At 39.2% G+C, this 144,179-nt stretch overlaps 1 long non-coding RNA gene across 1 annotated transcript; it reads right to left on the minus strand.

Moving 5' to 3' along the window:
• Positions 1–21,718: 21,718 nt before the first annotated feature.
• Positions 21,719–96,241, minus strand: LOC147916210 (uncharacterized). Its single transcript, XR_015553088.1, has 3 exons — positions 96,063–96,241; positions 23,348–23,474; positions 21,719–22,295 (listed from the first exon to the last, which is right to left on the minus strand). It is a non-coding gene; the product is annotated as an uncharacterized LOC147916210 (long non-coding RNA).
• Positions 96,242–144,179: the final 47,938 nt, after the last annotated feature.

Below are 144,179 nucleotides of genomic sequence, written 5' to 3' on the forward strand. Positions count from 1 at the left end.
AAGGCACCCCAGCAAAGAGAAGCTGGAGTGAGGGGGAATCTCCTACAGGAGCTTCGGCAAAGAGGAAGAGACCAAACCTGAGCCAGATGGGAGGGCCACACAGGCCACAAAAGAACCAACAAATGCTCCCACACTGAGACACCCGATGGTCAGTCCAAGGTAGTAGACAGAGAAACAGTAGAGTCCACACCTTGCCATCCACTGAGCGTGAGCAAGTAAGTCAGAGTCATCTGCCTCTTTTCTCCCTCCCTCCGTGAGATGACAGAGGAAGGACCCAAGAGCTGCCCTTTCCCCCTCCTCAGTCCACCTACACCAAGAGTCAGAGCCACATATCCAGCTTGCACTGGGTGGAGGGAAGGGAGGCTTTTGTGAAGCTGATGCTTTAAAAGGAACGTGACTGAATCTTAAAGAACTGAAATGAGACTCTTTATCAATCAAGAATGAATGACTAGAAAGTTCTGGATGCCTCCGTATACTTTGAGGTGGCTAATTCCCAAAGGGAAGGGAAAATTCAATAGGCAGTCACTGGAAAACAGTGAAACAGTCCTCTAGGTGGGAACGGGAGCTGGCACTCCTAATTACACCAGCTACATTCATTCACATGGCTTTTCCTCCACTGGATTGTAATGTCCCTGAAGGCAAGAACCATGTCTTCATATCTCTCAGCCACTTGCAGAAGTTTTTCCCAGTGTGTCATTCTGAAGACATTAGGGTTATCTGCTTATCTGACCATGCTCCTTCCAGAACTGTGACATCCTTCAGAGCCAAAGCTGTCTTTCTCTGCTCTGTGTCGCCAGCTTCAAGAATAGGACCTAGAACAGAGGATTCACCAAATAAATGCTAGTTGGACTGTAAGAATTATAAAAGACAGATACCAACTGTGATGGGATGAATAATAGTTCCCCAAAGATGTCCACACCCTAATACTTGGAACCTGGGACTGTGTCACTTTACATGGCAAAAGGGAGTTTACAGATGTAATTACATTAAGAATCTTGAGATGGAGATTATTCTGGATTATCCAGGTGGGACCAAAGTAATCACAAGGGTCTTTATAAGAAGGAGGCAAAATGCTCAAAACAGAAAAAAGATATGTGATGACAGAGCGAGAGATTGGGGAGATGAGCTTTGAGGGTGAAGGAAGGGGCCATGAGTCAGAGAACGTGAGCAGCTCTGCAAGCGGGAAAAGACAAGGAAATAGATTCTCCTCTGGAGCCTCCAGAAGGAATGTGGCCTCACCAACACCTTGATTTTAGACTTCTGGCCTCCAGACCTATAAGACAATAAATTTGTGGTAATTTTTCACAACAGCGATGCGAAGCTAATACACCAATGGACCACCATAGACATTGATACTAAAGACTCAGAATAGAAAGTGCCTGGATGTCCTGAAACTGGTACCTCGTGAAGCCCCCTAAATGGTCCACAGGAAATGAGGACCGGGACCTGCCCAGCCCCGCACTCTCTCATTCCCATGTTTACACTTCACTGCCACTCTAGCAGGTGGACTTGTGCTTTCTGGACGTCAGTTTCTGTGACATTCTCCTTATAGCTTTTTCACAGTACTGTCCACCCTTATTTCTCTGAGGATATAATGGATAGTATTTCTTTCTCCCCGTCTCTGTTTCCTCTAAGTGTGTTTCCCATTTGTTTTGATCTTTGTCATGTTACGGGCTGTATCAACTTCTGACAATCCCTGGTTTTCTGCTCATATATAAGAGTGAAGAGCTAAAAAGCTTCCAGGAAGCTCTGGGCATTGCAGGACAGGGTTCTCAACCTTGACACTGTTAATGTTTTGGAAGCAAGAAGGCAAGGAAGTTCAGGTGAAGCAGTTCGTATAAGTCAGCCTTCCAGGACAGACAGCATAGACATGGGGCAGAGAAGGGAGGAGAATGGATGGGGGCAGGAAACGGACACTAGCCAGCGTAGGTATCATCATTCCCCTTTTCAGATCTGAAAACTGAGGCTCAGAGAGATTAACTTGGCATAGTCATAGCTAGTAAACAGCAAAGAAAAAATTGAATTTGGGAGGCCTACATTTTGTCTAAGAGTGAGGCTGTTTTACCTATACCACTAGGTAGAAGAGGAAGATAAGTCTGGAGCAGAAACAGCGAGTACATGGAAGGGATACTTGAGTGCACATATTTCAGAGAATGTATGAAATTCAGCTTTGGGTTCCACTCACATCGTTCAGCATTTCCTGCATCTAAGCCCCAGGGCCTGAGATTAGGTGAGCAGCTGCTGCAGGCAAGGCCCGCTCAGTCTGTAATCCCACCATCATAGCCACACCGCTTCTGTTGTAGACAGCACTACTTTCAGGTGTCTGAGGTCTCCTCTTCTGCTCGGGCTGTGAAACCAACCCAACAGCTTGCCCAGCTTTCTAGACCATGTCTAAACTCTCTTGTTGGGCCTCGGTGACCTGGTACTGTCCCTGGTACTGGCCTCTTAAAGCTTCCACTGCAGTCCCTTGTCTCTGTCTGTACTCTAACTGAAAGCAGGCAGCTTTCCACCCTTCTTCCATGACAATCTCCCTCTCTTCCTTGCCCAGCTGTCTCTAGCTCAACCTCCAGGAATCCTTCCATGATCTTCACCGCCAGCCAAGTACCCCTGCTCCATTTTTCCACTGCATCTTCAGCTTCTTCCCACCTAACATCAATTAAACACTATTATGATTATTTACTTTTCAGCCTCTCAAGCTAGACTGAGCCCTCCCAAGGCCAGCTTCCTTCCCCTAGTCATGTCTGTATTCCCACTGACCAGTTTATCCATGGGCCAGTCCTTAAAGCATGTATATTGCACAAACATGCTTGAATGACTTCACCATTTCCCCTCAGTTTTTTCCAGGTTCCTCGAGCGTCATGTTGGTGAGCTGGTGTCACATGTTGGATTCTTCTGGGAGACCATGTGCAAATTACATGCACACAAACACCAGTCTGCTTGATGGTTTTATCTCTCATTATAACACAATGAATTGGCAGACTAGCCTACACGTCTCAGCCTGAAGTTGATGTGGGTCATCACCCTAGTATCCTTCAAATCCAAAACTTCCTGCATCAGGGCAATGCTACCTCTCTCCTCCAGAGACAGCACTTTCTCAGACCCATTTTCATGTATTTGCTGTGTGACTTCAGGTCCAGAGGGTCATGTACCTACTGTTAAGAAGAATGGCTGCTTTGATAATGATCTTGTATCCTACAGTCTTGCTGAACTTGCTTATTATTCCAGTAGTTTTTTAGTGGAGTCCTCAAGATTTCTATATACCAGATCATGTGATCTGTTAATAGAAATAGTTTTAATTCTTTCTTTCCAATCTGGATGGTTTCATTTCATTTTCTTGCCTAATTCTTCTGGCAAGAAAATTACCTCCAGTGTAATGCTGAATAGAAGTGGCAAGAGCGGACATCCTTGTCTTGTTCCTGATCTTAGGGGGAAAATATTCAGTCTTTCACCATTAAGTATGATGTATGCTGTGGGTTTTTCATAGATGTCCTTTATCGGATTAAAGATTTTTTCTTGTATACTTAGTTTGTTGAATGTTTTTAGCATGAAATGGCATTAGATTTTGCTAAACGCTTTTTCTGCATCTATTAAGATAACCGTGTGGAGTATTTTTCTTTATCCTATTAATATGGTATTATGTTGATTGGTTTTTGTATGCTGAACCCACCTTACACTCCTTGGATAAATCCAGCCTGTTCGTTGTATATAATAGTTTTTATATTTGGTTTTGTTTATATTTGAGTTTTGTATTTGGATTTGGTTTACTAGTATTGTGTTGAGGATTTTTATTTCTATATTCCTAAGGGATATTGGTCTATAGTTTTGTGTGTGTGTGTGTGTGATATTTTTGTCTTGTTTTGTTACAGGGTAATACGGGTGCAGGATTGGTGTTAATTCTTTAAATGTTTGGTAAAATTCAGGCCATCTGGAAGTGGGTTTTTCCTTACGGGAATTTTTAAAAAAATACTAATTAAATATCTTTACCTGTTACAGGTCTATTCAGATTTTCTATTTCTACTTGAGTTAGTTTTTTTTAGTTAGAAAGAAAGAAAGTTTTTGTCTTTTGAGGAATTTATTTGGCTATTTCATGTAAATTATATAATTTGTTGGTATACAGTTGTTTATAGTATTCTCTTATAATCTTTTACTTTTTTTTTTTTTTAATTTTTTGTTTATTGCAGTAACATTGGTTTATAACATTGTTATAACATTGTAAAAATTTCAGGTGTACATCATTGTACTTCTATTTCTGCATAGATTACATCATGTTCACCACCAAAATACTAATTACAACCCATCACCACACACATGTACCCAATTATCCCTTTCACCCTCCTCCCTCCCCCCCTCCCCTCTGGTAACCACCAATCCAATCTCTGTCCCTATGTGTTTGTTTATTGTTGTTATTATCTACTACTTAATGAAGGAAATCATACGGTATTTGACCTTCTCCCTCTGACTTATTTCACTTTGCATCATGCCCTCAATGTCCATCCATGTTGTCACAAATGGCTGGATTTAATCGTTTCTTATGGCTGAGTAGTATTCCATTGTGTATATATACCACAGCTTTTTTATCCATTCGTCCCTTGATGGGCACTTAGGTTGCTTCCAAGTCTTGGCTACCGTGAATAAGGCGGCACTGACCACAGGGGTGCATGTCCCTTTGCAAATTGGTGTTTTCAAGTTCTTTGGATAAATACCCAACAGTGGAATAGCTGGACCATATGGTAGTTCTATCGTTGATTTTTGAGGAATCTCCATACTGTTTTCCATAGTGGCTGCACCAGTTTGCACTCCCACCAGCAGTGTATGAGAGTTCCCTTCTCTCCACAACCTCTCCAACACATGTTGTTACCTGTCTTGTTAATTATAGCCATTCTGACGGGCGTGAGGTGATATCTCATTGTAGTTTTGATTTGCATTTCCCTGATAGTTAGTGATTTTGAACATCTTTTCATGTGTCTGTTGGCCATCTGTATATCTTCTTTGGAGAAATGTCTGTTCAGGTCTTTTGCCCATTTTTAATTGGGTTGGTAGTTTTTTTGTTGTTGAGATGCATGAGTTCTTTATATATTTTGGAGATTAAGCCCTTATCAGATGTATGGTTTGCAAATATCTTCTCCCAATTGTTAGGTTGTCTTTTCGTTTTGTTGATGGTTTCCTTTGCTGTGCAGAAGCTTTTTAGTTTGATGTAGTCCCATTTGTTTATTTTTTCTATTGTTTCTCTTGCCTGGTCAGATGTGGTGTTTGAAAAGATGTTGCTAAGACTGATGTCGAAGAAGCGTACTGCCTATGTTTTCTTCTAGAACTTTCACAGTTTCAGGTCTTACATTCAAGTCTTTAATCCATTTGGAGTTAATTTTTGTGTATGGTGTAAGGTAAGAGTCTACTTTCATTTTTGCATATGGCTATCCAGTTTTCCCAACACCATTTGTTGAAGAGACTTTCTTTTCCCCATTGTATGTTCTTGGCTCCTTTGTCAAAGATTAGCTGTCCATAGATGTGTGGAGTTTATTTCTGGGCTTTCGATTCTAGTCCATTGATCTGTGTGTCTGTTTTTGTGCCAGTACGATGCTGTTTTGGTTACTATAGCTTAGTAGTATATTTTGAAATCATGGAGTGTGATACCTCCAGCTTAGTTCTTTTTTCTCAGGATTTCTTTAGCTATTCGGGTCTTTTGTTGTTCCATATAAATTTTAGGATTCTTTGTTCTATTTCTGTGAAAAATGTTGTTGGAACTTTGATAGGGATTGCATTGAATCTATAGATGGCTTTAGGAAGTATGGACATCTTAACTATGTTAATTCTTCCAATCCAAGAGCACGGAATATCTTTCCATTTCTTTGTGTCTTCTTCAATTTCTTTCAGAAATGTTTTATAGTTTTCGGTGTACAGATCTTTCACCTCTTTGGTTAAGTTTATTCCTAGGTATTTTATTCTTTTTGTTGCAATTGTAAATGGGATGGTATTCTTAATTTCTCTTTCTGCTACTTCGTTGTTAGTGTACAGAAATGCAAATGATTTTTGTATGTTGCTTTTGTATCCTGCAACTTTACCATATTCGTTTATTACTTCTAAAAGTTTTCTGGTGGATTCTTTAGGGTTTTCTATATATAAAATCATGTCATCTACAAATAGTGACAGTTTCACTTCTTCCTTTCCAATTTGGATCCCTTTTATTTCTTTCTCTTGCCTGATTGCTCTGGCTAGGACTTCCAATACTATGTTAAATAGGAGTGGTGACAGTGGGCATCCTTGTCTGGTTCCTGTTCTTAGAGGGATAGCTTTCAGGTTTTCACCATTGAGGATGATATTAGCTGTGGGTTTCTCATATATGGTCTTTATTATGTTGAGGTACTTTCCTTCTATACCCATTTTATTCAGAGTTTTTATCATAAATGGATGCTGTATCTTGTCAAATGCTTTCTCTGCATCTATTGAGATGATCATGTGATTTTTGTTCTTCATTTTATTAATGTGGTGTATTACGTTGATTGATTTGCGAATGTTAAACCATCCCTGCATACCTGGAATAAATCCCACTTGATCATGGTGTATAATCTTTTAACGTATTGTTGTATGCGATTTGCTAGTATTTTGTTGAGGATTTTCGCATCGATGTTCATCAGTGATATTGGCCTGTAATTTTCTTTTTTGTGTTGTCCTTGTCTGGTTTTGGTATCAGGGTAATGTCAGCTTCGTAGAATGAGTTAGGAGCTTCCCCCTCCTCAATTTTTGGAAGAGTTTGAGAAGGATAGGTATTAAGTCTTCTTTGAATGTTTGGTAGAATTCACCAGGAAGCCGTCTGGTCCTGGACTTTTATTTTTGGGGAGGTTTTTGATTACTGTTTCGATCTCCTTACTGGTGATTGGTCTATTCAAATTCTCTACTTCTTCTTGATCCAGTTTTGGAAGGTTGTATGATTCTAAGAATTTATCCATTTCTTCCAGATTGTCGAATTGGTTGGCATATAGTTTTTCATAGTATTCTCTTATAATCTTTTGTATTTCTGAGGTGTCTGTTGTAACCTCTCCTCTTTCATTTCTGATTTTACTTATTTGTGCCTTCTCTCTTTTTTATTGGTGAGTCTAGCTAAAGGTTTGTCTATTTTGTTGATCTTTTCAAAGAACCAGCTCTTGGTTTTATTAATTATTTTCTATTGTTTTTGGTCTCTATTTCATTTATTTCTGCTCTGATTTTTATTATTTCCCTTCTTCTACTGATTTTGGGCTTTGTTTGTTCTTCTTTTTCCAGTTCCTTTAGGTGCATTGTTAGATTGTTTATTTGAGATTTTTCTTGTTTGTTGAGATAGGCCCGTATTGCTATAAACTTCCCTCTTGGAACCGCTTTTGCTGTATCCCATAAATTCTGGCATGTCGTATTTTCATTTTCATTTGTCTCCAGGTATTTTTTGATTTCTTCTTTGATTTCTTCATTAACCCAGTCATTGTTCAGTAGCATTTTGTTTAATCTCCATGTATTTGTGGCTTTTCTGATTTTCTTCCTATAGTTGATTTCTAGTTTCATACCTTTGTGGTTAGAAAAGATGCTTGGTATTATTTCAATCTTCTTAAATTTATGGAGACTTGTTTTGTGGCCTAATATGTGATCAATCCTGGAGAATGTTCCATGTGCATTTGAAAAGAACATGTATTCTTCAGTTTTTGGATGGAATGCTCTGTATATATCTACTAGGTCCATCTGTTCTAGTGTGTCGTTTAAGGCCAATGTTTCCTTATTGATCCTCTGTTTGGATGATCTATCCGTTGGTGTAAGTGGAGTGTTAAAGTCCCCTACTATTATTGTGTTACTGTCTATTTCTGTTTTTATGTCTGTTAAGAATTGCTTTATATATTTAGGTGCACCTACATTGGGTGCGTAGATATTTACAAGTGTTATATCCTCTTGTTGGATTGTTCCCTTGATCATTATGTAATGCCCTTCTTTGTCTCGTTTTACAGTTTTTGTTTTAAAGTCTATTTTGTCTGATATGAGTACTGCTACCCCAGCTTTCTTTTCATTGCCATTTGCGTGGAGTATCTTTTCCATCCCTTCACTTTCAGTTTGTGAGTGTCTTTAGGTCTGAAGTGTGTCTCTTGTATGCAGCATATATATGGGTCTTGTTTTTTATCCAGTCAGCCACCCTATGCCTTTTAATTGGAGCATTTAGTCCATTGACGTTTAAAGTAGCTATTGATAAGTATGTACTTACTGCCATTTTGTAACTTTTTTTTTCCTCAGTGTTTTAGTAGTCCTTCTCTGTTCCTTACTTCTTCTATACAGAATTGATGGTCACTTTAGTTTGACCTCTGTCTGAAAGCTGTACTCTTTAACTACCCTCCTCCCTCCTTTTATGTTTTTGATATCATATCCAACCTCTTTTTGTGCATTTGTATCCATTACGTTCTAATCGTGGAAATAGATAATTTTTCCTATTTGTGGTCTTCTCTTTTCCCCTTAAATCAGTCCCTTTAACATTTCTTGTAACACTGGTTTCTTGGTGACAAACTCCTTTAATTTTTGCTTATCTGGGAAAATTTTGATCTCTCCTTCCATTTTGAACGATAACCTTGCTGGGTAGAGTATTCTTGGCTGTAAGTTTTTTCCTTTTAGTACTTTAAATATATCATGCCATTCTCTTCTAGCCTGTAAGGTTTCTGCTGAGAAGTCAGCTGATAGCCTTATGGGGTTTCCTTTGTATGTAACTTGACATTCTCTTGCGGCTTTTAGGATTCTCTCTTTATCTTTAATTCTGGACATTTTGATTATGATGTGTCTTGGTGTGGGCCTCTTTGGGTTTATCTTGTTTGGGGCTCTCTGTGCCTCCTGTACCTGGATGTCTGTTTCCTTCCTTAGGTTAGGGAAGTTTTCATCTATTATTTCTTGAAATAGATTCTCTGCCCCCTTGTCTCGCTCTTCTCCTTCCGGGACACCTATAACACGGATGTTAGTGCGCTTGATGTTGTCCCAGAGGTCCCTTAGACTGTCCTCACTCTTTTTAATTCTTTTCTCTTTTACCTGTTCACCTTGGGTAATTTCTTCTAGTCTTTCTTCCAGCTCACAGATCCGTTCTTCTGTATCCTCTACTCTGCTTTTGAGTCCCTCTAATGAGTTTTTCATTTCCAGCATTGTATTCTTCATTTCTGATTGGTTCTTTTTTATATCTTCCATTTCTTTGTTGACATTCTCACTGAGTCCATCTATTCTTCTCCCCAGATCAGTGAGCATCCTTAACACTCTTAGTTTGAACTCTCTGTCGGGTAGGTTGCTCATTTCGGTTTCACTAAGTTCCTTTTCTGGGGTTTTGTCCTGTTCCCTTACTTGGAATGTATTCTTTTGCCTCTTCATTTTGCCTCTTTCCCTGTGCTTGTGTCTACGTATTAGGTAGGTCAGCTACGTCTCCTGCTCTTGGATAGGTGACCTTATGTAAGTGATGGCTTAGGAGGCTTCCAGTGTGCTTCCCTCAGTTCTCAATGTTCCAGGGGTGACCCCTATGTGGGCTACGTGTATCCTTCTGCTGTGGTCTGTTTGCTCTCCCTGTAGGCGCCCAGGGAGGCTGAGTTATGCTCCTGGCCAGCTGTTGTAATGCTCAGCTGCTTGTAGTTGTTGTGGGCCCTTCAGTCTCTTTATCAGCTGTGGGGAGCCCCAGCACAGTTGGCTATAAGTTCTAATACCACATTTGTGTTGCAGTATTTCTTTTAAGTGAGTAGGCCCCCACCGTGGCAGGTTGTTAGGCTCAGGGCCTTACAATTGCTGTAAGCCTCTAGCCTATTAGGTCTCTTGTCAGCTCTCTGAGGATTGCAGCTGGGTGGGGCTGGCCTCAGGCACAGGAGCACCCAATTGTTTCAGGTTTTGGAAGGTGGAGCAAACCTCCTATGTGGGTCTTTGAGAAGTACAAGTCTTCTGTGGCTGAGAAGCCCTGCCGCCCACAGGTCCACACACACAGTCAACACAGTCCTGCCCCGTGTGAGCGCCCGACCTCCCAAGTGGACCCAGTCTCTCCACGGCGGGAGCCCCACACACTCTGCCACCGCCCCACACTCTCCACCCGCTCCTTGTGCACACCCTGCCCCGCTCAAGTCAGCTCAGTTGCCAGGCTGCAGAGAATCCAGTCACCAATCTATGCAGGCCCACACGTTGCCTGAGGGCTTGTTGTTGGGTGGGGCTAGTTTCTAGGGTGGGCTGCCTGCCCTGGCTGAGCTGGATTAAATCGGTGCTCTAGTGGGTGGAGCAGACCCTGGGCTAGCAGGTCTCAGGGAGAACTCCAATGGCGTCTGTGTCAGCACGCTCACACCAGGCCACAACAATGGCCGCCGCCAATGTCCCAGTCCCTGGAGAGGTCTCACCCCTCACCGAGATGCACTCAGGGCCTATTAGGTGAGTCTCTTGTCACCGAAGCACTGTGCACCTTTCTTTCTGGTGATTTTAGGATGCTTTCTGGAACGGGTGAGTTTGTGCGTGGGCCCTTTAAGAGCCAGTTTTAGTTTCTTTGTGAACCGGGTTTTCTGGGGGTGCTCCCCAATGCTTTAGTAGCAGGCAAAGTCAGCTATTATGCTGCTGGTCTCAATTGTGCTGGTTCCACAAAATGCCCACAGCGGGGGCGCTCCCCGGCTCAGGGCCCGGCGCCTCCAGGGAGGCTGCGTACCTGTGAGCTGCTCCCGGCGGCCGTGAAGCTGGCGGCTTGTGAAGGTGGCGTTTTTCCTCTCCAGAAGGGAGTCTCTGCCTCTTCTACTCCAGTTAGGATTGTCCGTTGTTGCAGGAGTTCCTCTTATCCAGTTTTCAGTTCTGTCTCAGGGGTAATTTTTCCACGAGTAGTTGTAAATTGGCTGTGTCCACGGGAGGAGGTGAGTTCAGAGTCTGCCTACGCCACCATCTTGACTCCGCCCCCTAATCTTTTACTTTTTAAGCTCTGTAGTGATGTCTCTTCTTTCACTCCTGAGTTTGGTGACTTGAGACATCTCTCCTTTTTTTCTTAGACAATACAGCATACGATTTGTTGATTTTATTGATTTTTTCAAAGGACCAACTTTTTTTGTTTCTTGATTTTTTCTGCTGTTTTTCTAATTTCTATTTCATTTATTTCCACCCTAATGTTTATCATTTCCTTCCTTCAGCTTGCTTTGTATTTAGTGTGCTTTTCTTTTTCTAGATTCTGAGAGTGGAATTTTAGGTTATTGATTTGAAATTATTCTCTCTTTTCAATATATGCATTTATAGCTATAAATTTCCTTCTGAGCATCTTAACTCTGATGTAGCTCAAGTTTGAGAAGCACCAGCTCAGGATCTGCTGAAAAGCAGAAATAATCCTTTCCTCCCTGAAGTTAGTTCTTCCTTAATCTAAACATCCTTCAGCAGTGAGCATTCCCTAGAAAAGGAAGGCTTGGGGGAGAGAAGGTGGAGGAACAAGTGTGAGAGGCAGGACGCTGTCAGTAAAAACAAAAGCACCATTTTCCCCCCAATGCTTTAAGTCATCAGGGCAAATCCTCATTCTTTAGAGCCCTCTGTTGTGAAGCAGGCAGTGGAAGAAGGTGCTCTTTCCTACTGTAGGTGCAGATTGCCACCCTGCTGCTTAGCTCTGGCTTGATGACCCCAGGCTGCAGTGGCTGCAGAGGGGCTGGCCAGTGTGAGTCCCTTCACCATGGGTGGAGCAGCAGAGTCTTCTGTGGGTGTGGCTTTGTTTGTGGCAATCGTGAGATGGCTCATGGGATACCTGCGGGTACTTCGTGAGGAGTACAGGGGCTGAGAGATTGAAGGTTGGGTAAGACCCAGTAGCATTCCGATAATTATATAAGTCTGTGTTTGCCCAAGACCGGTTGAGGCCATAGGACTCTCAGATTGTTGGCGTCTTACCCCAGTTAATGCTTAGTCAAGACCACCCTGTCAAATCTTACTTTCCTAACTGTGTTAGTTTGTGAGGGATGCCATAACAAAAGTACCACAGAATGGGAGCCTTAAGCAACAGAAAAGTATTTCTCACAGTTCTGGAGGTTAAAAGTCCGAGATCAAGGTGTCGACAGGTTTAGTTCTTCCTAAGGCCTCTCTCCTTGGCTTGTAGATGGCCATCTTTCCCTGTGTCTTCACATGGTCTTCCTTCTGTGTGTGTCTGTGTCCTGATCTCCTTCTTGTATAAGGACAACAGTCACATTGGATTAGTGCCCACCTACATGGCCTCATTTTAACTTAATTCCCTCTTTAAAGGTATGTCCAAATACAGTCACATTCTGAGGTGCCAGGGGCTAGGACTTCAGCATATGGATTTGGGAGCCGTTACACCAACTTTTCTGATAATCTAAAGCTTAGACAGGTTGACTTGTCAGCATTTGGACAGCTAATGAGCAGGGAGGGAGGATTTGAGCTGGGCCTTCCAGTCTCCACAGAGCTGGCCATGTTCTTTCTTCCACAAGTGCTTCCCTCTAGGTCTACCTGGATTCCCCAGCTGACTGCTCAGAAGCCTCTGTTACTGAGGTCCTGCAGGAAATAGTTGTAACCATTTGCTTCTGAGTTAGCCCAGAACCTGTCACTGCACAGACCATGTCAACATCCGGTCAGAGCCTGTTTGGTGCCCCTCCTGCTGACCACAGGTGAGAGACAGAGCCCCAAGGCTCTGGCAGAGGAAGGACTGCACAGGTCTTGTGAGGTGCTCACAATGTTTTTTTAATTGCCTTCTCTGGTTTTGTCCTCTCTCAATTTCCCTTTTCTCCCTCCTAATTCAGTGACCATCAATGTCCAGCTAGCACTCTTCCCATCCTGCAGAACCATGACACTAACTTTCCCACAGTGTCCTCAACAGGCTGACACCAGAAGACAGAGATAGACTTTAGCCAGGCACATGCATCCGCGCTGGCCTCACACATGGCAAGACCAGCATATGGCAGTCTTTGGGCTGATTGCAATTTTGTTTGCGCTGGCAGGCCCACAAAGAATAGACCTAATTTAGGGCCTCATGAATATTTGTAAAAGAACTTCCAAATTTAGGCTAGTCACATTCCAACCTAATGAGAGTGTGTGGCAAGAATGCTAATTATTTTAAGATATATATCTGTGCCTGTGCTATGCTATTATATCATCATCACCATGCAGTGTGTATGATGGGGCTTCGTCCAGATGCAGCCATGTCCAAACAGTGTCATCTTTCCTTTGCTGTCTTTTGCTTTAAAAATAAGTATTGGAAAATGAAAGCAGAAAAGAAATCATTTAATAACAACACATAAAACATTTTTGCAATTTGATAGTTTGGTGTCCTTTGCTGGGGAGTGGGGCATCTCTCTCCTCTTCATAAGATGATGTCCTTGAATATGCCCATCCCACGATGGGAGGTGAGGTTAGAAGCCTGCCTGGCATCGCGACCTGAATCCATTTCTCAGAGCCTGAGATAAAGAGAGGAACGCTTTTGCACGAGCTGCTCCATGGGGGATAAACTGTCCAGTTGGTACTGTTAAGGTTTAATGAGTACATTCCAAGCAACTCTCTGGCAATTATTTCCCAGTGATGTATGACAAGTTGCTGTTTGTACAGGCTTATAAAATGTTACAGAGTTTCATTAATTTGCTCTTCATTAGCTTTGTAATTTTGCTAATGATCCCATCTACATAGACTGTTCTGCCCTCGGAGATGCCAGCTTACTGATAAAGCCTTATGGAGAGTGGCACAGACCACACTGCACATGTGACACTCAGACTTGGCTCGGCCCTGATGTCCCTTCCCACTAATTTTTTACTTATGCTTTGAAGTGGAACAATCCCATATTGATAAACGAATAATAACTCCACATATGAAATGCACATTTCTTGGAAAGATCGATAGGAATATGAAATTAGTAAATCTGTTAATTTTGTGCGATTGTTCTGGGGTAATGAGGCTGTTCATCATTAACTGTCTTTCCTCCGGGCTGGCTTAGACACCTCTATGCTACTGGCGTGTCTGCTCTGCTGGTCCAACGGCCGCCAACACTGACAGTGGAGGGGGCCACTGACAACAGGGGCAGGAGCAGTGGGAGCGGGGAGCTGTGGGATGTGTGGGGTGAGTGAGAGATGCAGAGCACTGGGTGCAGAATCGCTCCACCCTGGGGGGAGTTCCTGGAGCTGGTGCTCACTGTGTTACTGCATGGGTCAGTTTGCCTCTCTCAATCTGTCTTTACTCATTTGTGAATTGGAGACAACGATTATTACACCCTTGACAGGGAAGCCAGAAGACCACATGGTGTAATTATGGAAGGTGCTTGGTAAAGAGCAGAGACCCACAGCAGCGAGTTGCCTCTCAATCATTGGTGCAGGAAAAAATGAATCCAGTTTCTGGAAGCAAGGAGCCAAGGCAGGAGCCAGTTGGTGAGGGTGGAGGGTAAGCCTTTTATAAGCCTCCAAAGCTGAAACATAAATAAAATAAAAGCCATTAAAAAAAATGAGGAAATTCCCCAAATGAGAGGAAACCAGATCAGCTCTGTGTGTAGCACCTTCACCTTAGGTACATGATTGTAACCCTCTCCAATCAGCCAGGGACATGCCAGGAGCACTGGGCTCTGTTGTGGCTCCAGCTTACTGGCCAGCAGATGGCCAGTAGCATTCCTGAGGTCAAGTCGACTGAGTTCAACAAACACTTCCTGAGCCCCACTGGATTCTAGACTGAATTTTCAGTATAGACAGTACTTAGACAAAAGCTCAACTCAGCATGTTCTCAATGTATCCAGTGGGACAGATGTATGTGTGGATCAGTACAAACTGTTGTGATAAATGAATAACAATTGTAAGTATGGGGTGATATAAAAACACCCAATGGGGGCGAAGCCACTGGCCCAGCTGGAAGGGTCATCTTCCCAGAGGAGGGAAGGCTGAGGACCCAGCAGAAACAGGTGGATGGAGACAAGAGGGAAGGGCACCGCCTGTGAATCCACAGAGGATCCATACGTTGAAAGCACAAGTGTGATTTGAACCAGGACGTGGACAAAGATGAGGCTGAAGGGAAGGCTGGGCCACGTCACGGGGACTTGGAATGGCCATAGCAGATGGACTTTATCCTGCAGCAGCTGGCTTCCTTTCCTCTCTTTTTCTTTGTGTTTATTGGGAAATATTTCAAATATTCAAAAAGCGGAGCGAGTAATATGACAAACAAGTGTTGCTATGTTCGTCATATTTGCTTCATGTTTGGTTTTACAAATAAAACATTTCAGATTGTTGTCACATCCTTAACAGCCCTAACCAGATCCCCTATGCCTCCTTTCCCCCTTCCCTGAGGTACTCACCATTCTGAAGTCAGTGTTTTTGTATTTGTACCCCATGTATACAAATCCATAAGCAGCATATAACATTTATCCGGGTATTTTAAATTTACAAAAATGGCATACTGTGCTTTTTTCTGTAGCAAGCTTCCTTCATTTGGTTTTATTTTTCAGGATTCATTTATGTGGATCTAGATAATACATTTAAGTCTGCATAGTATTTAATTGTATTAATACACCACAACTTAATTTTCCATTTTCTTACTGACACGCATTTATGTTTTGTTTTGTTTTTACTTTATTACAAACAGGTCTGCAATGAGCCTCTCTGACATGCCTCCGTGTGTACACAAGCAAGAGCATCTGGAGAATACTTATCTGCAAGTAGGACTGGAGAGACAAGGAATATGCATCTTCATTTTTATAGACATTGCCAAACTGCCCTCTACTGCAATTACACCAATTTGCGCTTTCAGCAGAGCCCCCGTGCCCGCAGGCTTGTCAACGCTTTGGGCTATCAGACTTGTTTTTTGTCTTTTGTTTTTTCCAATCTGACGAATGCGAAACTACGTCTTTTAGCTGTTTTCATTGAGTTTGCCTAATGTCTAAAGAATCCGAGCCTCTTACTAAATGTTGATGGGCAGCTGCTTTTCTCGTCTGTGAACTGCCTGCCCACATCATCTACCATTTACTTTGTTGCATTGTTGTTCTTGTCTTGATTTGTAGGAGTTCTTTACGTATCCTGGTTAACATTATAAATCTGGTTGGCAAATGTCTCCTCCTACCTAGTGGCTTTTCTTTTAATTTTGCTTATTTTGGTTTTGTTGGAGCATAACTATTTTATTATTTTAATGTGTTAAATTTATCAATTTTTTCCCTTATGTTTTGCACTGTTTTATCTTGTTTAAGAAATCATTTGCTACCCTCATGTAATAAAAATTTTCTTTTAAACTTTTGTATTTTTTTTTTCACATTTAGAAGTTTAGCCCATGAAGAATATACATTTTGTGTAGTATGAGCTTATTTTATTTTACCATAAGCAAGCCAATTGACCCAACACACTAACTGAAGAGTCTAGACTTTCCTCCAACAATTTATAATGCTATGTTTTTGCCTTGTCTATATACATGGGAGTGGTCTTCAAACTGGGGCTTCTGCTAAGCTCTACGGTCCTATACAGGTGTCTCCTGAAGTCCATGCAGGTGGAGTGAGGTGAGCGAAGAGACAAGGAGACTAATGGCCCTCCATCCACTCTTTCTTTGGCTAAAATAACCGCATGCACGTCTACCTGTCTTACATATCACAAGACATAGGTGACTATTATATGAAAACTTCCAGCCTCTGTTCCCCTCCCTGCTGGCAGGATTCATCTTATTCCCTTCTCCTGCCTTCCAACGGAGGGAGAGACTTTCTTCCTAAACTGGTCATTTTACCTTCTGCAAAGTAGAATTTGGAAGAAAAGAGAGGATGAGAAGAACAAAAGATGTCCTAGACTAGAGCTGGGTGAAGAATGTTTCTGAGCTTGGAAGAGTGTGAGTGGCGTTAGAACATGAGAGGTGTTGCAGGAATGGGTGTGTGATGAGTGAACTACCTGCCACTTCATACCCTCTGGGAGGTGCATGTGAGGAACCGAGTCTCTTCAGATTATTTCGTTATTTCTTTTCCTGGTGGACTGCGCTTCAAATGCAACAGTGCTTTGAGGCTGAACCACGTGGCATTGATTTCATGAAAGATTTCATTTCAAAGAAGAGTTAATGGTTAAGATGGCAAATTGAAATCGCAGCACAGCAGTAAAACGGATCAACAGCAAATACAGATGACTGGGGTTATAATGTAACACAATAAAATGTAAAAACTGGTGACTAATGAAATAAATAGACCATTCTAGACTACCTAGGAGGCAGAGAAAGACTCGAATGCTGATCTGGTGCCCACATCCTATAAGGCCACTGAAATCCTGAAAATTTGCACTAGTAGCCCCAAAATTGAAGAGAAGCAAAGTGAGTGGTTAGCCTTCCCATTTTTCTCTTGTTTTTAAAGCAGAGCTAGTAGGCGCTGAGGAGAGGTGAGTGAGAGCGGGAACAGTACAGAACAGTGCTGATTCTATCTTTTGACACCGAGGCTTCAGTGTTCTCATTGAGTCAGTGGGAAGATCCAAAGTCCAAGAGTACTCCCTCATGGGAATGTGATTTACACCTCAGCCTGGGGGCTGAGGAATCCTGGTGTGGGACATTACAAAAACTCAGAGAAGAGCTATGCCTAGGCCATCCAACTAAGGCTGTCTACAGGGGGAGCCTAGATTCCTCCATTCTTCACCAGAGCCTCAGGCTCCCAAGACATGTCAGAATTCAGACTGCCCAAGACCTGCCTCCAATGGTACTAGGAAGAGGAAAGAAGCTGGCCTCAGATGCTGTGCGGTGAGAGGGAACGAACCACCCACACTATACCACAGACACGTGGTAGCACTACCCCAGCCTGAGTAGGAGGAAGACAAGCAACCTGACAAGTACGCAAACTCACTGCAGCAAAAAAAAATAAAGAAAAAAGAAAAAAGAATATAAATACATGTATCATGGCAAAGGCATGTGAAAGAAACAAAAAAATCTAAGCAGAGAAATACAGGAAAATTTACCAACATTTCTTTACTCTGTAGTGTAGAATAGGTTAATAAGAGCATGAATTCAAAAGCTCAAAGAAGACGTAATAAAACCATAGAGTGAGACCCAAAGAAGGACTGCAGACCTAAGTTAAATCAGGAACCAAAACAAAACCATGATCATATTATCTCAGACCTAGTGAAATATTATAAACAACAAATAGTCACCACTGGCAACTGAATTACAAGCAAAAAGCCTTGATTTAAAATAAATGAAGCAATTAGAGAGAAGATGATGATATGGAAGAGAGAAAAAGAGGATAAAATCTAAGGAAAACTAGGTCCCTGAAAAGGATCCTCCAACCAATGGAACAAAACACACATTCTTATACAGAAGGAAAATCTTCCATGGAGAGGAAAGTTTCCTAATTCTCAAGATCAGAAGTGCATACCATATTTCAGGAAAATAGGTAAATGAATCAACCTCAAGTGGGTCACCCATGAAGGGACATTGGGGAGGGAATGGACAGAGCATCAGATTTCTCTTGGGCACCATTCAATGTCACAAGGACATGAAATTAGTTCTAAACATTCTGAGGGAAGTAAAGGATGACCAAGAATAGGGTACCAAACAAAGATTTCATTCCAGTATTACAACTCCAGGCAGATAGCCTCAAAGGTGATAGAGCTCAAGAAATACAACACCCTTAAGCTCAATTTGAAACAAACAAACAAACAAAACAATCCTACCAGTAGTGAAAGGCAGTCAGTTGAAAACCTTAGTCATAGGGAAGTCAGAGTAGTGTCCTCGCCTGGGACCATTGTAAACATCGACAATATGAAAATAGTAACTGAATAATATCCTGAGCTGCAGGCAGGGAAGCCGAGAGAATGGGAGAGCAACACTATCTTATATTTCATGGTAGGTGCTAAATCGAAACAGCATAAAAATCAAAGCATACACTTAAAATCATTACTCTCAATTTCTTAAGGTTTTTCATAGCCTATTTTCTCATCCTTAAAAAGAGATCTATTATATAATAATAGTATTTCTTGTAGTGATGAAACATGTATTTGAAACCCTTTGGTGAGTCAGAGGGCAGAGAATGGGGTGCAGAGACCAACATGAAGGTGGGACCAGTTAGAAGAAGGGACGAGATGTGAGATAGAGCTGAAGAGAGACGAGAAGGCAGAAACAGTGGGGATGGAGCAGAGAAAGATGTGAGACAGATGTGGAAGTAGACCTAGGAGGACTTGGGGACAGGATATAGAGTATGGATGGAGGGGTCACAAAGGCCCTGGGGCATCCAGGTGGTACTAAGCCAGAAGCAATGGCCAAAGTCCAAAGGCAAGCACAAGGGAGGTAGAGACAAGGACAGAAGGTGAGAGTGGGAGTCCTATGCACGGAGCCTCCAGTGGTGATGGGCTCCCATCTCCTCCTCCCTGTTTTCTTTGGTCCCATGGCCTTTGATTAGCAGTCCTCAGACTGATTCCATCTATCTGACTCAAAGGCCATGCAGAGGACGACCACACGCAGCAACTCTGGGCAAGTTCTGGTCCCAGCCAACAGGAGCACGTGGAGACCAAAGCAACCTCTGAGACTGTGTCTCTGGAATTTCAATCATGTTTTAACTCTTATACAAGCAGAGGCAGTCAATATGGGTTGGCACAAATAGCACAAGGAATCACTTTCTAGCCATTTAGCAGATGTCCTTGTCTATTCTACTCCTCACACAGGGGGTGGTGCACCAGGCCCAAGCATGGAGATCTATAAATGGGCACAACCTCTCTCATGCTGAGCTGGCAGTGTGTGCTCCTGAGAGCCTCTCTCCAGGTGCAGGGAGTGGATTCTTCATCATAAACCTTGTTTTGGAGATTTGGCTGCACATCTTTGTAAGGCTCGTGCTTTGTCAGTGCTAGCACAGTCTGACCAGTGTACATGAACTAACACGTTTACACCCCATGCTACCCCTGTCATGGCAGGTTGTGCTTTACAGAGATGACCACAACATTGCCACCCATCATATAGAAAATCATAGCATGAGACTTTGATGCTCCTCCTGGGGAGAGGTGGTTTCTCCTTGAAAGCGGGGCTGTTGTGACTATTCGACCAACAGAGTACGGTGGAAGTGATACCAAGCAACTTCTGAAGCTAGTTCTAAGAAGATGACACAGCTTCCACTTAGCTACAATACTCCTCAAAGCCTTAGCTGTCATGTAAGCAGCCCAACCACCCTGAGGTTGCCATGCTGTGAGGAAGCCCAAACTAGCCCACTTGGAGGGACAACATGAGGAAGCCCTGAGGCTCCATGAGGAGAGACATGTCCAGCCATCCCCCATTGCTTCACCTACCCACCCAGTTCCAGTTCCAGCCACTCTCTGAGCACCACAACCCCAGCAGAGACCCTGATCAGAGCTGTCCAGCAGAGCCCTTCTGAATTGATGACCTGCAGAAACCATGAGAGATAACGTGATTTCTGCTGTTTTAAACCACTACTTTTGGTAATTTATTATACAGTAATAGATAACCAGACTCCTATGACATAGGTAGTTTTATTATCCCCCATCTAATCAATGAGGAAACTGAGGTGCAGACAAATTAAATATCTCCTCCAAGGTTGTGCAGCTACTAAGTGACAGAGCCAGGATTTTAATCCCAAACTGTCCAGTTCCAGAATGCCTGGTCCTAACCACTGTCCTATACTGCTTGTTGCAGAGACCAGACGGGAGGAGAGAAGCACTAGGAACCAGACAGGCGTGAGTTGGGTCCTGGGTCCCACTCAGCTGCCTCATCTTCATCACCAGACTCTGTGCTTCAGAGACCTCTGTGCTGCGATGCTCATAAGACCAGCATTGTGATTTTCATGTTGTTCCAAATGCTGCTCTCGCTTGTTAAACGTTTTCCTTTCCTAAAGCTGCAGTGACTCTTTCCTTAAGGACAAAAGAAAGTATAAAAACCTGTTCGATAAAATGTATAACCTCACTGAGCTTCTTAAACAGATTTAGTAATAATCAGCACCAAATTAGACAAGGGTCATTACAGGTGGAGAAGGTCTTTTTTGTCATGAAGCTCATTCCTCCCCCAGGGAAAGATAACGGGGAGCTAGCAGAGAGCTGAGGAGAAACCAGAAGTTTAAGTCTAAATTCCTATGCAAAAGGATGCATCATCTCCTGCTTGGTTCTATCTAAAGGGCAGGCCTGTGTCATGTCACGGGGACAGCAGCACTGCTCAGAACAGCCCCAGCTGATACATCTGGACAACAGAATTCTCAGTGGTGGCAGCACCTCTTCTATTGCCTCTCCCTGCCATTACTGAGCAACTTCTATGAAGTCTCCATGCTCTTCTGTGGAGTTGTCTTAGAATTAAAAAAAAAATGAGTGGTTTCAAAAATTAGATCTTTTTCTTCTTTTTTAAATATGTGTAATAGAAAGGAAAAAACTACTTATGATCAGCTCCGTGTCTTGGGAAAATGGATCTCAAGGAAGATTGTTTGCAGAGGAACAAGGAGGAAGAGACAGAGGGGAAAGATCAGAGAGGGAGGAGGCTGGAGCCAGCACAGCAGAGCAGAGTACATGGAGAATCCCCGGTAAACAGCAGGCCTGGGACTGGTGGGTTGCAAGAACACAATTCAGTTTTTCTGTGCGTGCTGCAAGACTACCCTTGCACATGGCATACCACTGCTGCTGGAGTTGCAGTCAGAGTTTCTGCTGCTGTGTTGCTTTTGTTGTCGTCAATGACGGGTACAATAAGGTGGTGACTCTAACCTCATTGTGGATGGGAGAAAATAGAGGCTGCCCACAGAACGTGGGCCACCTTCAGGTCACATTGATAAGCAAACGCATCATTCGCGATGATGTTGAACTAATCCCACCTCAGTGACTTGTTTACTTAGTTAATCATTCTTTATTAGGAAATGTTGCACAATACATCACTGTTTAACGTTTAATTGTAGGATCATTTTTCATACTGAAATAATTTGGCAAGTAAAACAAAACTCTATTAAGATTTGTGATAAAACTATAGAGAGTAACAGTTGTCTTTGTGACCAGGAATGTCCTTACTTAAAAATTGTTGTTTTCCAAGATACATAGTATCCCCAGAAAAAAGTGTGCCACATAATTCAATTTTTATGTGAGAAAAACATTTCCATTTCAGAAATGCTCTAATAACTTCTTGAAGCCAAGAGAACATATTTGTGATCAGTACAATGCATGTGAATAGTGCACGCAAATTCAGGGATAAGAGCAAAGAACCACATGATGAAAGGCCAGCGAATGACAACTGAGCAGGTGGGACCGTCTAGTCCAATGCCCTCCCACGTGAGCCACACCAGGATCTCCTGTAGGCTGTCCAGGCAAGGTGCTGGGCCGCATGTCCAGAGTCTCTGCTTCAGTAGGTTTGGGTTGGGACACAAGCATTTTCATTTCTAAGAGGTTCCCAGGTGATGCTGATGCTGTTGGTCCAGGGGCCACCCCTGGAAACCACTGGTGTGATAGAAAACATGCTTTGAGTTTGAAATTGGTCAGTCCTGGATTCAAATCCTTTCAGTACCATTTAGTTGCAGGTCACCTTGGGTGTGTGATTTATCTGAGTATCCCTTTTCTTTCTCATTAAATAAAAATCAGCTTTCAAGATGATTGCAGGGGTTAAATGAGATTGTGTAAATGTGATAGTTGAAGGACATCAGAGTAGGCATTTAATAAGTAAATAATAATGATTTTGCTTAATCTTCATTGAAAACCTTATCCTAACTACTACCCACTTGCTTTTTTAAGGAAGCTGTGTAGGAAATAGATGTCTCTTGATATTAAATGCTTTATTCATTCTTTAAAGAAGCATTTGAGTGCTGCAGACTGTAGGCTAGTTACTGGGATTTGCCTTGCTATATATAATTGTTTTGCTAACTAGGCAATAAGCTTACCTTATGAAAAACCCTTTCTTAGAATAAGGCTTAAAAGAGCTAAATGTCAGTGTGGAGAATCTCCACGAGCAGGAAGGGAACTGGCAGTGCATAGGGACCAGGAGCTGCGGCTGTCAGATTCCCCACCATTGGCTGTGAAATGGGGTGATTGGAACTGCACTTATTGATCAATGTTCTTGAGATCCTAGTCTGAGGCTTATCCACATGCACTTGCCAGCTTCTCCGAGGGGAGAAGTTCATGGTTTCTCTAATTGGTAAATAATCTTAACTCAAAGAAAAACACTTCCTCCACTCTGTTACAAGTGAATGCTTCTAAGCAGACATTGGACAGTCTGCTCTGCTTGAGGAGAACAGTTTTGCTCACGGAAACACGTTGAAATAAAGGTGATGGTGCAGATGCTGTTGACTTGATAGCCCATCACCTCTCTTGTGTGACTTTGGGAAAGGGGCTTGGCCTTATTTTCCTCCTCTAAAAAATGGAGAAGATAATATCTAATTTGCAAGACTCTTATAAAAGTACAAAAAGCAATTTCTATGAAGGACTTTTCATGAATTTAGAGTATTTCAACAACTGTTTTTTGAGACAGTTGTGGTCGTGATATGTAAGATACGCACCTGCCCCTTGATTTCATCATCCCAAGCCAAGAACTTTCTGCAGACCTCAGACTTCATGCATTTGTGTTGGTCTTGAATTCCAGGGTCTCCAGCCACTTGCATTTCCAGCCCTCTCAACAATGAATGTCTAAAGAAGCAAATGTAAATTATTCTATCATATGATACTTACAAGGCAAGGCAAGACAAGCATATAGTCCTCCTACATAACCAGATATGATAATCATTAGTAAGTAAATTTTAGTGGTAAATTTAATCTGCAAAACTGGTTGTCTTTTTTTTTCCATCCTTCCATTTCCACCTTCTGATCTGCCTGCTCTCTTACCTCCCACTTTCACTTCAATTCAGCTTGAACATTCATCCTACCATATAGAAAATGTGCACAGTGTAAATACACAGTCATGCCTCCCTTATCAATGGGGATACGCTCTGATAAATGTGTTGTTAGGCAATTTCATTGTTGTGCAAACATCATAGACTGTACTTACACAAAGCTAGATGGTATAGCCTACTACACACCTAGGCTGTATGGTACTAATCTTATGGGACCACCGTCATATATGCAGTCCATAGTTAACCAAAATGTCAGTATGTGATGCAGACTGTATATGGGGGAAAGTGCATTATTCTTGTCAGGTGCCATATAAGTAAAAGAGTTACAGGAATGGAACCAGAGATCCATTTCTTACATCTAATTTCTTTTCACAATAAGCTTTTGAAATAATCATTATACCTTTTCCAATATATAGTTATAACGTTATATAAATTGTCCTAGGTCATACAAAGTTTCAGGAGGGTTCTCCGGCAAACATTGAGAAAGAGTTAGGAGTGTAAGAGGTTGGGGAAGGAGAAGTTAACATTTGAGAATAAAAAAGAGGGTGAGACATCAGGATTGGGCAAGGTGAGCCTCACATCTCAGTGATATCTGACCGAGTCAGCCAGTCCAACTGATATCTCCAGAGCAAAGATCGCTTGATAGAGGAGGCCTGTATTAGATGAGAATGGCAATACTCTGGTACATCAGTCATGCTTAGTCGTTGGCTGGAGCTGCCCAGGAAGATCAGACTCAGCTCAGAATCTGAGATTGGATCCTGAAATTTCTAACCGTGGTGGTCTGTCAGCTAGCTGCACTCCTTGCATGGAGGTCTGAGCAGTGCTGCCATACCTCTCAAGTGACAGTGCTGTCACCTGAACCCTGGCCTATCTGACGCCAAAGTTGATGCTCTTTCCATCACTGCACCCAAGTTATTTGTTGTACATGAGTGATGAGGTCAGCTGAGGAGATGGTTTGGACTGCATTCCCCTGATGCTCGGGAGTCCAGAATCTCAGGATGACATCCATAAACACATTTCAGGACATTCAGCACAAGACCTTAGCTCTGTCTCTCGCCTGATGTTTCAGCCCCACACATATGAAGAAGGTGGAGGTTGGCTGAAACCATCTTCTCCAGTTTAACTTTCACTGGAGCCTGTTTTCGAGGTGACAAACATTTGCCCAGATATTGATAAAAACCAGTAGTTTAATGCCATCATTATATCACCCTTGACAGGGAACCTAACGGTAAGGAAGGGATTTAGCAAGAGGTAAGGTGGGATTCAGTCACCAAAATATTAATACACAACACTTAAATATATATTTTTTTCTGTTTGTTTTTAAATGACAACTTTTAAGGTTATTTCCTGATATTAGCACTACTTCTGATCATTCCACTCCATTTTCCTCCCTTTCTTGCCACTGTATTGGAACAGTAAAAGTCCACAGGCTGATGCACGGTGAATGAAACGGTAAAAAAGGAAAAAAAACTATGAACAGACTAGGGCGCTTGAGAGGGATGCCTTTCAAGCAGAAGGACAGAAGCCACATCTAAACTTCAAAGTAAATTCAAAAGTCTCCTTTGCAGTTATAATATGCAAAGAGTTTGGGTAACTATTCTCATCCTTACTATAAAAGAAAGCAGGACAAACTGAAAATCACCACCTGTGCTGAGACGTATCAGAAAACAGGTTGCAGGGCAAACTGCCGCCTCAGACTCTGGAGAAACTGCTACTTAGAGTGAGACAGCTGAGATCTACTTGCCTCAAGCGGAAGCTGCTGGAACCAAAGCCTAGTAGAAACATAAATGCAAATTTTAACAAATTGTTGGAGGCCTAAGATCGAAAAACTTTTAAGAGCCACAGTCTTAGGGGACCTCAGAATTTTATGGGCTTTATCTCCAGGACACCCACTAGATTCTCATGGTGAAGATCTAGAAAGATACCCTCAGTGCTCTAACAGAGGGAAAGGAAAAATAACCTTAGTGAAATAAGCCCAGAAACTTCTCCATAGCAAAGGCCTGGCCTCCAAGGTGAAGCACTTTACCAGAGACTTATCCCAGGTAGGAAAAGGGAATTACCCCCACCCCAGACCCCTCCACATTTCATGTCTCATCTAAGGGGAAAAAATAATCAAAAGGGGTCAGGGCTTCAAGGAACTAGATGATGAAAGCTGCAGTCAGAGAACGGAACAGGGGACAGGAAAACAAAAGGCTAGATCAATGGAGAAATATTTTTGAAGGTCATGTCCCGGAAAAACAGTAAGATTTAATGAGAAAATTGTGGAATGCTGTTCCTAACCCACACTTTACCATTATACCAATAACTTGTTGTTGTTAGTGCCATCGAGTCAATTCCGACTGCTGGCACCCTGTGAACAGCAGAGCAGAACTCTGCCTAGTCTTTTCGTACCATCCTCACATCTTCCCACGCTATATCAGACAATCCTCCGCTGCTATTCACAGGGTTTTTGTGGTCATTTTTTTTGGAAGTGAGTGGCCTGGTCCTCCTTCCTAGTCTGTCTTAGTCTGGAAGCTCTGCTGAACCCTGTCCACCATGGGTGACCCTGCTGGTATTTGAAATACCTGTGGCACAGCTTTCAGCATCCCAGCCACATGCAGCTGTCACAGTATGACAACCCACAGACGGGTGGTGTGGTTCCCTGACCAGCAAATGAACCCAGGCCGTGGAAATGAGAGCACCAAATCTTAACCACTAGACCACCAGGGCTGGCTACACCAAAAAGACCTCAATATAATATAATAGCAGTAAATTAAAATTGAAAAAGTTACAAGACACACACTTTCTCTGAGGAGGAGCACATAGGGGTGCCCTAGAGTCAAGACAAGACACAAACAAGGACATGAGAGGAATCTGAAGACCCTGGCGCCTACAGCATCAGCAACCATTAAACACAGCCCAACTACTAACCAGAGTAACACAAATCCTCACACCAAAGGCCTATTTACTTCAGTTCCTAGTGTCAGATTTGAAATGGCTGGCTTTCAGCAAAAAATTAAAAAGCATGCCAAAAGCCAGGAAAAAACATAGTTCGAAGAGATAAAGCAAGATCAGAATCAGATTGGATATGACACAGCTGTTGGAATTAGGAGAGAACATAAAAGAATTAGATTAAGAGCCAGCCCTGCTGGCCTAGTTGTTAAAGTTCGGCGCACTCTGTTTCAGTGGCCTGGGTTCGTTTCCCAGGCATGGAACTATACCACTCATCTGTCAGTAGCCATGCTGTGGTGGTGGCTCGCATAAAAGGACCAGAAGAACACGCAACTATAAACAACCATGTACTGGAGCTTTAGGGGAGGGAGGGAAGTAAGAAAAAAGGAAGAAGATTGGCAACAGATGTTAGGGCAAACCTTCACCTGCAACAACAACAATAAAAAGAAATAGATTAATTTGTTAATGCCTTTAATGGAAAAAGTAGACAATGTGCACAAGATATGAGCAATGTAAGTAAAAAATAAAAATACTAAGGAAAAATCAAAGGAAAATACTAGAAATCAAAAATATTATAACAATATACAATGAAGAATGCTTTTATGGGTTCAACAGTAAACTTGATGCAGCCAGGGAAAGAGTCAACGAGCCTGAAGACAAAACAACAGAAACTTACCAAACTAAAGTGCAAAGGAAATGAGAACAATAAAAGAAAAAAAGCTTAATAATAACAATAAAACAGAACAAATCATTCAGGAAATGTGAGAAAATATCAAAAGATGTAATGTATAAGTAAATAGTACATCAAAAAATAAGAATAAGCGAATGGAGCAGAAGAAATATTTGAAGTAATGATGGCCAAGAACTTTCCAAAATGTAAAAAAACACCAAAGCACTGTAGAGTCAGGAAGCTCAGAAAACACCAAGCAGGATAAATACCGCTTTCCCCCTCAGAGAATGGAGGGGATTATACAGAGGAACAGAATAAGGATTAGAGTGGACTTCTCACCAGAAACCATGCAAGCAAGGAGAGAGTGGAATGAAATATCTGAAGTATGGAAAGAAAAAACCAGCAGCCTAGAATTCTATATTCAGCAAAATATTGTTTAGATGTGCAACAGAAATATTTTCTCAAAGCAAAAAACCTGAAAGAATTCATCAGCATCAGATCTGCCCTGCAAGAAGTGTGGAAAGAAATTATGTAAATCAGATACTAGGATATACATAAAGTAAGGAAGATCATCATAAAATGAATAAATGAGTATAAAATATTTTATTGTTTTAATTCTTTTTTTTTTGTTTTTTTTGGTGAGAAAGATCAGCCCTGAGCTAACATCCGCCAATCCTCCTCTTTTTGCTGAGGAAGACTGCCCCTGGGCTAACATCCATGCCCATCTTCCTCCACTTTATATGGGACTCCACCACAGCAAGGCCTGACAAGCAGTGACTCGGTGCGCACCCGGGACTGGAACCGGCGAACCCTGGCTGCCGCAGCTGAACGCATGCACTTAACTGCTTGTGCCACCAGGCCAGCCCCTGATTTTTTAGTTCTTAATTGCTCCAAAAGGTAACTGTTTCTTTAAAGCAGTAATAGTAACAATGTATTGTGTGATTATAGTGTATGGGTAAGCAAAATGAGTGACAGCAATATCCGAAAAGGTGAGAGGGAAGAATAAAGAACACCCTGCTATAAGTTATCTCCACCACATGTGAAGTGCCACATTGCTATTTAAGAGTGGACCTTTATTAGTTGAAAACATATATTGTGAATTCTAGGGTGACCACTTTTTAAAATAATGTTTGATGTGGTAAGAGAAGAGATAAAATGGGTTTATAAAAAATGCTAAATTAAAATAAGAGAAGACAGAGAAAAGGAGAAAAATAAGACAAGGAAGAAATGCAATCAGTGGAAAATATACATACATAGATATTAATCCAACTGTATCAATAATCATTTTAAATGTGAATAATGTAAATAATCAACGAAAGACAAAGATTATCAGAGTGGATAAAAAATCAAGACTCAAGTATAAGTTGTCTACAAGGAGTCCATTTTAAAAATAAAGATTCAGATAGGATAAAAGTAAAGCAACCGTGAAAAATATACCATGTTAACATTAATGAAAAGAAAATTGGAGTAGCTTTATTAGTTTCAGACAAAACAAACTTCAGAGCAAGGAATATCATCAGGGATAAAGAAGGATATTACATAATGATAAAGGGTTTAATTCACGAAAAAGATATAACAATCCTAAATGTATATGGACCTAAAAAATAAAAAGCATCAAAATACATGAAGTAAAAACTGACAAATCTGAAGGAGAAATGGACAGTTCAACTATTATAGTTAGAGAGCTCAACATTCATCTTACGGTAATTGATAGACAATGCAGGCAGAAAATCAGGAATGATACAGTTGAACTGAATGGCACCATCAATCAACTGGATCTAATTGACATTTACAGAATACTTCATCCAACAATGGCAGAACACACATTCTTCTCAAGCCCAAGCAGAACATTCACCAAGATCTGGGCCATAAAACACACCTTAAATTAAAAAAAATAGAAATCATACAAAATGTGTTCTCAGACCACAGTGGAATTAAACTAGAAACCAATAACAGAAAGATAGATGGAAAAATCCCCAAATATTTGAAATTTAAACATACATTTTAATAACACATAAGTAAAAGAAGAATTCTCAAAAATTTTAAAAATATTTTGAACTAAATAAAAATGAAAAACAACTCCAAAATTTTGTGAAAGCTTGTAAGGAAATTAGATTTAAAATGATAAATGCATATATTAGAAAAGACGAAGAACCTAAAATCAACAACATAAGCTTCCACCTTAGGAAACTAGAGAAAGAAGAGCAATTTAAGCCTAATGCAAGCAGAAGAAAATAAAAGATAAAACTTAGAGTAGAAATCAATGAAATTGAAAATCAGACAATAGAAAAACATCCACAAAATGTTTATTTGAATAAATCAATAAAGGCGATAAACCTCTTGTCAGGCTAAAGAAGAGAAAAGAGAAAGAAGTTGCAAATTACAGCATCAGAAATTAAAAGGGATCATCATAACTGATTGCATGGACATTAAAAGAACAATAAAAGAAAGCTATGGATAACTCTATTCCCTCAAATTTTATAACTTAAATAAAATGAAAGAATTTCTTGAAAGATACAACAACTAAAATGCACACAAGGAAAGTAAGCTGAATAGCCCTATATCTATTAAAGAAATTGAATTAATAATTAATCATTGTCCAAAAAGAAATTACTAGGCTAAGATGGTTTTACTGGTGAAGACTTCCAAATATTTAAGTAAGAAATAATACCAAATTTACACAATCACCTGCAAAAAATAGAAGCAGAGGAAACATTTCCTACTTATTCTCTGAGGCCAACATTACTTTAAAGCCAAAATCAGATAACATACAAGAAAAGAAAACTACAGTCCTATATCTCACATGTAAGAATCCTCAACAAAATATTAGCAAGTTGAATTCAACAATGTAAAGAAAGAATTACACTCTACAACCAACTGACGCATATTACAGCAATTGAGGACTGATGCAACATTCAAAAATCAATCAATGTAAGCTGAGTGACATCAGCAAGATGACAGAGTAGGAGATATCAGCCTTCATCTCCCCCACATACACACAAAAAAACAATTAGACAGCTATCTACAAATGAAAATAGCCCTGGGAAGGCTCAAGAACCTACAGCAACACAGTGGAACAAAAACCGGAGAATAACCACAAAGAAAAGATTGCTGGGGAAATTGACATCACTGAGATGTCTGAAGATGATGGTTAGGAACAGAGAAGAAGCATAGGGGCCATGAGTATCAGTCATGTAGTCAGTGCCATTGTGGTCTTCCAGTGGGATACACTGCAGAGGACCCCGGCAGCCTTTGCCACTGAGGACCTCAACAGCCCACAGGACAACCACAGATTCACCACAGCTTTCACAGTAGAGGACCTGTAGTATTCATCATTGTGGACCGCAGCAGCTTTCTCTGCAGATGACACAGCAGCTTTTGCCATTGAGGTAATCAATAGCCCACACTCCAGATCCTGTCTCTGTGGCAGCTCTGTGGCTCTGTGGCTGTCCCACATACACCTGCATCTCAGGTACCAGAGCCACCACTGCTGTGGTCTAACCAGCATCCCAGAACACAAACTGCTGTCTCTCCATGTGCACCCACACTCTGGACCAGGGCCCTTGGCTGCACCCTCATCACACACACCAGAGCCACCACCAATGAGGACTAGACAGTGCTTCAGACCCTGGAGCTGCCATCACTCCACAAAGTGCTCACACTCCAGTCCCTGCCTCCATGGCTGCTCCAAGCACCCATGACTCAGAGAATGGAGCCACTATTGCTTCAGGCTAACCAGTGCCCCAGATCCCCTCATTTCAGGTACCAATGCCACCATCAGCATAAGGGCACCCACAAGCTGGATCAGGTGCCAGAAAAGATCCCCTAGGCCACAATATCCCCCACGAAAGAAAAAGAGATCAAGCAATTCCTTGATTGAGCGATTCCTTCAAGAGATCAAGAGAGCCTTTGCCACCAAAGATGCCGACAATACTCACCAACACTGTGCAGACTTGGGCGTTGAGGATCCCTTCAATCTTTGGCAAAGCTGAACTCAACTGACGTAACTGCATGGAGATTATGCTGCTGGGCCTTCTTAGTGCTGTGACCATCACACCCTACCCAGCCATCACCCTTGTACCCACCCATAGGTAAAGGCCTTTCCCTTTCAAAGACTGGAAAGACTGTAAAGATGAAGTGTTGACTGTTCCATCACATGCATGGAACTCAATGCAAAGCTACAAGAGACATGAAAAATCAAAGAAACAAGACACACCAAAGGAACACAATAATTTTCCAGTAGCCAACCGCAAAGAAAAAGAGATCTACAAATTGCCAAAGAATTCAAAATAATTATTTTCAGAAAGCTACAAAAGAACACAGATAGACAACTCAACAAAATAAAAAACAATTAATGAAGAAATGAGAAGTTCAACAGAGAAATAGAAATCATAAAAAAGAACCAATCAATGATTCAGGAGCTAAAGAATACAATGAATGAAGTGGTAATGCAATAGAGACCCTTGGCAACAGACTTTATCAAGCAGAAGAAAGAATCTGGAAACTCTTAAGACAAGTTGTTTGAAATTATCCAGTTAAAGGAGAAAAAAAAAAGACTGAAGAATGCCTAAGTGAATTATGAGATACCATCAAATGAAAGAATATTTGAATTATGAGAGTCCCAGAAGGAAAAGAGAAGAAGAAAGGGGCAGAAATTTATTTAAAGAAATAATGGATGAACTTCCTAAATCTGGAGGAAACATGGAGATCCAGGTACACGAAGCTTATGATCCCCATACAGATTCAACCCAAAGAAGACATTACTGAGACACATCACAATCAAACTGTAAAAATCAAAGACAAAGAGAAAATCTTGACAGCAGCAAGAGAAAAAAATTAATCTAATACACCAGAACCTCTGTAAAGCTATCAGTGGATTTCTCAGCAGAAACCTTGCAGGCGAGGAGAGAGTGAGATGATATATTCAAAGTGCTGAAAGATAAAAACTGCCAACCAAGAATACTTTACCCAGCAAAGCTGTCCTTCAGAAATGAAGAGATATAGACTTTCCAAAGTCTATATCTTTGGATATAGCTGAGGAACAAAAGCTGAGGAAATTTATCATCACTAGAGCTGCCTTACCAGAAATGCTAAAGGGAGCTCTTCAAGCTAAAATGAAAGGACATTAATTAGTAACATGAAAACATTAAAGTTTAAAGCTCATTGGCAAGTAATTGTGTGGTCAAATTCAGAATACTCTGATATTTTAATGGTGGTGTGTATCAATTAACTCCAGTTTAAAGATTAAAAAACAAAAGTATTAAAAATAATATAGCTACAATAGTTTGCTAATGGATGCACAATATAAAAAGATGTAAATTGTGAGATCAGAAACATAAAATGTGGGAGGACACAGTAAAAGGGTACTGTTATTGTATACAATTGAAGTTAAGTTGTTATCATTTTAAAATAGGCTGTTATGACTATTTTATACTAAGATATATTATGTTAGCCTCATTGTAACTGTAAAGCAAAAACCTATCACAAACACACAAAAGATAAAGAAAAAGAAATCAAAACATACCACTACTGAAAATCATCAAATCATAAAGGAAGATGGCAAGAGAAAGAAAGGAACAAAGCAACTATAAAAGAGTCAGAAAAGAATTGATAAAATGAGAATAGTAAGTCCTTACCCAGCAATAATTAATCTAAATGTAAATGGATTGAATTATCCAATCGAAAGACAAGAAGATGCCGAATGGATTAAAAAAAAAGACTCAACTACATGCTGCCTATAAGAAACTCACTTCAGCTACAAGTACACACACGCTTAAAGTGAAGGGATTCAAAAAGATATTCCATGAAAATGGAAACCAAAAGAGAGCAAGAGCAGCTGTACTTATGTCAGACAAAATAGGCTGCAAGTCACAAACTGCAACAAGAGACAGAGAAGGTCATTGTACAATGGTAAAAGCATCAACTCTTCAAGAAGATATACCAATGGTAAGTATATATGTACCCAATATCAGAGAACCATTTAGGTTCTCTTAAATACTAAGCAAATATTAACAATTTGAAGGTAGAAATAGACAGCAACACAATAATAGTAGGGAATCACCACCCCAATTTTAACAACTGACAGATCACCCAGACAAGATATCAATGAGGAAATATTGTACTTGAACACACTGAACAGACATAGAACATTCCACATAACAGCAGCAGAATAGACATTCTTCTCAAGTGCACACAGAACATTCTCCAGAATGGACCATATGCTACATTACAAAACAACCATATGCTAGATTAAAAACAAGTCTTAAAAATTTAAGAAGATTGAGATCATATTATATCTTATCTGATCACAATGATGTTAAATCAATAAGAGGAGGAAAGCTGGAATATTCACAAATACGTGGAAATTAAACAACACACTCCTGAACAACCAATGGTTCAAAGAAGAAATCAAAAGGGAAATCACAAAATGTCTTGAGACAAGCAAGAATGGAAACATAATATACCAAAACTTATGAGATGAAACAAAAGCAGTTCTAAGAAGGAATTTTATAGCAATAAGTGCCTACATTAAGAAACAAGAGAGATCTCAAGAAACAACCTAACTTTCCACCTCAAGGAACTAGAAAAGGAAGGATATACTAAGCCCAAAGTTAGCAGAAGGAAGGAAAGATCAGAGCAGAAATAAATGAAATAAAGACTAGAAACACAGTAGAAAAGATCAATGAAACTAAGAGCAGTTTTTGAAAAGATAAACAGAATTGACAAGCTTCTTTTTTTTTTTAACTTTTTTTTTATTTATTTTTCCCCCAAAGCCCCAGTAGATAGTTGTATGTCATAGTTGCACATCCTTCTAGTTGCTGTATGTGGGATGCGGCCTCAGCATGGCCGGAGAAGCGGTGCGTCAGTGTGCACCCGGGATCTGAACCTGGGCCACCAGTAGCGGAGGGCGTGCAATTAACCGCTAAGCCACGGGGCCGGCCCAGAATTGACAAGCTTCTAACTAGAAGGTTAGAAACCAAAAAGAAGGAAGATTCATAATAGAAATAATCAGAAATGAAAGAGGACACATTACAACCGATACTACAGAATTACAATGGATTATGAGTAAGTACTTTGTTGGTATACACCAACAAATTAGATAACCTAAAAGAAATGGATAAATTTCTAGAAACATACAACATACCAATATTGAAACATGAAGAAAAAGAAAATCTGACTAGACCTATTACTAATAGGAAATTGAATCAGTAATCAAAAATCTCCTGAAAAGAAAAGCCCAGGACCAGATGGCTTCATGGGGGAATTCTACCAAATATTTAAAGAATTAGTGGCAACTCTTCTCCAATTCTTCTCCAACTCTATGAAGAGGAAGAAACACTTTCATACTCATTTTACAGGGCCATCATTACCCTGATACTAAAGCCATTCAAGGACACTAAAAGAAAAGAAAATTACATGCCAATATTTTTGATGAACACAGAAGCAAAAAATTCTCAACAAAATACAAGCAAACTGAATTGAACAGCACATTAAAATAATTATAGGGGCCAGGCCCGTGGCATAGCAGTTAAGTGCTCATTCTCTGCTGCTGGCGGCCCAGGTTTGGATCCTGGGCGTGCACCAAGGTGCTGCTTGTCAAGCCATGCTGTGGCAGCGTCCCATATAAAGTGGAGAAAGATGGGCACAGATGTTAGCCCAGGGCCAGTCTTCCTCAGCAAAAAGAGGAGGATTGGCAAGGATGTTAGCTCAAGGCTGATCTTCCTCACCAAAAAAAAAAAAAGAAGAAGAATTATACACCGTGATCAAGTGGGATTTATCCCTGGGATGCAAGAATGGTTCAATATATGCAAATCAATAAATGCGATATACCACATTAACAGAATAAAGGATAAAAATCATATGATCATCTCAATAGAGGCAGAAAAAGCATTTGACAAAATTCAACCTGATTAAAACTCTCAACAAAACAGATATAGAAGAAATATCCTTCAACATAATGAAAGTTGTATATGACAAGCCAACAGCTAACATCATACTCAATGGTGAAAAGTTAAAAGCTTTTCATTTAAGATCAAGAACAAGACAGAGATTCTCGCCCTTGCTACTTCTATTCAGTAGAGTACTGGAAGTCCTAGCCAGAGCAATTAGACAATAAAAAGAAATAAATTCCTTGAAATTGTAAAGAAAGAAGTAAAATTATCTTCATTTTCAGCTGGCATGATCTTATATACAGAAAACCCCAAATATTTCACCAAAAATTTGTTAGAAATAATAAATGAAGCTATAAATTGTAGGATACAAAATCAACATACAAAAATCAGTTACACTTCTATCACTAACAACAAACTCTCTGAAAGAGAAATTTAAAAAGCAATCCCAATTACAATAGCACCAAAAAAATAAAATACTTAGGAATAAATTTAACCATGGAGAAGAAAGACTTGTACACTGAAAACTATAAGACATTGCTGAAAGAAATTGAAAGGCACAAATAACTGAAAAGATATCCCATGTCCTTGGAGTGGAAGAATTAATATTGTTAAACACTCTATACTGCCCAAGGGGGTTGACAGATTCGGTACGATCTTTATCAAAATCCCAATGGCAGTTTTTCACAGAAATAGAAAAAGCAATCCTAAAATTCACATGGAATCACAAAAGACCCAAAATAGCCAAAGCAGTCTTGAGAAAGAAGAACAAATATGGAAACACTACACTTTCTGATTTCAAACTATATTATAAAACTACAGTAATCAGCACTGCATAGTCCTGGCACAAAATCAGACACACAGACAAATGGGACAGAATGGAGAGCCCAGAAATAACTCTAAGCATATATAGTCAACTAATTTTTGATGAGGGCACCAAGCATACACAATGAGGAAAGGATAGTCTCTTTAATAAATAGTGCTGGGAAAACCAGATATTCACATGCAAAAAAATAGAATTGGACCCCTATCTTACACTTCTCACAGAAATTAACTTCAAAAACATTAAAGACGTAAAGGTAAGTCCTGAAAGCATAAAACTGCTAAAGAAAACACAGGGAGAAAGCTCCTTGACACTGGTCTTGGCAATGATTGTTTGGATGTGACACCAAAAGCCTGGGCAACAAAAGCAAAAATAAACCAGTGGGACTAAATCAAACTAAAAACCTTCTGCACAACAAAAGAAATAGTCAACAAAATAACAAGGCAACTTACGGAATGGGAAAAAATATTTGCAAACCATGTATCTGATAAGGTATAAAATATAAAATATATAAGGAACTCTTACAACTTAATAACAACAACAAAACACAGATAATCCAATTTAAAAAATGGGCAGAGAATCTGAATAGACATTTTCCAAATAAGATACACAAATATCTAACAAGTACACGAAAAGGTGCTCAGCATCAATAATCCTTGGGGAAATGCAAATCAAAAGCACAATGAGACCTCACCTCACATCTATTAGAATGGCAATTATCAAAAAGAAAAGAGGTAATAAATGTTAACAAGAATGTGGAGAAAGGGCAACGCTTGGACACTGCTGGTGGGAGTGTAAATTGGTACAGCCTAAATGGAAAACAGTAGGGAGGTTCCTCAAAAAATTTAAAATAGAACTACCACATGATCCAGCAATCCTACTTTCTGAGTATATATCTAAAGGAAGGAAACTCAGTCTCATAGCTGCACTCCCATGTTCTTTGCAACATTATTCAAGATGGCCAAGATACGGAAAAAACCTAAGTGTCTGTCTATGTATGAATAGACAAAGAAAATGTGAGAGAGATATATACATATATCTTAATCAAATTAACAGAATATTATTCAGTTATAAAAAAGAAGAAAACCCTGTAATTTTCAACAACATGAATGAAACTAGAAGACATTATGCTAACTGAAATTAGTCAGACAGAGAAGGACAAATACTGTATGGCATCACTTATATGTGGAATCTTAAAAAAAGAAAAGTTGAACTCATAAAAACAGAGTTTGCGGTTGAATGGTGGTTGAATGGTAGTTGAGTGGGGTAGGGGCTGGGGAGTGGGGAAAATGGGGAGATGTTGGTCAAAGGATAGAAAATTTTAGTTAAGTTCTGAAGATCTAATGTAGAGCATGTAACTATGTGAGGTGATGGATGTGTTAATTAATTTGATTGAGGTATTCATTTCACAACGTATGTGTATATCAAATCATCACATTAAATATTTTAAATATATACAATTTTATTTGTCAATTATACTTCAATAAATCTTGGGGGAAAATTAATCAATGTAATCCCCTATATCAACAACAAAAATTATATGATAAAAATTAAAGCAAAAAAATGATATGATGATATTATTGATACCCCCCAAAATTTGATGAAATTCAACACCCAATCACAGTAAAAAAAAAACCTTTCAGCAAACTAGGTATATAAGTGAACTTCTTCACCTTGAAAAAAAAAATCACACACAAAAAATCTAATGTTGTACTTAATTGCAAAAAAGTATGTTTTCCTCCTAATGTCAGGAACAAGGTAAGAGTGTCCTCTCTCACCACTAGTATTCAACATTATATTGGAATTCCTAGATAGTACAATGAGGCAAGATAAAGTAATGGAAGGTATATAGACTGAAATGAAAAAAAAAAAAAACAACTATCTTCATTTGCAAATAACATGATTGCCTACATAGGAAACCACCAAAAATCTACCAAAAAAAAATTTATTATATTTTTTATTTATGTTTATTATAATACTAATAAATGAGTATAGCAAGAATACAGAATCAACACACAAAATAAGTTAATTGTATTCCTATACATCACCAAAGAACAATTGGAACTTGACATTTAAAAAATACCAATTATATTAGCAATTTAAAAAAATGAAGTACTTAGCTATAAATCTAACAAAACATGTACAGGATCTGTATGCACAAAGCTATAAAATCCAGTGGAAAAAATCAAAGATTTAAATAAATGAAGAGATTCTCCATTTTTTTGGATTGGAAGACACAATATTGCTAAGATGTCAGTGCTTCCTATATTGATATACAGATTCAATGCAATATAATTCAAAATCTTAGCAAGCTACTTTATAGATATTGAAAAACTCATTCTACAATTTATATGGAAAAGAAAAAGACCTAGAACACAAATCTGCAGGACAAAAACAAAATTGAAGAACTCACTCTGCACACTTCTAAGATTCACTATAAAGGTACTGTAATCAAGATAGTGTGGTATTGGTGAAAGAAGAGACTGGTATGTAGATCAGTGAATCAGAATAGAGAACTCATAAACAGACCCACAACAACTGGTCAACTGATGTTTTTAATAAGACACGAAGGCAGCCAATGGGGAAAGCACAGTTTTTTCAACAAATGGTACTGAAACAATGTGATGTCATAAGAATGTGATCACCTCCTCTTCACCCCCGTGGTGAGGAAGGGATTTACACACCGGGGTTTGGAGATGGCCAAACTCAATATAGTTCTCACTAGACAGATGAAATTGGCAGCAGTTTATTAGTCACATATAACACAGACTGGGAGAAAGGGGCAGTGAGCCATGCAGTGCCACAAAGGAGCTGCACTTCTTGAAAAAGCAACGGCTGTAGGAGGCAGGCTTTGTAGTAACAAGAGAGTGGGAAAACTGCTGGTGACCTCTGGAAGACAAGATTGGCTTGTTTGAATAATTCCATGGGCTGGCACGGAACTGAAGCCCAGTAGTCAGGAATAAGAAGACACTATGCCTGAGTCACATGATAAGAAACTTGGTTTTTTGCTGGGAGACCATATCCCTGTGTGCAGATTGGGGAAGAGGACTTGTAGTTAGGCTATTCAAGGCCCTCCTGATTGTATCAAATGTAAAGGCAGTTCATAATATTGAATATTAGTTTCAGGACTTCCACCACGGTATGCAAAATAAATTAACATAGACACAAACCTTATACCTTAGACAAAAATTAACTCAAAATGTATCATAAAATTAACCATAAAATGTAAAGCATAAAACCTATAGAAAAAAGCAGAGAAGATGGGGCTGGCCAGGTGACGTAGCAGTTAAGTTCACGTGCTCCGCTTCTGCGGCCCAGGGTTCACTGGCTGGGATCCTGGACGCAGACCTACTCACTGCTGCTCATCAAGCCATGCTGAGGCAGCATCCTACATAGAAGAACTAGAAGGACCTAGAACTAGAATATACAACTATGTACTGGGGCTTTGGGGAGAAAAAAGAAAAAGAAGAAGATTGGCAGCCGGTGTTAGCTCAGGGCCAATCTTCCTCAAAAAAAAAAAAAGCAGAGAAGAAAATCTAGGTGACTTTGGTTTGATGATAACCTTTTAGATGTAACACCAAAAACACAATACATGAAAGAACAAATTGTAAAGTTGGAATTTATTACAATTAAAAACTTTTGCTCTGTGAAAGACACAAATAAGATAATAAGCATACATATTAAAGACTGGGAGAAAAGATTTGCAAAATTTATATATCATAAAGAACTTGTATCCAATATATACAAAGAACTCTTAAAAGTCACAATAAGAAAAAAATGACCTTATTAATAAATTTCCTAAGGATGTGAACAGACACATCGCCAAAGAAGATACAAAGACTGGAAACAAGCATGTGAATAAATCCTCAATATCGTTTGTCATTAAGGAAATGCAAATTAAAGCGATAATGAATTACTACTACACACTTAATAGAACGTCTAAAATCAAAGAAAGAAAGGAAGGAAGGGAGAGAGGGAGGGAGGAAAGGAGGGAGGGAGGGAGGGGGGAAAGAAGGGAGGAAGAAACCTGACATTACCAATTTCTGGCTTTGATGAGTAAGAACAAAAACTCTCATTCATTGCTGGTTGAAGTGCAAAATGGTGCAGTCACATTGGAAGACAGTTTGGCAGATAATTACAACACTAAACAGTTTTACCAAATACATTGTTTCCTATGGCTACTATAACAAATTTACCATAAATTTAGTGACTTAAAACAATGTAAACTTATTACTTTACAATTCTCTAATCCAAAGACCAAAATCAGTATCACTGGACTAAAGTCAAGGAGTTTTCAGGCCTCCTTCCAGAGTTCTTAGAGGAAAACTCATTTCCCAGCTTCTAAGGCTGCATTTCTTGCATTCCTTGGCTCTTGACCCCTTCTTCCATCTTCAGATCCTGCAGTGCACCATTTTCAGATATCTCTCTGCTTTTGTCACATCATCTTCAACACTGTAGTCAATTTTCTCTCTGTCTTCCTCTTATAAGGACATTTGTGATTACATTTAGGGTCCACACAGATAATCCAGGATATTCTCCTCATTTCAGGATTCTTAACTTAGTCACGTCTAAAAAGTCCATTTTTCCATATAAGGTAATATTTAAAAATTCTAGGGATTAAGAGCTGGATTATTCAGTCTACCACACCATACAATGCAGTAATTGTGCACCTACATATTTACACAACTGATTTGAAAACTTATATCTGCAACTTTTATGCACAATCACCAAAAACTGGAAGCAAACAATATTCAGTAAGGGAGTAGACAGACAAATGGTGGCATATTCATACAATGCAATGCTATTCAGCAATAAAAGAACTATCCAGTCATGCAAAGACGTGATGAATCTAAATACATATTGCTAAGTGAAAGAAGACCATTTGAAAAGTCTACATAGTGTATGACTCTATTTATAAGGCATTATGGAAAACGAAAAGCTACAGATCAGTAAACTGATCAGTGGTTACCACAGGTTCAAGGAAAGAAATGTTCAATAAGAGATGCACAGGGAATTTTTATTAGAGTGGTGAAACTATTTTGCATGACATGGTAATGATGGATATATGACATTAAAAATTTGTCAAACTCCATAAAATTCTACAGCTGGAAGCATGAACATTTATATATGAAAATTTTTAGAAATTAGCAGGTTGGCAGATTCAAGGTTGAATGTAGAATGTAATAAAATAATCTAACTTCTATTAGGAGTTAAAAATGTAGAGTCTGTAAAGTAAAAGCAAAAAGGATCTGTACATAAGAACAGTAATAATTGGTAAAGCAGTTTCACATGAGGTATGGGGTAAACAAATTTGTAGCCACTATATGTGTGTACAGGAATTGAAAAGTTAGATAAATGTGAGGGGGATAGTGGGAGCCAAGCTTCTCACTGCTGGAGTGGGAGGCTGCAGATACGCAAGGAGAGGAGGCTGGAATCATCCACGTGGTAATGAATCAGAGTTAGAGATATCAGTATGAACTCACATTTATTTTTATATAGATTTGGACCATAAAAACAGATATATGTATTGATATGTGTATATACCTAGGTTAGTACCTATGCATACATATTTCCTTTCTCTGTCAGCTGAAAGGGGCCTGGAAGCAATGATACCTCAGTAGCAACGAGCACAACTAGTGCCAGATCTTGGTTTCTAATACCATTTTCCAATAAAGGAACTGTAGATTCTTGGAAAAATGGCTCATTCTAGGACTGGAGTAGGAAACATGCAAGTTGAGTCTGGAGAAGTCAGAAAATAAGGGAATACTCAAACAAAAAAAACACAATGACAGAATATGCCAAAGGGACATACTAGCCAACAGACGTGGTTCCCTATGGTCAAAGCTGGAATAAGTTGAGCAAAAAAATCAATAAGGTAGTTTTGGATTATAACCCTAAGAACAACATAAATATCCAGGAGTCCATACTGACACGAATAAATGATTAAATTCATAAATAAAAAGGAAATATAGACAAATCTCACAAGCAGAAGAATTCCAAATAATTTATGTAGGTACTCTGCTTTTAAGTAGGTGGAGCTTAGCCACCACCTTTCATGGGCAAATTGTGCATAGCAACTTCCTTCCAAAGAGTATAGTATTGAAAGGGGCAAGAAGAGTAACTTTACAACTCTACTTCAGCCTGGTGACCAAGATTAACTTCAATATTAATAAGTCTTGTTGATAGTATATACTCCTGATATGATGTGATTTAAACGGCACTTTACATATGTAGTCTTCCTCCCAAAATCTCATAACTCCATCCTAATCATGAGAAAAACACCTGACAAATCTCAGTTGACCAGTACATGGCCAGTACTCCAAAAACTCTCAGTGTCACCAAAAACAAGGACAGTCTGAAAATCTATCACAGCCAAAAAGAGCCTAAAGTGACTTGATGACCATGTGTCATGTGTTAGCCTGCATGGGATCCTGGAAGAATAAAGGTAAACCAAGGAATTCTGAATAAAATATGGACTTTAGTTAATTACAATGTATCAATAGTAGTTCATTAATTGTGAAAATTCACCATACTAATGTAAATACTAATAATAGGTGAAACTAAGTCTATATTATATGGGAAATCTCTGTATTATCTTACAACTTTTCTGTAAATCAAAATTTATTGTAAATTAGTTTATTTAATAAGCAAAAAACATAGCCCTATTTTTAATTTTCGACCATCTCAAGAAACTTTGGACTATTCTTGTTAGCCCTGGGATAATTGCCTTCCCTGAAAATACCATATTGGAATCCACATTTCTGCAATTACTCAGTTGAAATTCCCAGCTGCTGTGAGCTCTAACTCTACAACAAATATACGCATTCAGCAATCCTTTCTCTCTATGGAAGATCAAACCAGCACCTGAATCTAATTAAAAGTCTTCATACAAGGGGCTCAGAAGAAATTGAGGCAAAGTATTTTATCATCCTGTGTTCAGGGTGACCGTACAGGGAACAATATATCACCATTGGGAATAAAAGTTCACTTATTCTATTGGCTTTTAAAACATAGGCTGCTATACATCAAGCATGTATCAAGAAGTTCTATTAAGGTGGTGATTTTATGTTTTCCAGTAAATACTATAAAAACATTAAGCATAAATTCTCTTTGAATAAAATTAAATAAAAATACTTATCTCCTCTTTTAATCACAATTGTGTATATGACGATAAACAACGGGAAAATATGTCCAATTACCCATGTGCAATTTTACAATTAAAGAATTAAACTGTGCTAAAAAATAAATCAAGTTTGGAAGGATATAATTCAGAAAGATTACAACAAAGAAAGGAATATAACTGAAAAGAATCATGATTTGGTTCAGGTATTTTCAGAAACTACTGGTTCTACTCCACTAGTTTTAGAATATGATAACACCACATTTCTGTAGACTGGTTCCCAAAATTGTGAAATAATAATAATTGATTTGGCTTCCAGGTGTTAGCATAATAGGACACAAATACACTAAAAATTTCCTACTACAAGCACCTAGAAATGCTAAAAATCTATTTAATAAACATTAGATTAAATGTAGAATTTACCCTGAACAAAATAATGTGAGTAATGGAAAAATCCTCAGATTCCAAGAGAAGATAAATGAAACAAAGACCAATAAACACAAGAGCTCCTGCAGCAACTGCCCTAGGAGATGAATAGGCTGAGGAGTCACCAGTCTTTGCAACCCAAGACCTGGAATTAATGCCTTCTTAGAGATAATAGACTATATCTTAGAGGACCATTAGACAGAAAATTGGAACTAAGACCATTACTAAATATTTATGCATCTTTGGTGAATTATTTAATTTGAAATAACTTATCCACCAACATAAGATTACAGAAAAAAATCAAAACATAATTCATTCCACCTGGGCTCAGGGTAGAAGATGAAAGAATTTTCCTGTAAGAATACATAATATAAGCTGTTTCACACTTGAAATTGGGATTTGAATTTACTCTACCAACATGGACTGTGATGGTTAATTTTACATGTCAAATTAACTGGGCCACAGGTTTCCAGATAGTTGGTAAAACATTATTCTGAATGTTTCTGTGAGTGTGCTTTTGGATGAGATTAACATTCAATCAGTAGACTGACTAAAGTAATTCCCTTCCATAATGTAGATGGGCCTCGTCCAATCATTTGAAGACCTGAATAGAGAAAAAGGCAAACCTTCTCCCAAGTAAGACAGAATTCTCCTTCATGATGACTTTCAAACTGGAACATTGGCTCTTTCTGCCTGATGGCCTTCAAACTAGGACATGAGCTCTCTCTGAATCTACAGCAGCCTCCCAGCTTTGGACTTAAACTGGGATATCAGCTCTTCCTGGTTCTATAGCAGCTTCCAACCTCAGACTCAAACAACAGATTTTGGACTTGCCAGCCTCCATAATTGCACTGGTCAATTCCTTATAATAAATCTCTTTATAGATAGATAGATAGATAGATAGATAGATAGATAGATAGATAGATATTCTATTGGATCTGTTTTTCTGGAGAACCTGGAGTGATACATGGTCCCAAGACATTAACACAAAAACTGGTCTCAGGCCAGTGATGCTTCTAGAGTACCTCACAGAGCCAATTTAAAAGCTCATTGTTAGGAAAGTCCTCATCGCAGGCTATGAAGGATTTCCATAGACACCATTTAAAAATTAGCTCACAAACCAAAGTAATGAAATGCATGAGAAAAACAATAATGCATGATCTTCAGTGAAGATCAAAATAAATAGCAGTTTAAGACTCCCCTAAATTTAAAATAATGGAAAAGTATAAAATTAGTATATTTAAAATGATTAAGCACATGAAATAAAAACCATAACAAAGAACAAAACACTAAGAAAAAATTACTTTCAGAAATTAAAAAAAAAAACAAATTGAAACAAGTGCAGAGATATGGAGAAATTAAGAGATTTAGAAGATAGACTTACAAGGTCCAATGAATTCTGGAAATATAGAATAAAAGAGTATCAATATTTGAAGAGAAAGCAGCTTCTTTTTCCAAAATTTGATTAAAAACATACATACTCACATTCAGGAAATGCAGCAAATTACAAGTCAACTTAATAAAAAGAAGATGATATATAGGTACAGTGTTGTAAAATTGAAAAACATGAAAAACATTGAGATCCTAAAATCCATCAAATTAAAAAAATCATATTACTTACAATGGGCTCATAATTAGACTGACAGAATACTTACCAGCAGAAACAACAAAATTCAAAAGAGTATGAAGACTTTCTTCAATATACAGAGAAAATATGAGTCAGTTTTGAGTCATATACCCACCTAAACTATTATACAAGAGTATGGACAATATCAAGATATCTTTGAACAATTTTTGAGAGCTTATTGCTGACAAACTCTAGCCAAAAGAATTATGGAATAATTCAATTCAAGAAGAAAAAAATTATCTCAAATTAAAGAATATAGGGGCCGGCCCCATGGTGCAGTGTTTAAGTTCAGCATGCTCCATTTCCACGGCCCGCGTTCATGGGTTTGGATCCTGGGCATGGACCTGCACCGCTCATCAGCCATGCTGTGGTGGTGACCCACATACAAAATAGAGGAAGGTTGGCATAGATGTTAGCTCAGGGCTAATCTTCCTCAACAACAACAACAACAACAACAAAAATTGAATATAATGGGAAAAAGAATGATAAGTAAAGAAATTGGCAAATAGCTGGATAAATCCAAATCATAATTTATGTATAAATAACAAAAACAACAATAATTCCTATTGAGAAATATAAAACACAATGAAATATATACTAAACATATACTAAACATGTATGACGTGTTCCTTCCTTCCTTCCTTTCCTTCCTGTTTCTTCCTTCCTTTCTTTCTTTTTCTTTCTTGACTCCAGGTGTTTAATAAAATCTATGTCAAATAGATTCACACTGATTCAGCACTAAGGTAAAAGAACAGAGACTTCAGAGATCACACATATTAAACTTTTAACAATTAGTTTAGAAAAGTCACTAAATAAGGAATCAGTGACATCCCACAGTGAGCAGCAAGTCCTGTGGAGTGGGGACAATTTTACTTTCAGAGTTACCACATCATAACACTCAAAATGTCAATTTAAAAAAAAAATATGAGGCATGGAAAGAAAACAAAAAGTATGACACTTTAAGAGAAAAAAATAAAGAAAGAAAAACTTCCCGAGGAAGCACAGACATTGGACTTACTGGATAAAGATTTTAAATCAACTATCTTAAATATACTCAAAGAGTTAAAGAAAACACTAGACAAAGAACTAAAAAAAAAACTATAAACAGAGATAAAGAGAGAGAAATAAAGACATAGAAAGTGTAAAAAGGAACAAAATAGAAATATTGTAGCTGAAAAACACAATAACTGAAATGAAACATGCACTAGAGGGATTCAACATCAGATCTAAACAGACAGAAGAAAGAATCAGTAAACATGAAGATAAGCCCACTGAAATTACTCAGTCTAGATGCAGAGAGAAAAAAAGAATTTAAAAAAAGTGAACAGTATCTAAGCCTTGTGGGACACCATTGACTGTACTAACACATACATAATGGGAGTGTCAAAAGAAGAGGCAAGGGGAAAAGGGGCAGAAAGAATATTTGAAGAAATAATGGCCAAAAATTTCTGAAATTTGATTTAAGCATAAAACTACACATCCAAAAAATTCCTTCAAGTCCAAGTAAGACGAACTCAAAGAGATCTAAACCAAGATATATTATAATCAAACTCTCAAAAGACAAAGACAAAGATTCTCTTGAAAGCAGCAAAAATGAAGTGATTTGTCACAGAAAATGGATCCCCAATAAGATTAGCAGCTGATTTCTAATCAGAACTCATGGAGGCAAAAGACAGTGGAATATTTAAACTGCTGAAAGAAAAAAAAATCCTATGAACCAAGAATTCTAGGTATGGCAAAATATCCTTCAAAATAAAGGAGAAATTAAGACATACCAGAAAAACAAACACAAAGGGAGTTCATTGCTAGTAGATCTGTCCTACAAGAATTCCTAAAGGGAGTCCTTCAGGTCAAAATGTAAGGACACTAGACTAATTCAAAATCGTAATAAGAAATAAAGTACACTGGTAAAGGTAACTACACAGTAAATATAAATCCAGTTTTATCAAGTCTTTTGTTTTTAATTCCTCTTTTTTTTCCTGTATGATTTAAAAAACAATGCAAAAACAATCATTATAAATCTATATTAATGGGCACACAATGTATAAAGACGTATTTTGTGACAATAACAGCCAAAGATGGAGACACAAGGATGTATAGAGTTGAGATTTTGTATATTATCAATGCTAAGTTGGTATTTATTTAAACCAGCTGTTATAAGTTTAAGATCCTAATATAAAGCTTGAAGTAACTCCCAAGAAAATAACAATAAAATATATGGAAAAGGAAATGAGAAGGGAAATATAATAGTGCACTACAAAATCATCAGTTAAGTACCAAAGAAAGCAGTAACTGGGGAATTTAGGAACAAAATGGATATAACATGTGTAGAAAACAAACAGCAAAATATTAAAAATAAGTCTGTCTCTATCAGTAATTACTTTAAATGTAAATGGATCGAAGGCAGAGATTTGTAGCATGAATAAAATAACAAGATTCATCTATCTATTGTCTACAACAATCTCACTTTAAATGCAAAGACACAAATAGGGTAAAAGTAAAATGAATGAAAAAGATATTCCCTGCAAATAGTAACCTAAAGAGAGTGGGGGTGGCTATACTGACATCAGACAAAATAGACTTTCAGTCAAATATTATTATAAAAGTTAAAGAAGGACTTTATATATTGATAAAGGGTTCAATCAATGAAGAAGAAATAATAATTATAAAAAAGCAACAGAGTCTCAACACATCTGAAACAAACATTGACAGAAATGAAGGGAGAAATAGTCAGCTTTACAATAAGGGTTGGAGACTTCAATACATTACTCACAATAATAGGTACAAAAACTAGACAGAAGATTAGTAAGGAAATAGAGGACTTGAAAAACACTATAAACTAATTAGACCTAACAAAAATTACAGAACACTCCACCCAGCAACAAAATACACATTATTTTAATGTGCACATGAAACATTCTCCAGGATAGAACCTATATTAGGCTGCATAACAAGACTCAACAAATTTAAAAGGACTGAAATCATACAAAATATCTATCCAACCACAATGGAATTAAACTAGAAATCAATGACAGAAAGCAAACTGGAAAATTCACAAATATGTGGAAATTATTCAACACACTCTTAAACAACCCAGAGGTCAAAACAGAAATCACAAGGGAAATTAGAAAATACTTTGAGGCAAATAAAATGAAAATACAACATACCAAAACTAATGGGAAGTAGTGAAAGCAATGCTCAAAGGAAATGTATGGCTGTAAATGCCTACACTTAAATAAAAGAAAGATCTCAAATCAGAAACCTAAACTTACACCTTAAAAAAGTAGAAAAAGAACAAAGTAATGCCAAAACTAGCAGAAAGAAGGAAATAATAAAGATTAAAGATAAACAACATAGAGAATATAAAAACAATTGAGAAAATCAATAATACCAAAAGTTGGTTCTTTGAAAATATTAACAAAATTGACAGATATTAATCTAGACTGCTAGGAAAAAAGAGCAAGAACTTAAATTACTAAATCAAAATGAAAGTGGGTTCATTACCACAGACCTTACAGAAATAAAAAACATTTTAAAGAGAATACTATGAACGACTGTTTGCCAAAAAGTGAAGTAACCTAGATGAAATGGACAAACTCCTAGAACCACAAAACTACCTAAATTGACTAAATACAAAAGAGAATATCTGAATAGACATAAAAAGTAAAGAGATTAACTCAGTAATCAAAAAGCTGACAACAAATAAAAGGCCAGTACCAGATGACCGCACTGGTGAATTCTAACAAACATTTAAATATGACTTAATACCAATGCTTCTCAAACTCTTCTAAAAAATAGAAGAGGAGGTAACATTTCTTTACTCATTCTGTGGGGTCAGAATTACTCTGATACCAAAGCCAAAAAAAAAATAATCACAAGAAAACTACAGGCCAATATCCCTATGAACATAGATGCAAAATTTTCAACAAAATACTAGCAAAATGATAGAACAGCAGCACATTAAAAACAATTATACACCATGACAAAGTGTTTTCCTAGGAATGCAAGGGTGGTTCCACATATGAAAACCAAACAACGTAATATACAACTTTAATAGAACCAAGGGAAAAAGCTACCTGATAATCTCAATTGATGCAGAAAAAGCGCTTGAGAAATCCAACACCCTTTCACAGTAAAAACACTCCACTAGTGATAGAAGAGAATTTCTTCAACATGAAAAGGGCATATACGAAAAACTCACAGCTAACATCACACTCAATGGTGAAAGACTGAAAGCTGTCCTCTAAGACTGGGATTATGACAAAGACACCTCTTTTTGCTACTCTATCCAACCTTGTACTAGAAATTCTAGCCAGAGCAATCAGGTAAGAAAAAGAAATAACTGGCATCCAAATTGGAAGGAAAGAAGTAAAACTAATTCTATTTGCAGATAAAATGATCTCATATATAGAAGATCCTGAAGAATACACCTCTAAAAAACAACTTTTAGAGCTAATAAATAAATTTAGCAAAAGTTCAGGATAGGAGATCAACACACAAAAATCAGTTGTATTTCTATACACTAGTAATAAACATTCTGAAAAGAAAATTAAGAAAACATTTATGGAAGCATTTAAAAGAATAAAATATTTAGGGATAAATATAAGCAAGGAGGCCAAGACTTTAAACTACAAAACATTATTGAAAGAAAATACAGAAGACTTAAATAAATGGAAAAATCCCATATTCACAAATTGAATGAATTAATTTTGTTAAAATGCCCAACTCCCCAGAGCAACCTATTGATTCAACGCAATTCTTATCAAAATCCAAATGACCTCTTATGAAGAAATGAAAGATTGATAGTAAAAGTTCATATGAAATTGTAAGGGACCCCAAGTAGATACAACAATTTTGAAAAAGTAGAACAAAGTTGGAAGACTCACACTTCCTTATTTCAAATCTTATTACAAAGCTACAGCATTCAATAAAGTGTGGTATTAGCACAAGGATAGACATACAAGCCAATGGAATAGAATCAATACTCCAGAAATAAACCCATACATCTACAGCCAATATGTATAATTTATCAGAATACACACAAAAGAAGGCAGTATCCAGAAAATACCACCCAACATTCACTCCCAGTCAGAAATTATGACCCAGGGCAGAAATGATGAAGATACATTTGAGAACCAATAGAATACAACAGTAGAAAAGAAACAGTTGAGATAACAGTAGTAGAAGTGCAGAAAAATTAAGGAGATGGCTACATGTGAAAGAAAGAATCCACCGTGTGACCACAGGGAAGAGAGTTCTTAAGTTGAGAAACAGAGAAAGTGACCTTAAATACCACAACAATATGGTTTTTCTGCTAATAAGTGACCCAGATAAGCCAACTCATTCAATTATTAATACAAAAAAGTGCTACATGCTTATAAAGAGGGAATAATAAAAAAAAAATAGGAAATCAGAGCCTGTTAGAGCAAAATAAAACTTACCAAAAATGCAGCCACAAGCCAGAAGAGAAGAGCAATACAACATTCTGACATATATTTTAAATGAGAAAATGCAGTTAAGAAAGAACATGATGAAATTCTATTTTTAAAAAAAGAAATCTTAGAGAATAAACGACCAGACAACAAGAAATGTTAGGAACTCCCAGAATTCAGAAAATAAATAAAAGAAAAAGACAAAATCACTTCAGAAATGGAAACTAAATTACAGGGAAAACAAAAGACAATTGACACCATTGAATCTACATAAAGTCATATAAAGGAGATATGAAAAATGCCTAGAAAATTGAAAAGAAGTGATGAAAAAAATTTTCTCAAAAGTAATAAATATAGAAGATGAGCAAGTGATATAAAAAATATGTGCACTTGCAGGGCTTGACATCGAAAACAAAGTAAGGGAAGAGAACAAATTCTTAAGACCATAAATCAAAAACCTACCTTGAGGGTGGGGGAAATGGGTGCTAACATATGTAACTTTGGAAATGAGTGGAGTCTGCAAAACTAAATGTAAAATGAACTGCACAGGAGCACTGCATTCTACATGGTACAGTTGTTGTCCATGGAATATAGGTGATCATTCCGAAAACATTATACATGTACACCAGAACTAAACAATTAAATAAATGGGTGGAAGATGTTGAGACCCATGTTTACACCATTGGAGTACGAAATTCTAGGCAAGAAAGGGGAGGACACAATGATCCATGAGGTAATAGATGTCATTATGAACTCATGTTTAGATCAATATAGATACAGAAGGTTACGCCTATAAATGTTTATAGACGTGTATATATATTGGTTAGTATATAAACATATATTTCCTTTATCTGTCAGCTGAGAGGGTCTAGAATCAGTGACACCCAGTAGCAACTAGCACATCTAGTGTACAGATCTTGGTTTCCAATAAAAGGAATCATGGATCCTTGGAGAACTGCCTGACTCTAAGCCTTGGTGCAGGAAATATACGAGGTTAGCCTAGAGCATATTGTAGTTCCATAAAGTAAGGAAATCCCATGAAAAAAAGGGGGTATGTCAAAGAGGTGCAAGAGCCAACTGGAAAAGCTCCCATGGCCCAGGCTAGAACAATTTGCACACACAAAAAATGAAGTAATATTGGCTTATAACCCATAAAGTAAAATAAGTATCTGTGAATCCATATTGATATAATTAAATGATTGAATAAATAAATAAAAGAGTGGAGAAAAGGCAATTATCCTGTATATAAGGATGCTAAGTAGCTTATGCAGAGACTACCCTCAAGGAAGTGGAGCATAACTTCCCACTTCTTAACTGAGAGCTGCATATTCTGACTTCCATCAAAGAGTACAGTACAGAAAGGAGGTAAAATGTTAGCTTTATAGTGAAGAAACATCACAAACACTGCCTCAACTCAACAATTTAGAAGTAGAGTGGATCTTCTGCAATTTAAAAAACAGCAACAAAATCCAACAGCTAACGTCATACTTAATGGTAGGAAGGGTAACACTTTCCCCCAAGATCAGGAACAAGGCAAGGGTAGATGTTCTAAAACCTCCTGCTCGATATCATACTAGAAGTCCTAGTCACTTCAGTAAGACAAAAAAATGAAACAGGGAGACGATGTCAAGGCGGCAGTGTAGGCAGACTCTGAACTCACCTCCCGCCACAGACACAATGAATTTACAACTACTCTTGGAATGATTACCCATAATAGAGAACTGAAAACTGGATAAAAAGAGCCCCCACATCAAAGGACGGTGCTGGCTGAGGTGGAAGAGGCAGAAATTTCCTTCTGGAGAGAAAAAAGCCACCTTCTAGCCACAAAGCTGCACAGCCAGCAGGGAGCAAGCTTAAGATATGAAGCCTTCCCTGGAGGAGTGGGGGATCTGAGCAGGGGAGCATTACCACAACAAGCAGCTTTTGGACTCAGCACAACTGAGACAAGTTTCACCACACCCGGCTTTGCTGACTGTTAACTACAATGGGGAATGCCCCTAGAAAAGCTATCAGACATAAAAGAAAGAAAAGCCTGCTCTTAAAGGACCCACACACAAATTCATCCATTTCGGAAAGCAACCTAAAATCACCAGAAAGAAAGGTGCACAGTCCTTTGATGAAAAGGGACTCACCTGACAGGCTCTGGGTGCATCTCGGTGAGAGATGAGACCTCTCCAGGGACTGAGACATCAGCAGCAGCCATTATTGTGACCTAGTACAGTCATGTTGACACAGACAATGGCAGACACCATTGGAGTTCTTCCCCTGGCCTGTTAGCCCAGGGGTCTGTGCACCCACTAGAGCACCAATTTAATCCAGCTCAGCCAGGGCAGGCAGCCCCCACATAGGCACTGGCCCCACTCAACAACAAGCCCTCAGGCAACACGTGGGCATGCATAAGCAGGGTGCCACAAACCTCTGCAACTGGGCAAGTGGGTCTGCTATTGCAGGGCAGGGCATGAGCAAGGGGTGGAGTGTGTGGGGCCTTTGCAGTGGGTGACTGAGTCCACTACAGTGGGTCCGGGCATGTGCATGGGGCAGGATTCCGTTGATGGGGTGTGTGGCCCTGTGGGGGGTGGGGCCTGTCAGCTGCAGTAGACCTGTGCTTCCAAAACAGCCACATAGGGGATCAGCCCCACCTTCCAAAGCCTGAAACAATTGGGTGCTCCCATGCCTGGGGCCAGCCCCACCCAGCTGCAACCCTGAGAGAGTTGACAACGGCCTTGCAGGCTGGAGGCCTACAGGAATTGTAAGCCCCTGAGCCTACCAACCAGCCACACTGGGAGCTTACACACTTAACAGAAAAACTGCAACAAGAATGTGCTATTAGACCTTGTAGCCACCTCTTCTGTGGCTGCCCACACTGGAGTGACTGAAAGGAACATAGCTCCCTCATGCAGCTGAGCACTACAATTGGCCAGCCAGGGAGACAGTCTAGCTTCCTCAGGCAGCTGCAGCAAGAGCAACCCAGCCATAACAGAAGGACACAAGTAGCCCACACAGGTGACACTCCTGGAACAGTTGGAACTGGTGATGAGAGGGAAGCACATGGCTGGGCCTCATAAGGCAACTCTTACATAAGGCCACCTTTTCAAGATTGGGAGAAATAGCTGATCTAACGAATACACAGATTTAAGCAGAGAGAAAGAGGCAAAATGAGGAGACAAAGGAATACATTCCAAGTTGCAGGATACAAAATCAACATACAAAAATCAGTTGCATTTCTATACAGTAACAACAAAGTAGCAGAAAGAGAAATTAAGAATAAAATACGATTTACAATTGCAACAAAAGGAATAAAATACCTAGGAATAAACTTAACCAGAGAGGTGAAAGACTTATACACTGAAAACTATAAAACATTGTTGAAAGAAATTGAAGAAGGAACAAAGAAATGGAAAGATATTCCAAGCTCTTGGATTGGAAGAATCAACATAGTTAAAATGTCCATACTTCCTAAAGCAATCTACAGATTCAATGCAATCCCTATCAAGATTCTAACGACATTTTTCACAGAAATAGAACAAAGAATCCTAAAATTTATATGCAACAACAAAAGACCCCGAATAGCCAAAGGAATCCTGAGAAAAAAGAACAAAGCTGGAGGTATCACACTCTCTGACTTCAAAATATGCTACAAAGCTGTAATAATCAAAACAACACGGTACTGGCACAAAAACAGACACACAGATCAATGGAACAGAATTGAGACCCCAGAGATAAACCCACATATCTATGGACAGCTAATTTTCAACAAAGGAGCCAAGAACATACAATGGAGAAAGGAAAGTCTCTTCAATATGTGGTGTTGAGAAAACTGGACAGCCAAACGCAAAAGAATGAAAGTAGACTATTATCTTACACCATACACAAAAATTAACTCAAAATGGATTATAGACTTGAATGCAAGACATGAAACTTCCAGAAGAAAATATAGGCAGTAGGATCTTTGACATCGGTATTAGCAGCGTATTTTCGAGTACCATGTCTGACCAGGCGAGGGAACCAATAGAAAAAATAAACAAATGAGACTACATCAAGCTGAAAAGCTTCTGCACGGCCAAAGAAACCATCAACAAAACGAAAAGACCACCTAACAATTGGGAGAAGATATTTTCAAACCATATATCTGATAAGGGGTTAATACCCAAAATATATAAGGAACTCATACATCTCAACAACAACAAAAACTAACAACACAATTAAAAAATGGGCAAAAGATATGAACAGACATTTCTCCAAAGATATACAGATGGCCAACAGGCACATGAAAAGATGTTCAGCATCACTAATTATCAGGAAAATGCAAATCAAAACTACAATGAGATATAACCTCATGCCCATCAGAATGGCTACAATTAACAAGACAGGAAATAACAAGCATTGGAGAGGATGTGGAGAAAAGGGAACTGTCATGCACTGCTGGTGGGAGTGCAAATTTGTGCAGCCACTATGGAAAACAGTATGGAGAGTCCTCAAAAAATTTAGAATAGAACTACCATATGATCCAGCTATTCCACTGCTGGATATTTATCCAAAGAATGTGAAAACATGAATGAGTAAAGATATATGCCCCCTATGTTCATTACAGCATTACTCATAATAGCCAAGACTTGGAAGCAATCTAGGTGCCCATCAAGGGATGAATGGATAAAGAAGATATGGTATATATACACCATGGACAACTACTTAGCCATAAAAAAGAATGAAATCTGCCCACTTGTGACAACATGGATGGACCTTGAGGGTATTATGCTAAGCAAAATAAGTAACAGGGACAAAGCCAAATACCATATCATCTCACTCATAAATGGAAGATAACAACAACAACAAACACATAAAGACAGAGATTGGATGGGTGGTTACCAGAGGGGAAAGGGGGAGGGAGGAAGGCAAAAGGGGTGATTAGGCACAAGTGTATGGTGATGGATTATAATTAGTCTTTGGGTGGTGAAAACGATGATTTTATCTACACAGATATCAAAATATAATAATGTACACCCAAAATTTATATAATGTTATAAATCAATGTTACCACAATTTAAAAAAATGAAATAAAAGCTACATGTTGAAAAGTTATAAATAACTATCTTTATTCATAGATGACCTAGTGGTCACATAGAAATTTCCAAAGAATCAACAAAACATTCTTGGAACTAATAAACAAATATAGCAATGTTGCAGAATACAGTCTAAATACATAGAAATAAATTCCTTTTGTGTATAACAGCAATGAAAAATTGCAATTTGAATTAGAAAATAATCTCCACTTACATTAGCAAAAAAAAAAATTGGAATACTTATGTCTGACAAAATATTTACAGAGTATATATGCAGAACACAAAAACACAATGATGAAAATACTCAAAGAAGATTTAAATAAATGAAGAGATATTCCATACTCATAGATTGGAAATCTCAATATTGTTAATATGTCTAATATTGTTCGTATATTCACAATATTGTGAGACCATTACCATCGTATATCTACAGAACTTTTTTCATCTTCCTATTCTGAAACTATAGAACTTTTTCAACATCCCAAAAGGATGTCCTTTACCCCTCAAGCAGCTACTTTCCATTACTCTCTCTCCCAGCCCTTGGTAATCTGTTTTCTGTCTCTATGGATTTACTTTTCTGGATATTTCATATAAATGGAATCACATAACACATGACCTTTTATGTATGGCTTCTTTCAATTCTCATAATGTGTTTGAGTTTCATCCACTGCTGCACATATCAGTATTTCATTTCTTCTTGTGATTGAATAATATTCATTATATGGATGTACCATATTTTGTTCATCCATTATGCACATTTGAGTTGTTTCTACCTTTGCATATTGTGAATAGTGCTGCTGTGAACATTTATGCACAATTATTTGTTTGAATACCTATTTATAATTCTTATAGGCATATTCCTAGGAGTGGAATTTCTGGACCATATGGTAATTCTATGTTAATTTTTTGAGGAATGGCCAAATTGTTTTTAATGGTGCGGTGCCATTCTACCTTCCCACCAACAACGCAGAAGGATTAAAGTTACTCCACATCCTCGCCAACATATCTTTTCCATTTTTAAAATTATAATTGTAGTTATCCTACTGAGTGTGTGGTGATAGCCCACTGTGGTTTGGTTTGCCTATTCCTGAATACTAATGACACCGAGCATCTTTTCAGGAGTTTTTTGGCCATTTGTACATCTTCTTTGGAGTAATGTCCCTTCATGTTCTTTGCCTGGATTTTAATTGTGTTGTTTATCCTTTCATTGTTGAGTTTTAAGAGTTCTTCATATATTTTAGATACTGGACCATTATCAGATATATTATTTGCAAATATTTTCTCTCATGCCATAGATTTACTTTTCACTTTCTTCATATTGTCCTTTGATGCACATTTTTAATTTTACTAAAATCCAATGTATTTATTTTTTGCTTCTGTTTCTTATACTTTTGGTGTTATACTTAGGAATCAGTTCCCAAGCCAAAGGTCAACAATAATTGCAGCTATGTTTTATAATTTTAGCTCTTACACTTAGGTGTTTGATCTATTTCTTTTACTGAGCAAGGGCTCACCACCCAATGCACACAGGAGTCAACACCGTGGCACACAGGCTTTTGAGGGAAGAAAGGCTTTATTGTGAGATGAATCTGCAAGGAGATAGGAGGCATAAACTCTCAGATCTGTCTCCTCGATCCAGGGCCTGGGGCAAAATTTATGGGATGAAGGGCAGAGTGGTCTGAAGTGTGGAGACAGAGGATTGGAGGTAACGAGAAGTGAGGTAATTGATGATCTGCACAAGTTTAATCAAGCTTGATGGCTCTTCATAGGATGCATGTGCACAAAACAGTGGTGTTAGTATGATCTGAGGGTGGAGTTTTCAGCCTCTTGACGTCAAAAGGGTCACTTAGGCATTTGTGCAGGCCTAGTTGATGGGTTGGTGGTCTCAACTGGCCTGAACTGGACAAGGGGTTGTTTCTCAGCTCCTGAAAAACCACTCTAAATTACTCTGTTGATAAGATGGGGCCAGCTGAACTGGTTCTGGAAGGCCTGTGGTTACATTTTGAGTGAATTTTTGCACATGGTGTGAGATAGGAGGTCAATCTTATTGTACTGAATGTAGGTATCCAGTTGTCGCAGCACAAATTCTTTCAAAAGATTTATTTTTCCCCCATTCAATGGTCTTGGCACATTTGTTGAAAATTAATTGGCCATAAGTATAACTATTAATTTCTAGAATCTCAGTTCTATTCCATTCGTCTATTATGTCTAGTTCTATGCCAGTACCAAACTATGTATAAGTCTGTAAGAAACTGCCGAACTGTTTTCCACAATAGCCATACCTTTATTCATTTCCCCACCAATGAATGAGAGTTTTTTGCTCCACATCCTTGTTAGTATTTGGCATTGTCAGTTTTTGGATTTTAACCGTTCTAACAGGTGTGCAGTGGTATCTCATTGTTTTAATGTGAAATTTTTTAATGCCATATAATGTTGAGCATTTTTTATGTATTTATTTTCCATCTACTATATATCTACTTTGGGGAGATGTCTATTCAGATCCTTTACCCATTTTTTAAGTTAGATTATTTCTTTTGTTATTTTTGAGCTTTAAGGTTTTTTGCATATTTTAGATACAAGTCCTTTATCAGAGGTATTTTTCACATATTTTCTCCCAGTCTGTGGCTTGCTATTTCATACTCTTAATATTGTTTGAATAGTGTGAAGATTTTAATTTTAATAAAGTTATACTTATCCAACTTTTTCTTTCAAGAATCACCCTTTTCATTTTGCATGTAAAAACTCACCACCAAACCCAAGGTACTTAGATTTTCTCTTATGTTTTCTTCAAGAAGTTTTGTAGTTTTACATTTTACATTTAGGTCTATAATTAATTTTGAGTTAATTTATGTGAAAGTTGTAAGACTTGTGTGGAGGTTTTTTTGTTTTTGTTTTTGTTTTTTGCATACTAATGTCTAATTGTTGCCGCAATATTTTTTAAAAAGATTATCCTTTCCATTGAAGTGCCTTTGCTCCTTTTCAAATATCAGTTGACTGGATTTATGGGGGTCTACTTCTGGACATTCTATTTTGTTCTAGTAATCTATGTGTCTCTTATTTTACCAATACCACAGTATCATAATTATTTCAGCTTTATAGTAAGTCTCAAAATTATTTGAGTCCTCCAACACTGTTTTTCTTATTCAGCATTGTGTTAGTTACTCTAGGTCTTTTGCCTTTCCATATACACTTTACGATTTGATTGTTGATCTCTACAAAAGAGCTTGCTGGCACATAAAATTGTAAGAGACCCCAAGTAGCCAAAATAATCTTGAAAAAGAAGAGTGGTGTTGGAGGATTTATACTTGCTGATTTCAAAACATACTATAAAGCTACAGTGATCTAAACAGTTGGTAAATAGTTTTACCATACAATCCAGAAATCACGCTCCTAGGTATTTACCTAATTGATTTGAAAACACGTCCACATAAAAACCTGCACATGCCTGTTTATAGAAAGTTTATTCATAATTGCCAAAAACTGAAAGCAATCAAGATAATCATCAGTAAATGAATGGAAAAGCAACTGTAGTGCATTCATCAAATGAATAAAAAGAATCAGTGATTAAAAGAAATGAGGTATCATGCCACAGAAAAGCATAGATGAGTCTTAAATAAATATTATTAACTGAAAGAAGCCAGTCTGAAAAGGCTACATATGGTGTGATTTCATTATAAGACATTTCAGAAAAGACAAAACTAAAGAGACAAAAAAATTAGTGGTTGCCAAGGGTTTGGATAAGGTGAAGCAGTGGAATGGGTGAAGCACACGGGATTTTTTAAGGCAGTGTAGTTATTCTGTATGATACTGTAATGGTAGACACTATGGGCTGAATGTGTCCCCACAAAATTCATATATTGAAATTCTAAGAACCCCCAATACTTCAGAATGTGACTATATTTGGAGATAAGATTGTAAAGTGGTTAATAAGTTAAAATGAGGTCATTAGGGTGAGCTCTAATCTAATATGTCTTGTGTCTTCATAAGAAGAGGATATTAGGACATAGACACACACAGAAGGAAGGCCATGTGAAAGAGAAGGTGGGCATCTACAAACCAAGGAGAGAAGCCTCAGAAGATACCAACTCTGCTGACACTTTGATCCTGGAATTCCAGCTTCCAGAACGCTGAGGAAATAAATTTCTCTTGTGTAAGCCTCCCATTCTGTGGTACTTTGTTATGGCAACCCTAGCAAACTAACATCAATCATTTTTCAAAACCCATAGAACCTCACCACACAAAGAGTAAACCTTAATATATGCAAAATTAAAAAAAAACTTAGGAGATTGGAGGATCCCAGTATGAAATGCAGAATGTGACCAAACAGTCTAACTCTATTACAAATGTATGAAACAACCTCACTGAAAGGAATGAGGAAAAAGTCATTGACCTAAGTAATTTTGGAAATTCGTGGTATCTATAATGGCAAAAAGCCATTGCGCATAAGCACTGAACTCTTACCGATAAAATTGTTTCTCACGTGGTCAATTGAAGACAGCCCTCAATTTTCCCTCAGTTTGACCAAACTTCAGACAGGCTTCTTTCTGCCTTTAGGCCCCTGACCTCCCTTTTCTTAGATCATTTATTTTAGAAAACTTGTCATTGTAAATCCTTTGTCTGTCCCTTTTGAGATGTATGTAAATCTTCTCCCAGCATCTTCTTGGTTCTACAACCCAGGAAATGTCTTTCTCAAGAACCTGGGAACCGCCCCTTTGATATGTATTCATCTAAGAAGATAACGCCCCTATCTCGAATTCTCTGTGGGAGGGTAATCCTCTATGGGAGGAGCGTAACTTTGGTTGGTGCCAATTAGCAGACATCGGTGGCCTAATCACAGAAAAAAACATTTGCAAACCCAGAAGTAACTCAATATTTCCTATACATCCCATTGATCAACCATCTCCCCCTAACTTCATCCAGTACTTTTCCATTAGTTGACTCCAGCACTAAAAAACCTTCCCACCTTTTGCTTCAGTGGAGTTGAGTTTAGTCCTTTTCCTCTACTGCAATGGTCTTGAATAAAGTCTTCTCTGATTGTTTAACTGTGTCTGGTTTATATTTTACCTTGACAGGGGTACAGGTTAACAATTCTGATATGCTATTCACGTATAATGGAATTGAATAATTAAATAAATGAGTTGTGGATGGTGGGAGCCAGGCTCCTCATTGTTGGAGTGGGAAGTTACAGATAATCAAGGGGACCCATCATAGAATGATCCATAAGGTAATGGATTAGAGTTGAAGATATTGCTATGAGCTAGTGTTTAGTTTACTATACATTCAGATAGCTACACGCAGAAATATTTACAGATGTGTGTATATATACACGTTAGTATGCACATATGTATTTCCTTGCCCTGTCACCTGAGAGGGACTGAAAGCAATGAAATCCTAGTGGCAACCAGCACAACTAGCCCAAGGCCTTGGTTTCTAATACCATTCTCCAATAAAATGAAGCAGGACTCTTGGGAGAAATGACTGATTCTAGGACTGGGGCAGGAAATATACAAAATGAGCCTGCAGCATCATGGAGTGCCAGAAAGTGAGACGGTGCTAAAAGAACAAACAAACAAAAACCCACAATGATGGGCAGTATTTCAAAGGGACACTGGAGCCAAGTGAAAGAGCTTCAACTGCCAGCACAGGGACCAGTTAGGAGAAATAAAGGGAATGTGGGATTCCAGACCAAAGTAGAACTTCAACAGCCTTGAGCCCATATTGATATAAACAAGTGATTAAATAATAGATAAGTGGGGAAAACAGAAAAGTATCCTAAGGTGTAGAATTCCATATAATTTATGTAGATACTTTGCCTTAAAGAGGTGGAACACAACTCTATGCCTGCTTTGTGGCGACTAGGCAGTAACTTTCTTCCAGAGAGTTCAATATGAAAGGGAGAGAAAAAGTGTAATTTCACAGTGGACAAGGTCGACAAACAGCAAATCAGCCGGATGTTCAAGGTTAACATCAGCAATGTCACTTAATATGCTGGGAGGAAAATATTTTATCTCTGAGGTCTTCTTCCCGAAAACACATTACCCCAGTCTAATCACAAGAAAAATATCAGACAAATTCTAATTGAGTGTATATGGGAATTCTCTACACAATCTTTGCAGTATTTCTGTAAATCTAAACGTGTACTAAAATAAAATGTTTATTTTTCTAAATTCCATTCATATTTTTGTAAAGTAGTCCAGGCTGATTTGAAAAATTTGTATGGAAAAGAAAAGGAACTTGAATAGCAAAACAATAAAAAAAAAAAAGAAAAAAATGGGTGGGCGTACACTCTCTGGCTGTAGGAGTACTACAAAGCTGCAGTAATCAAGACTGTGGTACTGGGAAAATGACAGACACATTTGTCAATAGAACAGAATGGAGTCCAGAAATAAAGCCACCAAATATGGTCAATTAGGTTTTGACAAAGATTTGAAGGCAGTTCAATGGAGGAAAAAAGTCTTTTCCAAAAATGGTGTTGGAATAATTGTGTATCCCAAAATAAATAAAATAAACCTTGACCTATACCTCTCACTTTATACAAAAGCAACTTAAAATGCATCATAGATCTAATGCTAAAAGGTAAAACTATAAAACTCTGAGGAAAAAACATTGGAGAATATCTTTGTGTCCTTGGATTGGTAAAGATTTCTTAGATACATCACCAAAAGCATGATCAACAAAAGAAAAAAAAATCATAATTTTCATTAAAATTAAAATCTTTTGCTCTATGGAAGACATTATCCAAAGGATAGAAAAACACACTAGAGACTGGGAGAATATATTCGCAAATCACAAATCTGACAAAGGACTTGTATTCAGAGTATATAAAGAAATCTCAAACTCAACAATAAGGAAATAATTGATTAAATAATGGATAAAAGATTTGAATGAACACTTCACTGAAGATACACAGATGGTTAATAGGCTTAAAAATAGATGCTAAACATCATCAGTAATTTGAAAAATTAAAAGTAAAATCACAATGAGATTATGATATACCTATTAGAAGAGTTCAAATTTATAAAAAATAATAATAACAATACCAAGTGCTGGTAAGGATATAGAGCATTTAGAATTCTCATTTTTTCCTCAAGGGAACTGCAAAATGGTAAAGCTGCTATGGAAGATAGTTTGGCCATTTCTTACACTTAAAACTTACACTCAGCATATGACCCAGCAATCTCGCTCGTAGGTATTTATCTAAAAGAAATGAAAACTTATGTTCACACAAAAACCTGTATGTGAATTTTTATAGCAGCATTATTCACAATTGCCAGCAACTGAAAACAATTCAAATATCCTTTATCAATTGATTGGATAAACAACCTGAGGTACAACCATACAATGCAAAATATTCAACATTCAAAGTATTGAACAATTGATACCTCCACCAATAGATAACTCTTAAATGTATTATCATAAACGAAAGAAGTCAGATTCAAAAGTTTACATACTATATGATTTATGAATCCATTTATAGGGCAAGTCAAGTCTGCAGGGAGAGAGAAGAGATCCATGGTTGCCAAAGATTAGAGATAGAAGGAGGGTTTGTTTATAAAGTGGCAGCCCCACTTTATAAAGGAAGGAATATTTTGAGATAAGGAAACTTTTCAGTATCCTGATTGTAGTGATGGTTTCAAAACTCTATATATTTGTCAAAATTCACAAAGCTGTACTTCAAAAAACAGTGAATTTTACTGTACACAAATTTATTTATTTATTTATTTATTTTTTGGTGAGGAAGATGTTCCCTGAGCTAACATCTGTGCCTATCTTCCCCTATTTTGTGTGTGGGACACTGCCACAGCATGGCTTGATGAGCAGTGTGTAGGTCCATGCCTGGAATCCAAACCCATGAACCCTGTGCCGCCAAAGCAGAGCACGCAAACTTAACCATTACGCCACTGGGACGGTCCCCAAATTAAAGTTTTTTTAACTACTAAAAAGAAAATTTTAACAATAGTCTCCTCTGATTTAGCATTGTGGGATTTATTTTCTTCATTCTACTTTTCTATAGTTTAAAAACTTTGAACCAATGTACTTATGATATTTACAGTTTGAAAGACAATACGTTCATTAAAGACGTGGCTGTAAAAATTAAAGGAAAAACAGTATCAGAATTGGGACGGAAGTGATCAAACCATCCTCATTCTGAGATCATGATAGCCTATATAGAAAATCAAAAAGGAGCTATGGATAAATTACAACTAAAGACAGAGATTAACATGCTGGCTAGATATGAGATCTACATTCAAAAATAAATAGTACTTCTACACTCAATAATTATCAATTAGAACATGTAATGAAAACATTTTCAAAATAGTTACAAAAAATTGTTCACATTCATAGGAATAAATATATGAAAGACAGTTATAGGAAAACGAAAATCATGACCGAAAGCCATTAAAGAAAACCTGAATATGCGGAGAGATTTATCTATATGTTTGAAGGTTCATATCATAAAAATGTCAATTATTCCCAGAGTTATAAATTCAATTTCATTCTAATGAAAATTCCATAAATCTTTTCATGAAATATGACATGATCCTATAATTTTATAAAAGGGGCCAAAAGGACAGAGAAAACCAAGACAGTTTTGAAGAAGGAGAATATGAGTGCCTGGCCCTATCAGGGAATACGATAATGAAATTAGGACGGTGGGGTGTTGACGTAGGGTCAGATATAGACTTCGGGTGAGAACAGAAAACCCAGGCACACAATCGCGAATACATAGTATGCAACAAATCAGTGGGGAATGCAAGGACTTTTCCGAAGATGGAAGAGTTAATTAGTTCTTTAAATGTTTCAACAGAAAATATAGGAAAACGTTTTTTTGACCTCCAGATAGGGAAGTGTTCCTTAGAAAAGTTTTAAAAAGAATAATCCTGAAAGGAAAATGTTATTTTTGACATGTTAAAATAAAAACTTACACAAAAGACATAACAACGTGAAAAGACAAGACAGACAAGGAAATTAGCTATACATATAACTGAAAAAGGATTTGTGTCAAATACATAGGCTTAATAAATCATAAAGAGAAAAGCCAACAACTCAATAAACAAATGGAAAAAGGATACTAGACAACTTGAATGGGTGATAAACACAGAAAAATGCTTGGCCTGCAGGACTAATCCAGGAAAGGCAAATTAAAACCACAATGAGATACAATTTCTTACCCACCAGATGGGTCAAAAAATGGGAGAGGGGTATAAAATTGACATGACCGCTTTGAAGATGAATCTGGAGATATTTGGCAAATTGAAAGGTGCGCCTACCATGCGATCAGCAAATTGCTCTTGGGTATATAACTAGAACCTTGGCTTCCAGATGCTTCTGACCTGGATCTATGCAGAAAAATCCCTTTTACATCATGGCCCAATACTCAGAACATGTAGGTCTGCATGGTGTATATATATGTGTGTGCATATTCTGTGAAAAACACTCACCCTTCTCAGCTGTGATGCACTGTTATTTTTACTCGATCGTGCCACCTTCTTTGTAATGCTGGCCTGGACCCACTACTTGATTTCATGATCCACAGATAAGTCAAGACTTGCTATTTGAAAGACAGTCTGATCCCAAGCTCTTATTCACACATGCTAGGAGACAGGACAAGAATGTTCACCATAATTTTGTAAAATTTGGAAACATATTAAATATCTTCAACAGAATAAATACATTAGTGTATTGGCATACATACACATATGTAGTAAAAGTTTATAACACGTAGGAAAAGTTTTAAAGCATGCTTGGGAATGTTAAACACAAAAGTTGGAGAGCTGATATTTCTGGTGGGCGGGGAGGGTAAAGGCACACACAAGAGTTTCAAAAGTACAGCTCGAAAGTTAGGTTTACAAAGAATATGTGAAAAATATGGCAAAATGCTAACAGTCGGCAAAGTATATTTTTCTGTACACTTTATGTATTTTATAAGTTAAAAAGAAGCAAGAACACAGATGAGCTTGGCTGTGGACAGGAGGAGAGACATGGAGTGGTTTGAGTAGAATAAATTTCACAGCCCTGGGTTTTGCTCTGTTCTTGTCCAGAAGGCCTGCAACTCAGGAGCCCCTATATTCAAGTCACTCCCCATTTGTTCCATCTTCTTTAATTCTTGCATTTTCAAGAGTCATGGGCATTATCACACCTATTGCACAGATGAGGAAACTGAAGCTCAGAGGGGTAAAGCAGGATAACCTGTCTCAGCGCTTGGGCTCATCGTGGTGGAGCTGGTATTCACACTCGGCCTCCCCAACACCTAAAGTCGCTTTCCCACCACACAGCACTTTCTCTGAATGCCAGAGAGGAGGCCGGAACTCAATGCAGGGCTCAGCAGTGGGGTCAACACTGTAGTGTGCCAGCACGCTCCCATTCCTAAAAAAATGAAAAAGCAGAGACCACTTCCTCTGAAGCTCATTCTTCTGGAGAAACCACTCGGCATCATAGGATGCAGAGGAACCCCAGGCCGCACTGTCTCAGGGCCCAGGTGATCTTCATGAAGAGCCTCACTCAAGTGGGACCCAGAAAATCAGCCTGAGCCTCCAACCCAGCTGCAAGGAGCAGGTGTCCACATACAGGAGGGTCCCGGGCCTGGGTCAGCAGCCTGAGGGCCTGACGCCCCACCAGCCTCCTGAGCCACGTTTGCTCCTGTGTAAAATGGGGATGGTGTTGTCGCCTCTGTCTCCCGAGGAGGGTTGATTTGACAAGACAATGGACATAGAAGCACTCTGTGAACCGTGATACATAATACATTTGTAGGACTTGTCTCTTACTGTCCCTTGCAGAACTGTTCAACAGGAGAAACATAACTAGAGGGGGGATCCGTGCCCTCTGAGCACCATGGTTACCTGGCCCCGTCGCCACAGTGACAAAGTGCATGTTCCACCCAGCTCCTCCTGAGACAGTTCCAGGCCATCCCTGCCTCCTCTCAGCTCGCCCGACCACTCTGAAGGGCTTCTGGTTCCCGCAGCGCTGAGCCGCTTCAGAGCACTTGATCACCAGTGGTCCCTCTGCCCCTTATGGCCCCAGCTCTGAGCCGTAATAAGAGTCTCGGGACAGAGCAGCTCAGGCTTCTTCCTTCAGTCTCAACATAGCTAGCAGCTGAGAGACAATATGCCAGTTACCTCTGGATGTCGCTCGGTGGAACGATGTGCAGTGTCTGGTGTTTGCTGAGTTCTCCCACCAAGTCAAGCTTCCCCTGTCCCTGGAGCCCAAACCATTTTCCCTTAATAGCAGGGCACTCTTTAGATCCCGAAACATGGGCACATCTAAAAATGCAACACTCTCTCACAGTACGTCTGCATTAGGGATCTGCCTTCTCTTATGATGGGTATCAGTCTACTCAGATCAAATACCACAGACTGGGGAGCTTAGAGGGAAACTTGTCTCACAATGCTGGAGGTTGGAAGTCCAAGACCAAGGTGTGAGCAGGGTTGATTCCTTCCGAGGCTTCTCTCCTCGGCTCATAGATGGCCGTCTTCCCCCTGTGTAGTCATGTCTTCCTTGTGTGTGTCTGTATCCTGATCCCCTCTTCTTATAAGGGCTCCAGTCATATTGGATTAGGACCCACCCTAATGACCTCATTCTCATTTAATCACCTCTTTAAAGGCCCTGTCTCCAAATACAGTCATGTTCTGGGGTCCTGGGGCTTAGGTCTTCACCACACGAATTTTGGGGGAGATAATTTAGCCCATAGCTTATTAGGACTCTCCATGCGCCCTGACTTCCCTGGCTGGGCTGAGCACTCCTTTGCTTGCCCCCAGAGACCCTCTGCCTACCTGTAAGGTAGCATTTGAAATGTGCTGCAGACACTCCTATGCTGTCTCACCAGCCCTCCAACGCCCACCCCAGTAGAACACCAACCCCTTGTCAGCAGATGCTCTCCTTACCTGGTGCCCACAGCCTGGGAGGGCTGGCCCCACTCAGCACGGGGGGTTGATGTGGAAGGCATTGTTCCCTCTGACTGTAGGGTCCACCCTCTCCTCCCACCACCCAGGCTGCAGGCATTGCACACTGTCGTTGAAACACGAAAGCAAGTTTGAAGTCCCATTTCTATTAGTAAGCACCACAGTCTCATTGCAAAAACCTAAGAAAAGTATGTAGATTTTAACACATCTACCTTTTCATCAGTCTAAGCTCAAATAAAAGTAGGAGAGGCTATTTCCTGCTGCCTGCCTTCCGAGAGCTTCTGCACCTGTCACCTTCCCTGAGCTCCTGGCTCTCTGTCTGACATCCTGCCAGGCTCAGCTCAAGCAACGTCTTTCCCAGGATCTTTTTCCCAAGCCAAGAATTCTCCCAGCAAAGCTTCCTGTAATTATTTATGGGAATGTCTATCTTTCTCAGGAATCTGCAAGCTTCTTGAGGACAGAAAACTTCCCAGATTCATCCCAGTATTACCAGAACTTAGTATAGCGTTCAACTAGAGATAATCAAAAGATGTTTAGGAGTGAATGGATAGATGAGTTTATGAATGAAAAAAGAGTGGAATCCAAATTAGTCTTCTCTTTCCTAAGTATACTTCATATATTTTTACCTTTATAACTTTAATTTCTCCATTCCTTCTGCCCAGAATTCACCTTTTCATAAGCATTTAAGAAAATTCTAAAACTTATTCAAGTATTTTTTCAGAACCTAAAACAGTGTCTGGCACACACGGGCCTCAGTACATATGTGATGAATTACCTTGTTTTGGGATGAAACGCTTCCTTACGTCACTCCAGACTCATCATCTCTCCTTCCTCTCAATTACATCAGGGCATTAATAAATTCATTCATTCATTCATTTATTCAACACAGTGCACTGACCTAACCCTGGGGTAAGAGATGAAGAAGACGTGGTCTTTTTCCTCAAGCCATTTTCAGGGGTGTGGAGAAAGCATGTGTAAACAAACAAAAATGCTCCCAAGCAAACACCCCTGTGCTGTGGGCACAGTCTCTACAGGGCACATTAGGGGCACCAGACAATGAGCAGTAAGTTCTCCCGAGAGCTGAGAGGGTAGTGGGCAATGTGTCCAGGCCAAGCTGAGCATACGTTGAACCGTAAAGACAGTTTGAGAGGGGCAGGGGTGCCTGCAGATGCAGGAGCAGTGCGTGCTGGCATCCTGGGAGGCCCCAGGAGCTCTGGACGGCAGGAGTGGAGATCGTTATGGAAGGGCGACAGCGACAGTGCCAGAATGCAGGCTGTGGTCAAATCGTGAAGGGCCTTGCACATCCTGCTGAGAAGCCTGGGTTTCCTCTTGTCAGCTCTCATTTTATTCCTCTGCTTTGGATTCATGCACAGCACTTATAAAAGTAGGTCATGGGGGCACTGAAGCGTTCCACAGAGAATGGCCTGAAGAAAGGGGACTGCAGAAGAGCATGCAGGGAGCCGTGTGGACAGTGGGCCAGGGAGAAGCTAGACTGGGGCAGAGATGGCTGGAAGGCCCCAGCAGGAATCCAGGGGGTGAAGGCATGAGCTAGGGCCTTGTACTATAGATGTCTGTCAGCTCCTCCCTGTAAATGGTAAATTCTTGGAGGGCAGGTACTGTGTTTCTTCACCCTTGCATTCTATAATTATCAGCACTCTAGGGAGCCTGGTAAGAACACGTTGAATGCGTATATAAACGAGTCAACAAATAAATGGTATCAAGTCAGATGTCGGAGCTTATTTTCATTCAATCTATTCGTAATTTTCCCTTAATCCAAGCATCAAGGAGCCCTAGAATCCTATGCAGACATCTAAATCAGCAGGTATTTGATGCCAAGGGGGCCAGAAGATTCGCAGCAAGTAGAAGAAAGAGTGGAAAATGAAGTCAAGGCAAACGATACGAGTCTTCGATTAGTTGTGAGCTCGTGGGGGACAGAGGTCAGATCTCACAAGGTGTCTATCTGCCATTTAGCACTTCCACTTTTACATGGGAAGAAGTCAATACTTGTCTATTAGATGAGTGAAGAGAATGAATGAACCCATGATAATGACAAAGATAGGGAGAAGTAAAGCCTGATGAATAAGCAGACTTCATTAAATGTCAGAGCTATATGGACGTATTATGTGGTGACCTAAATACAACAAAGAACATGGCTTTCAAAGACGTTAATTAAACTTAGATCCATTTCTGATATTTGTTTCATCTTAACATATTTAAAGTCCCAGTTTCTCCAACATTGGCCCTTGCCTCAGTTATCATCTGGTGTGCTATGACTGGCCCCCAGCTAACAGCTTCCCACAGCTCTGCACTGAAAAGTCTGAGGCTGAATCCCTCTGGGCTCAGGAGGTAGAACACTGTGATTGAATAGTGATGTCCACCATGGCCACACGTGGGAATGGTGGGACGTAGAACTTGTGGTTTTGCCAAAATTGCATTAAGCCTTCCAGGATGCTAGGAGCTGGGAAATCATTCAGTATCTCACCTTTTGGTGCCATCACTCAACCTGAAAACACAACATATTTACTATATCTTAGGGAAGGAATGAGAAAAAGCAGGAGATTGGGCACGAATTCTAACCTTGCCACTCACAAGCTGAGTGATCATGCACAACATGTTTAGTCTCTGGGTCTTATTTTCTTTTTCTGAAAAATAGGGATTCTCACTTGATCTGTGAAAATAGTGTACCTATGGCACCTAGCAAAGTGCCTGTGTGCAGAATGTACTCAACAAATGGCATCAAGTATTTTCAACTCTCATTTTTATTAATATGCTTTGGATTCATGCATAATACCTAAAGAAGTGTAACTTCAGGCTGCTTCCTTCCAAATAGCCCCATACCATTACCCTGAATGGTAGACAGAATTCAAAATGGTTCCCAAAATTCCAAGGGGACCATCTCCTAGTTATTCAATCAAACACTGATGTAGGTGCTTCTATAAAGGGATTTTATAGGTGTGATTAAAGTTCCAAATTGATTCATCTTAAGAAAGGAAAATTACCCTTGGTGGGTCTGACCTAATCAGGTGAGTTCTTAAAAGGCACTGGACTCTTCCTTGAAAAAGAGATTCAAAGCAGGAGAGGTATTCAGCACGAAGGATAGTCCACCTTGTTGACTTTGAAGATGCGGGAGGCTTCTAGGAGCTGAGAGAAGTCCCCAGATGACTGCTAGAAAGAAAACAGGACCTCAGTCCTACAGCCACAGGATTGAATTTTTCACAACCACGTGAGCTTGGAGGAGGATCCTGAGCTCCAGATGAGGCCAGAGCCCTACAAAAGTTTTGATTTCAGCCTCATGAGGCTGAGTATAGAACTGAGCCATGCTGTGCCTGGACTTCCGACCTAGACAACTGTGAGATGTGCTCTTTTAAGCTGCTACATTTGTGGTCATTTGCTATGCATTAATAGAAAACTAATGCACCCTAGTCCCTCTTTTGCTGATCTTTACTTTCTTGAGCTTTAAAAGCTTTCCCATTTTAAGACTTCCATAAAGATAATGTTCCTGGAAGGAGACATATCTTAACACAACTATCCTTTAACATCCTACAATGAATAGCAGTGGTGAGACTCAAGAGAATATCATTGAATAAGCTGTGGCCTTCCAGCATTTTGTGATGGTCAGTGTGTTATCTCGCTTTGCTTATAATAGTGCTTATGGCTGATTTCTGAAAATGAAATTGATACATGCTTATAGAAAAGTTTAAAGCAACAGAAAAGTAGAAATAATAAAACATAAATCATCAATAATCTCATTCTCAGAAGCATCCCTATTAAATGTTGACAGCAATCTTTATATTTATTTATTTTTGTTTATTTTTTTGAGGAAGATTGGCCCTGCACTAACATCTGTTGCCAATCTTCCTCTTTTTTCCCCTCAAGGCCCCAGTACCTAGTTGTGTATCATAGTTGTAGAAATGTAGCTCTTCTATATGGGACGCCATCTCAGCATGGCTTGATGAGTGGTGAGTAGGTCCCCACCCAGGATCTGAACCAGCAAACCCTGGGCCGCAGAAGTGGAATACGCAAATTTAACCGCTACGCCACCGTGCCAGCCCGGACAGCAATCTTTTTATACATTTATTTTTAAAAAGTTAAAAACATAGGGGCCGGCCTGTGGAGTAGTAGTAAAGTCCGTGTGCTCTGCTTGAGAAGGCCCAGGGTTCACAGGTTCAGATCCCAGGCGCAGACCTACACACCACTCATCAGGCCACGCTGTGGCAGGCGTCCTACGTGAAGTAGAGGAAGATGGGCATGGATGTTAGCCCAGGGCCAATCTTCCTCAGCAAAAAAGAGGAAGATTGGCATCTGATGTTAGCTCAGGGCTAATCTTCCTCACACAAAAAAAAAGAAGTTAAAAACATAATATATACTCTAATGTTTCTCAGATTTCTTTGAGTCACTACAACACAATAACATAGAGGTTTTACATTACTCTAAAAAAGTTTCACAAAACATTACTTACCAATACTACCTGCAATAAATTCTGATAGTTTCTATTCTGTTTCACTAAAAAAAAAGTTTTTCTTTACATTCTACTAAACTGATTTCAAGACCCACTAATGTGTTGTTACCTGTACTTTGAAAAACATTGCCATATGCAATTTTGTATCCTGTTTTCTACCTTACATTATCTCATGAAAATTTCCAACGCCATTAAAATTATTTTAAGCATGTTTTAATCAATTTATGATCTTAAATCTTCTTGAGGTATCTTATTTATTTTATATCCCTATTCTCCTAAGTTTGAATATTAGTTTGCTTCAAATTTTAAAAATTTAAATAAACATTTTTCTTGCCTATTAATCATGCTTCGTATATTCTTTAGCATTAATAGCAAGAAGTGAAATCACAAGAATATTCGTATGCATATCTCCCTTCTAAACAGAGTGGAACCAGACAGGGGAGCCTAAATCACATAATTAAGTCCTGTCATGCCCTTCTCCCCTGCACCCCCTGCACTTATCCCATTTGCCAGAGAAAAGAGGTTCTGGAGAACACTTGTTGTCCAGGCATCATTGGCCTGAAGGCTAGAAACCTTGGAGGGAACACCGTGCTGTGCTGTTCTGAACCAGGTAAGCGAGACGGCAGCCTCCTCCATCACAGGCACCTGAGCAGCACCACAGTCATCAGCTCCAGAGCTGCCAGAAGGTTTCCACTGCTCATTAACTGTTAGCATTGTTAGTTCTAACGAGCTGTGATTTTCATTGCTGCTGAGGCAGGCTGGCATCCTCTCCTCCCTAACAGACTGCCTCGCACATGAGTGCCCCCCCGCCCCCGCAGGAGCCAATATGCTTACTGCAGCACTCTCACCTGCAGCTCCAAACCTGCCTGCCTCCCTCCAGAGCTCCAGAGGCGGCCAACCACCTCACACTCCCTCTGATGGAATGGCCTCCTTCAAAGGCAATCGCCCTCCCTCTCCCTCTCCCTCTCTCCCTGTCTCCCTCTCTCTCCCCCTCTCTCCCCCTCCTCCCTCCCATCAGTTCCCCAATTAATGCAACACCTAAAGCAGAAAATACACTTTTCTCACACTATTTCAGTATGCGTGTAAATCTCCTGAAAGAAGCAGATGTTGAGTTGTTCTCATGGGAACACTTGCCCCTGTGTTTGTAACGTGGTGACACAGCTGGGGGGCGGGGCTCACCTTACGTGGTAAAGGCCTCTACAGAAGGCCCTGCGTGGTGGAGGCTCCAAACACGAGTCTGAGCATTAGGGAGCAGGGAGGGTGAATGCGGGGGGATGAGGTGTGTGTATGTGTTCATGTCAGTACATCTGTCCATCTCATGAAAACCCAAGGGAATCTGTTGTGTCACAGCTCAGTGCTTCCGCTTGGCGCCATCTTTCCTTTCTTCTCTTGACTGCTTTCTACTTATGCTGCAAGACTCAGCCTAGACATCTTCTCCAGGAAAATTTTCTTTAACTTCCCTCATCTGAGCTCTAGTAGCACCCTCATGTACCTCTCACACTGGAGTATAATTACTTCTTTGCTTTTCTTGAGAATGCATCTTAATTTGTTTTATGTATCCCCAACATAGAGTCTGTCACATAGAATGTGCTCAGGAAACATTTATTGCAGTGAACTGAAAAGGTACAGAATGATCACGTCACAACCTTGAGGTTCCTATAGGAAAATGGGCACCGTTCCTTTTTCTCCCTTAATTCTGGCCTCTAGGTGCTAAAGGTGTCATTTGTCATAGTAGAGGGTAGTGAAAGTTTCACTTTGCCTTATATATATATATATATATATTTTTTAATTTAAACAACAAAGATTTATTTTCTCACAGTTCTGAAGGCTAGAAGTCTGAAATCAGGGTGTGGGCAGGGTTGGTTCCTTCTGAGGCTGTGAGGGAGAATGTATTCCAGACCTCTCTCCTGGGCTTGTAGACAGCCATTTTCTCCCTCTGTCTCCCTCCCTTCCCATTGTCTTCCCTCCAAATGGGTCCATCTCTGTGTCCAAATTTCACCTTTTAATTGGGACACCAGCCATATTTTATTAGGGCCCTCTCTAATGACCTCGGGCTCAGTTACAGGAATCTGAGCAACACCACAATTTTACTAATTACACAACTTTATTACATGCTTTTAATAATTACATCTGCAATGACTGTTATAAATTAAGGTCACATTCTGAGGTACTGGGAGTCTGGACTTGAACATATGGATTTTTTGGGGGGAGACACAATTCAACCCATAACGTATGCCAAATCAAGACAAAGAAAAATTGCTCTTCAGGATCCCAACCCTGATTAAATCCAACTCCAGTCAAGTGTTCACTGTGTAGTGGACACTGGGCTCTTGGTGGTAAAATGGAAGAAACACAGGTATCTCTGCCTTTGAGGATCTGGGAGTGGGATGGCAGTGTCATAGTGCCCAGCATGGTTGCCAGCACATCGGAGGCATCGTATAAACGTTTAAAGAATGTGGTCCTGCCATGGGAGTCAGGATCCCCAGATTTTAGACACCGGTTTTGCCCCTTGTTTGCTGAGTGGCATTGGGAAGCCACTTCCAGCCTCCGAGGCCTTGTCTTATAATTTAAGTTAAATAAGGAATGGCATGATTACAGCAGGATTCAATGGCAACTGAAATAAAGCCATGCCCTAAGGAAAAAGCATTGTTGTTGTCTGTGACGTTAATCAGTTTGTGGGTCACGTTTGCTAAAGAGATTCTAATTTCTTTCTGCCAAATCAAATGAGAATTATTATTTTTCATCATCATTTTTAGGAAACAGTATTTCTATTATTTCCACTAAGATAGACTCTCAGTTACAGGTATCTTTCTCTTATTCAGTCTGCAGAACAGTATGTTAAATAGTGTCCAAGTAGCACGAATCCATGGAGCTCATTCAATACACTGGAAGACTGAGGCCGTTGGCCTCAAAGGTGATATACTGATTCCATCTTCTAGTGGGGCTAGAAGCCCAACTAACTCATGTAACTTACAGACATTTTTGTTGATCTGTGCTCCCATCGCCCTCCCGCACCACTAAGGCTGTCCCACCATCAGGCAAAAGCACTTCCCAAAAAGGGTTTTATGTGTGGAGGAAGGAAGGGAGATAATCCCTCCAATAAGTAACATAATAAAGACTTTTGACTCTGGCTTGGATGTATAGATTCATAACATATCAATCTTGCCATTGTAACAACTAAAAAAAAGGATAAAGTAAAAAACCGTATCTTTTAAAAACACACGAGAGCGGTGTGGATGCAAAGAAGCCTAAGATAACCACATTCCAAGGAGGGGTAAGCTCTTCTGAGGCAAGCAGCGACCAGGAGCCACTTACCTCTATGGGGCATCTATTGTCAGGGGCTGGACAGGCAGAGGATTTGGCTTGGTTAAGGAAAAAACACTGGATGGATTGGAGTCTGTAAGAGCCTAAGATGCAGAATGAATATCCCCCTCTAACACATTCACCCCCAAAGGACATTAGCTGAGTGTGACACGGAAGTGCCAGAAGGGAAGGCTGGGCACCGGGCGGGTGAAAGAGGGAGAGGCGTTGGAGTTCTTGAGGTGCTCAGAGCCTCCCCAGGGAGGGATCTGTAATACGCACAGGCCGGCTCTCACTCTCAGGAAGCTCAAGCAGAGTTAACTAAAATCAACTAAATGTGGAACCAGACCTGAACCAGCTCAACTCCTGATTAGACCAAGGTGAGGGGTCTCTTTTCCCAGCTATCTGACAAAGGAAGATGTAGTTTATTCTGGAGGAAAATAATGTTTATTCTTGTATCTAGAGGTTTTTCTTAACTTTATTGAGATATCTTTGACATAAAAAATGATATATATTTAAGGTGTACAACTTGATGTTTTAACATATGTATACATTGTGAAAAGATTGCCACAGTCAAGCTAAATAACCATTACATCTACATAGTTACCATTGTGTGTGTGTGTGTGTGTGTGTGTGTTGACAAGACATAATTTAGAATCTACACCTTAGCAAATTTCAAGTATACAACACAGTATTGTTAATTATCATCACCTCGCTGTGCATTAGATCTCCAGAACTCATTGATCTTGTATAAGTGAAACTTTATCAACATCTCCTCATTTTCCCCTCCCCAGCACCCCAACTGCCCCTGCCCCTGACAACCACCATTCTACTTTCTGTTCTAAGAGTATGACTATTTTAGATTCACCATATAAATGAGATCATGCAGTATTTGTCTTTCCATGTCTAGCTTATTTCACTTGGATTAATACCCTCCAGGTGCTCATCCATGTTATTGCAAATGGCAGGATGTCCTTCTTTTTTAAGGCTGAATAATATTCCAACATGAGTGTGTGTGTGTGTGTGTGTGTGTGTACACATCACGTTTTCTTTATCCACTCATCCATTAGCAGACATTTAGATTGTTTCCATATCTTGGCTATTGTGCATAATACTGCAATGAACATGTAAGTGCAGCTATCTCTTTGAGATCCTGATTTCAATTCTTTTGGATATATACCCAGAAATGAGACGCTAGATCATATGGTAGTTCTATTTTTAATTTTTTGAGGGAACTCTGTACTGTTTCCCATGATGATTGGACCAATTTACCTTCCCACCAACAGTGTACGAGGGTTCCCTTTTCTCCACATACTCACCAGCACTTGTTATATTTTATTTTTTTGATAATAGCCATTCTAACAGTATGAGGTGATATCTCATCATGGTTTTTATTTCCCTGATGATTATTGATGTTGAGAACCTTTTCGTGTGCGTGGTCTCCATTTGTACTTCTTTTGAGAAATGTCTATTCAGTTCCTTTGTCCATTTTTTGATTGGGTTATTTGTTTATTTTTTGCTATTGAGTTGTATGCATTCCTTATATATTTGGATATTAACCCTTTATCAGATATGTGGTTTGCAAATATTTTATACCATTCCATATGTTGCTGGTTCACTCTGTTGGTTGTTTCCTTTGCTGTACTGATTTTAAATTTGGTGCAATCTCACCTGTCTATTTTTGTTTTTGTTGTCTGTGCTTTTGGCATCATGACAAAAAAATCGTTGCCAAGAAAAATGTCAAGAAGACTTTTTTCATATTTCCTTCTAGTGGTTTTACAGTTTTAGGTCTTATATTTAAGTCTTTAATACATTTTGAGTTGATTTTTATATGTTATGTGAGATGAGGGTCCAATTTCATTCTTCTGCATGTGGACATCCAGTTTTCCCTGCGCCATGTTTTGAAGAGACTATCCCTTCCATGTTATGTATGCCTGGCACCCTTGTTGAAGGTCAGTTGACTGTCTATATGTATTTATTTCTAGACTCTATTTCATTCCATTGGTCTATGTGTCTGTTTTTACGGCAGTACCAAAGTGTTTTGATTATTGTAGATTTGTAATATATTTTGAAGTCAGAGAACATGGTGCTTCCAGTTTTTTTCTCCTTTCTCAAGATTGCTTTGGCTGTTCAGGGTCTTTTGTGGTTCCATATGGATTTCAGGATTTTTTTAAATTTCTATAAAGAAGGCCATTAAGATCTTTGTAGAAATTGTATTGAATCTGTAGATCACTTTAGGTAGTATGGACATTTTAACAATATTAATCCTTCCAATCCATGAACACAGGATGTCTTTCCATCTATATGTGTCTTCTTTACTTTTGTGCATCAATGTTCAGTTGTCTTCAGTATGCATGTTTTTAACTTCCTTGGATAAGTTTATTCCTAATTATTTTATTCTTTTTGATGCTATGTAAATGGGATTGTTTTCTTAATTTCCTTTTCAGATAGTTTGATGTCGGTATATAGAAATTCAATTGATTTTTTTATGTTGATTTTGTACCCTGCAACTTCACTGAATTTATTAGTTATAACAGTTTTTTGGCATTGTTGAAACTTTAGAGTTTTCTATATATATGATCATGCCATGGCAAAGAAAGAGAATTTTTCTTCTTCCTTTCCAACTTGGATACCTTTTATTTATTTATTTTCTTGTCTAACTGCTCTGGCAAGGACTTCCAGTGCCATGTGGAATAGGAGTGCTGAGGGTGGGCATCCTTGCCTTGTATCAGATCTCAGAGGAAAAGCTTTCAATTTTTCCTATTGATTATGGTGTTAGCTGTGGGCTTTTTATATGGCCTGTATTTGTATTGTGGTGAGGGAGGTTCCTTCTGTATCTATTTTGTTAAGAGTTTTTTTTTTTTTTATCATGAGTGGATGTTGAATTTTGTAAAATGGTTTTTCTATATCTATTGAGATAATCATATGGATTTTATCTTTCATTATGTTAATGTGGTGTATTACATTGATCCATTTGTGTAAGTTAAAACATCTTTGTGTTTCAGGGAGAGATTCCATTTGGTCAGGATGAATAATCCTTTTAACATGCTGCTTAATTCAGTTTGCTAGTATTTCATTGAAGATTTTTGAATCTATGTTCCTTAGAAATATTGGCCTGCAGTTTTCTTTTCTTGTGATGTCTTTGTCTAGCTTTGGTATCAAGGTGACGCTGGCCTCATAAAATGACTTTGAAAGTGTTTCCTCTTCATTTTTTGCACCAGTTTAAAAAGGGTTGGTATTAAATTTTCTTTGAGTGTTTGGTAAAATTCACCCTTGAAACCATCTGGTCCTGGGCTTTTCTTTGTTGGGAGAGTTTTGATACTGCTTTTACTGTTTCAATCTGCTTATTCGTTTTTTGTCTGTTCAGGCTTTCTATTTCTTTTTTACTTAGTCTTTGTAAGTTGTATATTTCTAGGAATTTATCCATTACTTCTAGGGTATCCAATTTGTTGGCATGTAATGGTTCATAATAATCTCAAGATCCTTTTTATTCCTGAGTCATCCATTACAGTGACTACTCTTTTGTTTTTTATTTCATTTATTTGAGTCTTTTATCTTTGTTTTCTTAGTTTGTCTGCTAAGGGTTTGTCACTTTTGTTTACCTTTTTAAAAAACCAGTTCTTGATTTGTTTCTATTTTCTATTCTCTATTTGATTTATTTCTATCCTAATCTTTATTATTTCCTTCCTTCTTCTAACTTTGGGCTTAGTTTATTTTTCTCTTTCTGGTTCCTTGAAGTATAAAGTTAGATTCTTTGTTTGAGATCTTGTTTCTTTCTTAATGTAAGCATTTATCACTATAAACTTCCCTCTTAGTACTGCTTTTGCTGCATCCCATAAATTTTGATATGTTATGTTTTCAGTTTTGTTTGTCTTGAAATATTTTTTTAAATTCCTTTTTGATTTTCTCTTTAACTCAATGGTTGTTCAAGAGTGTGTTGTTTAGTTTCCACATAATTGTGCAGTTTCCCATTGTCTTGCTGTTATTGGTTCCTAGTTTTATTCTACTGTGATTAAAAAAGATACTTGGTATGATTTCAGTCTTTTCAAGTTTGTTAAGACTTGTTTTGTGGTCTAACATGTGATCAATCCTGGAGAATGTTGTGTGTGTGCTTGAGAAGAATGTGTATTCTTATGCTATTGGATGGAAAGTTCTGTATATGTCTGTTAGGTCCATTTTATCTATGATGTTGTTCAAGACCACTGTTTTGTTATTGATTTTCTGTCTGGATGTTCTATCCAATAAGGAAAATGAGGTATGGTAGTCTCCTACTATTGCTTTCAATAGTATTCTCCTTTCACATCTGTCAACATTTGCTTTATACACTTAGGGCCTCTGATGTTAGGCATATATATTTGCAATTGTTATAGCTTCCTGTTGAATTGTCCCTTTTATTATTATATAATGACCTTCTTTGTCTCTGGAGACAGTTTTTTGACTTAAAGTCTACTTTGTCTGATATAAGTATAGCAACTCCTGCTTTCTTTTGATTATCATTTGCATGGAATATCTTTTTCCATCCCTTCACTTTCATCTAAAGTGAGTTTCTTGTAGACAGCATATAGCTGGATCTGGGATTTTTATTCACTCAGCCACTCTATATATTTTGACTGGGGAGTTTCATCCATTTACATTTAAAGTAATTTTTGATAGGGAAGGATTTACAATTGCTGTATTGTTAACTGTTTTCCGTTTGTCTTATAGTTCTTTTATCCTTCTTTTTCTCTGTTGCTGTCTTCCTTCTTTTTCTTTGTTTTGTTGTATCGATAGACTTTAATTCCTTTCTCTTTTCCTTTTGTGTAACTTCCATAGGTATTTTCCTGGTGATTATCATGGGGCTTATATAAAACATCTTACAGTTATATCAGTCTATTTTAACAATTTAACTTGACTTGCATACAAAAACTCTCCACTTTTATCTCTCCTCTACCCACATTATATGCTATTGATATCACAACTTACATATATTTATATTATGTATAATTAACATAATTTAATTATAGTTGTGTTTAATATTTTATTTTTAACTTCTATACTAGAGTTAATAGTGATTTACACACCACCATTATAGTATTATAGTATTCTGCTTTTGTTCATATATTTACCTTTACCAGTGAATTTCATACTTTCTTATGCTCTTGTGTTGCTGTTTAGCATTCTTTCATTTCAACTTGAATGATTTCCTTTAGCATTTCTTGTAGGGCAGATCTAACAGTGATGAACTCCTTCAGCATTTTTTATCTGAGAAAATTTGTATACTCCCTCCATTTTTTGAAGGAAAGGTCTTCTGGGTATAATATTCTTGGTTGGCAGGGTGTTATTTTTTCCTTTCAGAACTTTGACTATATCATCCCACTCCCTTTAGCCTGAAAGGTTTCTGCTGAAAAATCTGCTGATAGTCTTATGGGGATTACCTTGTATGTAAAAAGTTGCTTTTCTCTTGCTGCTTTCAAAATTCTCTCCTTTTTAACTTTTGAAAATTTGATTTTATTGTGTGTTTGTATGGGTCTCTTTAGACTCATCTTATTTGGTTTCCATTGGGTTACTTGGATATAAATGTCTATTTCTTTATGTGGGTTTGGAGGGTTTCATCTATTATTTCCTTGAATGAGCTTTCTTCCCTTTTGTCTCTCTCTTCTCCTTCTGGGGCTCCCATAAAATGTATATTCGTTTGCTTGATGATACTCCATAACTACCTTAGGGTATCTTCACTCTTTTTCATTCTTTTTTTCCTCCTTTGACTGGATGATTTCCAATGATCTGTCTTTGAGTTTGCTGATTCTTTCTTATGACTGATCTAGTCTGCTGCTGAATCCCTCTATTGAATTTTTCAGTTTAGTTATTGTATTCTTCTGTTCTACAATTTTTATTTGGTATCTTTTTTTTAATATTTTGTATTTGTTGAAATTCTCAATTTTTTCATGCATTGCTCTCCTGATTTTGATGACTATCTTTATGACCATTATTTTGAATTCTCTGTTGAGTAAATCATATACCTCCATTTCATTTATGTTGGTTTCTGGAGTTTTATTTTGTTCTTTTATTTGGAACATGTTTTCTTATTTCTTCATTTTCCTTGACTTTCTGTGTTGGTTTCTGCACACTGGATAAAACAGCTACCTCTCCCAGTCTTCACAGACTGGCCTTGTACAGGAAATGAACCCCACCAACCAACTTGACCAGAGATTCTGAGTGCCTCTCAAACCTTTGTGCTTATGCAAACTACTGTCTTTGTTCTTAATGGCTTCTGGGACACTATAGTATCCCAAGTCCTATCAGTGCCTCGGGACAGGCAAGATAGAAGCCAGCTCCTCACATAGCAGCCAGCAAAGTTGGGACAGTAGATGTATAATCCAATTCCCTATCCTCAGGGAGAAGCTGGAAACCGGAGTTTATCACCCACTCACTCTGCACTGACCCAAGTAGAGGAGCTACAGCATATACTCTTTCAGACCACACTTTCTTTCAAACTTGTTGCTTTACTCTCTGTCACCCCCAGAGGCCTAGCAAATTCTGAGACCAGTCAGCTCAACTCTTTCTCAGACCACAGAAAGGTGGGTTAAAAGACAGGCCCTTGGACAACTGGAAAAGTCAGGCCACTAGGTGTATAGTCCAACTCCTTCCAAGTAGAAGCTGGAGGCTTGGTTTTATCATTGGAGAAAGCTGGGAGGAGGAGCTTCAAGAAGTGATTACACATTTGTTCAAGCTCCCAGGGAACCCCATCAGCTCCCAAATGCAAGCGACTTAACAGCTAGATATGAAGAAAACAGCTACAAATATCAGAGCATTAGATGTGCAGTCTAACCACTTCCAGGAAGAAGTTAGGAGCTAGACTTTGTTTTCTGCTCGCTCTGTGCTGAGCTAGGGGATAGAGCCATGGGAAGTACTTACATGCCCATTTACAACTGCCTCTTTGTTTTCTGTGGTCACAGGGGACTAGCAAATGCCATGCTCTGTCAGTTCCCAGAGCTAGCTGTGTTAGGAGCCAGTCCCTCAGTTGGTAGCCATAAAAGTTGTGGCACTAGATGTGTGGTCCAAGTCCTTCCAGGGAGAAACTGGAGGCTTGGTTTTATCACTGGAGTGAGCTTGGAGAGATGCCACAAGAAATACCCATCCACCCATCCAGGTTCCCAGAGGACCCTGTCAACTTGCAAATGCAGGCCTCTTAGAAGCCATACCCTTGTACAGCAGCTGGAAAAGTCAGGGCTTTTGATTTGCAGTCTAATCCTTTCCAGGTTTCCAGGGAGAAGCTGGGAATTAGACTCAATTGCCTGCTCACTCTGCACAGAGCTAGGAGGAAGAGCCATGGGAATTGCTCATACATTCATTTAAAACCACCTCTTTGTTGTCTGTGGCCCCAGAGTACTGGCAAATGCTGAGCCCTGGCAACTCCCAGAGATGGGCAAAATAGAGGCCAGTCCCTCGGGTAGCAGTCATAAAAGTTGAGGTGATAAATATGTGGTCCAAACCTTTCACTCCTCAGGGAGAAGCTGGGAGTTGGGCGTTCCCTCCCAATTGTATGGCACTGTGCTGGGGGTTGGGTTCATGTATCTCAGTTTTTCCTACTTGTTTCAATGTGAGTATTTCCTCGGTTGCCTGGTATGCAAGAGTCTCTCAGTGAGTTTCTGGGTTTCTCTCAGAGGGGATTGATTCATATGTAGCCATTTATTCATTGCATCTGTGGCTGGAGGGAGAGTCTGCAGCCTCCTATTCCACCATCTTACTAATATCCTTGTCTCTAGAGTTTTTTAAACCTAATGCATAATTGAAAATAACTGGAAATGCAAAGAATTAAAAATGACTATAAATGCAAATAAACAGAAAAAAATGTGATCCATAATCAAGGCAAAGAATAGTCAATAAATGCTGACTCAGAGATGACCCAGATATTGGAATTAGCAGACAAGGACTTTAAAATAAATGCTATAGTTATGGTAAAGAAATTAGAAGGAAAGATAAAAATAATTAATTAAAATGGAGAATTTTAATATAAAAATAGAATTCTAAAAAATTAGACATTCCAGAACTGATACGAAATTAATATATTATTCCCTGAGTTTAGCAAAAAGGATCAGTGAGCTAGAAGACAATGCAATAGAAACTTTCAAAACTGAGGCCAAAAAAAGAAAATAAAGTAGAGTAAAAGAGACATGTTGGATGGAGAAAAAAAGAGAAGGGACATTTGAGGAGATAATAGCTAAGAATTCTGCAAAATAGACGAAAGACATCAAACTAGCTGATTCAAGTCAGATAATAATAAGAAAAACACACAGACACATTATAGTCAAACTGCTAAACTTAAAAAATAAAGAGAAAAATTAAAAGCAGCACTCCTCCCTCCAAAAAGATACGTTATACTAAATGGAATAACAATAAGCATTATAACTGTATTGACAACAGAAAGATGGAAGCCACACAATGAAATGGCATCTTTAAAGTGTTGAAAGAAAAATAAAATCTTCCAAATTAAAATTCTATATCCAGCAAAAATAATCTTCAAACATGTCATGGTAATAAAGATATTTTTATACAAGCAAAAGCTAAGAAAATTTGTTTGTCAGCAAAGCTTGCCCTGAAAGAAAGCTCTTCAAGTTGAGCAAAAATAATACCAGCCAGAAGCATGATTCTGCAGGAAGAAATGATGAGCACCAGAAAAAGACGCACACACACACACATAAATGTAAGAGCTATTTTTTTACGTTTATTAAAGATTATTGCTGTTAAGACAAACAAAAAAACAATGTACTCTGCAGTTGATAACATATGTATAATCAAAATATATGACAACAATAGCACAGATGGTGTGAGAGTATAAATGAAATTATACTGTTCCTAGGTTCTGAAAAAATACTAATTCAAGTAAATTATAAGTTAAAGATGCATATCTCAACAACCACTAAAAAAGTTAAAAGGTATCACTGAATAAATCATACAAAATATAAATTATATAATAAAATTACTTAATGTTAAAAAGCAGGAGAGAAGGAACAAAGTAACAAGAAACAGAAGAACAAATAAAACACAAATTACAAGATTTTATACTTGAACATTACCATATCAGTAACTACATTAAATCTAAATGAGCTAGACAACCCAATTAAAAGACATATATTGTCAAATGGGATAGGCAATCAAGACCTAATTATATGTTGCTTACAAATACACAGTTTAAATGAAATAGTGAAGGTAATGTAGAGTAAATCATCGGAAAAATATGCAATATGCAAATATCAGCCATAAGAAAGCTGGCATTGCCACATTTGCATCAGATGAAGTACACTTCAAGGTAAGGGTAATTTGAGAGGTAAATAAGGTCATATTATAGTGATAAAAGGGTCAATTTATCTGAAAGAGATGACATTTCTAAATCTGTGTGTTACTAATAACATAGCCTCAAATGCATGAAGCAAATCTGACATAACCAATGAGGGAAAATATAGAAATCCACAATCACAGTTGGACAATTTTACCCATCTCTCTCAAGAGCTGATAAAACAAGCAAACACACACATGCATGCACACACACAGTAGATATAGAGAAAAAATAAAAAATACTATTAACCAAATTATTGACATGAAAAATGAAAATGGTGACATCACTACAGAGTCTATAGGAATTAAAAGGATAATAGAAGAGAGAGGGACTTCTGGAGTGGTGGAGTGAGAGGTAGGGAGGACTCTCTTCCCGATAAAACAGCCATTTAACTGGAGAAAAATGTTTTTTAAAAAAAAACTATCACTTATTGTCCTACACTGGGAAATGGGAGGAAAGTTTCCATGTGGAGTAGTTCCTATAACACTGAGCCTGAGGTTAGGGAGGGAGCATGTGTGCTTCAAACGTCACAGACTCTTGCTGTTCTTATTGACATTTAGTATATTTTAGTAGATTTTCTTGAATGAATGTTTCTCCATTTACTCACTCATTTGAGTCTCTACAGACTTCGATAGATTTTATAAGTCTTAAAAACTCTTAGCAAAGAGTTTGCTGGTCTTCTCCACTGAGCCTGCCCAAATAGAATTTTTGCCATACAGAACTAGAGGAGATGAGACATCCCGATGGCCTGCCTTTACCATTGTGATGGAAAGGGCAGACAATTTGGGTGTCTCTTCTTCAACCAGTCTCTAATTACAAGGCAGAAGCTCTACTTCAGATGTAGGAGGCCAAGAATCCTGGATCCTTGTTACAGTCACCCTCAGCCAAGGTCACTGCTCATAGGACAGAGGTTCCACATCAGGAGTTATGAGCCAAAATGTCCAGGGTTATTATCCACCCACTAGCGTGCCCTCTTAGAACAGTGGTGTCACTCTGGGAGAAGTGGGCAGTTCCTCTGTGTAGGTTACTCAAGAAGAGAGAGAGGTCATACTGACAAAGAACTCCCCAGCTGTGCCTGAGGGGACATACTTTATTCAAAGTAGAGCATTTAAAATGCCTAAGGATGTTATTTTACAAATGGAGATCTGGATAAAAAGCAGTTAAGAGAGTGGGGAACACATAGCTCCATGATACTAGTGTCAGTAAGCAAAATGTAGAGCAACCAGAAGTTTAACGAAAGAAACAGGAAAAGAGAAAGCCAGGAAGAGCTCTTCTGGGATCATAGTCAACCTTGCTACTGAGGAGTCCTATGTGTAAGTACTAGACTGCAATCTATCTGACCCAAGGGCAATGCCTGAGAAGCCAAGCTTAAAAGTAAAATCACACACAAAGCTGGTAGTCTGGAAGATACTGTGTGCATGCACAAGGCTGCACGCTGTTAGAAGAGATCAGAGAGGGAAAATGCAAGCTGTTGGTCCTGAGGAATACGGAGCAAAACTGTAAACTCCAGGAAGTGGGATAACAATCTCCAGTCATGCACACATCCAATGATAAAAGGTAAATATCTATCTGCCAAGGGGGCTTAAGCACAACCACTGACCAAGGCTGACTGAGAGGCAGCCCCTGGGTAACCAGACTAAAAGAGAATGAAAATAAAAGTAATAAATCTGAGCAGAGATGTCAGAAACTACATGCCCCAGGACCGACCATGTGGTAGGTCATAAAGCAAGTCTCAATAAATGAAAAAGGACTAAAATCAAACAAAGTATAATCTCCAACCACAAAAGCATAAAATTAGAAAACAAGAAAAAGAAATTTATGAAATTCAAACGTGAAAATTAATCAAAACACTTCAAAATAATCCATGAGTCAAAGAAAATTCACAGTGAAAATTAGAAAATACTTTGAGATAAATTAAAAAAAACACACAACATACTAACACTTATAGGATGGGATGCAGCCAAAGCAATGCCAAGATGCAAATCATAATTGTAAATACCTTTATTAAAAAGGAAGAAAGATCTCAAATCAATAACTTAAACTTCCATCCTGAGAAACTTGAAAAGAACAGCAATATAAGCCCAAAACAAGCAGATCAAAGAAAATAATAAAGAGTATGGTGGAAATAAATAAAATAGAGAATAGCAAAATAATAGGGAAAACTATAAAACCAAAAGCTGTTTTTTTTTTAAAGATCAACAAAATTGACAAACATTTGGCTACATGAGTAAGAAAAAAAGACAGGAAACTAAACTACCAAAATCAGAAATAACAGTACATAACTACTGACCTTACAGAAATAAGGGAATAGAGTGCGCAACCACAAAGTAATAATTTTGATAATTTATATGAAATAGAGAGACACAAACTGTCAAAACCGACTCTAGAAGAAATGAAAATCTGAGTAGACCTGTAACCAGTAAGAGATTTAATTAGTAATTTAACAATTTCCCACACAAAAAAATCAAGTTCCAGATGGTCTTAATGGTAGTTTTTACTAACCATTTAGTGAAGAATTCATATCAATCCTTCACAAACTCCTCTAAAAAAAAAGAAGGTAAAGGAATACCTCCCAACGCATTCTATGAAGCCACTGTTACCGTAATATTAAAACCAAAGACATCACAAGAAAAAGAAACTACAGACCAATGTCCCTTACGAATATAGACACAAAAATCCTCTACAAAATACTAGCAAATGAAAGCTAGCAACATGTATAGAGGATTATACACCATGAGCAAGTGGGATTAGCATAAGAAAATTAATCAATTAAAAGTATAGAAGACAGGGTCCGGCCTAGTGGCATAGTGGTTAAGTTCGTGCGCTCCACTTCAGCAGCCCAGGTTTCACTGGTTCAGATCCATGGGTGCAGACCTACACACCGCTCATTAAGCCATGCTGTGGCAGCATCCCACATATAAAATAGAGGAAGACTGGCACAGATATTAGCTCAGGGCTAACTTCCTCAGCAAAAAGGGGAAGATTGGCAACAGATGTTAGCTTAGGGCCAATCTTCCCCACCAAAAAAAAAAGTACAAAAGACAGAAATGATATGATTATGTCAATAGAAAAGAAGAACATTTGCCAAAATCCAAGTCTTTATGATTAAAAAAAAACACTCAAAAACTAGAAACAGAAGGGAACTTCTTTGACCTGATAAAGGGCATGTAAAAAACCCCATAGCTAGCATCATACTTAATGGTGAAAGACTAAATGCTTTCTTTGTAAGATTAGGAAAAAAACAAGGGTGTCTACTCTCACTACTTCTATTCACCATTGCCCTGGGTGTTGTAGTTAGGACAATTAGGTGAGACAAAGAAGCAAACGTCATCCACATGATCTTGTTTATAGAATATCCTAAGGAATCCATTAAAAACTAATAATTGAGTTTAGCAATGTTGTAGCATACAAGATAATATACAAAAATCAGTTGTATTTCTATACATTAACAAAAATAATCCAAAATGGAATTAAGAAAAAATTCCATTTGCAATAGCATAAAAAAGAATAAAATACTTAGGAATAAATTTTACAAAATACATATAAGACTTGCACACTGAAAACTACAAAGCATTTTTGAAAGAAAGTAAAGAAGATCTACATAAGTGGAAAGGCATCCCATGTTCATGGATTAAAATGATTAATATTGTTAATATGGCAATACTCCCCAAATTGATGTACAAATTAAATGAAATCCCTATCAGAAACTCATCTTGCTTTTTTGCCTACACTGGCAATCTGGTCCTAAAATTCATATGGAAATACAAGGGACCAAAAACAGCCAACAATATTGAATAGGATGAACAAAGTTGGAAGATTCATACTTTCTGACTTCAAACTTACTACAAAGCTATAGTAATCAAGCCAGTGTGGTATAATGTGGTCCCAGCATAAGGAAGATATATAAATCAATGGAATAGAATTGAGAGTCTAGAAATAAATTCATTGATCAACTGAATTTTGGCAAAGGAAATAAGACAAGTCAATGGAGGAAAGAATAGTCTTTTCAACAAATGGTGATGGGACAAATGGATTTTCACTTGCAAAGGAATGATTTTGGACCCATTGCTTGCACCATACACAAAAATTAACTTAAAATATAAGACAGAGCTAAATGTATGAGCTAAAATTATAAATGCTAAGGAGAAAATTTAGGAGTAAATCTTCATCATCTTGGTTCAGGCAATTTTTTTTAAACGTGATCCCAAAAGCACAAGCAACAAAAGAAAAAACTGTATAAACTTGAGTACACTAAAATCAAAAACTTTTGTGCTGAATATAATATCACCAAGAAAGTGAAGAGAAACAACCCACAGAATGGGAAAATACATTTACAAATTCTACGTCTGAGAAAGGAATTGTATCTAATTACCTTTCAACTCAAATAGAAAAATACAAATTGAATTAATTTTTTAAATGGATATTGGAAGTCAATAGACATTACTCCAAAGAATATGTGCAAATAGCCAATAGCTACATGTAAACATGTCAATAGTGTTACCATATTACCCAGCAAACCTATACCATGTTATATATTCAAGATGAATGAAAGCATATGCCCAAAAAACTAACTTGTACCAAAATATTCATAGCAGCATCATTCATAATAGCCAAAAAATGGAAACAACTCAGGTGTCCATCAAATTATAAATAAACAAACAATATGATGTATAGTCACACAATGAATTATTATTCAGCAATACAAAGAAGTACTGACACGTGCCATGACATGGATGGATCTTGAAAACATTATGCTAAGTGAAAGAATTAATCACAAATGATCACATATTTTATGATTTCATTTATATGAAATGTTCAAAATTGACAACTCCATGGACACTGAAATTTGATTAGTGATTGCCTAGGCTTGGGAGAAGAAGAAAGAGAAGTGACTGCTTATGAATACAGGGTTTCTGTTTGGGGTGGTGAAAATTTTATTTGCTTAGATTGTGGTGATGGTTGCACAACTCTGTGAACATAGTAAAAACTAATGAATTCTACACTTTAAAAAGGTGAATTTTATGATAAGTGACTTGTATCTCAATAATATGTTTAAATGATTGATAGAAAAGTGTTTTAAACAACTTTATGATAACTAATTTGACAACTTAGATGAAATGGACAAATTACTTAAGACACAATTTAACAAAACTGACACAAGAAGAAATAGAAGATCTGAGGCAAAAATATGAAAATACAAATGATTGTTTAAGAAATTAAATCTCTAATTAAAATCTTTTTACAAAGAGAACTTCAGACGCAGTAGTTTCACTGGCAAATTCTACTAAATAAGGAAGAAATAAAACCAGTATTCCATAAACTCCTTGAGAGAAAAGAGAAAGAGGGGAACACTCCCCAATTCCTCTTTATGATTCTTGCATAACCCTGTTACAAAAATCTTACCAAGATATTTTTAAAAACAAATTTAGAGATCAATATTATTCATGAACTTAGTGCAAAAATCCTAAACAAAATATCAGCAAACTTAACCGAACAATATTTAAAAAGTATAATACATCATGGTTAAACAAGCTTTAAGGCAAGAATAAAACATTTTTTAAATGTAAAAATAAATCATATTATCAGAATAAAAAAGAAAAAAATCATATGAGGGGCCGGCCTCAGGGCTTAGTGGTTAAGTGTGCGGGCTCCGCTGCTGGCGGCCTGGGTTCGGATCCGGACGCGCACTGTCGCACCGCTTGTCAAGCCATGCTGTGGCGGCATCTGATGTAAAGTGGAGGAAGATGGGCATGGATGTTAGCCCTAGGGCCAGTCTTCCTCAGCAAAAAGAGGAGGATTGGCATGGATGTTAGCTCAGGGCTGATCTTCCTCAAAAAAAAAACAACAAACAAATCATATGAGCATCTCAACCAATTCGGGAAAAGCACTTGATAAAATTCAACATCCATTCACCTTTAAATCTGAAAATTTTTTTTTAGCCATTTAGGAATTTGCACAATCTGTGTACCTAAAATGAAAAGATGATAGATGATAGATAGATAGATAGATAGATAGATAGATAGATAGATAGATAGATGAAGGATAGATAGATAGATGATAGATAAATATAGATGATTGATAGAGAGATGAGAGAGAGAGAATAACAAAACAATGCACCTGCCCCAGGGAGCTTTCACACTGTTTCTATGGCCTGGGACAGCGGTGGTTCTCGGACTTAAGCACGTGTCAGAATCACTGGAGGGCTTGTTAAACCACAGGTTGCTGGGTCCTATCTCCAGGGTTTTTGATTGAGTAGGTCTAGGGTAGGGCCCAAGAATTTGCATTTCTACTGGTCTGGGGGCTACATTTTGAGAATAACTGTTGTATAGTATAAATAGCACTGGAATTGTACGTGATTTAAAGGTTAGGTAAAATATCTCTTCATATAGTCTCTGTTTAATGGTATCCTGCTAGTCATTTTTCCAACCTCTTCATTGGTAACTGCATTTATTCACATTTTCTCTCTTTTTGAATTTTTGATGCTCTATAATTTTCTAGGAAATTATCCATTTCCTCTTTTTTTGCCAGAGTTACACAAAATATTTCTCATAATTTTGTTCTTCTATGTTTGTAGTTTTGTTTTGTTTTTTCTTATTCCTAATCTTTTTTCCCTTAATTGATCTTGTGAGGGTCATCTATTTTGTGGGTCTTTAAGAACAAGCAAAAACAGATTTTATTTGTTCTTTTTACCATTGTTTTTTATGTTTAATTTAATTTATTTTTTTCCAAAAGCAATTCCCTCTGTTTACTTTTTCTCTATTTTGCTTTCACTTTTAATACGAGTTCTTGGTTCTTTAATTATCAGTCTTTCTTCAATAATGAAGACATCTGAGGCTATAAGTTTATATCTGCACATAATATTAGATTAATATTATCTGTGACTCCTGGTGGGCATTCTCTTTATTTACTGATTTCTAGATAGGTGGTAACTTCTGTTTTATTTCTTCTTTGAATCCTTCAGCCTCTACAAACCTCTTTCTTCTGGCCTGACAGGAGAGTGGTGTCAGAACTGAATGGCGGGTTCTTGGGTTTTGGTCTAATTTCTTCAGTGATCTCTGAAGTTCTTCCAGTGTCTTCTAGCTTCCACTGTTGCAGATAAGAAAAAACTCATTTTCTTTTGTTAATAAGTTGTTCTTGCAGTCTAAATGTATGTGAGTTTCCTTTTATCCTTGGACTTCAGAAATTTGCCAGAAAAGATATCCATCTTGCTTAGAACCCAGCCTTTTTAATCAGTGAACAGTTTTTCTTCAGATGAATTTCTTCTAATATTTGTTTAACAATTGCCTCTTCCCATCTGTTCCTTCTTCTCCTTCTGGATCTCTTACTATCCATATGTTAGACCTCCTGGATCTGCCCTCTGGGTCTCTCAGTTTCTCCCTCATGATTTCCAGGTCATTTGTATTTTTTCTCTGAGATTAGAAATACTCCCTGGTCTTCCAGGCCACTGATTTGGTTCTCTTCAGTTTTACAAGTGAATGTGATCCAAGAAATGAGACAGAGAGCAACTCAGGTATCCTGGCAAGTCCTCCAGAGCCAGGAAGCTCTGACAGCCCTTCTCAATATGCAAACATGTACACAACACACATACTCACATATGCAACACACCAAACTCACATTCGCACACATAGGCACACACATTTACCCCACACCCTCCGACAAGGACTCTGGATCTCTAAGGGCCAGTGCCGTCTCTGAGATCCTAGTACTCACTCCAGGACTTGGCTGCTGGTCCAAAAGCTGTTCCCAGGGGAGAACACAGCCCTAAAAATGTTCTCCCACACACAGATGCTGGCAGAACCCTTAGCCCAGGGTTCTGGCTGGCACGACCATCCCTCCAAGGAGGGGAGAGCAAAAGGCCCCTTCTCACTCCCCAGCCTTTTTTAAGCTTAAGTGGCCTTGGTAATCACAACCTGTCGAACAGGAAGCCCTGGGTGAGCCTGCTGGATAATACCCTGACCTCCACTAACTGGAAATTGACAACCGATTACCCAAGGAAGTCCCTCAGGGGACAGGGAGGCTGGGTCAGAAAAAGACTGATCCCCACAGAGACGCTCCAGGTGGCCTCTTCAGCTGCTCAGGAAGGAGGGAGTTCTGGAGGGAGGATGCAAAATGGAGCAGTGAGGAAACACAGCTGAAATAATGAAAGCGGTTTCCTGGTCCACGGTACCGATATGTTCATGTTTTGTTCTGCTTAGTGCCTACTAACCTACACAGCATCTATCCGGTGCCTATCATGTGCCGGGCACTTGGCACACCTGATCTCACTTGGTCTTTACAATAGCAGGGAGGAAGTTATTACTGCCTCCATTTTGTAGTTGAGTAACTAGAAAGAGACACAGTCTCCCAAGACGGATTCAACTTTCTTTCCATAGACAATGCTGGAAAACAGAATGGGATGCAAGAAGCTAGGACATATTTTATGGACGGGGAAGATGCTCAGGAGCTCAGATATGTGGGGAAGCAGGGTAGGCATTTGCCATGGCTCTTATATCTGAAAGCTTTACTCCAAAGTGCGTGATTTTCATTAGCCTGTGAGTTATACTTTTCCAACCCTCTTTTACCTTCCAAATCACTCTAATACCATCATTTCCTTAGGTCTTCTGCAATCTCTGTGAGCCAAGATGATAAATTATCATTAGCCTAATCTGTCCAGATGAGGAACACGAAGTCAGAGAGGTAAGATTACTTGCGCAAACTCTCACAGCTGGGGGGCAGCATCCCTGAGACAGGAACCACCTGTGTCCCACCACACCTGCAGCCTTACCTCCTATAGTTTACCGCCATAAGCACAGGGCCAACAAGTGAGGAGGGTACTTCCTGCGCCATGTCAGCCCACCTGATGTGCAAAACCAATGTTTTTCAAACTTCTAACAGTTTCTCGTTAATTCTGAGATTAATCGACTAGTCTCGAGACTTTCTGGAAGATTCATCACTTGTCCTCTAAATACTTGCCCTGAGGATGGGAAGCCTAACTTGGCTGGGCTTAGATCACCAAGAACGTAATTTCCAGGTAAGATATCAAGAGGTGTGTCCAGATTCAAAGAACTTCCAATTTAATCATCATTACGGCACCTGCTAATCTTCCTTATCTCTTTCTTTCAAAAATAACACAAGCAAGCAAAGGTGAAATTTGGCTTCCCCTGTTTAATATTTTAGTTACAAGTCACTGGAAATGAGACAGTCAGAAAGACAAAAAGGGACCTTCTACCAAGCAACTGTCCATCAAAAATTGAAATTACGTTAATGCCTTTTTTAACATATGAACAAGTCGCTAGGATGGGCCCTCCCAATGCGATGGCAGGGGAGCCTTTTTGTTTTCCTTGTAGCAAAGACAAATAGCAAACCACTATATGGTTTACAGCTGCTGACAGCCGCCTTAGCCACGTTGATGTCTTGCTGGAAATAATACTATATATATACACAAACACACACACACACACACACACCCCATAAAAGAAACTTTCAACTAGCAGGCCTCCAGCTCACTGTGCTTACTCCATCCATATTATTTATTCTGTAATTCAGGTTTCTGGATGACAATTAATGCAAATTGGTGCTTCTACAAGATATATTCTCCTCATTGATGAGTGCAACAAGATTGTTTATCAGTGAGAGATCAACATACAAGAAAGAAAGAAATAGACATATTTTGCTAATTGAAATGAGAGCTGCATAAAATCTGAGTTGTGAGTGTGCCTGTTCTCTGCAGGGGCGGTGGAGCATCAGGTTGCATGCTGTCTCTTGTTTCTCCTTGAAGACATGTGCTGGTGACACATGGCGGGGCTTCGAATTCAATTATCAACACTGGGAAGTAAATTGGCTTTTTAACAGAGGTAATAAATAATCTATACATGGTTTAATGTAAAGCAAGGAGTATCTTATTCTTAGCAAAAAGATGTATCTTTTTGTGTGGACACTTACACAAGCAAAACCAGAGCTAGCTCTGTGGCAGGTTGTTTTTGAGGATCTTTATGTTTTCTTTCAAGGGGTTGGGAAGAACACACTTAAGCAATGGCACAGCGTGTTGGGGGCCCTTGCGGAAAATCACACCTCTAATGAATGCATCAGGCTAACAGACCATCTGTGAAACAGTCTTGAGATTCAGATGAAAATGGTTTCCTGGCACTCTGCAAATGTGCTGGTGTTTTTCTGCTTGGACCCACTACCCTACTGTTTTTGCTTTCCTTTGGAGTTGCTGATGTGTATGACTGTAAACTCCTTAAACACAAAGGAGTTTTTGTAAATCACAGATGCTAAGCCTGCTTATATCCTATATTAAAGAAAATCATGTATCCAGTTTTCCCTCTGAATGAAGGTGCTAATGATGTTTACAGATGATATAAGTGTCCTAGGAAATGTGACCAATAATGTTAGGATCAAGTTGCCCACAGTCCCCTCTTTGGCTGCAGCCAAGGGGCTAGCATGGCCAGTGAGGATCCCCAGGGGCTAGGGAGAGAGAATTCCTCCCTCTGGAACACCAGGGGCTGCAGAGACTAAGAGCATGTGTGAATACAATCACCTATGAACTCACCCTTTTAATAACAGAAGAAATGACTGAAAAGGCCCCAGGGAAGCAGAAAGACTGGGTGAGGAGCAACTTTTCTCCACGTTCCACCACAGGCTGAGATGTCTTGCATGGCTACAGTTGAGAGATTGTGCCTGTTATTTCTGGTGGGTGTCCTGGCATGCTGTTTCTTTGGGTTATAAGTCCCAACCCCACGATCACAGAAGTGGCCTAGTGACCCAGGTGTGGATAAGTTATAACACTCCACTTTCTCGAACACAGTGATAATTCCAGGTATATAAATGTAACCCAGGCAGGGCCAGTCAGAGATATCATTTATTTTTTTGCCAGAATTGGGAATATTGTGGGAAATAAATCTGGAGAATCAAGCAGCTATCTTCCCCTACTACCTGGAAGAGTTCATCTGCAGAATGAGAAGGAAAACAACACAGAAAAAGAAGAACAAAGAGATAGAGAAATGCAGGGTGAGAAGAGGAAGAGAGACCAGATAGCATTATCTTGGGTTCCTGGATTGAGCCATGCCTGAAGCTAAACCTCTCTGTAGACTTCTTAGTAACGTGAGTCAACCTATCCCCACTTCCCTCATGCAGTATTGAGTTGGGCTTTCTTTCTTTATAATTAGTCAGGAAAAAGTCCTGACTAATCAGGTTCTAGCTCCTAAATGTGGGGATCCCAAAGGAGGACCTCCAGGTGCCTCTGTTTTAGACAGCACACATTGCAACACTTACTGGGGCTTTTGTGACAAAAGTTGGTATACAAGCCCCTAAATAATGAAAACAAATTCACAGCTCCCTCCCCTCCACCCTAAGTCTACTCTATAACATTAAAAGTAGAATACAAGAAAGAAAGCAATAAAACCAACCCACAAACTGCAGAATTAGGTTACAAACCCAGTCCCCAAAAAGCTTACTTATAGAGTAGGTAAGAGCAAAGTGATCCTTCAGCATCATCGTGTTGTGAAGAGGGGTAGTTTTCCAGGACACCAGCTACTGACCAAAGCTGGAGAAGAGTAGGAAGGCGAAGCAGGATGCTGGAGCCAGAATCGCAGATCAAGTCCAGGGTTAAGGAAGGAAGTCTGGATAAATCGCCAAAAACCAAAGACTTAGAGATAAAAATCAAGGCCAGGAATTCATGGATAGGCACTAAAGAATGAAGAGCACACTGGGAATAAATGCTGTTGGCCTTGGGTAACTGACTAAATGGTTTTTTTGTCTGCAGCTAGCTTTCGCAAGCCCGCAGCAGAATGGTGCTGAACTTACAGGGGTGAGAAGAGAGAGAGAAGGGTAGAGAGGCCGCAGGCTGTTAGGATGTTTTAACAAAGACGTTAAGCAAAGCCCTTGATAGATTCAAATGAAACACAGAAGCCTCTCAAGACATTAACATCTGGAAATAGTCTAGGGTGATCTAAGAAGGAGCACAGTGCAGAGAAATCGCTGGTCCACATCCCAGTTTCCTCTGGGATGCCTGCACCAGAAAGCAACAATCACTTCTCATGAGGGCAACAAGCCTGTTCTGATGGCCATGGACTCGGCAACATTGAAGGATTTTTCATGGTAGGATTGTGATTATACTGAGCCTAAAGCTCACCACACCGTGATGAAGCTCTGGCCCGGAACAGAGCTCACCCAGCCTCCCAGAACATTTTTCATCTGCAGTCAACACAGCAGTGTCACACCTGGAGAAGGGCCATGGGATGTGCATCTGCCTCCTGTTTGTGTCCCTCGCAGGGAGGAGACAACATCCCCACAGGGGAGACTGCAGGGCTGTTCTGTGCCAGAAGAGAAGGATGGATTGGAAATGAGTATCTGTGGGTGAGCCCAGCATGTATGTGGGCTCATGCCACACGTAGCTCAGCTAAACTCAATGGCACCAGAAAAGGGAAGATTTCACAAACCACCCAAGCACCTCCTGGACAAGTGAACAGTGACACTGAAGTGATAGTCACCATTCTTTGCGTGGCTTTCCTAACCGCGGAGAAACTTTTGGAAAGTACAAACTAGTGCACTGTGGAGTAAGCAAGCAGGAGTCAGCTGGGTGGGAGAGCTGGGGTCAGGCATGGAGAAGAGCAGCGTGCGCAGCCCCGAGCTCTGCTCCGCCCTCTCAGCAAGTCACTGGCCTCTCTGAGCTTCTCTTTCCTCAACTATAAACTGGGGGGAGGATGGCTGGTCTCACACCCGGTGAGGACCTTGGTCTCAAGGATGCTGATGTTGCCAGTCCACTAAGTCTCTGCAGTGAAGGGTCACCCACCTGCGTGCTCTGGGCCATCTTGGTAGTCAAGGCATGGTGCTCTCACAAACTGGGCACGCCCCTGCTTTTCTGCACAGAACGTGCAAAGGGAAGTGGACTAGGCACTTACAATGTCCAAGGATTCTGGGAGCTCTGGAAAGTTTCCTGCTGACTCTCAAAATACTTCAGCTGTTTGCTGATGCCTGAAATTCCATCATCAAGCCATAGACATGAAATCAGGCTGACCTGGGTTTCTAAAAGGCTGGACCTTCTAGGAACTTCTAACTAATCTAAGCCTGTTACTTCTGAACATCTCTAGGAACTTGGGCAAGTACTCACCCTTTAGAAACCTCGGATTGCATATCTGAAAAAGGGTGATAGTAGCCACTGGAGTGATGAATTTGAAGGTTTCGTAAACTATAAAACATTAAACAAATGCCATCACGAAAGTTATTATTCAAAGACAATACTTCAATATCCGTTAAGATGAGCATTGCTGAGGCAGGAACAACACAAGCTTATCAGCCTTTTATTCACAGAATTACAAAATATTAGACCCAGAGATAGCCTCTCAAGTTTTTCTAGTTCAACCCCTTAACCTCACAAAAGAGAAAACTAAAGCCCAAGAGAGGTCAAGTGACCAAAATTACATGTCAAACAACACCAGGCTTGCTGTACAACCTGCCCTCTGAGTCCCAGAGCAGGGTCTTCTCCACCACTGGCTGTTTTGCAAATTGGGAAGCAGACCCTCCTAGAATGAAAGGACATGAGAGAATCAGAGGTGAGAGAGAAGAATCGGTGGGCTAAGGCACCTACAGCTAATTTCACTGCTCTTTGCGTGGACTGCAGCCAGGCTCAGATGGCTCTCCCTCCTCTGAAGCTGAGCAGACTGGAATGCCCGCTGGGAGGCACCATCGCAGTTGACTGGCACAGGCTTCCTAGTCACCGTGGACCAGGCTTCAAACTCCACCAATGAATCTCTCTTCACAGATTTCTCATGTACTCGATCCTGGCAATCATGACGGCTTTAGGGGTTGTGGTGAGGATTAAATTAAGTGAGGAAATTGACCATGAAATCTAACTGATTTCATATTCTAATCACAGGAGCCTTCTGGAGAGTCCCAGGACAGTCGTGCAGGAAAGAGGCAGAGGCTGAGCCTGGAAGAAGCCACACACAGCTGGAGTGAGGTGTCAGGTCAGGCATAGGACTCGAGGCACTGCTCCCACATCCCTGGTAGACAGCCAGGTCCCTCCAGGACTCTGCCCCCATCCACACCAGCAGGTGTCAGAAAACCACTCACTGCCACACCAGAGCTGAAAAGCAGCAGCAGTTGGGCTCATACCAAGGGCAAAAGGGGCTTCCGGATTGTTCCACAGAACAGCTTCTGGACCCAGATAAAACCTGGGAAGAATCCAGAACAGGCCCTCCCTTTTTAGGAAGGCAGAACAGTCTACTCTCAGGCAGCACCACTTCAAAAGAAAGCTTGAAGGCCTTCAGGGGGAAGTTCCCTCCGTCCAGCCCACTGATGTGGGCTCAGAGGTTAAACCTACATGGGATCTAAGCCCATCACTTCTGCCCCAGATGGTCCTTTCCCAGTCCAGATGTCAGCCAGTCCAAGCAGCTGACCACAGTCAAGGACTTAACCAGTGGAAATAATCGGGAAATGTTGTGCTGAAGAGGGCAGAAAAAAATGGAAAATCAGGGGACAGCCCAGTGGTGCAGTGGTTGGGTGCGCGTGCTCTGCTTCGGCAGCCCAGGGTTCACAGGTAGTCAAATCTAGCTCAAACAAATCTTGCAAAAATTGGCAAAAATTCTTGTGTCTGGTTGAGAGGAAATACAAGATATTTATTTAGTTCAAGCCATATTTAAAGATTTTCTAAAGCAATTAGAAAACTAGCCAAATACATCAAATACTAATATGTGGAGGCGCTTTTCCTCTTGATTTGCATGTTCTGGTTTCAAAACCAGTGTTTCTTTCGTGTCACTAATGGATCTTTCCCACTTGTGAAAAAGCAAATCACCGGGGACAGAAACCACAGCTCTATCTAGCTTTGAGTCTCCAGAATGGGACAAATAATCCATTCTTAGCAAATGATTAGTTGACATCAGCCCCATCGGAAAGTCTTTGAGTCTTGAAGTCTGCTCAGAGTGCCCCTCTCTTTAATACTCCTTCACTTCTTCCACAGGAATGACCCTCAGGACCAGACCCTTCAAGCCAGCGCTGCATAGGGCAGGGACAAACACACTTCCCAAACTGGGTCAAATAGAGTCTCTCACCTGTGCATTCTGATTTGGGACCTGGAATGAAAGTTAAGCCATAGAAGAGAAGGGAACAGTAACATCCACCTGTGGGCTGCAGGCTGCCTCACCTCCACCATATTCTCAATGACTGAGAAGCTCAGATGCAAGGAGAGATGAAGAAATGGTACAGAGGGAAAGGGTGAAGCTCTGTGCATGCAAAATACATTTCCAGGGACTAACAGTGACCCTTCATTCTCTATCAATCATCCATCTATCTATTGTGCATTCACACACATATATATACACATACATACATATATATGTGTGTTTGTGTGCGTAATTACCTATATTAGCTAAAGATAGGTTAAACCTAGGTTGCCAAACATTGACCCGTAGCTCACATCTGGCCCCAGTCTCTTTTTGTATATAAAACTTTATTGAAACACAGCCATGCCTATTCATTTACATATTGTCCATGACAGTTTTCAAGCTACAACAGAGTTGCAACAGAGACTGTATGGACCGCAAAGCCTGAAATATTTACTATATGGCCCTTTACAGAAAAAGTTCACCCTCCCTGGTTTAAACAGCCTCCATCATCATAAATAACAAGTATCTTCTGAATAATGTGTGCCAAGCACCATGTCAGGTCCTATAAAATGACACAGAAAATGTTACATTCACTTCTTCAACATTTAAGTACTGTGTTTACAAGATGCTCAAATAATTCCCTTAAAGAGTAGGGCATGTTGATGGCAGTAAACTGGTTTTCGTTCCTCTTTTCCCTACCTTTCTAAACAGCTAATTCTTGCATATTTTCATAGACTACATGAGTTCTCTTGCCGTTAAATAAACACCATTCATTGTGGAATTAATGGACCCTTCATTGTTTTCCCCCATGAGTTTCTTAAACAATGTGCACTTCAAAACTGAGACGGTGCGTGTAATGATTCAGAGTGCAACATCTGGCAGCAGACTCGAGTTAGAATCCCATCCACACAACTCGAGAAAGTTCCTTAACCTGTTTGTGCCTCAGTTCCATCTGTAAAATGGGATAATAATAGAATTGCTGTAATGATTATATGAGTCAATGCATATAAAGCAGTTAAAATAGTGCTTGATACACAAAATATATTCAACTAAAGTTGGCTGTTGTTATGTTAAGGAAACTAGACCATCAAATATCAGTACAGTTAATTATGGAAGCCTCAATTCCAGAGAAGACAAACTTCCTTCCTTCAATGGATCATCTTATAACGTAAAGTTTAGTAGAGTTTTGCTTTATACAAGTAATTGTGAGCCCATATTCTTCTCCAGCTATATCCTGAGATGGGCTGGATCCTCCTCTCGCAGCAGCAAGGAGCAGAAGGAACAATGTAAGCATCGACTGAACAATTGCTACCGTCCCCAGGCTGCTCCCAAAAGCCACAAAGACACAGCTTTGCCTTCTCCCAAGCCAGAGTGCTCTCCAGATAGCAATGGCAAAGCGGGGCAACAGGGCCCACAGAACACCAGGTCTATTTGTAATGGCTGGCCACATCAGCAGGAGGAACAAAGGCTTCCTAATTTGGCAAGAGGTCTGGATCCTATGGACTCCGTAAAATCCGTTTTATCTGAAAAGCAACTCCTTCCCCAGGTCCCTGTGATACTGGCCTTTGCACAACGCACAAGCGGCATTCCCCTTCCAGTTCATCACTAACGGACTTCAAATCACCCTCTCCTTACCCAGTCTAGCTTCTCTTCCTACCATTCCACCCACTATTTCACTATTCCACCAAGTGAGTCCTACTCACGTCAAGGACTTCAATGACCAAAGGCAAAGGACACTTTGCCCTCCTTGTAGAGTATCTTCCAGTAGCTTTAACCATGTTCAGGCTCCTTCCATTTGGAGATACTCCTCTCTTGACCCCACGACCCTATACTCCTCTGGTTTCTGCTCACCTCACTGACAGGTCTTTCTGAGACTCCTTTCCTGGTTTCTCCTTCTCTAGCTGATTACTGTCCCAGAGGGCTGACCTGGGACCTCTTCCCTATCTGTACTCCCTTCCTTGATGATCTCACTTTGTTCCGTGGCTTTGTACACCACATCTATACTGTTGTCTCACTTATTTTTATGTACACTCTTCCATCTCCCATGACCTCCAGCTCAAATAAACAACTCTACTTCAATGTCTAGGAGACATCACAAACATAGTGCATTCACCACGACATCCTTGATCCAGCCCTGCTCCCCAAACACTCAAACATGTTTCTCTCCCGCTCTGCCACTTCTCAGTAAATGGAGCCATCTACTTAGTCACTCTCTGTCTCCCTCCTCTCTTCTCCTACTCACTGCCTGCTCCACATACCTTACAGATACATACAGTCTCTCTCACAAATACAAACATAATGAAAGGATATCACTGATTTCTTTGTCCCTCATCCACATTCATCCAATACATTAAAAGTTAATTCTCCAAAGAGCAGCCAAAAAGACTTTTTACAGCAAAATCAGATTATATAACTATCCTGTCTAAAACCTGTCAATGTTTCCAGTTGCACTTGAAGTAAAAGCCAACCCATCTGTCATGGCCCTACATGGACTGGCTCCCTCCAACTTGCCAACCTCTATTCCTGTGGTTCAGATCTTTTGCCCTGACTATGAATTTAGCTTCAACCATCCTTTACCTCTCTCAGAATATGATTCTTCAGGCTAGCTCCTTCTCCTTATTCATGTCTCATCTCAACTCAAATGTCCTCTTCTCAGGTAAATCTTCCCTGAAGATATTTTCTAAGTGAGTTCTGTCTTCTAAGTGGCATTTTATGCCTTCTAAATATTCATTTTTATGTTTCCTTTCTTTTCTTTCTTTTTCTTGATTCTTACCCTCTTTACATTGATTTGGCTATTTTTTCCCTCATTTTATCTTTTATTCTTTGTAGTTTATTAGTTATACACTCTACCATCCTATATGTCTCCCAAGAAATTTAAATAATATACTTACCCCAACAACATCCTTAATTTCTCCCCAATTTAAAGAATTCAGAATTACCACTCCCTGTCACCTTCTTAGCCCCCCACAAATTATATTATTGTTAACAGTTTTAGGACTAGTTTGATTTCTAAACGTCTAAAAATGCACTGTTAATACAGTGAATATTTATTTATATTTTCTCTAAATTTTTGTTCACCATTCCTTCTTTCACCTCATGGGGGTCATTTTCCTTTTTTCTGAAGTGCATCCTTTTTGTATCCTTTTAATAAGGGCTATCGCAGTAAATTCTGTTTTATTTTTTCAATCTGTCTAATTTCCCCTTATTCCTAAAGAGAATTTTCAGAATATACAATTCTGTTTTGACACTTCGAAGATGTTGTATACTGCTTTCCATTACTCCATTATTAACTACATGTCTGATCATGTTCCTTTGAAGGTAGCATGTCTTCTCTCTGCCTGCTTTTACAATCTCTTTCTCTCTGGAGTTCCGCAGTTTCACTACAATATGTATGCTGCTTCAGATTCACTGGGCTTCCTAAAATGAAGAGATGGAGCCTTTCATAAATTCTAGAAAATTCTTGCCCATTATCTTTTCTGCGTTATTGTCTACTCTTTCTATCTTCTCCTCCCAAGACTCTGATCAATTTATTTGAACTTGCTCACTCTATCTTCCACGTTTCTTACACTCCCTTATTTTCCATCTTTTCCCTCCGAAGTTTATTCCAAGTGAATGTCTTTCAATATATCTTCCAGTTAATAACGGTTTGCTCTTTGGCTTTACCTTTCTTACATTTAACACATTCCTGAGATGTTGTTGTTGTTGTTTTTAACAAACTTTTTTTTACTTTGGAACAAGTTTAGATTTACAGAAAAGATGCAGAAATAATGCACAGAGTCTCTTATACCCTCTTCAGTTTCCCTCCGTGTTAACATCTTACATCACCACGGCACACTTGTCAAAATTAAAAAACTGCCATCAGGATAATACTATTAACTAAATTACAGGCATTATTTGAGTTTCACCAGTTTTTCCGTGAATCTCCTCTGTTCCAGGATCCAGTCCAGGGTACAGCATTGCATTTACTCATTGTGTTTCCCCCTAAAAGTCTCTCAGCTATTCCTAGTTTAATGTCTTAGAGTCTTGAAACATACTTGCTGAGGAACCTACAGAACGTCCCCCAGTTTGATTTTGTCTGATGGTTTTCATGATTAGATTGGGGAAAGAAGACCACACAGGTGAAGTGCCCTTCTGGTCACGTCTGACCAGGAGCCACACAACAGCCACAGGACATCTCAGGTGGCCTTAACCTTCATCGCTTACTTAAGGTGGTGTCTGCCAGGCTTCTTCACTTTACAGTGACGAGTTTTCCTTTTGCTGTTCTTCAGAAGCAAGTCACCATGCCCACTCTCAAGGGAGGAGTGCACATTCATGAATTTTTAACTTCAATTATTACCGTTTATGTTTTAGAAGTTCTATTTGCTTCTTTCACAAATCTGCCTGGTCAATTTTGGCTGTGTCATTTCTATTCATACTTTCAATCCCCCATTTTATGTCCTTAAATATTTAAACATCCTTATTTTATGTTTGGTATCTGGTAAGTCCAGAATCTGAAGGATTTGCAGGTCTGATTCTGCAATTTTTTTGTTTCTGCTGATTTTCATGCCTAGTGGCCAATTTCCTTGTATGTTTAATGATTTTTAAAGTTATGAGCTCAGGTTCCTTAGAACTTTACTTTTGAGAATTCAAATACTTTTGAGGCTGACGTTTAAAGTGATTGCTCCAGAAATGATTTCAGTTTGATTCTGACAGTATCTGAGGGTACCACCAACCCAGCTACACTCTAAATTAAATTTTGAGCTTGAGGTTTCTAAGACCATAGATCTTCTCTAAAGTCTGGACCTGACCACATATAACTACAAGCTAGGAATTCTCAGTGGGAGATTATTTTTTATTTGCTATTTTTCTCTCCACCTTGAACTAAGTCTGAGATAATCAGATTTCCTCCTGTGGAGCAGACTTTTGTCCCAGTTCACCTTTGGGGGAATTGGAGGTTTATGAGGGGCTTGCATCCCACCACGCACTGTCTCCAGTCTGTCTTTCTTGAAACCTCAGTTCATGGCCAGTTCTAGCCTATGCCAGTAGTTGTCAAACTAGAGGTCTTAGCCCACTAAAGGGTCTAGAAATAAGTTGAGATGTGACCAGAATCTTTTTAAAATGAAGTAGGAATAGAATAGGGAAGAGAAAGATAGCAATGCTATCCAGTGGATTATTACAGTGGGGTCACAGTGCCTCATCCCCTGTGTCACTACGCCAACATCGTTTTGGGGATATATCTCCCTGTATTATTTTAGCAGTTTTTCAAGGGATTATATTATACATATGAAACTTTTCACAGTCCACTAATATTTTACCACTTCAAATAAAACAGAAATATTACAATCATATAGAACTCTCTACCCTTTCTCTCTCATGTTAGAGTTGTCAAATGTTCTATGTCTACAGACATTGAAACTCCCCAATGTTGTGATTCTTGCTTTCAATAGTCATACATATTTTTGAAAACCTAAGAAGAGAAATACAGTCTGTTCTGTTTACCCAGATCTTTACCATTTATGTTCTTCATTCCTGAAGGTCCAAGTGTCCCCCTGCTATGATTTCGCTTTTCCTGAAGAACTTCCTTTAGCATTCATTTTAGAGCAAGTCTACTGGGGACACAGTCTCTTAGTTTGCTTTCATCTAAGAATGAATTTATTTTGTCTTCATTCTTTTGTGTGTGTGTGTGAGGAAGATCGGCCCTGAGCTAACATCTGCCAATCCTCCTCTTTTTGCTGAGGAAGACTGGCCCTGGGCTAACATCCATGCCCATCTTCCTCTACTTTATATGGGACACTGCCACAGCATGGCTTGACAAGTGGTACATCGGTGCGCACCTGGGATCAGAACCAGGGAACCCTGGGCCCCCACAGTGGAGCAAGTGCACTTAACTGCTTGTGCCACCAGGCCAGCCCCCGATTTTGCCTTCATTCTTGATGGTTAATTTCACTGAATATAGAATTCTGGATTAGCAATTTTATTTTTTCAGTACTTTGAAAATACTGTTTCACTGCGTTCTGGCTTCCATGGTTTCTGATGAGAAATTTTCATTCATAAAAATTGTCTAGGAATGGTATTCTTTTTTAATAGCCTTAATGAGATATAATTCACATACCATACAATTCACCCATTTAATGCAATTCAATGGATTTTGGTATATTCACAGAGTTGTGCAACCATCATCATAGTAAATTGTGGAAGACTTTCATTATCCCTAAAAGAAACTCCACTCCACTTAGCTGTTACCTCCCCAAATCCCCATCTTCTCCAGCCCTAGGCAACCACTAATCTACTTGCTGTCTCTATAGATTTGCCTATTCTGGACATTTCATATAAATGGAATCACACAAATGTGGTCCTCTGTGACTGGCTTCTTTCACTCAGCATAATTTTTTCAAAATTCAACCACATTGCAGCATGTGTCGATATTTCATTTCTTTTTATTGCCAAATAATATTCCATTATAAAGATACACTATGTTTTATCTATCCATTCGTCAAGTCATGGACATTTGAATTGTTTCCACCTTTTGGATATTATGAATAATGCTACTATGAAGATTTGTGTACAACTTGTGTGTATGTATGTGTGTGTGTGGACGTATGTTTTCATTTTTCCTGGGAATATATGTCGGAGTTATATCGCTATATAATATGGTAACTCCGTGTTTGTTTCAGGAACTGCAAGACTGTTTTCCAAAGCGGCAGCACCATTTAACATTCCCACCAGCAGCATATAAAGGTTCCAATTTCTCCACATCCTCACCAATACTTGTTAATTCTCTCTCCTTTCAATTATAGCCATCTCAGTGGGTGTGAAGTGGTATCTCATTGTGCTTCTTTTTAAACTTATTGAGGTATAATTGACATACAACATTATATTAGTTTTAGGTTACAACATAATGATTTGATATTTGTATATATTGCAAATAATTGTGCTTTTGATATGCATTTTTCTAGTGGCTAATGGTGTTGAGCACCTTTTTACATGCTTCTTGGCAATTTGTTTATCTTCTTTGCAGAACTGTCTATTTAGATTATTTGCCCATTTTTAAAAATTGGGTTGTCTTTTTATTATTTATTTGTCATAGTTAATTATATACCCTGGGTACAAGTCTCTTATCAGATATATGACTTGAAAATTTTTTTTACCATTCTGTGGGTTGTCTTTTCTGATGTTGTCCTCTGAAGCATAAAAGGTTTTTATCTTGATGATGTCCAGTTTATCTATTTTTCTCTTGTTGCTTATACTTTTGTTGTTGTATGTGAGAAACCACTGCCTAATCCGAGGTTACAAAGATTTACACCTATTTTTCCTTCTAAGAGTCTTATAGTTTTAACTCTTACATTTAAGTCTATGATGCATTTTGAGTTGATTTTTATATATGATGTGTGGCAGAGGTCTTACTTCATTCTTTTCCATGGGAATTGTATTCTTTGCATTTAGCCTGTTTGAATTTTACTGAGATTCTTGAATTTACTAACTTATATTTTTCACCAAATTTGGGAAGTTTTCAGCCATTATATCATCCTTTGTTTTATCACTACACCCTTTCTCATCTCTTTTAGAGATTCCAATGACACAAATGTTTGACCTTTTCATATTGCCCTAAAGGTCCCTAGGGCTCTGTTCCTTTTATTTTCAATATCTTTACTTTCTGTTCTTCAGATTGGATCATTTCTGCTCCTCTAACTTCAACTTCATTGATTCTTTCCTCTATCATCTCCATCTAGCTGAGCCAACCTAGTAAGTTTTTAAATTTTAGATATGGCATTTTGTAGTCCTAAAATTCACATTTGGTTCTGTTTTTATAATTTCTATTTCTCCAGTGAGAATTCCCATATTTGCATCTGTTTCAAAAATGCTCACGTTTGCCTCCTGGATCACTGTTACGATAGAGGCTTTAAAGTCTGTCTGACAGTTCCAACCTCAGGGTCAACATCTGGGTCAACATCAGAGTCCACATCTGGGCCATCTCAGGGCTGGCCTCATTTGGTTGTATTTTCCCTTGAGAATTGGTCACGTTTTCTGAAAATTTTAAAAATTATCTTACGTAACTCTGGGTCATATTAAAATTCTCTGAAGAATGCTGATTTTGTTTGTTTTAGCAAGCAATCAACCCAGTTAGGCTTAGATCCAAGTTGTATCATGCTTCTGTGAGTGGTAGTTCCAATGCCATGTCAGTTTTCACAGCCTTTGCTACACTCTTCGGTCTGCCCCTCGCATGAGCCACTCCAGATTTGGTCTGGGGCTCGGGCTGTGGTTTCCACAGCACTTCAGTTCTCAAGCCTTTGCTAGGCTTGTCTGAGTATGTTCCATACAGGCTCAGGTTAGGGGTGGTTCATACACAGATGAGTGATCTCCAACTCCCCCTCTCAGATTTTCCCCCTACTCTCCACTACCAGCGGCCCCTTTCCCTGGCCAGAAAGAGTTCTCTCCAAGTTTTAACCTTCTGTGCTGTTCTACATGACTGTACCTGCCTTTCAGACAAAGTGATGAGAAAGAGAGAGAAAAAACACATCTGGGATACCCCACACACTCTGTGTGAAATGCTCTGCTCCCGATTGTTCTGTCCATGGGGTGATTTTCATTGCTCACACCAACTCCATCCGGGGCATTATGCGACTGGGACTGGTCTTGGAGCAGGGCCAGGAGAGAAAACAATTAGGGGACAAAAGAAAAATTACAAGGATTCTCTCGATATCCCCTGGTTCTCAGGGGCTCCCTCCCCATCCACTGTCCGGAGAGACTGACTTCTTTTGGGGTTTTTGCCGACTGCACTTGTTATATTGTGTCTCATTTTCACCTGTCCTTGGGTCAAAACTGAGAGTTAAAAAACACAACAGGAAACTCACTGCCACCTTTTAGGTCCTTTCTCATGTTGGGAGTTTTGACTCTTCTCCCCAGTCTGTCTGCTCGTATTTATTTTTCCAAGTCCTTAGGGACTTGTTTTTTTGCTTTTTGTATTTTGTCCTGTGTGTTTGGTGCAACCACTTTGAGAAAATCTCCAGTAACAATAAGCTGCAATGGGTTTACTTCATTTTGGCTAGAAATGGACAACTTTCAGGCACTTTTAAAAATTTATCTTCTTAATTTCTTGTTTGTTTACTGAATGACTCCCATCCCTGACTTGAAGGAATACTTCCATGCACAGGAGGTTTTGGTTCTTAATTCACTGTTCTATTCCTAGCACTCAGAAAACTATCTGGTACATGGTAACTCTCAATAAATATTTATTGAATAAATGAATCTTTATGCATAGTGCTTTTTTCAGCATTTTAGATTTTACTTAAGATAATTTCCTAGAAGTTAAATTACAGGCCCAAAGGTATAATTATCTTTTAGATTGTATTCATGATGTCAAATTTTTTCTAAATGTGTTCCACTCTACACTAATAACTTAGAGTGCCTGTCTCGTCACACTAGAACAGATTTTTTTAAACTTACTCTAATTTATAGGCAAAGATGTTATTGTTATTTTTATCTATACCAAATACTTTTAACCCAGGCATCCCTGGATCTTCTAAAGAAATCTCCATTACCAAGACAAGGCCATCCTGCCAGAGGGCTCTGTTCCTTCTGCCTTTGAAACTCCCCCCAAAGGGGGCTTTTCTGCAGATCGGCTTATGGAGAAGAAGGGTGTTTTTAAAAGCAAGAACTGGGGGCCGGCCTGGTGGCGCAAGCGGTTAAGAGCGCATGCTCCGCTGCAGCAGCCCGGGGTTCGCTGGTTCAGATCTTGGGCACGCACCACTGCACTGCTTGGCAAGCCATGCTGTGGCAGCATCTGATATAAAGTGGAGGAAGATGGGCACGGATGTTAGCCCAGGGTCAGTCTTCATCAGCAAAAAAGAGGAGAATAGGCAGATGTTAGCTCAGGGCTGATCTTCCTCACAAAAAATAAAAAATAAAAAAAATAAAAGCAAGAACTGAATGATGAATAATGCTTTGCAAAAAACACCTCTAGTTTCCACTACTTTCTTTTTTCTTTTTTTTATTATTATTATTTTTGTGTGTGTGAGGAAGATCAGCCCTGAGCTAACATCCATGCCAATCCTCCTCTTTTTGCTGAGGAAGACTGGCCCTGGGCTAACATCCGTGCTGATCTTCCTCCACTTTATGTGGGACGCCACCTCAGCATGGCCAGACAAGCAGTGTGCTGATGCGCGCCGGGACCCGAACCTGGGCCACCAGCAGCAGAGCGCATGCCCTTAACTGCTGTGCCACAGGACTGGCCCACCACTACCTTCTTCACCCCTCATACAAAACGTTGTTGTCAATTCTCTTCTGAAACAGTGAGAGTGGTATTTTTCAACTAAAAAATCTCCAGTAACAATCATCCCATGTGCCTCCAGCTTCCAGTAGTGGGGTTAGGTCACTTGAACCAACCTTCTTGTTAAAAATATAGATAATTTTTTTTAATCACATGAAAAACACTTAAAAGTTGATGATGGGAGAAACTCCCAGATAATTTTTAAAAATTAAAGGCTTTAACCAAGGAAGTAAGCCAAATACTGTAGTTTTAAAATTCTGTGGGAATTTGCCAATACCAAACACTTGAGCTTGGATTCAGCGGCCTTGGTTCAGGGATGGAAGTTATGGCCCAGGACTCACTCAAGATGGACAATCTTGGGGGCAGGCTCGGTGGCACAAGTGGTTAAGTGGGCACGCTCCGCTGTGGTGGCCTGGGGTTCGCCAGTTCGGATCCCAGGAGCGCACCAACACACCTCTTGGCAAGCCATGCTGTGGCGGTGTCCCATATAAAGTGGAGGAAGATGGGCATGGGTGTTAGCCCAGGGCCAGTCTTCCTCAGCAAAAAAAGAGGAGGATTGGCAGATGTTAGCACAGGGCTGATCTTCCTCACAAAAAGAAAAGAAAAGAAAAAAAAAAAAGATGGAAAATCTTTTACGTGCTATTTTAAGCCTGCTAGCTTTACCTTCATGGTAAATGCAAAACAAAGCTTTCCCATGCCTCACTCCCTCTAACCCCAGGGAAATGTAGAGGAAACTGTCTTGGGAGGAGCAGATCAGAAAAAGTAAAAGAAAATGTGGAAAAGAAAGAAAGAAAAAGTCTCTGACAAGTTCTGGTCTTCACACATGTTTTCACTCTGGGAAAGAGTAACCTGAGTCGGCCAAGGAACCTCAGACTGCACATTTGGTCTGAGGTGTCCACACCTGTGGTGCCCACAGATTTGGAAACAGCAGACACAATACTCTGAAGGAGGGCACATCGATCTTGATCTTCAAGAAACCCCTACAGAACTTTTGAAGATCGCTTGAACGACCATCAAGCGATCAGAGGTATGTTCCACATTAAAACAGTAAGCCACCTGAAGCAGTTCTGATGTGTGGTGGACAGGTGCATCAGGGTTTCTGCAAGAGGGAGCCAGAAGAATAGATACTCTGACTTTCTCCCCTTCCTCCCTCTGATCTCCTCCTTTGGCTTTGCACTGGCCCAACCCAACCAGAAGCCTGGCAATGGGGAGCCTGTCTATTTAGTCCATTTGGGTCAACTTCCCAGGGCACTAAGCGGGGTGGAAAATGGAGGACAGTGTATGTGGAAGGACACATAGAAGGTACTCAGTGCACATAGATGCTGAATAAACACCAAGAAATTCTCTTCCAAGAATTGCTATGTTCTGTTCCAAATTACCACATAGGCTATGAGTGTATATTGAAGGATTTCAGGAATCTGTATATGTGTATAGAGTATCTAACAAAGGAACTTAGCATTGTCAGTAGATGTTCATTTCCTCCCTCCCACCATATTTTAAAATGCATCTGTAATTGAAATAAACTGCACATTAAATCACTAACAATCCATAGAGGGAAGGAAAAGCCATTGCCCTTCTCCTCAAACCCTCTTGACTCTTCTTCAAAATGAAGGAAACACTGACCTAATGCCTAATGTTCTTTCAAGACCATGTATACTAGTAAACAGGATCATTGTGTTTTAAAACAGGTAAGTGAATGTGACCTTCTCTAAGGTCTCTGCCACCCACGACACCACATTGAGTGGAGGGCCAGGGGATGCCCCGTGCAGGCACAAGCAACTTGCTCTCATTTTACTTCATTCTGGAACATTAAGGCTTTTGTATTAGTTCTGGCTCCGGGGTTGGATGGTTGATAAAACTGGACATTGTAGGCCTTGACTTAAACTATGTGCTTAAGTCTAGCTAACATCAGTTATGAGGATTTAGAGGCACTCAACAAGTTACTAAAGCTCCATTTCGTCTTGAGTGTGTATCTAGAATTTGATGAAGAGAAAGAATTTTAGAAGTTGGGCATTCCAGGGATCTTGGTCAAATACTATTAATAGTTACAGAATTACACCCCCATTCACATCAGAATCAATCAACGCTGGTATCTGAATCTAATTTCAATGATTGTCCTATGTTCTCATCTCTACTAGGAACAACCTCTATTTTAGTCCTCAATTCATTGTATTACCAAGGCTCGTCTTCACTACTGGACAGAAGTCACGGACCCTGTCTTATTCATTTATGTATCCCCTAACATATCAGTCTCTGATAAGTAGTAGGTACTCACTCCTTCATTAATACCGTCATTTGGCAAAATTTTATTGCCACTTATGAGGTGATAGGCACTGTACCAGAAGCTGGGGACACAGCAGTGAACAAAGCAGCAAAACAAAGTACTGCCCATATGAAAATTATATTCTAATGGAGAGACAGCTAACATTATAAGATGTGTAAATAAAGTATATAGTATGTCAAGAGTTGACACTAAGAAGAACAGAAAGGCAGGGGACACTGGTGCCAGCTATACTGGCTTGCGAAAGCCAATTGTTATATTTTCAGGAATTTTGCGAGGCAGTTATCTTCACCTTGGTCGCTTAAAATTGGCCATGGTGAAAGAATTTACACCACAGAAATCAGCAAGCAGTACAGATTGGTTCTCTGCACCCCCCCAGCTGCAAGCCAGCTGTTGAATATTTGTCAGAACACCCATGTACCATGGGCCTCAGCGAATGTGGAGGATGGAGAGCTCCTCTGTCAGACAAAGTGGCTGAAGAAGGCCTCACTGAGAGGGGAGCATGTGAGAAAAGGCTGAAGTGAAGTAAGGGAGCTGGGCCACGTGGCTGCCAGAGGAAAGAGCATTCCTGGCAGAGGAAGAGCAAGTGCAAACGGCTGGAGGCTGGGTGGAGTGAAGAGCCAGAGCAGTGGGTCACAGGCCAGATCCCATTGCCTTGCAAATCACCGTCAAGACTTTAACTTTGACTCTAAGTGAGGGGCAAGCCTCAGAGGATTTTGAGCTGCAGGGTAACATGATTCAATTTACATTGTAACAGGTTCATCCTGGCAGATTTGTTGGAAATAGACCAAAGTGGGCAAAGGTAGAAGATGCAGGCCGAGGAGGAAGTCACTGCAGTAACCCAGGAGACCCAGGTGATGGGAGCAGTGGGTAGAGCAGTGTGTCTACCTGGAGGTGGTTCTTTCATGTCTTTACAGTAGAACCTACAAGATTTACTGAAAGATCAGATGACTCCACATTTTCTTGAGTGACTGGAAGGACTGAATTGCTATTTACCAAAATGGAGAAGACTGTGAAAGGGACAGATTTGGGAGTGAAGTAAGGGGTGCAGGGTAGATCAGCTTGGGGTGGGACATGTTACAGTGACATGTTTATTAGATGTCCAGTTAGTGGACGTACTCACTCTGAGATTTCCTCTTAGCCTCATACAGACTTCCTTCCCTTCCAGGTTTTCCATAAGATCCCTACCTGGAATAGTTGCCTGCAAACTAGTAACTCCTTTGTGTGTTTGGAGCAACACAGTGACAAGCCTCATTTTCTTTCTGTGTCCCAGGCAGCTCTGGTCAGCTGTCCATTTCTGTCCCTGACGCCCTTTGCTCTGCTTCAAGTGACCTGGCCCTTACAGGCATGGAGCCGTAGACTGAGTGGGCTGACCTTGTGAAACCCATTCTTCAGTTGCCAAATATTAATTTGATCCAGGGCCCTGGGAAGGTATGAAAGAGTGGACACATGGACATGGAGTTCTGACTGACGATTCTGCAGTGGCCCTTGGTCCTGGGATATCTGCCCAGAGTCAGACGATGATGTGCTCAGGAGTCTCCCACCCAAAGGACTTCTGGCAGAAAACAGGTCAAGGACACCAAACAAAACAGAGGAGGTAGGACAGAAGATTCTTGTCCACACTGAGAAAGTGTGAGAAGGCAAAGCAAACATCTCCTGGAGAGTCAGACTGCGAGCCCACATTTGCACATGTGGGTGTGTGTCCTCAAGCATCAGCCATCGCCCCCTCACCAGGTTTCCAACCTTGGGGCAGCACAGGAGGAAAGGGAAATATTGACGTGCAGCTGGGCTCCGTATTTTATGCTTTCATGCTGTGTATCAGTTAATCAAAGATTTGACATAAAACTTAACCAGCAATGCTCCACACCAAGACAAGTTATAAAATATGAGCTGATTAATTTCCTCCTAATTTGTATGATAATTAAAATTCTAACTTTTAATTCCATTAATTTGTCCTCCCACAAGGAGGCTGATTGGGCTTTCCTAATGCACTCTGTGACAGTCCTCTTCCCACAGGGTGGCTTTGTTGCCTTTATGGTACAAGGTTTCCCTGTCATTCATCAAGGCCCAGAGATAAGTGTGTGCTTATCGCTCCAGCACGTTCTGACACAAGCTGGCAAGGATCCGAGTCTGTGCCCATAAATCAAACACTGGAAGTCATTTGGTATTTTGTCAGGATGTCGGTCCAGCTCTGTGAATGTCCCTTCCTCTTAATGAACAATTAACTTGCTAAATGCAATACGGCCCCCAATACATCTGAGATACATAGGCCATGGTTGAGCATGTCTTGGATGAAGCAGGAGGCGGCTATCGCATCAGCATGCACCAAGGAAGTCCAAGTGCATGTCTGGTGTGTTGATGACAGGCTTCTAAAGGGCAAAGATGTCTGTGCAAACCCTGCCTCAGAGCGCCGGAAGGAAAAGGAGAAAGGAATTATCAGGAGCCAGGTTCTCTGCAAACATTACATTGCAGAGCTTTTTTTTTCACTCCAGAATTGCATAGTAAATTCACAAATTATATATTCCATGAAGGAGATTTTATCATACTCTCTTTGCATTTGAGGAAACTGAGGCACAGTAAGATTATGTGACACTAGAGTCACATAGACCATAAGTGGCAGGATCTGAATTCAACTCTGTGTGACCTCCAAAGTCTTAAACTTGTGGACATCTCATCTATGCATAAGAGAAATCCCTAATTTATTGAGTACCCACTGTGTGCCAGGTACAATCCTGGGATCTTTATATACATTTCTAATCTTTATCATAGACCTTAGACCTGGATTGAAGCATTTGATCTGCTGAGGAAAGGGAGCTTCTTTGTGGTTACGTCATCTGTCCAGGCCACCCAGCTGATCATAGGCAGAGCCTGGATTCTGAGAGGGTGCAGCTGACCTTAGAGCTTGTGCTCCTTCCAGGCTGCCCCAGGCTTCAGAGCACAGGATCTCTGCAATTGCCAATGCTGGCTGTGAAGATGAGCATGCACTTGACCCGACCTATGTGTAAACCTAACCATCAGTACATAGGTCCTTGCCTACCTGAAGTTATCACATGGGCTCTACCCAAAAGCATTTTGGGCAAGACGGACATGAGCTAAGCTGGAATGAAAGGCAAGGTCAAGGCTGGCGGAGAAGAGCAGGAAGATGCTGGGAGAGGCAAAATGATGGGCACTTGTCCATTTGGTCACTGATGTAACAAATACGTGGAAACGTTGTACAGCAGGCCAGGCATTGTTAGCCAGAAGAACACAACAGTGAACATCGCTCAGCCCCATCCTCCAGGATGTGCAGGCCAGTGAGGAAGCCAGAAAGATGAGCAGGTTTTCAGCAAAGTTACAGGATACAAGATCAATACTAAAAATCAGTAGTGTATACATATGTATAAAAATCATAGTATACACTATGAATAATCTGAAAAGGAAATTAAGAAAACAATTCCATTTACAATAGCATCAAAAAGAAAAAAATACTGACAAATAAACTTAACCAAAGAGATAAAAGACTTGTACACTGAATAGTATAAAACCTTGCTGAAAGAAATTAAAGAAGACATAAATAAATGGAAAAACATCCTGTGTTCACAGTTTAGAAGACTTAATATTGTTACGATGTCAATACTACCAAAAGTGATAGTATTTACAGATTCAATAAAATCCCTATCAAAATCTCTTAACATTTTTTGAAGAAACAGAAAAACTCATCCTAAAATTAATACAGAATCTCCAGGGAGCCTGAATAGCCAAAGGAATCTTGAAAAAGAAGGAAAGTGTTAGAGGTCTCACACTTCTTGATTTAAAAACTGACTACAAAATTACAGTAATCAAAACAATGTGGTACTGGCATAAAGATAGACAGATAAATGAAATAGAAGAGAGTGTCCAGAAAAAAACTCATGAGTATACAATCAACTGGTCTTTGACCATAGGGTGCTAAGTGTCCAAGACTATTCAATGGGGAAAAAAAAGTCTTTCAACAAATGGTGCTGAGAAAACTGAATATCCACCTGCTAAAGAATGAAGGTAGACTCTCACCTTAAACCATACATAAAAATTAACTCAAAAAGAATCAAAGACCTAAATGTAAGAGCTAAAAACTATAAAACTCTTAGAAGAAAACATAGAGGGAAATCTTCATGACACTGGATTTTGCAGTAATTTCTTGGATATGAGACCAAAAGCACAGGCAACAAAAAGAAAAAATAGATAAATTGGATTTCATCAAAATCAACAACTTTTGGGCATCAAAGGACACTATCAACAAACTGAAAAAGCAACCCACAGAATGGGAGACAATATTTGCAAATCATATATCTGATAAGTGATTACTATCTAAAATATATAAAGAATACCAAAGACTCAACAACAACAAAAACAAAGAAAACTATTCAAAAATGAGAAAGGCTTGAATAGAAATTTCTCCAAATAAGATATTCAATGGCCAAGAAGCACATGAAAAATTGCTCAACCTCACTAGTCATTAGGAAAATGCAAATCAAAACCCAAGTGAGATACCACTTCACTCATTAGGATGCCTATTATCAAAAAAAAAAAAAACAAACCACAGAAAATAAGTATTGGTGAAGATGTGGAGAAATGGGAACATTGGTACATGGCTGGCAGAATGTAAAATGGTGCAACCACTGTAGAAAGCAGTTTGGCAGTTCTTCAATAAAATTAATATTAGAATTACCATACAATCCAGCAATTCCACACTCTTTTTTTTTTTTTTTTTTGGTGAGGATGATTGGCCCTGTCCCTGAGCTACCATCTGTGCCAATCATCCTCTATGTTTTGTATGTGGGACACTGCCACAGCATGGCTTAATGGACGGTGTGTAGGTCTGTGCCTGGGATCCGAACCCTCGAACCCCAGACCACCAAAGTGGAGTGTGGGAACTTAATCACTTCGCCACTGGGCTGGCCCCCACTTTTAAGTATATACTCAAAAGAATGGAAAACAAGGCGTTGAATAGATATTCATACACCTATGTTCATAGCAGCATTATTCACAATAGCCACAAAGTGGAAACAACTTAAGTGTCCATAGACAGATGAATGGATAAACAAAATGTAGTATATACATATAATGGAATATTATTCAAATCTAAAAAGGAATAAAGTTCTAACACATGTTACAACATGGATGAAGCTTGAGGACATTAAAGTAAGCCAAATAAACTACTCACAAAAAAACAATATACATACAATGTGATTCCGCTTATGTGAGGTATCTAGCGTAGTATAATTCTTAGAAACAGAAAGTAGAATGGTGGTTGCCAGGGGCTAGAGGGAGGGGGAATGAGAAGTTAGTGCTCACTGAGTACAGATTTGGAAAGATGTTGGGAAGTTTGGGAGGTACAGTTTAGGAAGATGAAAAAGTTGTGGAGACAGATAGTGGTTCTGGTTGTACAACAATGTGAGTGTACTTAACGCCACTTGCTATGGACTGAACTGTGTCCTCCCCAAAATTCATATGTTGGAACCCTAACTCCAATGTGATGCTGTCTGTGAGGTAATTTGGTAATTAGGTTTAAATGAGATCATAAGGATGGAGCTCCCGTGATGTAAGTAGTGTCCTTATAAGAAGAGGAAGAGAGACCAGAGCTCAGTCTCTCTCTTTCGACTCTGCCATGTGAGGACACAGCATGAAGGTGGCTGCAAACCAGAAGAGCTCTCCTTGGGGCACTGAAGAGGCTGGCACCTTGACCTTGAACTTCCCGCTCTCCAGAACTGTGAGAAATAAATTCTTTTATAATTCTGGAGGTCAGAAATTCAAAATGAGTTTTAAGAGGCTCATGTCAAGATGTTAGCAGGGCTGGTCACTTCTGGAGGCTCCAGGGGAGAATCTGTCCCTTGCCTTTTCCTGGTTCTAGAGGCTGCCGGCGCTCCTTGGCCCTCGGCCCCGTCTTTCCAGTCTCTGCTTCCATCAGCTCTTTGCTGCCTTCTCCTCCTCTTGCCTCGCTTGTGACTGCGTTTAGGGCCCACTCAGGTAATGGAGGATAAACTTGCCATCTTACGATCTGCAGTCCTCTTTGCCACATAAAGTAACATATTCACAGGTTCCAGGCATTAAGACATGGACATCTTTGGGGGCCATTATCTAGCCTCCCTCACCTCCCTATTCACCCTATCTAGAATTGCAACGCACTCACAAACACTTTCTATATCCCCTACAGTCCTTACTTTTTTCTTTTTGGCATTTTTTAATATCTAAAATACCATGTGTTATACCTATTTGTTATGTGCTTTTCCCAGTAAACTCTAAACTCCATAAAGGCAATGATTTGCTTTGTCCACTGCTCTATTTCCTAGTGCCTGGAAAATAATAGGTGTTCAATAAATGATCATTGAATAAGAGAATGGATTTTGTCTCAGTGAACCTCACACGTGCCTTGCTTCCCATATTTCCTCTATCCACACAGAATCTCAGGGAGCGGGTACTCTTGCTACTTAAAAACTGTGTGGTAATTCTAGTCTTGACCCAGAGACTGTTGGGGGTTTAGAAAACGGGATGATTGAGCTGTACCCAAAATCATGATCTTTTTGTGCCAGCATCATGAGGATAGTCAGGTGATATCTTGAAAAATGTGGAGTTGTGTGAGAGACAGTGCCACCCATTGTAGCAGCTGCTGGAATCCACTCCAAAATCATCTTAAATGCCTCCTCACACCCCTGCTTGACCAGAAGCTCTCAGAGGGCAGGAGGTTGTCTTTGCTTTTCTTGAAACCCTTTCTTCCATAAGAGTTGAACTTGAACTCCGTAAGAGTTCAATAAATACTTAATGAATGGAATCAAATTCAATGAACTGAATCCCTATGCTCATTCTTCGTTATAATAGGATGGATTTTGTCTTACATTTTTTTTCAGTTTTATTGAGATACAATTGACATATAACATTGCATTAGTTTAAGGTATACAATATAGTGACTTGATATATGTGCGTATTATGAAATGATTACCACAGTAAGTTTAGTTAACATTCATTTTTAATGTTGTCTTCTTAAATGGATTTAACATTTTATTAGGACTCTGGCGTTTTGCATGCAAAAGATCCCTTGTGTTTCAAATGTTTTTGGATTTTTCTCTAACAGATTGGACCATATTATTAAGATAGAAGATAATTTTTCTACCCAGTTACTAGCTTTGACGAAGGGTTTCAGAACAGATATTCTCCCACCTTCCTCAAGGGCAAGTGCAAACTTATCCCCAAAAAAGGCTTACTGGGGAAGGACACTGAAATGCAGACAAAAGCAGATTTTTAGGATGATGAAATGGTGTCTGGCATTTAGTATCTATTGAGTACTTACACAAGCCAAGCATTCTGCAAAGCACTCTGCACATATGATCGCCTTTTGCCTTTACGAGATCTGAGGTTCAGAGTGGTGATGTAAGTAGATCCACCCATGCTATTTCCATCATCTCATAATGACACCAAAGGTGAGAGAAAGCCTTGGGAAAGAGTAAAAGACTATGAATGGTTAGTAGTGATGACAGTGATAATGAAAATAATGATGACTCTGAAGACAGTCCCTACATATCTGTCTTCCTGTTTCCACTGTCATGCCACTGAATCAATTTCCCCCCTAAGTTTTTAATTCCTTCATTCATTTATTTGCTAATTCATTCATTCAGTAGATAATTATTCAGCTACAGAGTAACTTTGATGATGCACAATATGAATTTTAGGTGTCACCCCACACCAGAAAATCTATGCTCCCAAGAGAATTACTTTCAAAAGTAAGAACCCTGAGCTGATATTTCTGTTCGATCCTCCCATTTGATGTATCATATCTACTCTTTTTCTATGCACTACAGATATTGCTTCTTGCTGGTCTAGAAGTAATACAAAAATGGAGCGCTATATAAACATTCATGAACAGAAAGGCTGACCCTGTCCTTTCCTCCATTCTCAGAATATCACTAATTATCAGTATGGGTAAACATTAAGCTCAGTGGTAGGCTAATTCAAACCCCAGAAGCTCTGAGATGGCCTGAGAGCATGACCATATCATCCACCTGCGTCCAGCTCCAGTCTTGATTCTTCTCTTTTCTACCTACCATGTGCATGGCCCCCTTAAAAAACTAGCATGAAGCACCACTCCCTCGCTGCCAACCTGGCTCCTCTGTGAATCTGCTCTTTCCAAAGAGATCCAGAGACACAAGTAGTAATCGATCAGCTCAACATCAAAGGCCCCAAGGAACAGGAGTCTGATAAGATAGGCTCAAGATGTCAAGACCAGAAATTATCAAGTCCAAGAAGATCATTCAGGTTGAAGAAGAGCCTCAAATTGCCAATGATCAGATAGGTAAGGAGGAGGCAGAGCCTAGCAGATAAGTTGCCCATGAGAAGGCAGACAAGAAGATCTTAGGATCTCTCATCAAAGGGAAGAATCTTGTTTGCTGCCCCTTCTCTTCCAGATTATTTAATAAGAGTAGGTGAGCTTCATGCCAGGCACCAAGTGCAACTGTGAAGCGGTTAAGGGCTCACAGGTGACCCCTACACCTGGCAAAGGCAGAAACAAAGGGTTCCCTGTCTAAAGAGTCTGGGAAATTAAGGGGTTTTGCTTCAAGGCTGTCTCTCTTGAGGTTGGGTAATACAATGAAAGAAGAAAGGGCTCTGGAGTCGACTTTACTTCAAGTATTGACTATTATACAAATTTGAACAAGGTAGCTATTTCTCCGTAGCTCAGTTCACTTTCCTCATTTATTCAAAGGGACTCATTGTACTTCATTCTCGAATAACAGCGAAGGTCTGCTACCGACATGCAGAAAAATTCTGCATTTGGGAAAAGTTGGCAATCAAAGCTTGACCATGAATGCAAAAGAAGACTATGGTAATGTTAACAAAGAATAAGTAAAGCAAGTAAGTAATGATACCAGAAAAATCAGTTGGAAGCTAGTGTTTCAAATGATAGGTTAGGGCCTGGCCCTTCCCTGGCTTCTTCACGGCCCTGGGCTCTGTTCTTTCGACAAACGCCACTGTCTAAGGAAACCTGGGCACATTTCTGCTCCTGATAACCTGAGGCCACCCAAGTTCAGCAAGAACACACTTGGCAAATTCGGATTCTACAAGATGCTGCCTTGGGGAGGCCCCTCCCAAAGCCATCACAGGCAGAGGAGCCCTCCTCCCTACTCGCCCAAAATGGCCTCTTCACTCCCTTTCCAGGCCTTTGCATAGCTGCTCTCCTCAGCCACACCCCTCACCTCCCAAAGCCCCATCAAAGCCCAGCCCCACATCCTCTGTGAATATATCTGGCCTGTCCAGCTCCACAGTCTCACCTTGGATTTCTCAAAGCACTAAGCACACAGCACATGCACCAGCACAGGTTTCATTGCACCCCGCCCCAGAGAGCCATTGAGCTAGTCCATGTCCATTTCCTCTCATTAGATTTTGTAACTAATTATATTTATTGTTTTTGAGACAAAAACAATATACCTCCATATTGTAAACTTTTGAAAGTAGAGAAACAGATAAAGAAGAAAATAAACATCACTCTAACTCTTGCCCAGAAATAATTAGTATTAATATTCTGTTGTATTTTAATCTGTGTTAGGGTATGATAGTCCAATCAATTCTCCACATAAACTTCAAAGTGTGTTTTGGTTTCCTTCCCACAGAGTCTTTAGAACCTGTCATACTCCTATGTACCTAGCAATAAATGCTAGTTATTATCAATATTAATAAAAATTCAGAGGCAAAATAGGTTAGTAGAAAGAGAAAAGGCTTTGGGATCAGCCATACCTGGGTTCAAATCTCAGATCTGACTCTCTAATCTTGGGGAATGTTTGGTTAAATTTTTTGAGCCCAGTGTCTTCTTTGTTAAAATGGAAGTAACAATTTCTTCCTAATATTTACTGTGAAACTTGAAAGAAAAGCAAATACATACTGCTTGCTCTATAGTAAGTGATCAATAAATTGTTACACTAATAATAATAATTGTTAATAATAAGGTTAATGTATGTTGAAATATTGAGAAAAATGAATGCCATGGAAAGTAAAGACAGAAGAATCCTTTCGATATTCCAATAGCCCCACTGTAGAATTTAATCTAACACACACACACAAGCAAAAATATCCCTAATAAAATGTGTACTTTATTTATTGCCATAAAACATCTGTTGGCTTTTAATTAGGATGGACAAATTCATTAATAAGTTATGTCCCTTACTCAAAGGAAACATGTATATAAATGTTTACAAAGAAAACTACACACGCTTAAGACTCAGTACAAGAGTGTTAATATTCTAGAAATGTTGGTGAAGTTTCAGTATACTCCAGCTTACGGCTCAGCACGAGTTCAGCCAAGTCATTAACTCTCAAGCATTCCTTTTTGGTCCTCTGCCCTCTACCAAAAGGCCTATGCTGGACACAGTGGGCTACTTTTCAGAAAACACCAACCACGTCAACAATAAAACAATTAAACAGGTTGGGTTGGTCAAGAGAAGGTTTCTTGGAGAAAGTGGGTCTTAAAAGATGTCAGACTGTACTGCAAGTGATGGAGAAAAAAAGGTTTTGAAATCCTTAGGGGCATTCTGTCCTAGCACGAGAGGAAATGACCCTAGTTTCTGACTCCCAAGAGAAAAGGAGCTGAGACAAAGGACTGATGAGGGCTCAAACCCAGGGGCTGACGACTCTGGAGGCAGTGTTTTCCAGCCTTGGCAGCCAGTAGAATCATCTGAGGGGCCTTAAAAATCCAGAGCCCAGACCATATTGCAGACCAACTGAATCAGAATTTCTGGGCTTGGGACCTAGGCACCAGCATTTTATAAATATTCCCTGGGGGTTGCAATGCTCCTCAATGAGACGTGATTGCACAACTGGCTTGATGTATCATCATTACCCTTGGTCTCCACCAACAGGAAAGCCTGGCTCCTGCGTACAGCTGCTCACATTGCCCATGATGACACACAAGTGCAGTGAAGCCGCTGGCCCTGCCCTCAGGGGGCTCACTACCACCTCCGACAGCCAGCAATGCTTGGCCCTTTAGATATTGTCACACCACCATCCCCAGGCGCTGCCCGTTAACCAGGACGTTGGTGTGTATGTCCAAGGATCTGTGCTGGGCCTCTACCAGATACTTTCACACCTATAAGTGTCCAACTCCCTCCACCCCATCCTGTAGGGTAGAAATAACCTAACGAGTATCCTATCAAGTCCAGTTAAGGTCAGCAGTAGCCAACAATTAAAACATAAGACCACCTTGACGCTCCCCCACATTATCATTTGGGGAAAAATCAGTGGTCAGAACAGTACCCACCAATGCCAGCAGCTCCTCTTCAATCCTTAACCTCTTGGCAAGGGCTAGGCCTCCTCCTCCTCTTTCTGGACTTGGGGGTCCTTTTCTCAGTGTCCTCAACCCCTTGCTCCCTCTGCAGGCTGCCCAGGAACTTATGAAGAGCCTGTGTTTGGGATTCGCTGGCTCTGGGAGTAGGGAAGGGAACATTCCTGGCGGGGCCTCCCTCAGACCCAGCAGCACCTGGGCATCATCCTCCTTGGTAAAGGGGTGTGGCCACTTGCCCACAGAGAGAGGCCTGTCGAAAGCACACAGATCAAGGCCACGGCCTGGCTGACCCGGCTGGTGAAGGTACAATGGAGTGTTCTTAGATTCAGTTTATTACTGGCATAGACAGCACAGGGAAGAGTGGCCAGAGGTGCCAGGTGCCCATGCCCTCTCCCCTGCACTTTAAGAGGAAGGGCTGGATGACTGGGAGTGAGTGGGGCACCCTCCTGAGGAGCCCATTTTAGGCTGCAGCTAACCCGTTCCATAGTCTGGAGCTGCACCTCGGGGTTAGTGCGTGGGGCAGAAACCCCACATTTTATCAGAACCAGAGGCAGTGAGAAACTCCTATGACAGCCTCCCACGGGACAGGGAGGCAGGCAGGAGATGGCCTCAGAGCAGCTCTTCACGGGACCTCCAGCCTCTTGCGTTCCAGAAGGATCATAAGACCTCCTGCCAGGACTCTGAGAAGCTCTGACACAGCCTTTGGCTGTGTGATCTATGTGGATAGAGTGAGGTTGCCAGGGCACCATGGTAGAGCCATCCCTACAAGGCCCACACACCCCTAGGTGGCACTCCACCTGTCCCCCAGGAACAGAGCTTACCTCTTGCTGGGCAGACCTCCTGGGCTGCCTGCCCTGATGTCCTCTTGACACAGCTTCGTCCAGGTCGGCCACCAGCCACACAGGCTGTGACTGCCTTCTCCACGGGCTCCTGGTCCTATGAGGAGTTTCCACAGTTTCCACTGCTGGGTCTGGTTGCTAAAATTTTCTAGGATAATAGACCGTCCAGGGCGCCTTACCTACTTCACATTTGCATTTTAACCAGGGGGCCCTGCAGTGCATTTGCAGCACCCTCTCCACTTGCTAAGGGCACGGCAGGATTTCTCACTCCACACCTTCAATAGTGTGCTTGTGAATTCACACTGCTGTGTTACAAATCACATCTGTGCTAAGAGAGTTTGCCTTTTCCTCCATACAATTATGCTCTTCTGAAATTTATTATAAAATCATGAATATTCATTACTTTTACTTTGGGATATGTAAAAAAGTATGAAGAAAAGTGGAATCATATACAAATATGATTACAATGAAATCCATTGCCCTTTGGTTCTATCCCCCAAGTTCAGGACCACCCCTCTGGCATCCACCTGCCGCCCCCACACAGCCCAGAGCCCGCCTCAGCCCGTCTCAGCCCAGCCCCTCCTCCCACGGCTTCCTCCACATTTCCCAAAGCGTCTGGACAACATCTCACCCAGCACAGCCTCTCTCCTGCCCGCTTAGCAAAAAGTGCAGTGTGCCTTCTCTCTGATCCACCCACAGCTTCTCCTGAAGCCAAGTTCCCGAGGCTCCTGAGCAGTCTCCTAGCGAGACTGTGGGTGGGAACACCTGCAGAGAGGGACTGCTTGCTGGTGGGGTGTGTTTCGGGTGAACCTGCCACTCACGGTTGCCGGGAAGCTGATGGGCAATTGTCTGCCCTCACTCTCCCTGTCGCCTGACTCCACTCTGCCAGCCAGCCAGTGAGGACTGAGCCCAGGACCGCAGACCACCAGGCCCCGCTGATGCCAGGGTGCACGGAGGAAGGCCAGGTCATGGCGTTTATTACATGGAGAACTAAAGCGAGGGGGAAAGGTGTGTGTGTGTGTTTCTATTTTTCTGTCTCTCCCTAAGCTTTGTCCACTATTACTTACATTTAGAGTGAAAAAGAGTGGAAAAGTAAGATCCTTATCCACCTGATCAGCAGTAGAAAAAAATAAGCCAACTGCTATTGCTGACAAAGAAGTGTTGAAGCCAGAATTGTCCATATGTTCTCTGTTGACCAAATCCAAGACACACCCACCAGCTTTAAAATGGTGCTGTGTCGTTTAATAGAAAAATTACAGGCTTTTGCATCGACAAACCTGGCCCTAACGCAGCTCCGCCATGAACTGGCTGTGACACCTCAGGAAATTGTCTTCATTTCACTGAGCCTCAATATTCTCATCTATAGACTGAATATAGGAATACTTAATCCAGAGGATTAAATGAAAAAAAAACCATGCAAAAAACTTAGCGCAGTCCCTGCCATGTTATAGCTGTTTAATAAAGGCTCCCTCCTGCAAGAGGAGCACTCACCTGCTCTTTGCACACTCGCAGGCTGTGAACTTTAACACTCGCTCAAAGCCCTTCTGTATTCACCATAGCATTGCTGAGTCCACACTGGGGGCTCTCGCTCTCCATGTGTGCTGTGGCGTCTACACCGACCGTGATTGACCAGTGATCCCTGCATCCATTTTCGTGGTGAGCCACAGGGTGCCCAATTAGGTACAGCCCTGTTCTAGCAGTCGGGAATATAAAGGAAAATAAACACAGTTCCTGCCTTCAGAGACAAGATCCCTGTCAGCGAACGTTGGTGACTGCCAGAGTGGGGCAGTGCTCAGCTCTGTGCTGAGGGAGACCACTCCATGTACTTGCTCTGGGTGGACCTGGTAAGTATGGCGTCTGGACACTGCTGTGTGCTTTCTGTATTCCCTTTATTTCAAGAAATCTAGAAACTACTGAAAATCAAATATATAACTGGAACTTAACTAGATCTCAACTTTCCCTAAACACTAGTATGGACAAGCTAGAGGAAGGCAGAAAAGCCAAAACTTAAGAAACATTAAGAAAAATTAACCTCCAGTTGAGAAAATTGCATCTGTGCACTTTTTCTGAAAATAGGGAAGGGTTCAATAGCCGGCCCGTGTCTCAGCTTGCTCAATACCAGCTTCGAGCAGGAGCAGCATTGATCCAACTCCTCAATTGCAAACGTTCCAGCTGTTGTTGAAAACTAATTAATGAGGTTTTTAATGATGTTGCAAATGTACAGCCTTGTCATTTAGCAGCCAGCCACAGCCTTAGGAATGCTTTCTCTCTTCTAATTATACAGAAATAAAATTGAATCATTCAATACCAAATAAATAGTGCAAATGCACTCATTCCACACTCAGCTGCTCAAGTACATACGTGTAAGTGCAGAGATTTGAAAAGACCTCCGTCCTCTCCCTGGTCCCCTCAATTTATGTTCCTTAATTGTCTGACCCAAGCAAGTGATAACACTAATCCTGGAAGAGACAATTTATAAGGAAACATTTAAGGCTGGTTAACACATAACCAAACTTCTGGTGGAGCAGCTCCTTCTTCCGAGTCCTCAGGGAGGCTAGACACTGCAACGGCCCAGCATCGGGGGTGTCTACTGGGGCTGGCGTACATAGCTACCTACCTGCAAAAGAAGATTCTAGTGCCATTAAAAAGTCATTTTGACTCACCCCGCCTCTCTGAAATGAATGTTTAACACAGTGTCTGGAATGGAGTAATCGTTCAAGGAATCATTAGTATTAGCTCTAATGCCAGAAGTTAGTACCTTAAGCTAGATGCTTTTACAATAATAACAATTATTATTATGATGATGAAAGATTTACTATATATCAAAGAATATAACAACTTTGTTATAAAAAATAAAATTGTTTTATTAATTTCCACTCAACTCCTTTGATGCCTAGTCCCAATCATATCCCTATTCCTTTCCTAAAGTTTATGTTTATCAAAGTTGGGCAACATATATAAATTTCCCTAAATAATATATTGTTAAAAACTTAGCACTTAAGAATTTGGTATAAATGGTATTGTAGGTGTCTCTTCCTCTGTCACTTGCCTTTTTCACTCAGTGGGTGTTTGAGATTTATTTGTGCTGATGCGTGTGGCTGTAGTTCATTCATTTTCTCTGCTGTTTAGTATCCCACTACATGAGCATACCATTTATGGATTGACATTTGCATCATTTCCAGGTTTTTGCTATTACAAACCCTTCTGCTATAAGCCTTGTTTGCATGTCTCCTAGTGCAAGTGTGTAAGATTTTCTGTAGAAGAAAAGTTTTCTGGTAAGCATAGAATTGCTTGATAATAAGATATACATATCTTCCACTATCCAAGATAATGACAAGTGTTTTCCAAAAGCATTGTGCCTACCTCCACCAGCAGCAGAAAAGAGTGCCTTTTGCTCCATATTGTCACCAAAACTGTGTTGTCCTTTTCTTTTATTTGTAAATCTAATAAGTGCTAAATACTACCTTCTTTTGCTTTAATTTGTGTTTGCTTGATTACTGATAAGGTTGAGCATTTTTTATATATGTCTTCATCTTTTATGTTTCCCCTAGGAAATGCCTGCTCATGTCTTTTTGTCCGTTGTTCTATTGGATTGTTAGGATTTTTCTTTAAAATATTTAGTTATTAGATATTCTGGATTCTAACTCTTTGCTTTATGTAGTATAAATGTCTTCTGACAATTTGTGGCTTGTCTTTTTACCTTTTTATTGTGAAAATAAGGTTTTAGTGAACAGAGGTTTGTTTTTGTTTCACTTTTAAGATGTTTAGTGTATCAGTCTTTTTCTTTATATAGGTTTTCTTTATATAGGTGTTTTTTAATGCTTTATGGAAGAGACATTTCCCACTTCAAAGTCATAACTTTTTCCAGACTTTCTTGTAAACTTTTTTAAAGTTTTGCTTTTTAATTAAAGTCTTTAAACCAACTGGAATTACATTTTATGTAGGCAGGCAATTTCATTTTTTCCATCAGGATAACCGTTGATTAAATAATCTATTCTCTGCTCATCTGAAAGGTAGCTATGTCGTATCAGGTCTGCATGCACGTGTGGGTCTGTTTCTGTCTATTAGAACCCTATGTCTGAGCCAGTACCTACTCCGTTGTAATTACTATAGCTTCGCTAAAAGTCTTGCTATCTAATAGGGTACTTGCCTTACCTTATTCTTCTTTGAGAGTATCTTAGATATTATCGTCCACTTGTTCTTTCTGATACATTTTAGAATCAGCTCATCCTGGTTCTCAAAAGCTAAGTATAAATTTGAGAAAAGGTGGTATTTTTGCCACATAAATCTTTCTATGAACATGTTACATCTACCCATTTACACTGGTCTACTTTGAAGTCTGAAAGGTTTTAAATTTCCTCTATAAGGAGATTACACAGCTCTAGTCAGATTAGTCTTAGTTCATTTCTTTTTTTGCTGAGTAATATTCCATTGTATGAACATACCACAATGTGTTTAGACCATCACCTGTTACTGGACATTTGCTGTGCATATGTCTGCAAGTGATTGTATGGACATATGCCTTCATTTCCTTTGAGAAAATCCCTAAAAGCTGAATAGCTGGATCATATGATAGGTCTGTGTTTAAATTTTTAAGAAATTTCCAAATGATTTTCCAAAATGGTTAAATTGTTTTATATGCCCACCAGCAGTGTATGAGAGTTGCAGTTTGTTCACGTTCTCTCCAACACCCAGTATGTTCAATTGCATAAATTTTAGCTGTTCTAATAGATGTGTACCGGTATCTCATCATGAGTTTGTTCTAATCTGTTTTATTGAGGTATAACTGACATAATAAACTGCACATATTTAAGGTGTACAATTTTACAAGTCTTCACATAACGTATATACCCATGAAACCACCCCCCCCACAATCAATATAATGAACGTAACCGTCATTCTCAAAAGTTTCCACGTGCTCTTATGCAGTTCCTCCCTCCTGAGCTTCCTCCCTCTCCCCAACTCCATGGAACCACCAATCCACTTTCTATCACTATAGATTAGTTTGCATTTTAAGGAATATTGTATGAATGGAATTGCACAGTCTGTACTTTTTTTCTTTTTTGGCCTAGCTTCTGTCACTTGTTATACAGTTTTTGAGATTCATCAGTGGTGCACCATGTACTGATAGTTAATCCCTTATTATTGCTGAGTAGTATTCCATTGTGTGGATATACCATATTTTATCTATTCATCTGTTGATAGATATTTGAGTTGTTTCCAATTTTTGGCTGTTACAAATAAAGATTCTATAAACATTTTTGTATAAGTCTTTGTATTGACATATGCTTTAAATTCCCTTGAGAAAGTACCTAGGAGTAGAATGACTGGATCATGTGGTAGACAAATGTTTGACTTTTAAAAACCTGCCAGACTCTCATCAAAGTGAGTGTACAAATTTGTATTCCCACCAACAGTGTATGAGAATTCTAGTTTCTCCTCTTCCTTTACAATACTTGATAGTGTCAGTCTTTTTTTTTCCCTCAATTTTTTTATTGTGTTAAAATATATATAACAAAATTTACCAGTTAAATATGCAGTTCAGTGGCATTAAGTACATTTACATTGTTGCGTAACCATCACCTCTTTCCATCTCCAGAAGTTTTCCATTGCCCAACTGAAATTCTGTACCTGTTAAACACTAACTTCCCATTCCTCTCCCCCTCAGCTCTTGGTAACTGTTCTATTTTCTGGAATGTGACTACTCCAGGTATCTCATATAAGTGGAATCATACAATATTTGTCCTTTTGTGTTTGGGTTATTTCACTTAGCATAAGGTCTTCAAGGTTCATCCATGTCATAGAATGTTTTAGAATTTTGTTTCTTTTTAAAGGTGAATAATATTCCATTGTATGTATACACCACATTTTGTTTATCCATTACTTGATTTGTGGCCTAACATATGGTCTGTCCTGGAGAATGTCCCGTGTACACCTGAGAAGAATCTCCATTCCATTGTTGTTGGGTAGAGTGTTCTGTATATGTCTTATAGATCTAATTGGTTTACTGTGTTGTTCAAGTTCTCTATTTCCATATTTATCTTCTGTCTAGTGGTTCTATCTATTATTGAGAGTGGGTTAGTAAAGTCTACAACTATTATTGTAGAACTGCCTGTTTCTCCCTTGAATTCTGTCCATTTTGCTTCATGTATTTTGATGGTCTGTTATTGAGTATGTAAATGTTTATAATTGTTACATCTTCTTGCTATATTGAAACTTTTATTTATATATAATGTCCTTCTTTGTCTCTTGTAAACTTTTTTGATTTGAAGTCTATTTTGCCTGATATTAGAATAGCCACACCACTCCCTTTGGTTATTGTTTTCATAGAATAGCTTTTTCCATCCTTTCACTGTCAGTATATTTATATCTTTGGATCTAAAGTGAATCTCTTGTACATAGCATGTAGTTGGATCATGTTTTATTATTCATTCTGCAAATTTTTCTTTAGATTGGAAAGTTTAATCCATTTATATTTAAAGTAATTACTGATAAGGAGGGGCTTACTTCTGCCATTTTGCTATTTGTTTTCTATACGCCTTATAGGCTTTTTTATCCCTTATTTCCTGCATTACTATCTTCTGTGTTATTTAATTTTTTGTAGTGAAACATTCGAATTTCCTTCTCATTTGCTTTCCTTTATAATCTATAGATATTTTTGTGGTTACCATGGGAATTAGATTTAACACCCTAAAGTTACAATACTCTAATTTGAATTTATAACAACTTAACTTCAATAGCATATAAAAATTCTGCTCCTGTATAGCTCCTTCATCTTTCAGTTATTGATGTCACAAAATTACATCTTTATGCATTATATATCAAAAAATAGAAACTAATTATTGTTTTCTAATGCATTAGTCTCTTACATCATGGAGAAAACAAAAAGTGGAATTACAAACCAAAGTTACAATAATACTAGCTTTTATAATTGCTCATATATTTACCTTTACAGATATCTTTATTTTATCATACAGCTTTAGGTTACTGTCTCGTGTCCTTTCATTTCACCCTGTAGGACTCTTGAGCATTTCTTTCAGGGCAGATGTAATGGTAAGGAACTCCCTCAGCTTTTGTTTATCTGGGAATGTCTCAATCACTCCCTCATTTTTGAAGGACAGTTTTGCAGGATATAGGATTCTTTTTTTTTTTTTTTTTGTGAGGAAGATCAGCCCTGAGCTAACATCCATGCTAATCCTCCTCTTTTTGCTGAGGAAGACCAGATCTGAGCTAACATCTATTGCCAATCTTCCTCCTCCTTTTTTTTCCCCAAAGCCCCAGTAGATAGTTGTATGTCATAGTTGCACATCCTTCTAGTTGCTGTATGTGGCACAGAGCCTCAGCATGGCCAGAGAAGCAATGCGTCAGTACGTGCCCGGGATCCGAACCCGGGCCACCAGTAGCAGAACGCGCGCACTTAACCGCTAAGCCATGGGGCCGGCCCTATAGGATTCTTATTGATGATTTTTTTCCTTCAGTACTTTGAATATATCTGCCCACTGCCTTCTGACTTCCAAGGTTTCTGATGAAATATCTGCTGATGATCTCATTAAGAATAACTTGTACATGACCAGTTGCTTTCCTCTTGCTGCTTTCAAGATTCTTTCGTTATTCTTTTTTGAAAGTTTGATTCTAATTTGTCACAGTGTAAGTTTCTGGGTTTATTCTACTTAGGATTTTTCAAGCTTCTTGGAAGTTTATATTCATGTCTTTCATCAAATCTGAGATGCTTTGGCTATTATTTCTTCAAATAATCTCTCTGCCCCTTTTTCTCTCTCTTCTCCTTTTGGAACTCCCACAGCATGTATGTTGGCCCATTTGATGGTGTCCCACAGGACCCTTTGGCTCTATTCACTTTTATTCAATCTTTTTTCTTTCTGTTCCAAAGACTTCATCATTTCAATTGTATCTTCAAGTTCACTAATGTTTCCTTCTGCCTGCTGTAATCTGTTTTTAAATATCTCTAGCAAATTTTTTATTTCAATTGTTGTACCTTTCAGCTCCAGAATTTCTTTTTGGTTCCTTTTTGTGTTTCTATCTTTTTACTGACATTTCCATTTTGTTCATATATTGTTCTCTTGACTTTGTCCCATCTTTTGTTAGCTCTTTGAGCATCTTTAAGACAGTTGTTTTAAAGTCTTTGTCTAGTAAGTCTGCCACTTGGTCTTTTTCAAGGATGCTTCTATTGACTTACATTTTTTTCCTCTAAATGAGCCATACATTTTTTTCCTCTAAATGAGCCATACTTTTCTGTTTCTTTGTACATCTTGTGATTTTTGTTGAAAACTGGATATTGGAATATTATAATATGTTAGCTTTTGAAATCAGATTCTCCCCTTTCTCCAGAGTTTACTGGGTTTTTTGTTTGTTTTAATTATTGTAGGTGTCACTATGCCAAAGATCAGCCTAAGGTATAAACATAAAGTTTTATTAGGTCTTTTCTGAGCATGTGCCTTTCCCTGGGCATTTACAATGACTTTCTGAATTCCACCACATATGCAGTTGCTTTTGAATTTCCTAGTCTTTAAATGCCTGGATCCCAAACAGAAAAAAAGGAGAAATGAATGGAAAAAAGAAGGTCCTGGATCTTTAAATCCCCAGCCAGAGGGGGTTGCAACAATGATGGTGGGGACTGTAACAGTGGCAGCCCACCTCTGAATCTGCACCTCTGCAATCAGAAGCAGCAATCAGTGATCAGAATACACATCCCTGATATTTGATGGACAAGGTCGTTGTTGCCCATCCTGGCTTCATCAAGTCAAGTGCGAGCTGCTCCAGGAATCAGGGTGACTGCCTGCTTTGAGGCTACGGGCTCAGGAATGGGTAGCCAGTACCACATCAAAGCTGAAATTGACAGAAATTACCTGTGACCTACCATCCAACCTTCCCATGGAAGCTAGAAGACTTCAGACAGACCAGCCTTCATGGTGTCAGGTAAAAATCTAATTTGGTTTTACCCAGCATTTCCCTAATGACTAATGATGTTTTATGTGCCTATATGCCATCTATATACCTTCTTTGGTAAAATGTCCATTCAATCTTTTGCCAGTTTTTTTAAGTTGGAATGTTTGTTTTCTTATTACTGAGTTTCTAATGTTCTTTATAAATCTGGGTACAAGTTGCTCATCAGATATAAGCTTTCTATGTATTTTCCTCAGTCTATGTCTTCACTTTTCGTTCCCCTAACAGTGTCTTTTGATGAGCAGAAGTTTTTCATTTTGATGAAATCCTATTTATCCTATGATATCCGATGAAATCCTATTTATCAATTTGTCTTTCATGGACAGTGCTTTTAGTGTCATATCTAAGCAATTGTTGTCTAACGCAAGGTCACAAAAGCTTTTCCCCTGTTTTCTTCTAAAGACTTAGAGTTTAGGTTTTGCATTTAGGTTTATGATTCATCTTGAGTTAATTTTTATATATGATACACAAGATGAATCAAAGCTCTCTTTTTTTGCATATGGATATTGAATTTTTCCAACAGTATTTGTTGAAAAGACCACCCTTTCTCCACTGAATTGCCTTTGCACTTTGTTGAAAATCAGTTGTCTATATATGAATGGATCTATTTCTAGACTGCCTTCTCTTCTATTTTTTATGTGTCTATCTTTATGATAATATTATACTGTCTTGATTACTATAGCTTTATAATAAGTCTTAAATACAAATGAGTTTTTCATTTTCAAAGTTGTTTTTCTCTAGGCCCTTTGCATTTCCAAGCAAACATTAGAACTAGTTAATCATTCTTACAAAATGCATGCTGGGATTTTACTGAGATTGCATCTGAATCTATAGACGAACTTGAGAAGAACTGACTTCTTAGCAACATTGAGTCCTCTGACCCAAGAAGATGGAATATATCTCCACTTCTTTGGGTCTTTTAAAAATTTTGTTCAGCCATGGTTTGTAGTTTCACCACATAGGTCTTTCATAATTTTTTGTCAAACTTATTCCCAAGTATTTCATATTTTGAGATGCTATAAGTGCTTTATTTCTCAGTTCAATTTTAGATTTTTTTATTACCAGTATCCAAAAATACAATTTATTAGCTCTATGACTTTTTGGGTGTTTTTTTTTTTTTTTTTCCGGTATCGTCCATCAAATTTTCTACATAATCATGTTGTCTACAAATTTAAAAAGGTTTTCCAATTTAGGTGCCTCATTTCTTTTCCTCGCCTTACTACACTGCCTAGAACCTCCAGTACTTTGTTGAATAGAAATGGCAAAAGTGGACATCCTTAACTTGTTCTTGATCTTAAGGAGAAACATTCAGTTTTTCACCATTAAATATGGTAAATTGCCTGTAGATTGTTTTCTTAATGCCCTTTATCAAGTTGAAGGAATCTTCTCTATTGCTTGTGTGCTGAGGGTTTATTTATTAGAAATTCTTGCCGGATTTTGTCAATTGCACTTGCTGAATTTTTCAAAATTATCATATTTTGTTTCATTTTTTGTTTACTGATATGGTGAATTACATTTAAAAGTCTTTGAATGTTAAAATAACTTTTCATTCATGGGACAAACAATATTTGGTCATGATGTATTATACTTTTTATATATTACTGAATTACATTTGCTAAAATCACTAAAATTGTTATCTCATCAAGTTCTTGAATCTGTTCTTCTGCAGTGTTAATCCCATCCAGTGTATTTTTCATCCATACAAATGTGATTTGGGTCTTTTTTGTGTCTTTTAGGTCTGTACTTAACACACTTAGTCTTTCCCTCACTTTAAAGCATTTATATTACTTGTGAGTCTGTTTCTATTGATTAATTTTTTCTCCTCAATGTGGGTCATATGCTTGACCCTATGCAAGTGCACTCTGCTTCTTTGGGGTGATTCTTCCCCCGCCCCAAGCAATTTCCTTGCGTACAGGTCCCAGACTCCTAGTCCCACCTCCTCCACTCAGGGAGACCATCGGAACCCACCTGGGTTCCTCCTCCCTGCACTGCAGTCTGCACACTCTCTGGGCAGTAAGCTGGAGTAATCTAGGATTCACCTCATTACCTCATTTTCTTCTCTCTCAGGGATGACTGTCCTGTATCACCAGCTATCCAATGTCTAAAAATTGTTGTTTCACATATTTTGTTTGTTCTTTTTACTTGTTTAAGGTGGGTAGGTAAATTCAATCTCTGTTACTTCATCTTAGCTGATAACATAAGTCTCCTTACATGTAAATATTAACCTTACTTTTAGCCACCCTAGAAACTCCTTTTCAGTTCTAATATATGTATATAGATAATTTGCATTTTCTATGCAATCAGTCATATCATCTGCATACAATAACAATCTAATGTCTCTTTTTCCCACACTTGTGTCTTTTATTTCTTTTATTTTTCACTGCACTCCCTAGGACTCCAATGTAGTTTCATAAAGAAATTCTGAAAGTGATCATTCTTATCATGTTTCTGGTGTTAAAATAAATACTTCTACTGTTTTACCATTAAATATGTTACTTATAGTAGGTTTTAGTATATGATTTTCATCATACTTGTTTACCATGAATATGATCAAATGTTATTAAATACTTCTTTTGATCTATTGAGATGATCATCTTGTTTTTCCCCTTTAATCTGTTCATATGGTCAATGGCATTAAAGGTTTTCTAATGTTAAGTCAACTTGGTCATGAGTATTATCTTTTTAAGAAATTCTGTATTTATTTTGACAATGTTTTGTTTGGCATTTTTTGTTGTTGTTTGTGAATAATATTGGCCTGTAATTTTTTTCTGATTCTGTCCTTGCCATATTTGGTATCAAGGAGTTTTAGCCTCATAAATTACTTTGGAAGTATTTTCTTTTTATCTAATCTCTAGAAGAGTTTTTAATTCGAATTATCTGTTCTTTGACAGTTTTAGAAAACTTAATTCTAAAATGATTAAGGCCTAATCTTTTCTTAACAGGAAGGTATATAACTACTCATTCAATTTATTTAATGGTTATATTACTACTCAGGCTTTCTATTTATTCTGAGGTGAGTCTTGCTAAATTATATATTTCTAAGATCTTGTCTAAGTTCTCAAATTTATAACTTTATATAGTTGTTCATAGTATTACCTTTTTAAAAATTTTTCTGCTCTATTTGTATTCATTCTTCCATGTTATATTGATCACTGCATCAAAAAATGTTTTAATTTAGTCTTTTAAAAGATCCAACTTTTAACATCGATTCTATCATGTTGTTCCTATTTAAGAAACACTTGATTTTATATTTATCAGTTTTCATCTTTCACTTTGATTTTATTCTTTCATTTACTATTTTAATAAGTTAGATGCTTAACTCATCATGTCATTTTTTTCAGAATGTCTTTTTTTCTAATAAAACATTTTATGATATATATTTCCTTTTAAACATGCTATAGTTTCATCCCATGAGTTTTTATAACAGTGTTTTCAATATCATTCAGGTAAAAGTATTTTAATTTCCATCATAATTCCTTTTTTGAATATTGAATTACTTAGAAGTATGTGTTTTAAGTTCCAAATAAATGAGAATAATAGTTATTTTTTATTGATTTATAAATTACTTACAAAAAAATTATTTTTATGATTCTAATTCCTTGAAATTTGTTGTGTCTTGCTTTATGATGTAGTGTTGGATCATTTGTATAATGTTCGTGTGTGTGAGGATAATGTATGATCTATAATTTTCAATGTAAGGCTCTAAATATGTTATCTACAGCTTGTTTATTATGTAGTTTAAATCTCCTAAGTCTCTATTGTTTTATCACTTATCTCTCAATTGCTGACAGAGCATTGAGATTCTCCACTATTTAATCAAATAGTTCATTTTTTCCATGTAGTTCTGTCAATTTTTGCTTTGTACGGGGGCATAAGAGTTTAGAATTGATATATCTCCTAGAAAATTGACTTTCTTACCATTATAAGAGTGGTCTTCTTTCTTCTTGGCAATGCTATTTGTCTTGTCAGATTTTAGGTGTGTCTTTTATAAACTCTATATAGCTGGATTTTTGATTCTGTGTTCAATGTGGCAATCTCTACATTTGGATGGGGATTTTAGTGCCACTACATTTTTTATTCAAATTCATTTCTACCATCTTATTTTGAGTTTTCTGTTTTTCCTGCTTTTTCAGTTCTTCTTTGTTTTTCTTCTTTGTATTAATTGAGGGGTCTCTGTGTGTGTCTGTGTGTGTGTGTGTGTGTGTGTGTGTGTGTGTGTGTATTCTTATTGCATTTTTAACACCCTACTGTTTAGAAAGTAGGACTCATATTTTGGATGCTGGGCTCTCTATTTCAATTCTTTTAGCATTATACAAGAGTTTTTAGCACACAGACTGGGGTAGGCAGAATAATGGCACTCCCCAAAATGTTCACATCCTAATCCCTGAAACCTGTGACTATTTTACCTTAATCAGACAAAAAGGAATTTGCTAATGTGATTACAGTTAAAGTCATTGAGATGAGGAGATGATCCTGGATTATCCAGGTGGGCCCAACCTAATTAATAAGCAAAGAATCTTTTATAGGCTAAGATCAGAGGGAAATGTGACTATAAAGAATGGTTAGAGAGATGCAATAGTGTTGGCTATGAAAATAGAGGAAGGTGGCCATGAACCAGGAATGTATACAGCCTCTAAAAACTAGAAGAATCGAGGAAATGAATTCTTTCCTAGAGACTCCAGAGAGGAATGCAGCCCCACCAAAACCCAGATTTTAGCCCAGGGAGACCTATGTGGGACTTCTAACCACTAAATTTGTGATAATTTGTTACAATAGCAATAGAAAACGAATATACACACTTAACAAAATACAAAGTTACTTACTATCAGATGATGTCAGCAAGATGGCAAACTAGGAGATTCCAGACCTTGGTTCCCCCATGGAAACACCAAATAACCAATAACATATGGGCCAAAATAGCTCTGCAAAAACTTTAGAACCAGAAAAGAAGGTGCAGCAAGCAAGCAAATGCCTAACCAAGAAAAAGCCACAACAAATCAATAGAAAATTTCATGACATTTTTGCTTGTCCTTGTCCCAATCCCTCCCCAGCACTGTGCTATGTGATTGACAGGAGGTGGTGCAATTTCTGGTTCCTTCCTCAGGATAGAAGGAAAAGAATGGTATTTATTTGCAACATTCTGGCTCATCTGAGGACTTCCCCAGGGACTGGTTTCTGTCTTGCCTTACTCAGAGAGCTGAGAGGAATGGTGTCATAGCTGGGGTATCAGATTGGAGGCTGCTGAAAGCAGTGACAGGCGCCACAATGTGTTAGAGATGCAGGGGTTCTGCAGAACCATGGTTCTTGGGAGCAAGAGATTGCAAGCAGAAGAATACAATAGAAATCTGAGGCTCTGGCAGGAAGCAGGGATGAGATTCTTAAGGAAATTAAGATATTTAATGTAAGCTGTGTATACAGGAAACTGGAAAAAAGCACACACCGGCCCAGGGAAGATGCATCTTCAGAAAAAGTTTGAGAGGACACTGAGTCTCCACCCTGGGCTGATTAACTTGAGTAAGGTCAGTATGCAAACACTGGGAGAAGTGGCAGTGTTTCTAATGACTAATTTTCAACAAAAGTTCACAAATCATACAAAGAAAGAGGAAAATGGGGCCCATTAGAAGAAAAAAGTAAATCTCTAGAAATCAACCCTAAAGAAGCAAAGGATTCTGACTTACTTGACAAAGATTTTAAAACAACTACCTTAAATAAGCTCAGTGAGATAAAAGAGACCATGGACAGACCACTAAACAAAATCAGGAAAACAAAATATATGAACAAAATGAGAATATCAACAAAGAGATAGAAACTATATTTTTAATAAAAGAAGAACCAAACAGAAATTCTGGAGCTGAAAAACACAATAACTGAATTGAAAAAATTCACTGGAGGGGTTTAAAACCGGACTTGACCAGGCCGAATAAGAAATCAGGGGACTTGAGGACAGGTCATTGAAATTATCGAGTCTGAAGAGCAAAAAGAAAAAGAATTAAGAAGCAAATAAGGGCCAAGGGACTTACAGGACACCAATATAATCATCATGGAAGTTCTGAAGGAGGAGAGAGAGAAAGAGGAAGCGAGCTTATTGGAGGAAATAATGGCTGAAAACTTCCCAAACTTGAGGAAAGAAGTGGATACACAAATACGAGAAGTTTAATGAACTCCAAGTAAGATAAACCCAAAGAAATCCATGCTGAAACACATTAGAATCAAACACATTAGAGTCAAAGAAAAGGAAAGTCTTGAAAGCAGCGAGATAAAAGTGAATCATCATGTACGAGGGATTTTCAACATCTTCAAAGGGGTTATCAGTGGATTTCTCAGCAGAAACCTTGCAAGCCCAAAGGCAGTGGGATAATATATTTAAAATGCTGAGAAGTGACATCACCAAGATGGTGGAGTAGGATACCCCACAAAGAACAGCAATTAGACAGCTATCTATGAACAAAAACAGCTCTGGGAGAGCTCAGGGGTCCACTTAAGGAGCTTCAGCAACACAGTGGAGTAAAAGCCCTGAGAATAACTGGACAAAAAGGGTAGGAAGACGAGTTTCATTCTGCCTGCATCAGCCTATCCCCCATGGCTGGCACTAGTGCCAAGAGGGAACCGCCTGGCCTGAGAGTGTTCCCCTCACCAGGAAAACAAGAGCAGTGAGCCACCAGTTTCTCCCAGCTTTTGAGGCAGTGCACAAAGGACCCACTACAGTTTCACCCTACCCAGAGACCAACATAGCTGCGACATCTAGAGACAGCTAGGAAGAAGGAAGGACAGGGGCTACCAGTCTCCACCACATGGCAGGAGTGACCACGGTTCCCAGTGGCCTACTCTGAGAAGGACTCTAGAAGCCTTTGCTGCTGAGGACCTGACAACCCTTGCAAATGCTGTACATGCCTGTAGCTTTCATCACTATGGACCTTATAATGGACGCCAATGGACTGCTCCACAGATGACCCCAACAGTTATTTCCCCTGAGGAAACCAATGGCCAGCATGGCCACCACAGACCCCCTGCAGCTTCACTGCTGAGGACCCCACAGGTTTTCATGTTCACAACACCAGTTACCTCAGTTCCTCCCCCCTCCCCTCCCCACCTCCAGCTACCCCAGCCAGAGCCACTGTGGACTCCATACCAGCAGCCAGCCCCAGCCTCTGTGGATGCACAGATGCAGGATGCCAGCTTAGGATCACATGGCCAACCCCCACCACCATGCACATGCCTGCAGTTAGCCCCTGCAGACACATGAGTACATGCCAACAGCCCAGGCTTCCATAGCTGCTAGTGCACTTGGATCCAGCTGAACTCTTGTCACCTGCGTCCACTGCTATGCACATTCCTGCAGCTAGCCCCAGCAGCTACATGAGTACATGCCAATAGCCAACACCCTCATAGCTGCTTGTGGGCCCAGATCTGGCCCCAACTCCCATAACTGGCCTGCACTGCTGTTTATACCTGTAGCTAGCCCCTGCAGCCAAGAACCTGCATGCTGCCACCCAAACTGCTGTTACTAGTATTCACTGTTGTGCATATGCCAATGGCTAGCCCCTATAGCCGTGAACCTGCACACGGCAGGCCCTGATACCAGCCACTGGCCCCAAAGCTTCAGTAACAGACTTGATCAAGCAGAAGAAAGAGTCAGTGAACTCAAAGATAGTCATTTGAAATTATTGAGCCAAAGGAGAAAAAAGAATAAAAAGGAATGAAGATAGTGTATGGGCCTTTGGGACACCATCAAGTGAAACAATATTTGCATTATAGGAATTTCAAAAGGAGAAGAGAGAGGAAGGGGCAGAAAGTTTATTTAAAGCAATAGTGTCTGAAAACTTCCTAATTTGGGGGAAAGATATGGACATCCAGGTACATGAAATCCAAAGGTCTCTAATCAGACTCAACCCAAAGAAGACTTCACTGAGGCACGTTATAATCAAACTGTCAAAAATCAGACCAAAAGAGAATCTTGAAAGCATCAAAAGAAAAGAAGATTGTCACATACAAAGGAACCCCCATAAGGCTATCAGTAAATTTTGTAGCAGTAACCTTGCAGGCCAGGAGAGAGTGGGATGATATATTCAAAGTGCTGAAAGAAAAAACTACCAACCAAGAGTATTTTACCCAGCAAATGTGCTAAAAGAATAGATATCAAGTGTTCTCACCAAAAAAACAGATAACTACAGAAGGTGATGGATATTAATTAGTTTGTTTGTGGTAATCATTTTACAATGTATACATATATCAAACCATCATGTTGTATACCTTAAATATATATAATTTTTATAAATAAATTAAAATATTTTTTACATAAAATAAAATGCTAAAAGAAAAAAAAGTCAACCAAGAACAATATATCTGGCCAAACTATTCTTCAAAAATAAGAGAGAAATTAAGACGTTCCCAGATAAACAAAAGCTAAGGGAGTTTATTACCAGTAGACCTGTCCTACAATAAATACTAGAAACAGTCTTTTAAGTTGAAATAAAAGAATACTAGATAGTAACTCAAAGCCAGACAAATATATAAAGGTCTACAGTGTAAGTAAATAAATAGACAAACCTGTATTATTGTAATTTTGTTTTGTAAGCACTTTTAAATATATTACAAGATTTAAAATACAAAATCATAAAAAATAATTGTAAATTTATAGTAATGACTACACAATATAGAAAGATATAATTTGTAATATCAGTAACATAAAATGAGGGTGGAGTTATAAAGAAGAGTTTTTGTGTGTGATTGAAGTTGTTATTAGTGTAAAATAGGTTCTTATAACTTTATGATATTTTATAAAATTCCTATGGTAACCACAATGACAATATCTATACAATATACACAAAAGAGAGGAAAATTACAGACCAATATTGCTGATGAATATTGATGCAAAAATTCTCAATAAAATACTAGCAAACAGAATTCAACAGTACATTACAAGGATTAAACATCAGGACCAAGTGGGACCTATTCCTGGAATGCCAGTTTGGTTCGACATATGCACCACATTAACAGAATGAAGGGGGAAAAAAATCACATCCCAATTGGTGGAGAAAAAGTATTTGACAATATCAAACACTCTTTCATGTTAAAACCAGTCAACAAGCTGGAAATAGAAGGAAACTACCTCAACATAATAAAAGCCCTATATGAGAAGCCCACAGTTGACTGCATATTCAATGGTGAAATACCGAAAGCTTTCCCTCTAAGATCTGGAACAAGGCAAGGATACCTGCTTTCACCACTTCTATTTAACATAGTACTACAAGTCCTAGCCAAAACAATTAGACAAGCAAAAGAAATAAAAAGCATCTAAATTGGAAGGGAAGAAGCAAAATTATCTCTGTTCACAGATAACATGATCTTATAGGTAGAAAACTCTAAAGATCCCACAAAAAAACTGTTACAACTAATGAAAAAAATCAGCAAAGTTGAAGTACACAAAATCAACACACAAAAATCAATTACGTTTCTATACACTAATAATGAACAATCCAAAAAGGAAATTAAGAAAAAAAAATCTATTTACAATTACATTGAAAAGAATAAAACACTTAAGAATGAACTTAACCAAGGAACTGAAAGACTTGTATACTGAAAAATACAAAATGTGGCTGAAAGAATTTAAAGAATACACAAATAAGTGGAAAGACATCTCATGTTCTCAAATTGGAAGACTTAATATTGTTAAGATGTCAATACTATACAAAGCTATCTACAGATTTCATGCAATCCCTATTAAAATCCCAATGGTGTTTTTTGAAGAAACAGAAAAATTCATCTTAAAATTTACATGGAATCTCAAGGGACCTTGAGTAGCCAAAACAATCTTAAAAAAGAAGAACAAATTTGAAAATCTCACATTTCTTGATTTCCAAACTTATTACAAAGCTACAATAATCAAAACAGCATGGTGCTGGCATAAAGACTGACGTATAGAATAGAATAGAATAGAATAGAATAGAATAGAATAGAATAGAATAGAATAGAAAGCATAGAAATATACACTCACTTATACGGTCAAAAGATATTCTACAGAGTGTCAGGACCACTCAATGGGGAAATGACAGTCTTTTCCACAAACGATGTTGAGAAAACTGGATATCCACATGCAAAAGAATGAAATTAGACTCTTACCTTATACCATATACAAAAGCAACTCAAAATGGATCAAAGACCTAAATGTAAGATCTAAAACTATAAAACTCTTAAAAGAAAACATATAGGGAAACCTTCATGACTTTAGATTTGGTAATAGTTTCTTGTATATAACAGCAAAGGTACAGGCAAAGAAGAAAAAATAGATAAATTGTACTACATCAAAGGTTAAAACTTCTGTGCATCAAAACATACAATCAACAGAGTTAAAAGTCAACTTTTGGAAGGGGAGAAAATATTTGCAAATTATATATCTGAAAAGAGGTAAATATCTAGAATATATAAAGAAATTCTACAACTCAATAAGAATAAAAAAATCAATTAAAAATGAGCAAAGAACTGGATATTTTTCCAAAAAAATATTAAAATGGCCAATAATCCCATAAAATGCTCAACACCACTAATCATTAGGGGAATGCAAATCAAAACCATATTGAGACACCACCTCACCCCCATTAAGATGGCATTTAAAAAAAAAAACAACTATTGTTGGCAAGGACGTGGAGAAATTGTAACCTCTGTATACTATTGGTGGGAATGTAAAATGGTGCAGCAGCTGTAGAAAACATATTATCGTTCCTCACAAACTTAAAATCAAAATTACCACATGATTCAACAATTCCACTTTTGGATATATACCCAAAAGAACTGAAATAAGGTTTTTGAAAAGATATTTCTACAACCATCATCACAGCAGTATTATTCACAGTAGTAACATGATGGA

Source organism: Ceratotherium simum, chromosome 9 (genome assembly GCF_057802395.1).
Source record: "Ceratotherium simum simum isolate JZ-2026a chromosome 9, ASM5780239v1, whole genome shotgun sequence".
Taxonomy (NCBI): Eukaryota; Metazoa; Chordata; class Mammalia; order Perissodactyla; family Rhinocerotidae; genus Ceratotherium; species Ceratotherium simum.